Source organism: Leucoraja erinacea, chromosome 7 (genome assembly GCF_028641065.1).
Source record: "Leucoraja erinacea ecotype New England chromosome 7, Leri_hhj_1, whole genome shotgun sequence".
Classification (NCBI taxonomy): domain Eukaryota; kingdom Metazoa; phylum Chordata; class Chondrichthyes; order Rajiformes; family Rajidae; genus Leucoraja; species Leucoraja erinaceus.
Window position 1 is genome coordinate 819,878 of NC_073383.1, and position 144,179 is coordinate 964,056.

Sequence of the window (144,179 nt, forward strand, 5' to 3'; positions counted from 1 at the left end):
ATGCATAGACAGATACATGAGAAGGGGATAACGTTTAGTGCAAGGTAAAGCCAGCAACATCCGATCAAGGATAGTCCGAGGGTCACTAAAGAGGTAGATAGTAGTTCAGCACTGCTCTCTGGTTGTGGTAGGATAATTCAGTTGCCTGATAACAGCTGGGAAGAAACTGTCCCTGAATCTGGAGGTGTGCGTTTTCATACTTCTATACCTTTTGCCCGATGAGAGAGGGGAGAAGAGGGAGTGGCTAGGGTGCGACTTGTTCTTGATTATGCTGCTGGTCTTGCCGAGGCTGTGTGAGGTATAAATGGAGTCAATAGAAGGGAGGTTGGTTTGTGTGATGGTCTGGGCTGCGTCCACAATTCGCTGCTATTTCTTGCGGTCTTGGATGGAGCTGTTCCCAAACCAAGCTGTGATGCATCCTGGTAAAATGCTTTCCATGGTGCATCTGTAGAAGTTAGTGAGAGTTGGAAGGTACATGCCAAACTTCCTGAGCCTTCTAAAGAAGTAGATGCATTGGTGTGCTTTGTTGGTCGTTGCTTCAATATGCGTGGACCTGTTTTGGCGGAAGGCGAACTGCAGTGGGTCAAGGCCGCTGGGTAGACTGGATTTAACTCATTCAATAACTAGTCTCTCAAAACATTTCATGACAGTGAATGTCAAGGCCACCGGACGGTAGTCATTTAGGCATAAGGTCTTGCTTTTTTCAGCACTGGGATGATGGTGGTCTTCTTGAAGCAGGTGACTACCGCAGAACAGAGTAGGGAGACATTACGGATGTCCACGAATACTCCCGCCAGCTGGTCCATTTCAAGCCTGCATATTGTGCATCTTGGGGCACAAAATGCTTTAGTGTATGGTGTAATCATGGTGTAATCATTATTAAATACTACACTTCTAACCTTAAGATTCTACGTCCATAATTGAAGCTGATGACATGTTTCAGCCATAAAACTCCCACAACTGATATGAATGGATTCCAACAATATGTTGAATATACATATCTTTTATCAGGCATGGAGTCTGAAGAAGGGTCCCGACCCGAAACGTTGCCTGTCCATCCCCTCCACAATTTCTGCTCTACCCGCTGATTTCTGCTCTCCAGCATCCAATTCCGCAGTTCCTGGCGTCTCCATGTTGTCCTATATTGTAGTCTGTAGTGCACCTTGTTTTTAGGTTGATGGTAATCTAGCTCTCTTGTAATGTTTTGATCCAGGATTGATGAAAATAGCATATTGAAGAATTTGCTGATTTATTTGGTTATAAGTAGCAATGGGATAACATGATGTTACAGCAGATAAACTGTGAGAGCTCATGAGTGCCCAATATTGTGTACCAGTTCTATATTGAATCCATCCCATTGACCATTTTGGTAGATATACAAGATATGGTGGATGGTGTCCTTAATGTGAAGATGGAATATTACCTCCAGTGAGATTGCACAATAGTTACTCCAACCAATCCAATGGTGGGCAGATGCTTTCTGGCACACAGCTTTTCAAGAGCAAGATCAGATAGGTTTTTCCTTCCTCATCACTGAAGATGAACAAAATGCAGCAAGAACTGAAAAGACACAAAAGGAAACACTATTTTAAAGGGCACTTCATCTCCTTTCCTATTTATGTCTAGCCATGACTAGCCTTGATCGGACTTTACCTTGCACTAAATGTTATTCCCTTATCATGTATCTATACACTGTAAATGGCTCAATTGTAATCATGTATTGTCTTTCTGTTGACCAGTTAGCAGGCAACAAAGGCTTTTCACTGTACCTCGGTACACGTGACAATAAACTAAACTGAACTAACTGAAGTAAACTTCCATTTTCGTCTCCTTTCTTGTTGAGAACCCAAGTATTTTATTTTCTGGCAGTGAATAGATTTTGTTTGTGGGTCATCAACGAATTTAAGCTCGAAATAAATATAATTGGGCTGCCACACCAAGGCTACACCATAGCCAGCAGAGCATCTACAATGCAAAATGAGGCAAGAACAGCTATAATCAAAAATCAACGAGATATACACAATATACACATATAAACTCTAGATATTTGGTTGGTGGCAGTGCCTAACGGCAGCGGCTCGACCACAGTCGTCCGTCTTTTTTTTATTTTTGTCTTGTTAAATGTATGTTTTGAGCTTAGTTTTTATTATTTTTTAGCTGTGTATATGTGGGGGGTGGAGGGGGGGATGTGGGGGAAACCGTTTAGTCTCTTCCCTGTATGGGGACCCGACTTTTTCCCTGTGGATCTCCGGTGTCGTTGGGCCTAACACTGAGGAGCCGTCGGTGGACTCCGGCCGGGACCAACCTGAGGGCTCCAGTCGCGGAGCCTGCGGACCTGACAACGCAAAGCTGGCCGTCTTCAGAGCGGGGAGAGCTGTGGTGGCGCGCGGCTGCGACCCAACTTCAGAGCTTCGGAAGCTCCAGCTGCAGGCCCGGTGGACAGGAACATCGGGAGCTCCAGATCCCTGGGGGGAGACCGCTTTTCAGAGCTCCCGCAACGGCAGCTTCTCCCGCTGGAATCGCGGGGTTGAAAGGTCACGGAGCTTGGCCTAACATCGCCCGGTGCGAGTTAGTGGCCACGGGGACTTACTATCGTCACCGGGGGCTCTAACATCGGAGCCCCAGTTCCCCTAGACGCTGCAGTTGGACTGCTGGACCGTTGGTTGGTCTGCTTGATCCGAGGGGTTTAAAGGACACGGAGCTGGGGCCTAACATCACCCGGTGTGGCTAAATGGCCACAGGACTTCCCATCCTACCAAGCAGGGGGCTTTAACATCTGGGCCCCAGTTCACCTCAACGCTGCAGTTGGAACGCGGGTGAAGAATAAAGGGAAGAGATAAGACTTTGCCTTCCATCACAGTGAGCAGATTGGAGACTCACTGTGATGGATGTTTATGTAAACTGTGTTAATTGTGGGTCTTGGGCTTTTTTGTAATGTAAAAAACTGTAGTAAATGTAATTTTGTTCAAACCTAGGTTTGAATGACAATAAATAGCATTCTATTCCATTCCAAAAGGCTGGAGTAGCTCAGTGTACACACAAATTGGAGGAACAGCACCTCATATTTCGCACCTTATAACCCAGCGGTATGAATATTGATTTCTCTAATTTCAAGAACCATGCATTCCCTCTCTTTCCATCCTTCCCCCACCCTAGTCGTCCTGTTCGTATCCCATCGTTATCACCTCCACCATTGTTGCTGACTCTGATCTAGTCCGTACCTTGTTATACCTCTAGGTTCCCTCTCCCCTGACTCTGTCTAAAGTAGCGCCTACACCAGAAAAGTCACCTATTCCTTTTCCCCAAAGATGCTGCCTGACCCGCTGAGTAACTCAAGCATTTTCTGTTTATCCTTAGTGTAAACCAGCATCTGCAGGTTGTTCCTATACAAATTACTGTAGATCCTGGGAAACACAAATAGAAAATGTTCCAAGAGTCTCAATAGATTCAGCAGCATCTCTGGAGAGAAAGGCAGGACTAATGTTTCAGGTTGATGACCTTTCAACGTAACCCTCAGCCATGATTTCCAATGATTTCCAATTTTTAATGGAAACAGAAGATACTTGGCATCAAAAGATGAGTGTTTGAGAAAAAAGGGTGAGGTCTCAGCATTCTGGGTCACCTCTGATAACTTTCACTTAGTGTAATCAGTTCCCAGTGTAATAAGATGTCTATGTGTAGGTATTTTATAATAGAATTTCTGCGAGGAAAAAACAGGGGAATACAAAAGGTTTCATGATCAATTAACTGGTTTAGAGGCAACATATGATGTTAAGAATAAGGGGTCGGCCATTTAGGACTGAGATGAGGAAAAACTTTTTCACCCAGGGAGTTGTGAATCTGTGGAATTTTCTGCCACAGAAGGCAGTGGAGGCCAATTCTCTGGATGTTTTCGAGAGAGCTAGAATTAGCTCTTAGGGCTAACGGAATCAAGGGATATGGAGGGAAAGCAGGAACGGGGTAGTGATTTTGGAGCATATTGAATGGTGGTGCTAGCCCGAAGGGCCAAATGGTCTACTCCTGCACCTATTTTCTATGTTTCTAGCATCTCCGTGGATTGTCACCTTGTCGTGGTGGAGAATCTTGTGTGGACCTGAGTGCGATGCCGACTGGAGCTATGCTCCTGGTACGGCCATCCATGGTGGTAAGGTCGAGGGGGAGGTCTCTGACTAAAAGCAATCCAACCAAGACCTCAACGGTGGAACAGGCAGAGGACAATGGCTGACCTTAATGGAGCTTCAGAACAGTTGGGAAGGAGGCTGCAGCAGAAAAGGGTCTCCGGTCGTCTTGGACTCCATGCCACTGGATCCCAATCCAGATCTGTCAAGGACCGTGGGGTGGCTGGCTGTGCACCAGTCTCCCCACGTTAAACAAAGTCATACACAGGCGTCCACCATATAGGGAATAGCACCCTGGAGATACCCATGGTCAGCCATGACCGAAGAGGGGTCTAAGGAGATAAGAAGCATAGAAATGAACTATTTGTTGTAAATGTGAAGTGTGCTTATTTCATTGTACCTGTACCAGTTTAAATTGAACATCAAATGTTTCAAAGGTCTTTTATTGTCACATGTACCAATTAAGGTACAGTGATATGCAAATTACCAGCCCTATATAAAAAAAAACAAGACACACAACGACATAAGATTCAGATTCAGATTCAAAGATTCAAGTTTAATTGTCATTGTCAGTGTACAGTACAGAGACAACGAAATGCATTTAGCATCTCCCTTGAAGAGCGACATAGCAAACGATTTGAATTTAAAAAAAATAATAAGTGTCCGTGGGGGGGAGGGGGGGGTGATTGGCAGTCACCGAGGTACGTTGTTGAGTAGAGTGACAGCCGCCGGAATGAAGCTGTTCCTCGACCTGCTGGTTCGGCAACGGAGAGACCTGTCGCGCCTCCCGGATGGTAGGAGGGTAAACAGTCCATGGTTGGGGTGAGAGCAGTCCTTGGCGATGCTGAGCGCCCTCCGCAGACAGCGCTTGCTTTGGACAGACTCAATGGAGGGGAGCGTGGAACCGGTGATGCGTTGGGCAATTTTCACCACCCTCTGCAATGCCTTCCGGTCGGAGACAGAGCAGTTGCCATACCATACTGTGATGCAGTTGGTAAGGATGCTCTCGATGGTGCAGCGGTAGAAGTTCACCAGGATCTGAGGAGACAGATGGACCTTCTTCAGTCTCCTCAGGAAGAAGAGACGCTGATGAGCCTTCTTGATCAGAGTAGAAGTTATACATAAACATAAAAGTTAACATAAACATCCACCACAGCGGATTCCCTACATTCCTCACTGTGATGGAAGGCAATAAAGTTCAATTGTCTCCCTCTTTGTTCTCCTGCAGTTGGGGCAGTCGAACTATCCGTCGGGGCGATCGAAACTCCATTGGGGTGGTCAAAGCTCCCACGTTGGGGCGATCGAAACTCCTGCGGCTTGGAGTTCCCAGGTCGGTCTCTAACCAGAGACCACGGGTTCCGTGATGTTTAAGGGCCTGTCCCACTTAGGCGATTTTTTAGGCAACTGTGGCGACAGTCACTGTTACAGCGTGATGCTGGAAATACACCCACCCCATGACAATGTCCACCTAGTCAACATCAAGCTACGACAAGCTACATCAACCTGCAACACAATTCCATGCGGCTTGGGGCGTCCACCTACGACCAAACCTACAACAACCTTCGACCACACAGGCGACAACCTACGACATCCGAAGTCAACCTACCTCCACCAGCGACAAGCTACGACCCTGTCGGTGACAAATGAAGACAACTGAAGACGTAGGTTGACGTAGGTTGTCACCAATGGAATTCAACGAGGTCACAACCCGGCAACAACCAACGCCACCTGGCATCAACCTGGCGACAACCTATGACAGGAGAAGACAGGCAACGTCAGGCAACGTCAAGCCCACTGTCGCCGAGAGGTTTTGAACATTTCAAAATCCAGCGGCGACAAGAAATAAGTAACGACACTTGAGGAGACCGCTCACGACAATACAGGCGTCACCCGCGACCATGTGGCGACAGCTGTCGCCGAAAATATCGCCTAAGTGGCACAGGCCCTTAAGACCGCAAGCACCCATGATTGGAGCTCAGTGGTCAATCCCTGGCAAAGGGATCGCAAGCTCCGTGATGGTAAGTCCACAGGTGACCACGGTGCAGCTCTCAAATTCGGTCTCCAGCAAAGGACGCCAACTCCTCTATGTTATGCCGCAGTGCGGACGGAGATACAATACGAGAAAAAAATCACATCTCTGTCGAGGTACAAGATTAGAAAAAATTCCCCCAATCCCCCCACCAACCCAACTCCCGCCTAAAACAAGCTAAAGAACACTAAAAACATACATTTAACACATACAATTAAAACACAAAGGCCATTTGTTTTGGACTCTAGTACAAAGTCCCATAATATTTCCCTTAATATTTTCCTGCTTATTGACCTCTCACCTCTGCTCACCCACTGATAATATTCCAACATTACTTAATATTGATGAGCCATAGCAGAGGTTGGAAAGGCATGATGGATGGAATAATCCCTGAGAAAGGAAGTGGACATTAGTTCTTTACTTCATGTGTTTATTTGGTATTAGACAATAGACAATAGACAATAGGCCATAGATAATAGACAATAGACAATAGACAATAGCAGGAGTAGGCCATTCGGCCGTTCAAGCCAGCACCGCCATTCAATGTGATCATGGCTGATCGTCCCCAATCAGTACCCCATTCCTGCCTTATCCCCATATCCCCTGACTCTGCTATTTTTAAGAGCCCTATTTAGCTCTCTCTTGAAAGCATCCAGAGAACCTGCCTCCACCGCCCTCTGAGGCAGAGAATTCCAGACAAATTTCTCCTTTGATTTAGTTAGTAACCCTGACACAAAAAAAAGATTTTGGATTCCAAAGATAAATTTGACAACAATACTTTTCTGAGTGATTAGCGATGCCAATATTTTAGAAGCAGCAGAACAATCATTAATATTTACACCCCTTGCTTCACTATTCTCGAATATGTAAAATTGGATACCCATTTCCTGGTAAATAATTTATAAGCAACAGATTAATTTAAGAACAAAGTAATATATTACTACAAAGATAGGTAAAAGTTTAAAAATATAAAAATGCAATCAAAATACTCAATGGCAGCAACCTAATGTGAATTTAAAATGTCAAACCATTGTGAAACAGAAAAGCACAAGGTCTGACATGGTCATGATACACTGACGTTGCACAGATTTATGTGGTTGTAAAACATATAGTCCAGATACTCCAAATCTGTCTGAAGACGTGTCTCGACCTGAAACGTCAGCTGTTCCTTTTCTCCAGAGATGCTGCCTAAGTTACTCCCAGCATTATGTGTCTATCTTCAGTGTAAACCATCATCTGTAGTTCCTTCCTACACACTCCTAATTATTGTTTACTGTTTCTATAAAATGATTGTTTCATCTTTTAGATCTATTTGCATTGATGTGTTTAGTTCTTGACCTTAGCTGACTATCCATAATGTTTTGTAATCCTGTATGGTTTCCAGAAATGATCCAATAAATGGCTCGAAACATAGTTGTTCCATAGCAACTGTACCTAGATCAATCGGAAACTACAGCTATCCTAAAGACATGGCGACATTGTGAAATCTTCTCAACATTTGAAGATGTTCTCTTCCTCTCTCCCACAGGAGTTCTGTGAGACCCTATCTCACTGCTTCCCCTCTGTGATTCCTGCTTCTCACCTGCTCTTTGACATAGTCCTGATCCAAACTCACTATCACAGCTACGTGTGTCTCTGCAGCACTTGCCTGCGCCGCCATTTTGTACCTCGTGGTTTCCAGCTCCGGTTCCATGCTTCCCACTTCAGGCTAAAACCAGGATCTTGTGTACCTACATGCAATCCATCCCCCCCCCCCCCCCCCCCCCCCCCCCCCCCCCCCACCCCCCCCTCCTCCCCAACCCCCCTTCCCAGTGCCCCACCAGAACTTGCATTCATTTCTCCCCTTCACCCTCCCCCTTTCCACCTATATTCCTTCTTCTGGTTTCATAATTTGCGCCTCTTCTACCTTTAATTCACACAATTTTTGTCTCTTCATCTCTGCCCTTTGTCCTTCCATTTACCTCTAAAAAAAACACTCACCTGTATCCACCTATCACTTGCCAGGCTTTATCCTGTCCTGAAGGTGACCCGAAACGCCACCCACTCCTTCTCTCCAGGGATGCTGCCTGTCCCGCTGAGTTACACCAGCATTTTGTGTCTCCCTTTATCCTGTCCACCCCTCCCCCGCACCACCACAATCAGTCTGAATGTTGCCTATCTATGTTCTCTAGAGGTGCTGCCTGATCCACTGAGTTACTCCAGCACTTTGTGCTTTTTTAGGAGGCCAGTTATATTGGTCAGCAAAATAACACAAGATGTCACCGGAAGGTCAGTGATCAGTGATTCTGCTTTTAATTTAGATTTTGGTACTCTGGGTTAACACTAAATGCATTGCATACTAATGCAGCTTCTAAATAAGTCACTCAAAATGTTGAAGCTGGTGTTCACAGTGTCAGGCAGTAAATGGGCCATTCAACTGAGAGAACAAGACGACTATTTGCGTGCCAGCCACAGAAGCAGATCTACACTCACAGATTACAATCGCTCCCCACTCTTAAATCTCTATTCCTACTGCAACATTTCTTATATACTGTAAATGGATTGATTGCAACCATGTTTTGCCTTTCTGCTGAATGGTTAGCACGCAACAAAAACTTTTCACTGTACCTCGGTACAGGTGACGATAAACTAAACTAAACTGATGGGTTAGCTTTACTTTCCTTTTGCTGTTCTGTATCAACAACAAAAATTGACATAAAGGGATATCAATACCATACACAGGCCTTCTCCGTGGATTGGCACCTTGTCGTGGTGGAGAAGCTTGTGTGGTCCTGAGATCCTGAGAGCGATGCTGTCTGGAGCTATGCTGCTGGTAGTGTCACCCATGGCGGTAAGGTCGAGGGGGAGGTCTCTGACAAAAAGCAATCCAACCAAGACCTCAACGGTGGAACAGGCCGAGGATGATGGCTGACTTTAGTGGAGCGTCACAACGGCTGGGAAGGCGGATGAAGGCTGCAGCAGAAAAGGGTCCCCAGTCGTCTTGGACTCCATGCCATTGGATCCTGACCCAGATCTGTCAAGGACCGTGTGGTGGCTGTCTGTGCACCAGTCTCTCCATGTTAAACAAAGTCATACATAGACGCGCTCCATAGGAGAAGACAGCCCTACTCATTTCGAGTGACCGCCGATGATGACACAGGCTGCATACAATGAAGAGTAAATGAAGTGTAATTAAATGATTTCTGATACCGTCTTTTGTGCTGATTGTGAGAGAATAATGAGGATCCAGTTTGCAATTCCATAGAAACATAGTAGACCATTCGGCCCTTCGAGCCAGCACCGCCATTCAATATGATCATGGCTGATCATCCAAAATCAGTACTCCGTTCCTGCTTTCTCCCCATATCCCTTGATTCCGTTAGCCCTAAGAACTAAATCTAACTCTCTCTTGAATGCATCCAGTGATTTGGCCTCCACTGCCTTTGTGGCAGAGAATTCCACAGATTCACAACACTCTGGGTGAAAAAGTTTTCCTCATCTCAGGCCTAAATGGCCAACCCCTTATTCCTAAACTGTGACCCCTGGTTCTGGACCCCATCAACATCAGGAACATGTTTCCTGCCTGTCCAATCCCTTAAGAATTTTAAATGTTTCTATAAGATCCCCTCTCATCTTTCTAAATTCCAGTGCACATAAGCCCAGTCAGTGTTTTATGTTTTCCTAGTTTATAAGTAAACATAAAATTCCTTAAAAGTTCACAGGAGTAGAATTAGGCCATTCGGCCCATCAAGTTACTCCGCCATCCAGTCATGGCTGATCTATCGCTCCCTCCTAACCCCATTCTCCTGCGTTTTCCCCATAACCTCTGACACCCGTACTAAACAAGACTCTATCTTAAAAGTATCCATTGACTTGGCCCCCACAGCCGTCTGTGGCAATGAATTCCACAGGTTCACCACCCTAATGGTGAAGGTAAAATAACCCAAAATGTTAGCTATTTATTTCTCCACAGATACTCCTGACCTGTTTAATTTTACCAACTTTTATTTTCTATTTGAGATTTCCTGTATTTTTTTTAGTTTTTTTGTTTTTGTCTTTGAACAAATAATATTAAGGTTGACTTGCTAATCTATCCATTAGGAGGAAGTATGACATGATCATTTTCAAATGCTAATATCTGTTATATGACTCAATAATAACATCCTTAGCAGGATAGTGATTTTCTACTGACTACTTATATGATAGATGAAACAGAGGAACAGGAACTAATACTTGGCTTTCTTTTTGCACGGGGAAATGTACAGCTCCAGAACTATAGTTTACTGGTAACTGTGCCTAACAATGACTGAACAGCCCAGGTGAGGCAGGGATTCACTTGCACCTCCTCGAAATCTACGATATCCATTGTTCAAGATGTCAACTTTTATACATCGGCGAGACCAAACGTACACTGGGCGATCGTTTCGCTGAACACCTTTGCTCAGCCCACCTGAACCTACCCGATCTCCCCGTTGCCAAACACTTTAATTAACAACCAATGTCACTTCCCTTTGTAACCTAGCAGTACAGCTGCCCAGGCTTGTCATCTAGCTCAATGGACAGTCAATAAAAGCATTTACTTTTTATATTTTTGATTGATAATCTTGGTAATGCTACTTTAGTGCACGCTGTGGAATCGGGTTGCTCTTTCTGATTGATGCACTGGCAGCAGCCTCTGCCTACAGCCTGTCTGTTATTTCTGTCTTTTTTATTATTTTTAGTTAGTCCAAAGTGTTGTGTTGGGGGAAACTTTAACTTTTCTATGTGGGGGAGGGGGGCAGGGTAAGGGGGAAACCGTTTCCCAGTCTCTTCCTGGCGGGGACGCGACTATTTCTCCGAGTCGCGTCCTCGCCCCCCACCTCGCGGCCTACCAGCTGGATCGGAGCAGCCTTTCCTGCCGGGGACCGGGAACCGGACCAGGGCTGCTACAGCGGCGGCGCAGCGCTGGAGTCACCGCGGAGCGGGCGATGCCTACCTGGGTCGCCGTTTGGAGCTCCGGAGCGTTGGGCCGCTGCTCCAACATCGTGGAGCTCTGGTGCGGAGAGCTTCCAACACGGGCAGCGCTGAATGGCATTGTGGAGTCATGGGGCGCCTTGTAGAGGGTCTACAGCAGCAGTCTCCACCCGGTGCGGCCTGTGGACTTTGGGAACCGCAGACTCCGGTAGGACGGGGCCGACTCTGTGTCCACGCCGCTGAGGACGTCCCGCAGCCCCGACGTCGGACTTACAACACCCCGGCGAAGACATCGGGCCGCCTGTAGCAGCAACTGCGGAGGGCACGGGGAGGCCCTGACCACGGGGAATAGTGGAGGAAGAAGACTGACTTTGGTGCCTTCCCACACAGTGGGGAACTTTGATTCTGCTGTGTGGGGATGTTTTATGTCAAACCCTATAGTGTGTTGTGTCCTGTTGATTTTTATTGTATGGCTGTATGGAAATTAATTTCACTGTGCCATCAGGCACATGTGACAATTAAATCTATCTTGAATCTTGAATCTTGAATCTTTAGTTGTGAAAGTTGTGCTGAATACCAAGGCACAGAGATGCACTCCCCCCTGGTCTCAACGCTTCATAAATGGTGCAGGCTTTTCCTTCCTACTTGAGCTATTATGGTTCAGCTCATTACTTTTATTCAGTTTTGATTAGTGTTCAGGAAAATCAAGTATTTTACTTATTTAAAAAACTACTGAAGGGATATATCAGCAAGTCCCAATAAATCACAACAAAATCAATGTCAGTAATAAGAACAATTACAAGTTAGTTATAGGTGGATAGCCAGTCGGAAGAAGGGTTTCGGCCAAAACGTCACCTATTTCCTTCGCTCCATAGATGATGCTGCACCCGCTGAGTTTCTCCAGCAATTTTGTGTACCTACAAGTTAGTTATAGCTTTGTCTTCACTACCTTTTCCATGAAGTCTTCAATTTTCTTTTAAGGAATTTCAAACATCTTTGTTTCTCATCGCATTTCAATCCGTTTAGTATTCCTGCCTTTTTATAACCACTGCTTTTCTACTGAGCAGCACATCCCACAGATAAGTAACGTGCAGGAAGGAACTGCAGATGCTGGTTTACATCGAAGATAGACATAAAATGCTGGAGTAACTCAGCGGATCAGGCAGCATCGCTGGAGAGAAGGAATGGGTGACGTTTCGGATCGAGACCCTTCTTCAGTGTGCTGCCTGTCCCGCTGAATTACTCCACAATTTTGTGGCTATCCACGGATCAGTAACATTGGCTGCCATAGGCACTTTTAAAATTGCACATGGCATTCTGAAAGCAAAATGAATGACAACACAAATTCTGTGTTTATCGCCTACGTATTTAAAGATGAAAATAAATGAGAAACTAATTGACTAGGGAATTATGTAATTTATCCAGATAGACATTCAGGGGGCATTTTTATTGTTTTAATTAGTTAAACCTAAAAATTCGACCTGCATTTAGCTTCAGAAGAAGTTCTCATGCTGAGCTATAGCTCTTGGTTAACCATGTTTTTATGCACTTACTTCTTGACGGTGAAAGGAACAAGAATATCGGTTTCAGCCCAAGAGGTCCAGCAGAATGAACAAGCCACTATAGTTTTGTGTAAGAAGGAACTGCAGATGCTGGTTTAAACTGAAGCTAGACACAAAAAGTTGGAGTAACTCAGCGGGTCAGACAACATCTCTGGAGAGAAGGAATAGGTGACGTTTCAAAACATCAGGTCTGAAGAAGGGTCGTGACCCAAAACGTCACCTATTCCTTTTCTCCAGAGATGCTGTCTGACCCGCTGAGTTACTCCGGCTTTTTGTGTCTGTCTTGAAGCTACTTTAGTTTTGTGTGTGAAACAACATTAGCTGCTAGGCAGTGGCTAAAGCTACCTGTCATCTGGTCCTTAGATGAGCTGTGTTGGTCAGATGCTCTTTCATAGATTGAATTACAGTTTAAAAACAGCACAGCACTATCTGTGCTTCATTAAAGCCACTGGCAACCACTTGAAGCTTCTCAGAAAGAAAGAACAGATTCTCAGAAAGGAAGTACAGATTATTTACCGGAAAACACTTGAGCGGCAATAAAATGACGGAACTTAGTCCCCCTTGTATAAGCCAGAGGACTAGAAATAGGCAATATTCGACAGGATGTGCTCAGATTAGCAACACACCTAAAATGAAAACACCAGATAATCTATTATTGTACTTTGCTGTCCATTCACAGATATTCCAATCTACCTGCGAATGTTCTATAATTCCCGATTTTTACTCATTCATACCTGGGTCATTCACGTGTGGTGGTGGTCGTTGGTTGGGGTGGGGGGGGGGGGGGGGGGGTTGGGGGAGTGAGGTGCACAGCTGAAAGGGTTGTCAACAGTATGTGCACCAACAACAAATGCATTGTAGTTAATCATCAAGACTATGCCTACTCCCAAATGCACTATCTCCAACATCAAGAAAGTCAAGGGCAGTAGTTTTTGTTTAGTTTAGAGATACAGGCCCTTCGGCCCACCAAGTCTACACTGACCAGTGATCCCCACACACTAATACAATCCTACACACACTAGGGACAATTTGCATTTATACCAAGCCAATTAACCCACAAACCTGTCGTTTTTGGAGTGTGGGAGGGAACCGAAGATCTCGGAAAAAACCCACACAGGTCATGGGGAAAACGTATGAACTCAGTAGAGACAGCACCCGTAGTCGGGATTGAACCCGGGTCTCTAGTGCTGTAATGTTGTAAGGCAGCAACTCTACCGTTTCACCCCAAGTCCTGCCACTAATGGAAATCTTACAATCTACATGAAGCCCTCCAGGTCAGACACCATCCTGACTTGTAAGTACATCACCATTTCTTCATCATTATTGGGGGGGGGAGGCTGGGGTCAGGAAGAGTTGGCTGATTGGCAGATTATTGGACAAAGACGTGAGTTGAAAAAACAGAAGGTGTGAGACAATAGAACTTGAGTCAGAAGAAGGAATGTAGGTGGAGGGGAGAAATAGGTGCTCGTCCAGATGGAGCACAGGGGAGTCGGGGAGGAGAAAGGGAGGGTGTAGGGGAGAAAGGGGAGAGTGAGGGGGGCTGTTGTTAGAGGTTACCTGCAATTGGAGAATTTAATGTTCATACCATGATACCCAAGCAGAATATGTGCCCTATCCCTAAGGTTGGATTGGATTGGATTGGAGTGGCTGTGGAGAGGATGTTTACACTCGTGGGAGTGTCTAGGACTTGAGGTCATGACCTCAGAATTAAAGGACGTTCTTTTAGGAAGGAGATTAGAAGACATTTGTTTAGTCAGAGGGTGGTGAATCTGTGGCATTTTATGCCAGAGAAGGCTGTGGAGGCCATCAGTGGATATATTTAAGGCAGTGATAGATAGATTCTTGATTAATACAGATGTCAGAGGTTATGAGAAAAAGGCAGGAAAATGGAGTTAGGAGGAAGAGATAGTTCAGCCATGATTGAATGGCAGAGCAGACGTGATGGGCCGAATGGCCAAATTCTACTTCTATCGCTTATGACCTCTCTGGATTTCAACCAAGTGTGAGTCTACCATCTGGAAATTATATTGAAATACATACCAAAAATAATCCAGCTCAGATAATTTGGTGGACTGGTAAGGGTGATTTGGTCCCGTTGTGAATCACAAAACACGCATCCTTGTTCAAGGGCATATGCACTCTTGTTACTGCCGCATTTAATACTTCTTCCAGTGGCCAGTTTAGTATTATTTCGCAATTTCCATTGTGGACTCTCTATAAAAGTTTGGAGAGTTGTAGTGTTGCATGAAAATGAAGTTTGAGATTGACCTTATTTACCTGTCTTGTTAACTTCCAACAATATCTGGTATACACTCCAAGATCCCATGTTTCCCTAGTAATAAATAGTTTCCTATTTATATTTAGCTCCCTCACCCTGTTAACATTCTGAAATGTAAGGAAGTGCATAGACTGAAATAAATAATATGTAGTGATGTGTTGAAGTGTTGATGTGTTGAAGTAGAATTATGAGGAAGATTGACTGAGCTAGAGTCATAGGTACATTCGGTATTTGTGTAAGTCATCATATTTGACCTGATGAAATCGTGAAACTACTTGTAACATTGAATTATAGAGAAGAGCATGTTGCTGCTGTCTTTTATAGCATTTTGTTCACGTCAATTGTTGGTCTATTCCTCCAAGAAGCAGGGATGAGGATAGCTTGGTCTTTATACTCTTGGCCCCACCACAAGCTGCACCAAAGGTTCCGAAAACCTTGGGTTATCCATGGAACAGTCTTTGTCCATCTCACAATCAAATCTGGCAGCTAGTTCTGGGATCCAAAATGTGAATCTTGCAAATGCTCTTGAATCTTAAGTATCTTAGCTTGTAAGTATTGCTAAGTTTTGTTGCTTGAAAAACACAGATATATGTCAAGGACAACTACACTAAAGTTACTCTGACAAATGTACAGAAAATGTTGGATTCCCATCTGCTTTCATCTTTGTCAGCCTGCACACCACTGTTTCCCTACTGCAACAATATTAAGTGTTATGTTTTGATCCTGCAATCACCACCATTTTCAAACCCGTGTTTTACCGACTATAATTGGTGGTTGAAAATAAGTCTAAAGTCTCTCGAAAAACCTGTTATTTCTACTGTCAGGACCTGCTTGGATTCACCCCAGATGCTGTCACATCTTCTCAATTTAAAGTGTAACCGTTGTCCATTTGCTCATTTGTTATCACTAAAAGCGGCAAGTGCAATGAGTCAGTCTTCCTCCGAACAACAATCTTGTGCCATCTGCTGAAAGCGAGTGACTCGGTGTCATCGCCAGTCCACTATAAAGCACTGGGTTTAAAAATACGTTTGGCAACAAATCAGATGCAGATTGTGGAATGAAGGGTGGCACAGAAGTGGGGGGGAGGGGGGGGGGTCTATTTATATGCTGTCATCCTCATTGTGTTTGGTATTTCAGGATCATCTGTCTCACTTTCCTATTTACATGTGTTGCAGATCTGTAAAATTAAATCTATTATTAGCAAAATAGAACCAATGAGGGCTATTTAGCTCCTCAAGCCTATTTCATCCAGTGAAGTCATGGTTTATGTATTACCCAACTCTATTTATCACCTTTCCTCCATATCCCCTGATAAGCAAAAGTCTCATTTCTCAACGAATAACTAACGTCATTCATGGAAGTTTCGAATGTTTGCTACCCCTGGGCAGGTAGAAATGTTTCCTAAGCACTCCTGAATGGTCTAACTCAAAATGATACATTTTGATCAGAATTTCTTTCTAATCTATCAATTCCACAAATATCATGACAACTTCAAGTAAAACATAAACTTAACTCTTAAAATCTATGGGTTACAACCCCATAATTGTCATAATTTAATCCTTGAAGAAATGTATCATTCTGTTTGAGTCCAAGTATCAAAGTTTTTTTTCCTGCACAAGTCTGTGAATTACACACTATTATGGTTATACAATGTCAGTAAAACTTAGGAACTGATTGTTGACTTTTGAAAGCCGAGGATCCACAAATCTGTCTTCATCGATGGGTCGGTGGTGGAGAGAGTCAAACCAATCTACAACGTCAAATTCCTGAGTGAGGATATCTCTGAAAATCTGTACTGGACCCAACACACTAATGCAATCAGAAAGAAAGCCCGTCAATGCCTCTACTTCCTTAAAAAATTGCAGAGATTCGATAGTTTGCCGAATATTTTCTTGAACCTCTACAGGTATATGGTAGAGAGCATAATGAATGGTTGCATCATGGCCTGGTTTGGCAACTCGAATGACCAAGAACCGAAGAAGATTGCAAAAACCACCCTGGATGCCTTATGCGGGCTCAGAGTACATCCATTCCACAGAGCTTTGTAACTCCTAAACATTACTACAGGAATTCCTCCGGGCAGAGTCCTAGGCCAATTGTTTCTCTCTACATCACCGTCTATATCTCTCATTTCCCTTCCCCCGGACTCTCAGTCTGAAGAAGGATATCGACCCCAAATGTCACCTTTGCCTTTTCGCCAGAGATGCTGTCTGACCCGCTAAGTTACTGCAGCTTTATGACTAATTCTGCTACGATCCACCCATAGTGGACTCAATTAATCTAATAACCAGGTGTCTTTTTGCCTTAGGAACAGGTATGTAGAAACACCAAGACAATGCATCCTTACTTGGAAATAGGTCGTAGATGTGTTCAACATTATCTTTTCATAATAATATTGTGAGAACATTCAGTTGATTTGATAGAAGTGTACAAGATCATGACAGGGTTAATCGAGGGAATCTGTTCCCAGTGGCAGATGGTTACAGTCCAGGGGACAAGAGTGAGCAAAACATGAAACAGGAATGTGAGGATTGATATTGCAGAGAATATTATAATCTGCAATTCATTGCATATAACCAATTCAATGAGGACTTTCTTGAGAAATTCGCTGAATATCTCAAGTGGCTCAGGGAGAAAAAAATTAAAGGTCCACACTTTATTTGAATGAGAAGCAACAGGCTTATTTAAACAATATCAGAAAAGTAACAAGATTTAGAACATAAAACATAGAACAGTACAGAACAAGAATAGTCAAACATCATGCCAAGACCAACTTGTATGTCTGCACATAATTAATGTCCCTCCATACCCTGCATATCCATATGCCTATCCAAATGTCTACTAAATGCCACTATCATGTCTGCCTCAACCACCAACCCCGGCAGCATGTACTGGGCAGTCACTGTGTAAAAACAACTGGACCCGCACATCTATCTATCTCTACATAACTAAAAGTCTTTGTCTTGTTTGTGCCCACGATGTGTCTCTGTGTCAATCTAGTTAATTCCTTCTTCTTCCAAATGCTAGGCCACAGCCTTCCCATTTTCACACATACTCCTCACATACTCCTCCTTTTTGTTGGCGATAAACATCTTCCCATCGCTTTTCCACCTATAGTTCCAAAGTTATTAATCGTTGAAATTTTAAAAATAGCCGAAACCGCGCTCTCACAGTGATGACGTCACAATGCCTCTCACAGTGCACCAATCACAATGGGCTCTCAAGCTGGCTGCCAACTGCCACAATGACATCACAATGGGACGTTGCCAACGGTAACGAGGTTGCTGCCCCTCTGCCAATACCTGAAGGGGCTGCTCATCAAGTTCTGGTTGCATTTTGGTCCCACGATCCTGGTGTTTGGGCACAAGGCAGGGAGTGGGGAGGGCCGGTCGTTGCCAATGGTAACAAGGTTGCTGCCCCTCTACCAATATTTGAAGGGTTGCTCCTCAACTTCTGATTCCCCTCAATGCCGTAATCAGGTTCACCAGATTTCATGCAATATTTCAAACGATAATCATGATTAAAGTTTAAAAAAAAAGTCAAAACCACCTTCTCACAACCTGCCCTTTCTCCGGGAGCTTTCAATGATGATGTCACAAAGCCACTAACACTGCATCAATCACAATGGGCTCTCAAGCTGCCGACTGCCACAATGACATCACAATGGGACGTTGCCAACGGTAACGAGGTTGCTGCCCCATGATCCTGGTCTTCTTCTTCTTCTTGCATATGGCGTGCACAGCCTAAAGTTGTAGAACAACTTGTTCTATTTGATCTTTTTTTATTGTGCATGCCGGGTGGTTGCATTAGTTGAAACAGAGAGGATTACGTGAAGGTTGCTATCTTCCACCTCACGGTCCTGGTGATTGGCCACAAGACAGGGAGTGGGGATGGCCGATCGGGGGGGGGGGGGGGGACACTTATTGGCCCTCCCCAACACCCCACCCCCCCCCCTCAACCCCTCACCACCACTCCCCCCCCTCCCTCCCCCCCCCCCTCCCCCACACCCCCCTCCCCAACACCCCTCCCCGACACCCCTCCCCCAAACCCCTACCCAACACCCCTCGCTCACAGCCCTCCCCTAACCGCGTGCCCCCACACCCCGACTCCTGGCAGCAAGTGCTTCAACAGGAGGGGGAGGGAGAATGGTATTGCAATTGGAAGTGCTGCGTCAGGCTGGGGAAGTCCAATTGGATTTTTTTTAAAGTCCAGTGCTGGGGAAGGCAGGGGAGTGGTGGAATTTTACGATGGGGAACAGGTTGAGTTGGGGGACCACGCCTCCCATGAGGGCTACGGGTTACTGGTGGAATATTGTGTCGGGGAACGGGTTGCGTGGGGGGACCATGCCTCCCATGTGACAGGTCCCAGTTGGCCTAGTCTCTATATAAATAAAGGTCTTTGTCTTGTTTGTGCCCAAGATGTGTCAATCTGGTTTTCCTATCTTCTTCCAAACGCTAGGCCACAGCCGTCCCATTTTCACACATCCTACTCGCATTTTTCTCGTTGTGGCGATAAACATCTTCCCGTTGCATTCCCACCTATATTTCCGAAGTTATTAATCCTGTAAATTTTAAAAACAGCCCCATTTCGGAAAATAAAAATCCGAGTGACGTCACAATGCACTTGCAAGGCAGAACGGGACACTCCGGGAGGGAGGGCACATCAGCGCTCGCGGTGAAAGAGGAGTGGCAACGGCTGCTAGTGCCCGACGTCCACCCGGTACCTGGTGGGGAGGGTGGTGCCGCGGGCCGAGTCCGGGGATTAGGCCTGGGGCGGAGCCGAGCCTGGCGCTGGACCTGGAGTGAGGGCTGAGCCCGGTGCTTGGGATGGGCCGTGACTGGGGCCGAAAAAGGGAACCAAGGATAAGCCTGGATCCGGGGTCAGGGACAAGCCCGGAATTGAAGTCGGGACCTGGACTGGAGCCCTGTCAGGGCCGGGCCAAGTACGAGAACCAGGCCGAGTTCCAGACCCTGGCTCTGCTCTACGACCTGGGTAGGTGCTGGGGCAGGGAATGGGAGTGAGGGGAGGAGGATGAGGGAAATGAGGAGGAGGGAGATGGGGTGTGGAGTGAGGTGGAAGTGAAAGATCCTGGGGAGGTGAGGAGGGAGGTATTGAGGGAGAGGAGGGGGGTAGGGAGGGGTTGCCACATCTACACTCCCTCTCTTGCCCCCTCCCTCTCAACCACCCACTCTACCTCCTCCGTCGCTACGCGCTCCCTCTCCCTCCCTACCCTCCCTCCCACCAACTCTACCCCCTCCCTCTCCAGCTACCCCCACCTTCTCTACCCACCTCCCTCTCTGCCTCTCCCTCTCTAGCCCCCTCCCTCTCTAGCCCCGTCCCCCTCCCTCTCTACTGCCCTCCCACTACCTCTATACCCCTCCCCCTCCCTCTCTACCCCCCTCCCCCTCTACCCCCCCTCTCTCTACCCCCCTTCCCTCTCTACCCCCTCTCTACCCCCCCCCCCTCTCTACCCCCCTCTCCCTCTCTCTACCACACCTCCCACTCTACCCCCCTCCCTTTCCAGGGATTGATGAGGGTGGGCGAAGAGGAAGAGGAGGGCATGCTGGGGGATGAGGAGAAATGAGCCGCGCCTGCGCAGTTGGGGGCTATGTGGTGCAATATTGCATTGGTGGAACGGGTGAGTGGTGGAATCTTGCATTGGGGAGCAGACCCACGGGTCTGCACTTGGTCTAGTCTATATTACTAAAACTCTGATCTTGACTGCTTTTGGCCCACTGTGCTGCGATTTCCGACAGAACGCCGCCACCTACAGCCGTCATATATTGCAACCTCACTCAGAGCCCCCCTCCGCCTTACGGGTGCAGAGGATTTTTCACATTGATGTCAAATCAGAGAGATATTAATGTTTTTTTTTTAAATCACCATTCTCTCTGCTGCCCGTGCTGGAGGGAGGGGGAGGGACTATAAAACCAGGAAGTGGTGTGCCTCACTCAGTCTCTGCAAGATGGATTAAGCCAAGGGTCACGTCTCTCTGAGCTCTGAATAACACTGAACAAATATCTACACAACGGTGAGTCCCCTTATTGTGGTTTGAAAATGAAAATATGGTTTGTTTGAAGTAAAAAGGTACTGCCTGCAAATGGTGGCTTGGGAGCTTTGGCTTGAAGTTGAAAGGCACTACTTACTGCAAATGGTGGCTTGGGTGCATTGGCTTGAAGTTGAAAGGCACTACTTACTGCAAATGGTGGCTTGGGTGTTTTGGCTTGAAGTTGAAAGGCACTGCAAATGGTGGCTTGGGTGTTTTGGCTTGAAGTTGAAAGGCACTGCAAATGGTGGCTTGGGTGCTTTGGCTTGAAGTTGAAAGGCACTAACTGCAAATGGTGGCTTGGGTACTTCAAAGTGGTGGCTTGGTTGCTTTGGCTTGAAGTTGAAAGGCACTACTTACTGCAAATGGTGGCTTGGGTGCTTTGGCTTGAAGTTGAAAGGCACTACTTACTGCAAATGGTGGCCTGGGTACTTTGGCTTGAAGTTAAAAGGCACTACTGCAAATGCACCTACTTCCTGTTTGCACTCTATATTGATTTTAGATAAAATGCTACCTCTTACGGCTGTGATTTTTGGCCATCTTACTCAGTCTCCCCCGCTCATCAGATGCAGAGGATTCTTCCCATCAATGAAAAATAAAAGTGTTATTAGTGTTTAAAAAATGTTGAGAATCTCTCTCCTGTCAATCACACCATGAAGGCCACACCTTTTCCTGTGGGAGGGGGAGGGATTATAAAACCCGGAAGTGTGGGTGTGGCTCAGTCTCTGCATGATGGGGGAGGGAGAAGTCACGACTGTCTGAGCTGTGAATCAACTGAACACACTGAATGTCTACTGAACTGTGAATTTGGTGTTTTGTGTGGTTTTATGGTGGTTTCACCCTGCATGAAATGGTATGAAGCTCCACTTGAATTTGGTGGCCCTGCATCCTGCTTGAAATGGAATGAAACTGCACTTGAATTTGGTGGCCTTGCACCCTTCTTGAAATGGAATGAAACTGCACTGAATTTGGCGGCCTTGCATCCTGCTGAAAGTGGTATGAAACTGCACTTGAATTCAGTGGCCTTGCACCCTGCTTGAAGTGGTTGGAAACTGGACTTGAATTTGGTGGCCTTGCACCCTGCTTGAAGTGGTAGGAAACTGCACTTGAATTTGGTGGCCTTGCACCCTGCTCATATTGGTATGAAACTGCACTTGAATTCAGTGGCCTTGCACCCTGCTCATAGTGGTAAGAAACTGTACTTGAATTTGGTGGCCTTACACCCTGCTTGAAATGGTAGGAACATGGATTTTAATTTGGTGGCCTTGCACCCTGCTTGAAATGGAATTTCAAGGAATAGTCATGAGTCCACTGCCAGCCCACCAGCCGTGAGTGAGCTGCCAGCAGATTAGGCTTGAGGGACTGAGCTGCCACCCCAAGAACCCATACCAGCACTCCAGAAAGCCCCCCCCACTGGCCACCAATATTGGAATTGGTGGAGAGGTGGAATATTGCGTTGGGGGACCAGCCCTCCCGTGTGAACATGGGATCCAACAGGTCCCACTTAGTCTAGTATACTAATAAAAGTCTTGTCTTGTTTCTATGTGTGCGTGTGTGTGTGATTGTATCTAAACGGTAGTGCTAAAATTTCTGCAGAACCTTACTCGGCTTTTTCCCAGTTTCCTTCAGATTTTATGTTGTATTTTATTGATATTTAAAGGTTTAAAAAAGCCAACTTTGAGAAGAATAAATGAGTTTCTGGAGACAGCTTCCAGTGATGAAGTCACAATGGCATCTCACAGCCCTCCAATCACAATGGGCTCATTTACATACACTGCCAATGACGTCACTCTGGGATTGTAGCCCTGCTCACAACATTGTTGCTATCCAAGTACACTGAGTCCTGCTAGCTCTAGCATTACACTGAAATTGTTTTAATGATTAAAATGAGGGAGTGTGAATAAGGCAAAATGAGCAGCCCTTGCGCAGTTTGGGGCTATGGGTTAGTGGGGCAATATTGCGTTGGGGAAACAGGTTATGTTGGGGCAATGGGTGAGTGGTGGAAACGGGTTGCATTGGGAGAACGGGTGAGTGGTGGTTTATTGATATTTAAAAGTTTAAAAAAGCCAAATTTGAATAAAAACTGACTGTGAGAGGGAGTCGCTTCTGGCAGCTTCCAGTGCTGATGTCATAATGGCATCTCACAGTCCTCCAATCACAATGGGATCTAATTTACACAAGCTGCCATGAACATTCAGACAACCAAAGATCACATTGTGATCTCAGCTGCCAATACACAAGCTATGAAAGTGTTTTTACATTGTTGTAAGGAGGGTGGGGGTGGGGGGGGGGCGATCTCAAGGGTTTTTAAACACTCATAACTTTTTTATATTTCATCGATGGGAAAAACCCTCAGGGCTGGCTCAACTGAGGAGGACTGTGAGTAAGATGGCCAAAAATCACAGCGATACATGGTATCGCTTTTTATAAAATCAATATACAGCGCAGACAGGATGTGGTCAAGATGAGACTTTTAATTAATTTAAAGATGTGGGACGATTTACATTTATTTTTAGTTCTAAATGGTACTAATTGACTTATTGAAGAGTGAGTAGGTAGCTCAATATGCTAAGCTAAAATCACGCATTAAGATAAAGAAACTCATGTCAAAGAATAAAATGAGAAGGAAAACTCAATAAGGCATGTAAAAGATAGACATGAAAACATGCGATTATAATTCAGCCTGAAATAGGGCCCAAAATATCACCTATACATGTTGTCCAGAGATGCTGCCTGACCTGCTGAGTTCCTCCAGTGCTTTGTGTCTTTTTTTCTCAATAATGCATTCTCATCTCGACCCGAAACGTCGCCTATTCCTTCTCTCCATAGATGCTACCTTACCCTTTGAGTTTCTCTACCTTCATTTTTGTCTACCTTCGATTTTTCCAGCATCTGCATTTCTATCTTAAACAACTCATTCTGCATTCAGGAGGTTTCAATTCCACTATTACTCTTTCAAATGCCACTATTTCTCTTTCCAATATTTTTTAAATTAAGTCATCATTAAAAGGAAATACAGAAGGTAATTTACTTGCAGCAAGATCATATACAGCAATATAATAATTAGGTTTTTTTTGGAGGTGATTGGAGGCCAAATATTAGTACTGATCATGTCATAATTTTCTACCCAAATTCAGAATAATGCCATGGGATGTTATAAAGGCTTGGATAGAGTGGATGTGGAGAGGATGTTTCCACTCGTGGGAGAGTCTAGGACTAGAGGTAATAGCCTCAGGGTTAAAGGACGTTCTTTTAAGAAGGAGAAGGAATTTATTTAGTCAGAGGGTGGTGAATCTGTGAAATTCTTTGCCACAGGTGGCTGTGGAGGCAGTCAGTGGATATACTTAAGGCAGAGATAGATAGATTCTTGATTAGTAAGGGTGTCAGAGGTTATGATAGATAGATAGATCCTTTATTGTTGAAAATATGTTGCCTGCAGTCATACACAGAATCAATAAAAACAAAACATACAATAAACACAAATTAAACATCCACCACAGTGAGTTCACCAAGCACATCCTCACTGTGATGGAGGCAAAGTCTTAGTCTTAAGTCTTATGGGGAGAAGGCAGGAGAATGGGGTTAGGAGGGAGAGATAGATCAGCCATGATTGAATGGCAGAGTAGATTTGTTGGGCCTAATGGCCTAATTCTACTCCTATCACTTATGATATCCCTTTTAGAGAGCAGATAGGAATACAATTTAATGCAACCTCAATTTAACATTTGCAACCATGTATTATTTACTCAGCATGCAAGTATGTTATGTTAATTAATATGTATTGGATATTATATTATGATGACTAAGATAACAAGAAACAAAATAATAAATCATCCTTGGGAACATAGTAAAAATGCAAATTAAACAAAAAAGTAATTGAAGTAGAAGCAAAAGAATGAAAAAAAATCCCTGAGGGATGCAGAGACTTCAGTGAAGGAACTGCAGATGCTGGTTTACACTGAAGATAGACACAAAATGTTGGAGTAATTCAGCTGGTCAGGCAGCATCTCTGGATAGAAGCAATGGGTGACGATCTGGGTCGAGACCCTTCTTCAGACTGAGAATCAGGGGAGAGGGAGACAGAGATATGGAAGGTTAAGGTGAAAACGAGACATCAAAGCGGACGAGGTTCAAGGAAAATGTAGACTAGATTATTGTTAGCCAGGGGAAGCTGACAACGAAGCATATAGAGATAAAATGTAATCAGGAAGACACTCAGAATGGTCGGAGAAGTAGGATAAGGGAGGGATGGAGAGTGAGGGAAAGCAAGGTTTACTTGAAGTTAGAGACGTCGATATTCATATCGCTGGGGAGTAAGCTGCCCAAGCAAAATATGAGGTGCTGTTCCTCCAATTTGCAATGGGCCTCATTCGGACTTCAGTGCTGAGAGAGACTAAAGCCAGACAACGTGAATTTTATTCCATTTTAGTTAAAGCAATTTGCAAAATACACAGCATTTATTCAAATATTCAAATATTCAACACAATCAGCAAATATTCCCTTCCTGTCTGGAAAAGTAGAAATGTCCGTCTGGCTGTCATTGTTGTTGCAGAACATTAGCTGTGTAATTAGTCTGATATAAAGGTTAGACTTCTGGAATGAAAATGTGAAATTTTCCCATAGGTAGTTATTTTTTACTTTTTACCTGTTTCATTATTTGGAGAAAGAACTACCTCTACAATCCTGGAAATCTGGTTAGGAAATTAAGTAAACTTATCAGACTCTTCATGAATTGAATCAGGAACCTCACAGACTGGCATTGATTGATAATCTACTGCGTTCATCCTGGCTAGATCCACAAACAGACTGAAATCCAGTCACGGTGTCGAGCATGAGAACAAGTCAGTCTATTTGTTGATGTGGTCTGAGGGCTGCACCATGTGGCCTGGATGAGAAAAGCATGATGTTACTGTTAGAGCCCAAACTGCAATCGATACTCAGTCCTAAACCAATCTCATGTTTGATCAAAATACTCTTGATTTTGTTCCCAAACTAGAAAATTAACACAAATTGAAATGTTTCAAAGGAACTTTTAGGTTTGAAACCCTAGTATTTTGGCTTTGAAATGGTCAAGTCACTCGGCTGTGGTTAATAATCGGGTTACGGTTCAGTTCTTTACTTTAATCACAGGCAATCACAGGAGCAGGTAACTCAACATGCAGACTCCGCATGTATTTAATGAAGAAGGGTCTTGACCCAAAAAGTCACCCATTCCTTTTCTCCAGATGCTGCCTGTCCCGCTGAGTTACTCCAGCATTTTATGTCTATCTTCAGTGTAAACCAGCATCTGCAGTTCCTTCCTACACATGCAGTATCCACACATCCTCCAGGGAACCTTCTGTGCCACATAAAATAAGTTTCCAAGGCAACAATTGCCAGTAGGAACCAAAATCAAAACACAATAACAATACAATTAGTAGTTATATAACATTAACTATAGCAACAATAATAACAATATTACTGCATGTTAAACAACAAAAATGCAATACAATAAACTAAGATTACACCTTTAAGCTCATAAAGGCCAAAGAAATAAACTGTTCAAGGTGATGTAAGATGGGAGGGGGCTTGTATCGAGCAGTGAGGACATGGAGCCAAATGAATTGTTTCTGTGCTGTAGGTCCTATTTAATTAGTATTGAAGGACAAATTATCACGTTCTAAAAGGATCTTCTTCTTCTTGCGTATGGCATGCACAGCCTAAAGTTGTAGGACAACTTGTTCTATTTGATCTTACTCGATTGTGCGCGCCAGGTTGATTGCGTTCGTCGAAACAGGGCGGACCACGTGAAGGTTGCAATCTTCCGCCCCGTTCAAAAAGGATGACGGAACAGAGATAGCCAATTACAGATCCATTGATCATATTTCCATTGCATAAAAATGAACCAGTGATTATTGAAAGTTAACTTGGAGATAGAAAATAAATGAACAGGATCGATTATGTTGTATTAACTTGATGACGACGGTACAACAGTTTGTTTGGTTAACAGGAGTCAGCATTTATTCAGAAGAGTAAGAGTATGTATTAAAAACTTAGCCTAAGGATCTTTAAGGCAGTTCAATTCAAGTGCACCGGATATAGCTTCATCTAGGACACACGTCTGAAGATAGATACAAAATGTTGGTAACTCAGCAGGACAGGCAGCATCTCTGGAAAGAAGGAATGGGTGACATTTCGGGTCGAGACCCTTCTTCAGACTGAGAGTCAGGGGAGAGGGAGACGCACAGATAAGGAAGGGTAAATGAGACTTCAAAAGAGATGAGATCAAGGTAAATGTAGAATAGATCATTGTTAGCTAGGGGAAGGTGACAACGAAGCATACAGTTACAAAAGTTAGTCAGAAGGACAGTCAGACTGGACAGAGAACTTGGAAGGGTGAGGGATGGAGAGAGATGGTAAGCAAGGGTTACTAGAAGTTAGAGGTCAATATTCATACCGCTGGGGTATAAACTACCCAAGCAAAATGTGTGATGCTGTTCCTCCAATTTGCGCTGGGCCTCACTCTGACAATGGAGGAGGCCCAGGGCAGAAAGGTCAGTGTGGGAATGGGAGTTAAAGTGTTTAGCAACCGGTCGGCAAACGTCTGAACTTTGTTTAACATGATACTAAACAATATTCCTCTTTTCTTCAGTCACGTTTGACTGAAAGTAATGTAAGTTTCCAAGTACTGTTAAGACAGAAACAAGAGCGGAGGGTGAGGACGTGTGACTAAATTTCATTATTTGGATCAAAAGTATGTTTTCTCAAAAGTCCAAGTCCCTTGATTTACCTAAACAAGGAAAAATGTACCGAAGCACTTGACAGGTGCATCATCAAATTGAAAAGGCATGCCACAGAAAGATTTGCTTTTGCAGACATCATGAAACTTGGTCAGAGGTGGACTTTAAGCAGGATTTTATAGGGGAGTAATAGTTTAGTGATAGTGTGGGTGGGGCGTGGGAGAAGGGTTGCAGGGAAAGGTTGATTAATTCCAAATCTTAGAGTCTTAACCTTTGTAAGCACATCTACCAATGGCAGAGCAATTAAAATGAACAATACTCAAGAGGCCACAATTGGAAGAACACAGATATCTCAGAGGATTATTGGGCTGGAGGAGATTATAGAGTTAGTAATGGGGAAGATTATTGAAGGATTTGAAAACAAGAATTAGATTTTTTAAATCAAGGTGCAATTTGACCAGGAATCAGTGTAGGGTTTGCAGAGATTACAGAGATAGAAAGGCCAAGGCCACGGGAGGGTTTAAATTCTACTGTATTCTTGGCTAATAACTTTAACACAGAATTCCAAGACAGAAGGAGACATTGCAAGTAATGAGGTTCATGTTCTTCGAAGAAAACTGATGAAATAGTCTTAAGTCTGACTTTAGCTGATTGAATACATCTGGTGGAAACCCTCAGGACTATAAAAAGTCCACAGAATTATAAAATGTGTCTTTACGTTTCCATGCAGAAACCTCATGACAAATAATGATAAAATGATTCAATATTCATGCATATATAAGATTTTGTCATTCCTCCTCCCAGTTTTCATGCAAGCTTAAAAGCATGTTCCAAATCCCTCTATTGTTCTAACCAGTAACAAGTAGGGCGGGCAGCTTGAGAATTAGGAGCTATTGGAGCTCAGTCTGAAGAAGGGTCTCGACCCAAGACATCACCTATCCTCAGTCTGAAGAAGGGTCTCGACCCAAAACATCACCTATCCTCAGCCTGAAGAAGGGTCTCGGCCCGAAACGTCACCTATTCTTTTTCTTCAGAGATGCTGTCTGACACGCTGAGTTACTACAGCTTTTTGTGTCTAACTTCAAGCTATTGGAGTTAACCCCCGAGATAATTAGTGGCAGAGGCTTCTCAGGGTGTGCTCATTAGGTTCAAGAACCAGTTCCTATCAATCCTGAGACATTTGGTTTATGCTGAAACCGGGCCTGATAATGATGAAATTGCAGAGAAGTATGGACTCAGCCCAGCCCGTTATGCAAACCAGTCTTCCTGCAATTAACTCTATCAACACTTCCCACTACCTCAAGAAAAAAGCAAACATAATCAAGGACCACTCACACCTTGGTCATTCCTTCTTTTCTCCTTTCATGTCATTAGAAACGGGAATAGTGCAGGAGGATTGGCGTACTGCGCATGTTGTTCCATTGTTTAAAAAGGGGTCTAAGAGTAAACCTAGCAATTATAGACCTGTTAGTTTGACGTCAGTGGTGGGCAAATTAATGGAAAGAATACTTAGAGATAATATATATAAGCATCTGGATAAACAGGGTCTGATTAGGAACAGTCAACATGGATTTGTGCCTGGAAGGTCATGTTTAACTAATCTTCTTGAATTTTTTGAAGATGTTACTCGGGAAATTGATGAGGGTAAAGCAGTGGATGTTGTGTATATGGACTTCAGTAAGGCCTTTGACAAGGTTCCTCATGGAAGGTTGGTTAAGAAGGTGCAATGGTTGGGTATTAATGGTGGAGTTGCAAGATGGATTCAACAGTGGCTGAATGGGAGATGCCAGAGAGTAATGGTGGATGGTGGTTTGTCAGGTTGGAGGCCAGTGACGAGTGGGGTGCCACAGGGATCTGTGTTGGGTCCACTGTTGTTTGTCATGTACATCAATGATCTGGATGATGGTGTGGTAAATTCGATTAGTAAGTATGCAGATGATACTAAGATAGGTGGGGTTGCGGGTAATGAAGTAGAGTTTCAAAGTCTACAGAGAGATTTATGCCAGTTGGAAGAGTGGGCTGAAAGATGGCAGATGGAGTTTAATGCTGATAAGTGTGAGGTGCTACATCTTGGCAAGACAAATCAAAATAGGACGTACATGGTAAATGGTAGGGAATTGAAGGATGTAGGTGAACAGAGGGATCTGGGAATAACTGTGCACAGTTCCCTGAAAGTGGAATCTCATGTAGATAGGGTGGTAAAGAAAGCTTTTGGTGTGCTGGCCTTTATAAATCAGAGCATTGAGTATAGAAGTTGGGATGTAATGTTAAAATTGTACAAGGCATTGGTGAGGCCAATTCTGGAGTATGGTGTACAATTTTGGTCGCCTAATTATAGGAAGGATGTCAACAAAATAGAGAGAGTACAGAGGAGATTTACTAGAATGTTGCCTGGGTTTCAGCAACTAAGTTACAGAGAAAGGTTGAACAAGTTAGGGCTTTATTCTTTGGAGCGCAGAAGGTTAAGGGGGGACTTGATAGAGGTTTTTAAAATGATGAGAGGGATAGACAGAGTTGACGTGGAAAAGCTTTTCCCACTGAGAGTAGGGAAGAGTGGAGAGCATAAAGTTCCTCGGTGTGCAGATAACGGACAGCCTCACCTGGTCCAGGAACACCACTGGGACCGTCAAACGGGCCCATCAGCGACTGCACTTCCTGAGGAAACTAAAACAGGCCTCACTCCCCACCAACATCCTCAGGACTTTCTACAGGGGCACGGTGGAGTCTGTACTCACGTACTGCATAAATACGTGGTACTGCACCTGCAACTGCTCGGACAGGAAGGCTCTGCAGAGGGTAGTGAGGGGAGCAGAGAGGATCATTGGCGTCTCCCTACCCTCGGTACAAGAACTGTTCCAGAGCCGCTGTCTGAAGAAAGCACAGAGAATTGCCAAGGACAAACTGCACCCCCTCCACATACACCTGGATCTCTTGCCATCAGGCAAGAGATATCGAAGCATCAAAGCCCGGACTACGAGGCTGCTAAACAGCTTCCTACCACAGGCTGTGAGGCTGCTAAACAGTCACTCTGCACTCACAGTCACTTGACTTGACTCTGCGGCTGGCACGGACACTTTAATAACTGGCACTGGCCACTCAAATCAGCGGCCCCGGACATTTTTTATGATTGGTTTACTGTATTTTAACATTGTGTTTTTTACCTGCTTTTAACTATTTATACTGTTCCATCAGGGACTGGATTGTTTTTTTTAGTGTTATTATGTGAGAAGTGTTTTTAAATTTCATGTGCGAGGCTCCGCTATTTACTGGGAAACGTCTTTTCATTTTGCACTGTACTTGTTGCTTGCAAGATGACAATAAAGGTTGATTGATTGATTGATTGATTGATTGATTGATTGATTGATTGATTGATTCAAACAAGGGGACATGACATGAGAATTAAGGGACTGAAGTTTAGGGGTAACATGAGGGGGAACTTCTTTACTCAGAGAGTGGTAGCTGTGTGGAATGAGCTTCCAGTGAAGGTGGTGGAGGCAGGTTCATTTTTATCATTTAAAAATAAATTGGATAGTTATATGGATGGGAAGGGAATGGAGGGTTATGGTCTGAATGCAGGTATATGGGACTAGGGGAGATTATGTGTTCGGCACGGACTAGAAGGGTCGAGATGGCCTGTTTCCGTGCTGTAATTGGTATATGGTTATATGGTTATATGTCCAGCAAAAGATACAAAAGCTTTAAAGCGCATTCTACTGGATTTAAGAACAGCTTCTTCCCCAATGTTAAGCCTCTTGAATGGACCTCTCATCATCTAAAGATGCAGTTCTGATTTCCCACTGCAGATTTTGTACTTTTTTCATCTGCACTTTCTCTGTAGCTATTACGCTATATTCTGCAATCTGTTTCCTTTCCCTTTTTCCACAATCTTGTGTACATGTGTTTGGTTTATTTTACCTGAACAGCACAGAAAGCAAAGTGTTGCACTGTATCTTGGTAACATGACAATAATTAACCAATACCACTATCTACCCCAAGCTCTCTAGAGAAATAAGTGAACAAGAACATAAACATAATGTTTGCGGTTATCAGTTCGGATTAATATGAACAAATAAGAGTGGCTGCACAATATCCCAACATTGGACTTCATTACTGAAAAGAGGCTAAATGACTAAATACATCTATTAACCTGTATGCTATTACACACACCTGTGGCTCTTGGCACACTTGCTGAACAATTACTTGAGTGGCAACTCTGTTTTAAATCAACAAGAAGACAGCAAGTGCTAATCCCTGTAGTGACCCACATGAATGCAACTCCCATTCATAATCTAGTTGAAAAATCTGCCTGAACCCTCATAGCCTCTTTGGGTGAAATAGCAATTACATGGAAGATTGAGTGATATACAGCCAACAGGATTAAAACAGGGAAAACACATGGATTTCATGTATGGCTCATGATTTAGCATTTGGGAGCAATGCCTTACAGAAAGGGATGGATGTCAGGAATTTGGATGATGAGACTAATGTCTTCCTTGTGATTTTTTTGGAGTTAACTTTATTAATCTCGACTTCCAGTGCTGTCATAAGGTCATAGGTGAATGGGGTAGAATTAGGCCATTCGGCCCATCAAGTCTACTCCGACATTCAATCATGGCTGATCTATCTCTCCTTCCTAACCCCATTCTTCTGCCTTCTCCCCATAATCTCTGACACCTGTACTAATCAAAAAGCTATCTATCTCTGTCTTAAAAATATCCCCACTGACTTGGCCTCCACAGCCTCCCATGGCAAAGAATTCCACAGATTCACTACCCTCTGACTAAAGAAACTTTTCCTCATCTCCTTCCTAAAAGAACATCCTTTAATTCTAAGGCTATGACCTCTAGCCCTAGACTCTCCCACTATTGGAAACATCCTCTCCACATCCACTCTATCCAAGCCTTTCACTATTCTGTATGTTTCAATGAGGTCCCCTTTCATTCTTATAAACTCCAGTGAGTACAGGCCCAGTGCCTTCAAAAGCTCATCATAGGTTAACCCACTCATTCCTGGGATCAACCTCCTCTGTAAACCCCCTCTGGACCCTCTCCAGAGCCAGCACATCCTTCCTCAGATATGGAGCCCAAAATTGCTCACAATATTCCAAATGCAGCCTTACCAGCACCTTATAGAGCCTCAACATTACATCCCTGTTTCTGTATACAAGCCCTCTTGAAATAAATGCTAGCATTGAGTTTGTTTTCTTTAGTACCGATTTGACGCAGATTAACTTTTTGGGAATCCAGCACCAGCACTCTCAAGTCCATTTACACCTCCGATTTCTGGAATTTCTCCCCATTTAGAAAATAGTCTATGCCTTTATTCCAATGACCAAAATGCAAAACTCCACACTTTGCTACACTATATTCCATCTGCCACCTCTGCCCACTCTCCCAACCTGTCTAAGTCCTTCTGCAGAGTCCCTGCTTTCTCTACACTACCTGCTCTTCCACCTATTTTAGTTTCATCCCCAAATTTGGCCACAAAGCCTTCAATCTCCTGGTCTTCTTCTTCTTCTTGCGTATGGTGTGCACAGCCTGAAGTTGTAGGTCAACATGTTCTATTTGATCTATTTATTTGTGCGTCGGGTTGATTGCATTAGTCGAAACAGGGTGGACCACGTGAAGGTTGCAATCTCCCACCCCAATCTCCTGGTTCTATTCATTAATATACAATGGGAAGAGTAGCGGCCCCAGCACTGACCCCTGCAGAACTTCGCTAGTCACTGGCAGCGAACCAGAAAAATGCTCCCTTTATTCCCATTCTTTCTCTTCTGCCATCCAGCCAACCTGCTATCCATGCTAGTATCTGCCCTTTGATACTGTGGGCCCTCATCTTCCTCAGCAGCCTCACTTGTGGCACCTTATCAAATACTTTCTGAAAACATCTACTGACTCCTTTGTCTCTCTTAAAACTGCTTAGAAATTGCATTTATATGTTACAAATTAAGGTGCTATATAAAGTTTATCTGAAGATGTGATTTATTCATCCAGGTTTTATGGTATTTTTATCCAATGCATTTTTAAGCAACCTTTTTAACTATGGCTAGATGATGTACTCTCAGAAGTTGATTTGCCTTTTAGATTGAAATTCATTTCCCCAGAGTCTGGCAAGGTTGACTAGTATGCATCTTAATGTGGTATAAAAGACAAAGCAACAGGGTATGATTTAAATGTCACAGATTGTAGCAATTAATGGGCCACTTGCTCGCTACACTCCACTTTTGGTATTGTTCCTTTATAGCAAGGAACCAACAGGGGATCCACATAATTAAATATGTCAAAGACAGCGATGGCATTTCTTCACTAAAGTAAATCAAGGTTAAAATGTGATATTTTCCTCAGAGTATTATAGGAATTCATGCAGCTTTGGTATCACAAACAGCCAAAATGAATCTGCCTGAAACACCAGCCTGAAACATGTGTGCTTCAGTAAATGTAATGGAAAACAATCTTTGCAGGAATTATATACTTCTAAATTTTTGTTTTAATCTTTAACCTTGATTAATTTCAATATGATCATGTAACTAACAACATATTCATGGTCACACATAGAAAAGGTTCTTTCATAGCCTGACAATATCCTTTCAATATTAGAAATAGACCATGCACAGTTTACTGCCCTCGCTATTCTGTACAGAACCATGGCATCGTCATGGAGATTCCAAACAACCTAACCAAAGTCACACATGGTCTGTTACCATTACCTATCCATTTGCACTGGAGTAGCACTTGTGGATGTCTCTCTTCCTAACATGCATAGGATCACTGGAGTATCCTAGGAATCTATCCTTGATCTCTTTGCCTACACATTACAACCACACGACATTAACTGCTGATAAAAGGTCAGATTCCTTATGTGTATTTGCACTAACCAGCTCTCCATCTATCTATATACTATTAAAATACTCATCTGTATGTAAATTACGTGCATGTCAGGTCTGTATGTGTTTTACTCCTAAAAGTGCTCCTGCAGTTCTGCTTACAATCATCGGGGTATTTTCTTACAGGTACATGTATTTCATCATTAATTTAATAAGTTCACAAGTCATTGTGTCAAATCGACTCTCCAAGCAATTGTCCTTCCTCAAATTAAGATCAAAAAATCCAATCGGTCAGATCCCTTTCTGCTAATGGGTCCTGTGTCCTGTCTGAAAGTCCACCTCACCAAACAAAATATAAAGTCACACATGGTCTGTTACCATTACCTATCCATTTGCACTGGAGTAGCACTTGTGGATGTCTCTCTTCCTAACATGCATAGGATCACTGGAGTATCCTAGGAATCTATCCTTGATCTCTTTGCCTACACATTACAACCACACGACATTAACTGCTGATAAAAGGTCAGATTCCTTATGTGTATTTGCACTAACCAGCTCTCCATCTATCTATATACTATTAAAATACTCATCTTGTATGTATGTATACGTGCGTGTGTGTGTCTGTATGTGTTTTTCTACCTTCATCAAAATGCCACGCGGTAGCGCTTACATTTTTACATATTCTGACACATTTTTCCCCTCCACACAATAATCAGGTTCATTTAAGATTTCATGTTATATTTCACAAGTCATTGACGATTCAAGTTTTTAAAAAAAGGCAAAAAATGGTTCTCACACACAACCTTTTTCCAGGAGTTTCCACTGATGATGTCACAATGCCACTCACAGTGTACCAATCTCAAGCTGCCGAGTGCCACAATGACATCACAATGGGATGTTGCCAAAGGTTACCACAGCTCTCACATGCAGCCTTTTTTCCAGGAGCTTCCAGTGATGATAATCACAATGGGCTCTCAAGCTGCCGAGTGTCACACCCCCCCACCCACTCCTCCCCTCCCTAGTTATTCACACCCCCGCACCCGCCCCGGGTTATTCTCAACCCTCCTGCCCGGATTAATCATGATTGAAGTTTAAAAAAAGGCAAAACCACCAGATAAAACACCAGCTTCCAGGGATGTTGCAATGCCACCCCCCCCCCCCCCCCAATGCCCCCCCCCCCCCCCCCCCCCCCCCCCCCCCCCCCCCCCCCCCCCCACCCATGATACAGTGAAACAGATTATTCAACCACCTTCCAGTGACGTCAGGTGGAGGGCCTCATTTCAGTGGATTAGGCAGCATCTCTGGAGAACATGGATAGATGACATTTCAGATTCTGACACTATTTCTGACTATCGATGTTCTCCGGAGCTGCTGCCTAACTCTCTGGGTTACTCCAGCACTTTGTCTTTTTTTGTAAATCAGCATCTGCAGGTCCTTGTATCTTCATCTCCACTATCTCCCGCGACCCTTCAGTAGTCTTTGTAATCTCAACTGTCCAAAACCCAGTTTTGGATGAGTTATAGTCAAAGCTTGGGAAAATCAAAATACGAATCTTTAGTTCCACTCTCTTTCTGTTCCCCTGCTTGGCTACTTCCCATTATTTAAAAAAATATGTTTACAATCATGTATCCAACGATGAATATGAGACTTTCAGGAGGGAACTACAGATGCTAATTTACACCAAAGATAGACACAAAATACTGGAGCATCTCAGCAGGACAGGCAGCATCTCACAAGGGAAGGAATGGGTGACCTTTAGTTTACAGTTTAGTTTACTGTCACGTACAGAGGTACAGTGAAAAGCTTTTGTTGTGTGCTATCCAGTTAGTCAGAAGACAATACATAATTACAATCAAGCCATTTACAGTGTATAGACACGAGGTAAAGTCAGCAAAGTCCGAGCAAGCATAATCTGAGGTCACCAAAGAGGTAGATAGTAGTTCAGCACTGCTCTCTCATTGGATCAAGACCCTTCTTCAGAAGTATCTACGCAGGTCATTGAGAGATCAGATAAAATATATGATTTTTAAAGAAAAAAAAATGTAGCACAGCCCAGAGCAAGGGGATGTAGTTTCAAAATAAGGGATCACCCATTTAGCATCACCATTAATAAAGATGAGGAATTTCTTTGCTCGGAGGTTGTGAATCTTTTGAATTCTCTACCCGAGAGAGTCGTGGATGCTGAATCATATTTAAAGCTTAGTTAGATTAAAAAAACCAGAAAATGCTAGAAATGCACAGAACGTCAGGATGCATCTGTGGGAAGAGAAACTAAGTAAAAATTTCAGGTTGGAGACCCTTCGTCAGAACTCTAAAACCTGAAAACACGACTCTGTTCCTGTTCCCACAGATGCAGCCTAACCCGTTGAATATCCCCACCATTTCCTATTTTGTTTTCTAGTATTCATAGAAACATAGAACATAGAAAGTAGGTGCAGGTGGAGGCCATTCGGCCCTTCGAGCCAGCACCGCCATTTCAAAATGATCGCGGACAATCATCCAGAATCAGTACACCGTTCCTGCTTTCTCCCCATATCCCTTGATTTTGTTAGCCCTGAGAGCTATATCTAGCTCTCTCTTGAATACCTCCAGTGAATTGACCTCCACTCCCTTCTGTGACAGAGAATTCCACAGATTCACAAGTCTCTGGCTGAAAAACGTTTTTCCTCATCTCAGTTCTAAATGGCCTAAGATACCCTCTCATCCTAAATTCCAGTGAATACAAGCCCAGTCGATCCATTCTTTCATCATATGCCAGTCCCGCCATCCCAAGAATTAACCTGGTGAACCTACGTTGCACTCCCTCAATAGTAAGAATGTCCTTCCTCAAATTAGGAGATCAAAACTGCACATTACTCCAGGTGTGGTCTCACCAGGGCCCTGTTCAACTCCTTGCTCCTATACTCAAATCCTCTCGCTACGAAGGCTAACATGCCATTTGGTTTCTTCACTGCCTGCTATACCTGCATGCTTACTTTCAGTGACCGATGTACAAGAACACCCAAATCTCTTTGCACCTCCCCTTTTCCCACTCTGACACGATTCAGATAATAATCTGCCTTCTTGTTCTTGTCACCAAATTGCACCTGCCATGCATCTGCCCACTCACCAAACTTTTGGCATTTCTGTGCATTTCAGACTTTTGTTCTCCCTGCGAAGCCCATGGCTATGTGGAATATGGGGTGGGCAGCGCTGACGTTAACATCGCGGAGTCCTGGGATCTTTTGCCGAGGGTCACCAGTGCTGGAGCTCCGCCCAACTCAGCCTGTGGACTTCGGAAACCGCGGTCTCTGGTAGGAAGCGGCCGATTCGGAAACTCCAAACCGCGAGTGTGTTCTGATCCGTTCCAACGCCGGAGTATCGATCATCCCGGCGAGAGGGCCTGAACATCGGGCCGTCTGTAGCGGTGACTGCGGAGGGTTCAAGGCCCGACCATGAATGAACAAAGAGGCAGATGACTGAACTTTATTGCCTTCCATCACAGTGGGAAACGTTGATTCCGCTGTGGGGGATGTTTATCTTAAACTATCGTGTATTGTGTTCTTTTTATTCGTATGCTGTATGGTAACTCAAAAATCACTGTACCAATTGGTGGCATGTGATAATAAACTTGAACTCGACAGATCAAAGATGGACAGGAAAAAAGACAGTAGACCGATCAAAGCAGACGCTGGTCAAGGAATAGATAGACACAAAAAGCTGGGGTAACTCTGCGGGACGGGCGGCATCTCTGGAGAGAAGGAATGGGTGATGTTTCGAGTCGAGACCTTTCTTCAGACTGAGAGTAGGTATGTTACAAAACCTACCTGAATCGTGGCTGAGCATCTGCCCTACCCCATGTGCGTGATTTTGGCGCTGTTTGGAGGGGGCGGGTTTAAAACGCGATTTTTACTAGGCTGTTCCAATCGAAAATGTTCAGCCTAGTAAATCATTAACGGAAAATCGCTGAAAGACCCCGTCGCAAAAGGTATTATTAGTTTTTATGGCCTTGTATAATATTTATAGTAGTTTAAAAATCACTCTCTCAACTCGCAACCTCTCGCAGCCCCAGGGTTTTATAAAGCAAACAATTAAAGGTATGTACCTTATTTTTACATTAAATGGGGCTTGTATATAACCCTGTATATAAAGTTTTCTATAGCGAGTTGTTCATTTTGGGCTCTTTATATCCCGCAGTATTTTTCTGGGCATTTGAGGGCACAAATCCAGCGCAATGTGAACGTTCTAAACCAGCGCGTTCACAGGAACCCACTAGAAAGCCGATTTAAATTGACTTTAATTTACAGCAATTGAACACTAAATTCCTTCCATTTGGCCTATAAATTGATGTAAATGAGATTTAAAAATCATGTTTTATTGTGAATTATTTGTGAATATTATTTGGCCACTTGGGCTATTTAAAAATGTTAATCATTTATTAAGAAATGGATAGATGTTTAGATCTAGTAATTGGAAGTTTGAAATTAGCTACAATTGGGTAACTAACTAATTATATGCTTTAATTTCAGGTCATCCAAGTAAGATTATTTTATATTTGTTTCAGAATGCTTCAATCTATGATAACTGAAAATTTCATTCAGTTCTCTTAATTTTTAAGGTTATGGGTTTTTGACTGTCCACGATCACAGCTTTTTTGTTATGTCCATAGAAAATCAATAGGGAACAAGATGCTAATTTCCGAGTAAGAAAATGCCCATAACTTTTTTATTACTTGAGATATGAAAGTGAATTAGGTGTCAAATTAAACTTATTGTTATGCTTTATCTGATGGGATAAATTGCAGACTTGATTTTTTAAATCTCAAAATTTTGTAACATTGCTACTGAGAGGATGAGGAGAGAGGGAGAGTAAAGATACAGACGGTGATGGAGAGAGAGATATAGACGGCGACTCACTTTGTATGTTTCTCCGTTAAAAGTGTGCACAGAAACACAATTACACAACAGTGACAAATATACTATTAGCGTAGCTCCGTGCTTGGAACAAGCTGCGAGTGTAGTGAACCCGAGCATCTTGCAGCGTCTACACCGCCGCCCACAAGGCGTTGCCGGGGCAACCGACCGACCGACCGTCTCCCCGCAGCCCGGCTCACCACCACTGCGCAGGCGCGGGGCTCGCGGGACAATGCGCACGCGCCGACCCCTCGGCCGGCCGGTGTCTCTCCTATCAGTGCGCGTGCGCTAACCTCTTTGGCGTTTTCCCTTATCAACGCGCATGCGCGGGTTCCGCGGTAAGAGCCCATGCGCTGCGATTATTATCCCTGTTTGTTATCAGTGCGCAGGCGCGGAATTTTACGGTCAGTGCGCATGTGCCGACCCCTCGGTCGGTCGCTGCCTCCTGGCAGTGCGCAGGCGCGGAGCGGAGCGGCGGCGGTCACGGTGATGGGTGAAGATGGCGGCGGCGGCGGCTCCAGCTCCAGCAGCAGCAGCAGCAGCAGCGGTCCCAGCACCGCACACGGGGGGTGCAGGAGGAGGAGGAGACAGGCCGGGAAAGATGCAGCTGTGAGTGATGGCAGTGACTGTCCGCGATGCACGACAACTCCTTCACCTGACTCCTTCAGGAGCAGAATTAGTCCGTTCGGCCCATCCAGTCTACCCCACCATTCAATCATGCCTGATTTATCTCTCCATCTCAACCTCATTCTCCATCCATAGCCCCTGACACCCGCACTAATCAGGAATCTGTCAATCCACGCCTTAAGTATATCCATTGGCTCGGCCTCCACAGCCTTCTGTGAATGAATGAATGAATGAATGCTTTATTGTCACTGTGATATTCTTTGTTTTGAATACCCTAGGTATTCAAAGGGTAGCCACATAAAGGACGCTGGCAATGTTACAAAGTATCCAATGCCAGGTCCTCCCTTGTCCCCCCCTCATGGTGGTTCCCCCACGCCAGGCAATGAATTCCACAGACGCACCACCGGCAGACAATGTTCTGTGGGAGGAGGAGCAGGGATGGCTGGATGAGGGGAGGGGGGAGAAGGAAGAAAGGGGAAGGAAGGAAGGGGGGGTGGTGCAGCGCAGTCACAGTGATAATGCAGAGAGGTTTTATTGAAAGTTGCGTTGATCCCGCCGAGTCCATGGATGACCTTTGATCATTCATTCACACAAGTTCTGTTATCCCACTTTCTCGTCCACCCCCGATACACTATGGGCAATTTACAAATGCTAATTGACTTCCAAACCCACACGCGGTTAGGATGTGAGATGAAACCGGAGAAAACCCACATGGTCACAGGGAGAACATGCAAACTCTTCATAGGCAGCACCTGAGGTCAGGATCGAACCCGGGTCTCTGTCACTATGAAGCATTGCACACTCTGCTGCCCCAAGGTTAAAGACCTTTCCGCTGATTACAGAATGGAACGTGTTGACTGGAATGCAGTGTGGAAACATGCCCTTCATCCCAACTCACCCACACTGGCCAACAACGTCCCAGCTGCCCTAGTTCCATGCCTGCGTTTGGTCCATATCCCTCCAAACCTGTCCTATCCCTGTACCTGTCCAATTGTTTCTTAAACGATGGGATATTCCCAGCCTCAAATATCTCCTCTGGCAACTTGTTCCATACACCCACCATCCTTTGTGTGAAATGTTACCCCTCGCATTCCTATTAAATATTCTCCCCTTCACCTTGAACCGATGTTCTCTGATCCTCGATTCCTCTACTCTGGGCAAAAGACTCTGTGCATCTGCCTGATCTATTCCTCTCATGATTTTGTACACCTCTACAAGATCCTCCTGCACACCATGGAATAGAGACTCAGCCTACTCAACCTCTCCCCATAGCTTACACCCTCTAGTCTTGGCAACATCCTTGTAAATCTTTTCTAAAGCCTTTCAAGCTTGACAATATCTTTCCTATAACATAGGACCCAGAAATGAACACAATATTCTAAATGCGGTCTCATCAACGTCTTATACAACTGCAACATGACCCAACTTCTATACTCAGTACTCTGACTGATGAAGGCCAAAGTGCCAAAAGCCTTTTGACCAGCTTATGTACCTGCAACTCGACCTTCAAGGAACCATGCACCTGTACTCCTAGATCCTTCTGCTCTACAACACTACCCAGAGGCCTACCATTTACTGTGTAGGTCCTGCCCTTGTTCGACATCCCAAAATACAACACCTCACACTTTCCTGTATTAAATTCCTTCAACCATTGTTCCGTCCTCTGGCCAATCGATCCAGATCCTGCTGCAATCTTTCACAACCATTTTCACTATCTGCAAAACCACTAACTTTTGTAGCATCAGCAAACTTGCTAATCTTGCCCTGTATGTTCTCATCCAAATCATTGATGTAGATGACAAACAGTAACGGGCCCAGCACCAAACGCTGAGGCACATCACTAGTCACAGGCATCCAGTCTGAGAAGCACCCTTCCAACATTACCCTCTGCTTCCTTACATTGGGCCAATTTGCTATCCATTCAGCCAACTCTCCTTGGATCCCATGCGATCTAACCTTCCAGAGCAGCCTACCATGCAGAACCTTGTCGAACGCCTTACTGAAGTCCATGTACACAACATCTACAGCTCTGCCCTCATCAACCTTTTTGGTCACGTCTTCAAAAAAATCAATCAGATTTGTGAGACACGACCTCCCACGTACAAAACCATGCTGACTATCCTTAATCTGCCCTTGCCCATCCAAATGCCTGTATAACCTATCCCTCAGAATACTCTCCAGTAATTTATCAACTACAGATGTTAAGCTCACCGGCCTATAGTTCCCAGCCATTTTCCCTGCAGCCCTCCTTGAAAGGAGGTGCAACATTTGCCACCCTCCAGTCTTCCGGCACCTCTCCTGTATTTAAGGACAACTCATAAATTTAAATCAGGGCTCCCGCAATTTCTTCTCTAGTTTCCCACAATGTCATTGGATGTATCTGATCAAGCCCTGGAGATTTGTCTACCTTCAAACATGACAGTACCTTCAGTACTTCTTCGACGGTAGCCCTGACTGCTCTCAAGACACTTCCAGTGACTTGCTCCAATTTTCTCCGTCCTACTGTCTTTCTCCTCAGTAAATACAGAGGAGAAATATTAATTGAGGACCTTGCCCATCTCCTGTGGCTCCACAAAGAGGTGACCGCTTTGATTCCTGAGAGGTCCCACTCTCTCTCTAGTTACCCTTTTCCCTCTTAAGTATTTATAAAGTCTTTTGGGATTGTCCTTAATGCTACCCACCAGAGCTATCTCCTGGCCCCTTTTTGCCCGTCTGATTTCCTTTTTTAGTTTACTCCTTAGTTCTCGAAACTCATCCAGGGATGCACTTGATCCCAGCTGCCTTTACCTGTCCCATGCATCCTTCTTGTTTTTGACTAACGTCTCAACTTCCCTCGTCAGCCAAACTTCCTTACATTTGCCTGCTTTGCCTTTCACTCTAACGGGGACGCACACATCCTGAGCTCTCTTCCCATTCTTCTGAGATCAGAAAGACAAATTTCTCTACATATTATATTTTCACCATCCCAATAGTCTTTTCCTTGATATTAAGGGAGGTGAGGGACCTCGGGAAATGAAAGTAAATGGTGTGGAGGTAGGTGGTCAGCCATTATTCAAATGAATGGGAAGGCAGGCTTGAGATGCCCATTTCTTTTGTGTTTGGACATCTCTGTTTAACATCTCATGTGAAAGATACGTTTCTGAATGTTACAACACTCTTCTAGCACTACCCTACATTGTTCCCTTGGGTTATGTGCTCCAGTCTCTGTCAAGGATTTTGAATCATGATTTAGATTGCATTGCATTGAAGAAAATAGTGGTTTATTCACAATGTGATTTATATCGGAGCAATAGTTTTATGATAGAGTCATACAGCGTTGAGCAGGCCTTTTGGACTTCCACCTGCAAGCCAGTCATCAAGGACCCATCTACATTGTGGAATTCCCTGCCACAAAGGACAGTGGAGGCCAAATCACTGGATGGATTTAAGAGAGAGTTAGATAGATCTCTAGGGGCTAGTGGAATCAAGGAATATGGGGAGAAGGCAGGCACGGGTTATTGATTGGGGACAATCAGTCATGACCACAATGAATGGCGGTGCTGGCTCGAATGGCCTCCTCCTGCACCTATTTTCTATGTTTCTATGTTACATTAATCCCATGTAAACACCTTGCCTTAGTTTCTGTACAGTGGCAATTTAAGTGCTCATCTTGGTACTACTAAACTGCTGTAAGAGTATCGGCCCACACATTTCTCTCACTCCCCCAGTTATCCTGCTCCTTTCCCCTCCCTCATATACTCATCTCCATCCCAGAGTTCCCCATTTCCGCTTTATCCCCTATTCCCTCTTCACTATCCCAACCATATCCTCTCTCTGGCATTATATTTCATCTCCTGATCTGAAAAAGGGTCCCAACCTACAATATTCTGTCCATTCCCTCCATAGATGCCATTTGACCCAGAGTTCCTCCAGCACTTGTGTTCTATGCACGATTCCAGCATCTGCAGTTGCTTGTGTCTCCACTGGTATAGATGGTAGTAGTTCCCACCACACTTCTTTCCATCCTGCCTCCTTTAAAGACTCTATCCCCTACTAATTCCTCTACATATGCCGCATCTGTGCCTAAAATGAGGTGTTCCATACCAGGACATCCAAGATGCCCTCGTTCCTTAGGGAAAGGGGTTTCCCCTCTTCTATCATAGAAGGGGCCCTCACACTTGTCTCCTCATAATCCCGCAGACCCTCCCCCCAGTCACACCAGGCACAGTCACTATAGTCCTTACCTTTCACGACATAGGCCGTCGCATACAGCACATAATCCATTGACATTTTTGCCACTTCCAACGGTATCCCACCACACGTCACATCTACCCATCTCCACCGCTTTCCGCAGAGACCATTCCCTCCGCAACTCCCTGGTTAACTCCTCAAACCACCCCCTCCCTGGGTACTTTCCCCTGCATCCGCAGGAGATGAAACACTTATCCCTATACCTCCCAACTCGACTCTGTCCAGGGACCCCGTCAGTCTTTTCAGGTGAGGCAGAAGTTCACTGGCACCACCTCCAATTACAAATTGGCGAGACCAAGCGCAGACTGGCCAATTGTTTAGCTGAACACCTTTGCTCAGTTGGATTGGCCTCTGCGATCTCTCATTTTCCAAACACTTTACCACCCCTTCCCATTCTCACACTGACCTTTCGAGCCTGAGCCTTCTCTATTGTCAGAGTGAAGCCAAACGCAAATTGGAAGAACAGCATCTCATATTTCGCTTGGGCAGTTTACAACTCAGTGATATGAATATTGATTTCTCAAACTTCAAGTAGCACTTGGAACTCCTTTCTCTCCGTCCCCCCTCCCCTCCATCCTAGTCGTCGTACTAGTTTCATTTTTATCCTCAGATGGACACAAAAAGCTGGAGTAACTCAGTGGGTCAGACAGCATCTCTGGAGAAAAGGAATAGGTAACGTTCGGGTCAAGACCCTTCTGCTGAGTTTCATAGTATCACTCATTATCACCATCCCTACAGCCAACAATGAAGCATTGTGGGTTCCACCCTTCATCGATCATGGTGGCTTTTTGCATATCTTTCATTCATTTGTTCAATAAACTTTCTATATCTATTATTTCCCTCTCCCCTAACTCTCAGTTTGAGGAAGGGCCTGACCCGCTGTGTTACTCCAGCTTTTTGTATTTCTTCTTCAAATCTATTCATTAATCAACATCACGGTTACAAAATCCATCATGTCTGCAGGTCAAAAATAAAGAGGGAAAACATTAGCTGGGTATGACCTGTGATTGAATGCCCACAGATTTATGAAAGACAAACTGATAATATGTACAAAATTCACACTGTCAGCAGCAGAGGTTCATTACTCCTGGGTCTCTGGAGCTATAAGCTTGCATCACTCTGGTATCGTCCTCAAATTTTCCAGGATCATGGAGAATACCACCAATAGTTTGGTTTGAATGTAATTCAGTATGAAAACATTTTCCTTGTATGTGAATACTTGGCCAATAAACTTATTTATTCATTCATTCATTCATTAAAACATTTTTAACAAAAATTAGCATGCATAGATCTGCATCAGTGAACAAAGTGAACACAAAATGCTGGAGTAACTCAGCGGACAGGCAGCATTTCTGGATAGAAGGTATGGGTGATGTTTCATGTCAAAGGTTTCAACGGTCTTTTATTGTCACATACCAATTAAGGTAAAGGTATATGTGAATTACCATACAGCCAGATGAAAAAAAAACAAGACAAACAAATACCTAAAAGTTAACATAAACATCCACCACAGCGGATTCCCCACATTCCTCAGTGTGATGGAAGGCAAAAAAGTCCAACTTTCTTCCTCTTTATTTCTACCGTGGTCGGGGCAGACGGACCATCCGTCAGGGCGATCAAAGCTCCCGCAGCTGGCGGTCGAAGCTCCCGTGTTGGTGCGATTGAAACTCCCATGTTGGGGCGGTCGAAACTCCCACGACTTGGAGTTCCTGATGTCGGTCTCCGACTAGAGACCGTGGGCTCCGTGATGCAAGTCCATAAGCACCCACGGTTTGAGCTCCAAAGGGATTGCGGGCTCCACGATGTTAAAGTCCAATAGGCACCCGCGGTGGAGTTCTCGAAAGTTGGTCTCCAGCAAAGGCCGCCAACTCCTCGATGTTAGGCCGCAGTGCAGATGGAGATGCAATACAGAAAAAAAGTGCATCTCCGTCGAGGTAAGAGATTAGAAAAAGTTTCCCCCTCCACCCCCACACAAAACAAGCTAAAGCACACTAAAAACATAAGTAACACATACTATTTAAACACAAGGAAGGGAAAGGACAGACAGACTGTTGGCGAAGCAGCCATTGCTGACACCACCCGATGGTCTCCAGAGATGCTTCCTGTGCCGCTGAGTTACTCCAGCAATTTGTGTCTACGGTGAAAACCAGCATCTGCAGTTCTTTCCTAAACAGTCAGATTAAGGAAAATGCAATGAAGGGATTTAGGTTAGAGGAAAATGTGCAATGAAAACTATTTTACAGGGTGGAAGTTAGTGAATCAAATCAGCAAAAATTCTAAGGTTTTTAAGAATAGCAGTCAGAAAACTGCAGATGCTGGGTAATTGAACTATTTTGACAACAGACCTTCTCCTTAAAGGATGCACTCTGTTCCTCTTTCCACACATGCTGCCGAGTTTTTACCAACATTTCCTGTGATTCAAGTGTAGTTGGCCTTTGATTCCAAAAAATGAAATAATGTATATTTGAAAATACAAATGAGCCATGTAATTGAAGGTATGAACTGTCATAATTCCAAATGAATTTATTAAATTAGCATTATATCTGTAATAATGGCTGCTCACACAAACTGCCATCAACTGGACAAAAAGTGGCCAACAGAGTCATGGATAGACACACAATGCAGGAGTAACCTTGCAGGTCAGACATCACTGGGGAATAGGAATCGGTGATGTTTTAGGTTAAAACCCATCTTCAAGTCTGAAGAAGGGTCTCGACCCGAAACATAATTGATTCCTTTTCTCCAGAGTTGCTGTCTGACCCGCTGAGTTACTCCAGCATTTTGTGTCTATCTTCAGTTTAAACCAGCATCTGCAGTTCCTTCCTACATAAGTAGAGTCATGGAATGGTTACAGCACTGAAGAAGGCTCTTTTAGGTCTTTAGTATAGATCCAAAAAAAACAATGACTCTTACACTGATGCCACAATTTGCCTTTCTACAGTTTGAAAACAACCATTCATTATGATTCTCTATTGCCTGTTTCACAATTAACTTAGTATCTAAGCAATGAATATCCTTTTTATGTGGAAACAAGGAACTGCAGATACTGGTTTACATAAAAGGACACAAAGTGTTTTCGTAACTCAGCGGGTCAGGCAGCATCACTGGAGAACAAGGATAGGCAGTGTTTCAGGTTGGGACCCTTCATTCAGAGGGGGGGGGGGGGAGAGGAAGAAAGCTGGGAGAGAGTAGAGGCAGGGCAAAACGTGATATGTGGATACAGGCAAGATCAAAGATCCTATAGCAAGCAAGATAGATTATTCGACGAAAAAAAGACATAGTACAGTCATGGGCAGATTCATGGGTAATTTTCGGCCCCATTTCCGTAACCGGCTTCCGTCTCCGCACCAAAGATCCCATAGGATACTAGTGTGGAAACGGAAGCCGGTTACGGAAACATCCTCGTAAAAATAAAAGTTATTTGGGAAAAATCTTCTCGTCATTTTCAGAATTATAATTTATTAACACAAACTGTTCCCCCGCAACGCTGATTACACTGCGAGTCGGGTCGGGTCAGGTTACTGAAATGAATGAAAAAAAGGCCCACGTTCTGCTCCGTTGCGTACTACACGGCAGCCCATTGCATTTAGAAGGAGTGGTCTATCTTGCTTGCTATATGATCTTTGGGCAAGATGGGGCTTTGAAAGGCAGATGGTTGGAATATAGGCCAGATATCCTTTTTATGCCTTGATCTGCAGTTTTGTTGATGCCAGCTGTGTGACATTTTACCTAAAGCCATTTGGATATCCTCGTACACTGCATCAACTGTATTATCCTCATCAACTCTGTTCCCTCCTCAAAAAATTCAATCAATTGCATTGGGATTTTGGCAGTTGGTAATTAAGAAATAGTTGCACTCTAGCCCAATATTTAATATCTAAAATTGCTTCGATGATTTAGCAAACCATCCCTTTCCACTTCCAGAAGCACCTCCTCTCAAAGACAAATAGACACATGTGATGCATTATTATTAGTTGATAATTTAAAAATCTGTCATCTGTCTTTTTGTACAAATACTTCCAATAAAAACATTGAAACCAAAAAATCTGTTTAATATAACTATTTTGTGTTGAAGCTTTAGACATTAAAGGAATAGTAGGATTAAACGAGTACTTACCAGTATGAAGTTTGATCTGTATTTTATGAGGAGTTACGGTGAGGTATTACGTGAAGAACCCAGCTCTACTGCGCATGCGGCATACTTCGAAGCAGCGGTGTGAAATCACAGGATAGACACAATATTTGAAGTAAGATAGTAAAGATCACGAGACATCAGTTTATTAGTTTGATCTATATAATGAGGGTGGGAGCGGCGGGCACGTAATACCTCACCGTAACTCCTCATAAAATACAGATCAAACTTCATACTGGTAAGTACTCGTTTAATCCTACTATTTTACTTCGGAGTCACGTGAGTGATTCCGTGAAGACTTCAAAGGTCTGTGATTTCAAACCGTGTAACAGTTTTTATTTCACTCACTGCCGAAGTTTATGAGGGAGGAAGTGTTATCGTAATCAACCAGTGGATCTGCTTTCAAAAGAAACAGAAAGGTATTTGTTAACAATAACAACATAAAGAGCTCCTCTGAGCTTAAATTAATATTGCAGTTTGTAATATTCTCCTGCAATTAAATCAGGTTTATCAACGGTTTATAATAAAAAATGTTCAGCACGTCGTTCCCTTGACCGTCCTGCTGTATTGAAAATGTGGTCAACCGGGATGTCCATTCGTTCAGCCGCTGATACCAATGCTGCCCTAGTGGAATGGGATTAAATGTATTATTATCTATTCCGGCAGCTTTCAGTACCTGTTTGAGCCACCTTGGAATGGTTTGGCTCGTACCCCGTCTTGGGTTACTGTGGTTGACCCATAGGCTTTCCTCTCCCTCTAAGATTGTGTGTTGTGTCTATATATAGTAGTAGATGGGTCACCACACTCAACCTGGACTCTGGTGGGTAGGCCCGGAACCCCACCAGTGAATTGGGCGTTCCTGGTCCATATAGCCATATAACGACTACAGCACGGAAAACACAGGCGATCTCGACCCTACTAGTTCGTGCCGAACTCATAATCTCGCCTAGTCCCAAATACCTGCGAGTTAGATTTTACCAGACCTAAATATGAACGTGATGCGTCCGGGGTAATCACCATGTATCTAGTCTAGTTTATGGAGTGACCGGACTCTGTGAGCGTGTACGAGAGCCATAAGCATGAGCGTTTTTTAACGAGATGGCCTGTTTCCGTGCTGTAATTGTTATATGGTTTAAAACATAGATTAAGCAAGCTGAGGGATCTGGCTGGTGCCATTCTCTGAGATATGTCAATATCACACCAATATCCCATACATGGGTATATACCTGGGTGTTTGGGGCTTATATTATAGTTGCCCTTCATAAGTTTACCTTCAGTGGATGGGATCCCATGCTCCGCTGTCATGCTGTTTTAGATAAGCAGATAAGGCGCTTCATGCTGTATTTACGGCATTGTAACTCACCTTTTGGTCATGGTGTAGATGTTCTAGGAACTCCAATACGTCAGTGGTTGAATAATTCGGTATGTTGTCCCTGCGTCGTGGCAGTATTTTACCCATGTTAGCTTTTAGTGACTGTTCGCAGGGATGCCGACATGGTGGTCCCTTGGATAATCCCAGTCCCTGGTAAGGTCTATTCAAACCCTGCACCCAGGAGTTTGATGTTTCCCTGGCATGGGTGGCTTGTGCCTGATACTGGGTTGAGTCAGCAACCATGGTCCACTAGGGAAATCCATAGGTGACTCGCCCACCGTGTCGTGATGAACTGGGAACCATGGCTGTGTAGGCCGGTCGGGCACGTTCAATATCTCGGAGACTCCCATCTGTATTCCGAAGTGCCCGTCTGATGAGGCAGAAGGGAGGAAGGCAAAGCAGAAATTCCCCCTTCCAGCGTGTAGGCATCTATCGCTGCTGCCTCTAATCTGGTTCCCAAGTCACATACATGGGTTACTGGTGATTCCTTCTTGTGCAACCAAATTGATATCTGGCTTTCAAACTGCTTAATACCTTTAGCAGATATTTTGGGTTTAACATCTATTCAATGTAATCATAAATTTACCCCGTGACCTGGTGTCTCCCACTGTGTTCTAGCTTCCTAGGACATAGGCAGCTGATAGTTAAAATGTCTTTTGACACACCATTGCCAGATTTGTTTGACCAATTTGATGCACAACAATGATTATTATGCTCCCCATATGGTTGATATAAGCCACCACCATAGTATTATCAATCCGTAACCACATATGTACGTGCTGCATTTGAAATGCATATGCTTTTTAGCCCAATAGGCGCTCACCAATCCCAAGTAGTTGATGCCCGGTATGTGTAGTAACGATGTTTGTGAATTGGTCCATCTGTTACCTGTGCTGGATATGGAGTTTAGTTGCTCCCCAGCCTAAAGTATTGGCATCGGTTTTTAATAACCAAATTGGGATTGGTGATGATAATAGGGCTGAAAACTATGCCAAATAGATGTCTACCCACCACCTTAGTTGTGATATAGCTTCAGTGGGTTCATTCATGATTTGATTATAGTGACCCAAGTACCTTGGCAAAGTAACAGTCATATGGACGGAATTATTATTGAAGCCCAGATAATCCTTGGTAGTTAACGCTTCAATACTGGTTTATCTGGGCGTGGGATAAACCTCAGAGCTTAGGGAGCTGTTTCGTAGCTAGAACTGCTGCCACAGCTAATTCCTTTGTTTCCCCTAATATGAGGATATCATCCAATATATGCCATGATTATGCTTGTTTTCTTAATATTTTCATGGCCGTTTGATATTTATAATAGATTTAGGGCAGAAGTTAGACCATAGGGACTGCTCTATGCTCCCATGGTTGCCCTAACCGGGATATCCATTATCCAGGTAAAATTTTTAGGTATCTATAATGATCCTAGTGTATGGGTATAAGATAGTTAGCATCTTCCATATCAATGCTCCCCTTAGGTATCCTTGGGAGATCAGATGCCTGGCAGTGACAAAAACCCATCTCCATCTTAAAGTGTATATATACTCAACAGATTTATTTAGTGATATTAGATCAATGATGATGCTACATTCACCATCTTTTGTAGTTTCCAATGGTTCATGTTTACTCCCATGATCCGTTTAGTAATGAGCCTTTCTAGTTCAGCTTGACCTTCTCACTTCTCTTTTCTTAGAGGGAGAAAGTGCCCTTTGGGCGCATTGCTGAACTGGCGGTAATATGCCCAATTTGAATTCGTTTTTATCCTCTAATACTGTTGAGTATATTTTAGTTATTTGTGACAGCATCCCATGCTTTATTAACAAGTGTAAATGCCCCCCCCCCGCAGTTAGTAGAACACCCTTGTTTAGTGTAAACTGGGAGGAACCAGACTACCTACCTCCATGTTTGTTGTTTTTTCATGAAGGCGTAGTTTGCTGGTATGCTGGTGCTGTCGGTGGGGGGGCGCATCTTCCCACGGCTCCGCTCTGGGCCCCGTCTAAAAAGAACTTTGGGGGTAATGTGAAGCGGTCGCCAGGCTTTCACCAGTCCTTGTTTGATATCGCTGGTGGATGCCGAGGGGTGCTGCCAGCTGGGTGTTGGATGCGATGTCCTGCTCGTTCCATGGCCTGCCTTCATGAGGCGCACAGGTTTAGCTGCCTCTCTTCCCGCAGCAGCGGTTTGCATAGCCCCATATATTTGGGGTTGCGGGCAGGTCTATATGCACCATTGTTCAGTCGAGTATACCAAATTTGGGAACATCTTAGGTGTCAGCACCCTGGTAGTGCAATGGGATAGTCTCATCCTGGGAGAGTATAATCCGTGGAAAAAACGAGCAAAGGCGGTAACATCTTGACCCTTCTGTAGAGTTCGCTGCTTGTCTGCGAGTCCGCTGACCCAGCTGCCTGCGGATTTGCCTCTGGAAAGGCCTGCTCCTGCAGGGCTTTGTTGGGAAGATGGTCGCGTGGAGGAGCCATGTAGTGGCCCATGACACCCAGTAGCTCTTCCTGATCCTGCTCCCCTGGCATACTGCTGTTCTCGACCGCCTGCCCAGCGTTTAAGCCAGCCCAGCCCTGGCCTCCTTAGCTAGCCTCAAAAGAGGGAGCAAAAGGGTGTGCTATAAATTGGAGGAGGCATAGCTCAAACTCCGCTGTTGCATCAATCCCTCGACAAGGGAGATGGCTAGTGCAATAGCACTGGGGTAGGAGTCAGCTCCCTTGGCATTCAGCCAGTGCCCCTTTATTCCTGGAGGTGAACTCCATGACCTCCTCTGGCTTGGGGAGACAGACATACTTATTTTTGCTGTCTCCAACCTGTTCCAGTTTTGGAGGAAGTTGGCTCCTGTAGAACCTGTTGAATTGGGAAGATTTTTCTCTTACCTGTATGTAGAGGCTGCCTGCCGTTTTCCAGGCGGCATTGTGGCGGTTCCCGGGCGGCGATTCTCTTTGTCAGGAGTCTGCAGGGCTGCCGGTCGGGTTTTTAAAACTTCCCGCCGCTGCTGTTATCAAACTGTTACCAAACAGCGCAGTTTGCAGCGGACCGGCATTAGCGCAGCGCTTTTCCTCCCTGCAGCGGTCCGCAGCGTTACTTTGCTCGGTCAAAAACCACAAGGCCCGTAGCGCCTTTTCTCCCCTTGGATGCGGGAGTCCCGACTGTCGGCTTCACGCTGGAGTCGAAACGGGGGGTCTTCACGCTCACTAACGTGACTCGAAGTCTCTACTTTGCTCCCCAAAGATCATCTGGAGCAAAAACCACAAGGCCTCTTTGATTAAGGTAAGTACTTACCTAACGTTCCTTTCTTTCAGGCTAGTTGCGGGAGCGCCCGACTCCCGTCTGGCCGCTGTTGCACTGCTGGCGTTATGCCGCATGCGCAGTAGAGCTGGGTTCTTCACGGAATCACTAACGTGACTCCGAAGTAAAATTGAGGTATGAGATTTCTTGAGAAACAAAGATCATCTGTAATAAATTACAATGTGGTATTTCAGTAACAAATAGGCAAAACTGGATTTTGTTTGAGGTGACCTTTGTGCGTGCCGTTACCATACAGCAGGATTTGTGAAGTTGCTTACAAATTACAATTTGTGTGGCCCAGCCAGCTCTTTATGGATTGTGATAAACTAGTGTAATAGACACTCATTGACAGCAACAATCATTCATTTTAATATACTATTTGCCTTTATTAACAAAGGTGTAATAGATGCGTATATTTAAAGTAGATTTAGCACCTTTCATCCTTGTTGATCATATGCTGCTCTGTATGCAGATGACTTGCATTCTGCCCACAATTTCACAGTCAATTAATTCATAGAATGATGTAGCACAGAAGAAAGCACTCATTCGGTCTGTGTTTGTGTTGGTTATTTTCTAGTGCTAGCAAATAAATCACACTCAATAGTTTTTTATACCCCCATCTTGTTTACCCTTTAGCTATTCAACTCCCTTTTCATTCTTGTTACTTCCATCTGATTTTGAATTCCAGACTGTTACACTTTTTTTTTAAAACATCATGTCTCTGGTCCTTCTGGCAATCATTTTAATCTCTGTCTAGCTACTTATCTTTTCAATACTTCAGACGGTTTTGACTATTTCCTTTGTTAAAATATTCTATTGTTAAAAGGTTGACAACTCAATTTTCTTTACACTCTCCAAGTAGCTGACCCCCCTCAACCCTGGGACCATTCTTACAAGTATTTCCCCACCCTGACTGAGCCCCTCCTGATTTGTCGTTCCCTGAAACTGAACACATTGTTCCTGTTTTATAAACATTGAGCATAATTTTTGCAATTGTGAACGCTATTCTTGTAATCAAGCCAAGCAACCTTTTTTTGTGTTCAGTGACATTCTCAATCCATCACGCCACTTGTCATCATCAGAGTTTTTGAAGCATGACTGTTCCTGAAGTTCCTTTATTTAATTTGTAAATCAACAATCAGTTGCTGGAAACACTCACGGGTCAGTCAGCATTCTGGGGAGACAGAGTTTACATTGCAGGTCAGTGTCCCTTCATCAGAACTAATGCAGAGTCACTGATCTCAACCATTAGATGTAATTCATTGTCTATAGAATGCTAGACAGAAAACGCTGGAGTAACTCAGCAGGACAGGCAGCATCTCCAGAGAGAAGGAATGGGTGGTGTTTCAGGTGGAGACCCTTCTTCAGACTGGTTAGGGATAACGGAAATGAGAGATATAGATGGTGATGTGGAGAGATAAAAGAACAATGGAGAGATAAAGAACAATATCTTTCATGCAAAAAAAGTAACAATGAAAAAGCAAACAGGCCATTGCAGCCACTTTGTAGGGTGTTAATGAGAAGCCAGTGTGATTTGGGTGGGGGAGGGATAGAGAGAGAGGGAATGCCGGGGCTACCTGAAGTGAGAGAAATCAATATTCATACCACTGGGCTGTAAGCTGCCCAAGCAAAATATAAGATGCTGTTCCTCCAATGTGAATTTAGCCCCACTCTGACAATGGAGGAGACAGAGGACAGAAAGGTCTGTGTCGGAATGGGAAGGAGAATTAAAGTGTCCAGAACCAGGGCTGAGCTAAGGTGTTTCGCGAAACGATCGCCCAGTCTGCATTTGGTCTCGCCAATGTATAAGAGTCCACATCTTGAACAATGGATACAGTAGATGAGGTTGGAGGAGGTGCAAATGAACCTCTGCCTAACCTGAAAGGACTGCCGGGGTCCCTGGACAGTGTCGACGGAGAAGGTATAGCGACAGGTGTTGTATCTACCACGGTTGCAGGGGAAGGCACCTGGGGAGGGGGTGGTTTAGGTGGGAAGGGATGAGTTGACCAGGGAGTTGCGGAGGAAACGGTCTCTGCAGGTGGCGGAAAGGGGTGGAGATTGGAAAATGTGGCTAGTGGTGGGATCCTGTTGGAGGTGGCGGACATTTCGGAGGATTATGTATTACTAGACCAAGTGCAGACCCGTTGGGTCTGCTCCCCCAATGGTGTGATCCCCCAACCCAATATTCCACCATGCACCCGTCTCCTCCAATGGAACTGAAGCCGTTCTCAAAAGTAAGATTCCACCACTGCCCTGCCTCTTTAAAAAAAAATCCCTGCCTGCTGCAGCAGTGAAAAGTTCAGTGTTCCTGTCTTGCAACATTGTTTCGAAGTGTGTTGGAAGCTGAGGAAGGAGCAGCCGTCAACGAATCGAAAGGCAGGAAGGGATCCGTACTGCAGGCGGACTGATTTGAGTTTTATATATATACTAGACCAAGTGCAGACCCGTTGGGTCTGCTCCCCCAATGGTGTGATCCCCCAACCCAATATTCCACCATGCACCCGTCTCCACCATTGGAACTGAGCCCGTTCCCAAATGTAAGATTGCAGCCCTCCCCTGCCTGCTGCAGCAGTGAAAAGTTCAGTGTTCCTCTCTTGCAACTTTGTTTCGAAGTGTGTTGGAAGCTGACATGTAAATGGAGAAGCCTGTTTATTTTTGAAATACTTGGGGGTGGGTGGGGGGGGGGGGGAAGGATTTGATTAAAAACATGTACTTCAACACGACGAAATGAAATGAGGAGCGGATACTTAGAAAGAAAAGCGAAATCTCTACCGAAATGGAAAATATCTCGGAGATTGAGCGTCTGGATTGGGCGTGGCAATGAATCAAAGGAAGAAATGCAGCCGGACGGCAGGCGGACTGATTTGAGTTTTATATATATATAGATAGATAGATATGCGACGGCTGATGAGGTGGAAGGTATGGACTCTGTCTTTGTTGTGATGAGGGGGAGCAAGGGCAGAATTACAGGGTACCAAGGAGAGACGAGTGATGGCCTCATCTGTGATGTGAGAGGGGAACCTTCATTTCCAAAAGAATGAGGACATCTCGGTTGTTCTGCTATGAAACACCTCATCTTGGGCGCAGATGCTGCGTGGACGGAGGAATTGGGAGTAGGGGATAGAGTCTTTGCAGGAAGCAGGGTGGGAAGAAGTGTGGTCGAGATAGTTGTGGGAGTCAGTGGATAACATAGACGCGTCAATAGTCTAGTTCTTGTGATGGAGACTGTGAGATCAAGAAAGGGGAGGGAGGTATCGGAGATGGTCCAAGTAAATTTGAGTGCAGGATGAAAATTGGTGGTGAAGTTGGTGAAGTCCATGAGTTCTGCACGGGTGCAGGAGGTAGCACTGATGCAGTCATCAATGTAACAGAGCTAGAGTTTGGGGGCAAGGTCAGTGTATGCCTGGAACAGGGATTGTTCAACGTACTTTACAAAGAGGCAGGCAGAACTGGGGTCCATGCGGGTGCCCATAGCTACGCCTTGGACTTGGAGGAAGTGGAAGGAGTCAAAGAAGAAGCTGTTGAAGGTGAGGCGGAGTAGGGTGTTAGTAGAGGGAAATTGGATGGTTCTGCAGTAGAGGAAACGGAGGGATTTAATGGCTTCCTGGTGGGGGATGAAACATAGAAACATGAAGGTATAGAATGCTCTCTGACATGTTTCTGTGACTTTTAACTTTTATTTAAGTTCACATTGTATTTTCTTCCTACTGATTGAATGACATCACACTTTTTAGTGCTAAATTTTATGTATCATATTTCTACCCATTTCTCAAACGTGCGCAACCTCCTGAAATTTGCACAATTATCCAGATTGTTTATATTATAAATGCTAATATGAAATGATGTGTGAGGCAAGTTTTTTTTACACAGAGGATGGTGGATGCCGGGAACATGCTGCCAGGGGTCGTGGTGGAGAGAGATATAGTGGTGTCTAAGAGACTTTTGGTTAGGCATATGAATATTCAGTGAGTGGAGGAATATGGATTATCAACAGACAGATAGATGGAAGTTTGTCCAAAGAGCCTGTTCCTGTGCTGTACTGCTTCTTGTTCTATTGCCCGCTAAGTGAAATTGTACCTAGTTTGCACAGCATTCGATGTTGAAAAGAACAGTGTTTCCAGTAGTAACCTGTGGCCCCTTGTTGCTCCACCCTCTTCAAATGTACCTGGTTTGCTGGAATATGTATCGTACCATAGTGTAACATCTAAAATGAAATAGGTTGAAGTATTTATTGCAATAAGGTCCAATTATCTCTAAAAATTGCCACCACAGCCCTGAGTGTGCTAGATTAATCGAGTTTAATGGTCATTTTCCCACATGTTTGGAATGTAGAGGAAATGGCATGGAGATGAAACTCAAGCAGGCATAAGGAGAATGTGCAAAGTCCACAACGACAGCACTAAAGGTTAGAATTGAATCGGGATTGCAGGTGGTTTGAGGCACCAGCTCTAATGCCCCTGTCCCACTTAGGAAACCCGAACGGAAACCTTTGGAGACCTTGCGCCCCACCCAAGGTTTCCATGAGGTTCCCGGAGGTTTTGGTCACTCTCCCTAATGGTCGAAAGTGGTTTCCGCGTAGTCGAGCTTCTTCTCTGTTCCGGCGATTATTTCAAAAAATTAAAAACCGGCCTCAACTAAAATTAAGTTGCCGTTTTAATAATCGGTAATTTTTTAGTCGAAGCCGGTTGCGATGCCTTTTTTCACCCAGTTTTATTCCACCAGGGAGGTCTTACCTTCCACTACCTGCAACCTCCGGCAACCACCTTCAACTAGCATCGCAACCGGCTTTGACTAAAAAATTACTGATTTTTAAAAGGGCAACCTATTTTTAGTCGAGGACGGTATTTAATATTTTTAAATAATCGCCGGAACATAGAAGAAGCTCAACTACGCGGAAACCACTTTCGACCATTAGGAAGAGTGACCGGAACCTCCGAGAACCTCACGGAAACCCTGGGTGGGGTGCAAAGTCTCCAGAGGTTTCCGTTCAGGTTCCTAAGTGGGACAGAGGCATTAAAAAGTTTTCCACTGTGTCATTCAAAATGTATATACTGAAACTAATTTTTGGTGAGTACTTTTTCACTTTTTTATCATGTCACATCATCTTAGCAGACTCTATTGGAAATGGTACCAGTGCAACATAATGTAATCCCTTGTATGCTTTAGTTTAGTTTACTGTCACAGGTACCGAGGTACAATTAAAAGTTTTATTGTGCTAACCAGTCAGCGGAAAGACAATATACGAATACAATCGAGCCATGCGTAGTGTAGACAATAGGTGCAGGAGTAGGCTATTCGGCCCTTCGAGCCAGCACCGCCATTCAATGTGATCATGGCTGATCATCCCTAATCAGTACCCCGTTCCTGCCTTTTTCCCATATCCCCTGGCTCCGCTATCTTTAAGAGCCATATCCAGCTCTCTTGAAAGCATCCAGAGAACCGGCCTCCACCGCCCACTGAGGCAGAAAATTCCACAGACTCACCACTCTGTGAGAAAAAGTGTTTCCTCGTCTCTGTTCTAAATGGCTTACTCCTTATTCTTAGTGTGCAGAACATGATAAGGGAATAAAATTTAATGCAAGATAAAACCAGTAAAGCCCGATCAAAGCTAGTCCGGGTGTCTCCAATGATGTAGATAGTAGTTCAGGACTGGTCTCCCATTGTGGTAGGATGGTTTAGTTGCCCGAAAACAGCTGGGAAGAAACTGTCCCTGAATCTGGAGGTGTGTGTTTTCACACTTCTATACATTTTGCCTGATGGGAGAGGTGAGAAGAGGGAGTGGCCCATCCTTGATTATGCTGCAGGCCTGGCCGAGGTAGCGTGAGGTATAAATGGAGTCAATGGAAGGGAGGTTGGTTGGTTTGTGTGATGGTCTGGGCTGTGATCACAATTCTCTGCAATGCCACATTCGTACTTTTGGTTCTGCTTCACTGGGATGGGAAACTTTGAAGGGAAGCAGATCTGGATCACGATCCCTGCCAGTGTATTGGCTGCAACAGGCCACGCTTGTTTGTGTTGATTTCATAACATCCCCAGGAGTAACGCCTTGTTCTTACTCTGCGGCCTAACTGAGATTATAAACAGATGAAAGAACATCTGAAATCCTCTTCATCCAATCTATCATTAGGATATACTTTTGATCAAAGCATTGCATAGAAGACGCCAGGAAAGTAGATATTATAACTATTCTAAAGAGCCAATGAAAATGGGAAGACAGGGAGGAAGCATTGTGGAAATCCATCACATTAGGAGACTAAGCATAGTGGCGATCATGTGATTATATGAAAGATTAGTTATCCAGAGACCTCAAAGAAATTCCACCATCATCGCTCTAGAATTTTAGTTCAACTAATAATCTGGAATTAAAAGAAACTAGTCTTCTATAATGTTCATGAAATTACTCGTTAGTTGGTGGTGGTTTGCAGGATGCGGGTGAACTGCAGCTTTTACCTAATGTATATATTTGACTCCATATGCACCAGTATAGTTGATACTTGAACAGTTTCTGAAATTCTTTAATGAGCCACTTTGTTTAAAGGTGGTCAATAAATACTGGTTTTGTTCAAATCATGAAGAACCTATTTTAAAAAGAACTATGAAAATCTACCAAGGGAAAATGCTGATAATAAAAGGGAGACATAAAGGATTGCAGATGCTGGAATCTGGAACAAATTCTGCTGGAAGAACTGTGGAGGGAAATTGATAGACTGTGTGTCTAGACCTCTCTGCACCGAAAGAGTGGAGGGGAAATAGCCAGCATAAAGTGGTGAGGGGAATGAGACAAGTGCTGGCACATGAAAGGTGCAAGATAGACACAAAATGCTAGAGTAACTCAGCAGGACAGGCACCATCTCTGGTGATGTTTCGGGTCGAGATCCTTCTTCAGATTTGACCTGAAGCGTCACCTATTCCTTTTATCCAGAGATGCTACTTTGCTTGCTGAGTTACTCCAGCATTTTGTGCCTATCTTCAGTGAACCAACATCTGCAGTTCCTTTCTACACATGATAGGCAAATCCAGGTGAAGTGGGTGAATGGTGAGTAGAGTCAGGTGGGGGAGGGATGGGGAGAGATAACTTCAGAGACGGATTGGTGCAGGTAACCAGTGGCTGTAGACAATAGAAAATAGATGCAGGAGTAGGCTACATTCTGCCCTTCGAGCCAGCACTGCCATTCGCTGTGATCATGGTTGATTATCCACATTCAGTACCCCATTCCTGCCTTCTCTCCATATCCCCTGACTCCGCTATCTTTAAGAGCTCTATCTAACTCTCTTGAAAGCATCCATTGAATCGGCCTCCACTGCCTTCTGTGTCAGAGAATTCCACAGATTCACAACTCTCTGGGTGAAAAAGTTTTTCCTCATCTCCGTTCTAAATGGCCTACCCCATATTCGTAAACTGTGGCCCTTGGTTCTGGACTCTCCCAACTTTGGGAACATGTTTCCTGCCTCTATCGTGTCCAATCACTTAATAATCTTATGTTTCAATAAGATCCACTCTCATCTGCAGTTCCTTCTAAGACATAGAGAGAGGTCGGTGTGGGAATGGGGTGGGGAATTGAAATAGCTGGAAACTGGAAGCTCCAGGTGGCCACAGCAGATAAAGCACAGGTGCTTAGCAAAGAGAAAGATTTTGACTAAAATGAAGCAGTTAATACAGTCACTTAACTTGGATATTTTTAGCATTAACTTTTAGTGCAATATAAAGGATGCCAAACAAAATTGAAACAATATGCTAAGAGTGAGCTGTGTTTTTATATTAGTGTGACTGTATCAAAAATGTCTTATTAGTTCGCAACTTTTTTCTTTGCTCTCTAAACAGTGGCCTGGTTTCGATCCTCAATTCACTGCATCTCAAGATCCACGTAATATTTCATTCTGTTGTAAGCTTTGGGTTTGCAGCTACCGTAAAATGTAGAAGTGCTGTATCATTCAAACTTAATAAAAAACAAGTTGCAAAAGAGACAGATATAAAATTGACTTTGGGGTACACAGCAGATGTTTCTGTGTGTGTGTGTGAATGTTAGCGTTCAGTGTTAAAATGTTTGCCCATTTACATGATCACTATATTGATCTTTTTGCAGGTCCAAGGTACAAATGACAGCAGTATTGTTAGCAAGTGTTCGATGGTCAATTTAGGCTACTTCACTGATGGATTCCTGAAAGGATTTGTAAATAAACCCACCAGAAGAACTCCACTCATAAATCGGTATGGTGCTGTATAACATCCTATTAGCCACACTGTTAAAAGTCATTATGCAATTTGAATCTTGAATTTTATTTGAGTGTTACTTTGCTAAGAACAAAATTAGTGCACAGAACAAAATTAGTTCTTATTTTTCACGGTGGGGGTGATGAGTCGTTGAGATTCTCCACTCCAAAGGCTCAGTCATTGATTAATTCACCACTGACACCGATAGATTGTTCGATATATGAGGAATCTAGAAATATAGTCAGGCCAGGATCATTGGTTTTAGTAGAAGATCTGCTATGATTGTTTTTGAATGGTGGAGGTATAGGTTTGAAGAGCAGAATCGCCTCCTGTCACTTCTACTGTTAATGTTCTTATGAATGGGAATAAGCCATAAATATGCAAAGCTGAACGTAACTGGATTTTGTTCCCCCCCTCATGATAATCACAAGCTTGTGCCTGCTATTGTCTTTTGGCACAAACAGAAATGTGCCAAGTTAGTCCCAGAACAGATATTAAATTTGTAAAAATGCATCAATGGATCCCATCACTACTAGATTCAGGGACAGTGTCTTTCCAGCTGTAATCAGGCAACTGAACCATCCTACCAACATTGTGCAAAGGGGCAGTCATAGGATGTACCAGTAAAAACATAGTTTCAGATGTGACGTGTATGTGACGTTTAGTTTAGAGATACAGCATAGAAACAGGCCCTTCAGCCCACTGAACAATCACCCTTACACTAGTTCTATCCTACACACTTGGGACAATTTACAGAACCCAATTAACCTACAAACCTGCACGTCTTTGGAATGTAGGAGGAAAGCAGAGCACCCGGAGAAAACCCACATGTTTACAGGGAGAATGTACAAACTTCGTACAGACAGCACACATAGTCAGGATTGAACCCGGGTCTCTGCAATTGTAAGGCAGCAATTCTACCACTGTGCCACCCAAGTGTTTCAGAACACTGCTAAGACTGCTAATAACCAAGACATGCATTGCAATCTCATGCAAACTTTTGATAAGTGTGAACCGAGCTGAGAAATGCTTGAAGCCGTTAGTCTGCCAGTTTTGGTTCTGTATTTACTTCGCTGTTAAAATGATTTTGAGCTTGAGTGGAAGCATGGCATTTTGCTTCAAATTTCCAATTATAGTGAGAATAGCCTCTCTTGCTCCTGAATTGCAAAAGCATAAAGGTTATTGCAAGTAGGAGGCTGTTCTCTCTACTGTGTCCATGTCAGCTAAATCAGAGGAGTTTAACAAATTGTATTTCAGAGGAGATTATATATATATTGGAATAGGTTTTATATGTTTCATGAAAATAAATGTTAATATTATTTTCCCTATTAAGTGGCTACTACGTGAGGGCGAAGGCAGTGGATTATAGTCTGCGTTGTTTTTTACGACACACAGAAGGTTACCCCCAGAGGCAAGTGAGTACATTGGCTATTTTACTTTGTTCATTTTATTCATGAAAATAATTTATTAAAGTGTTATTAAACATTTAATTTTGCAACAAAAAATACATTTATCTGAATGAGACAAAAGTACCACCCACTTTTTCATGAAACATCTATATTATTAATGTTTTATGTGTCATTCCTAATAATGCCGCTGTCCCACTTAGGAAACCTGAAGGGAAACCTCTGGAGACTTTGTGCCCCACCCAAGGTTTCCGTGCGGTTCCCAGAGGTTGCAGGTGGTTGCCGGAGGTTGCAGGTGGGGAGACTGACAAAAACCTCCGGGAACCACACGGAAACCTTGGGTGGGGCACAAAGTCTCCAGAGGTTTCCGTTCAGGTTTCCTAAGTGGGACAGGGGGATAACTGTCACTGTATGTCATGTTGTCACTTGCGGGCGGAGCACCAAGGCAAATTCTTGTATGTGAATACTTGGCCAATAAACTTTTGTTCATTCATTCATAGTGAAGATGGGTGTGTCAAAAATTGCAGCAGGATCTTGATCGGTTGGGCAGGTGGTCTGAGGAATGGCTGATGAAATTTAATACAAAAACATGTGAGACGTTGCATTTTGGGAGCACTAACATGGGCAGCACCAATACAATTAACGATAGGGCTCTGGAGAGTGTTGTAATGCAGAGGGATCTATGGGCACAGGTACATCGTTTGTTGAAAGTGGCATCACAGGTAGACAGAGTGGTCAAAAAGGCTTTTGGCACATTGGCCTTCATCAGTCAGATCATTGAGTATAGACTTTAGGAGGTCATGTTGCGGTTGTTGGCCACATTTGGAATATTGTGTTCAGTTTTGGGCACCACGTTATAGGAAAGATGTTGTCAAACTGGAAAGGGTGCAGAGTAGATTTACGAGGATGGTGCTAGGACTCGAGGACCTGAGCTGTAGGGAGAGGTTGAGCAGGCTAGGACTCTATTCCTTGGAGCTCAGGAGGATGAGGGGAGATCTTATAGAGGTGTACAAAATCATGAGAGGAATAGATCGGGTAAACGCACAGAGTCTCTTGCCCAGAGTATGGGAATCAAGAACCAGAGGACATAGGTTTAAAGTGAGGGGGGAAATATTTAATAGGAACCTGAGGGGTAACATTTTTACACAATGGTGGTGGGTATATGGAAGGAGCAGCCGGAGGAGGTGGTTGAGGCAAGTAGTATCGCATTGTTTAAGAAAGTACATTTAAGACAGGTGCATGGATAGGACAGGTTTAGAGGGATATATAGGCCACACACATACAGGTGGGACTAGTGCAGAAGGGACATGTTAGCCAGTGTGGGAAAGTTGGGCCAAAGTGCCTGTTTTCATGCTGTAAGACTCTATGACTCTGAGGCGACTCACAGTGACTTTGTGAGTCATATGCATTGTTCTCCTCACACTGTAAGGTACTGGTTAACCTTCTATGTTCCTGTGGAGAAATAACTGTTTTTCTGCTAAGCAGCTCACTCAGACAGACCACCTGGGAGATGAGGAAAAACCATTTCACCCAGCGTTGTGAATTTGTGGGATTCTCTGCCTCAGAAGGCAGTGGAGGCCGATTCAATGGATGCATTCAAAAGAGAGTTAGATAGAGCTCTTTCGGCTAGTGGAATCAAGGGGAGAAGGCAGGAATGGGGTACTGATTATGGATGATCAGCCATGATCACATTGAATGGCGGTGCTGGCTTGAAGGGCCATATGGCCTACTCCTGCATCTATTGTCTATGTATCTTAGGCTGGGAGCTACATACAGTAGGAACACAAAACCTCCTGAATACTTGGGAATTACAGTGCCCACATAGTGTGTTGGCGCTGTTTGGAGGAGAATTTAAAACGGGCATTTTTACAGGCTGCTTGTAATTTCATAGTAAATCATTACTGTGACTGCTGCGGCAAAATTAAAAATTCAGTTTATAGCACGTAACATAAAATTATGAAATTACATAAAGCCGCACTTCGCTGTTGTTTTAAAAGCAAACATTAAAAGGTATCACCTTATGTCCTTCAAATGGAGGAATATCTAACCTGTCTGGCAAGTTTTTGTGACTTCATTTTGGGCCATATCCCGTGATGTCTCGGCATTTGAAGCCTAATGAAATGGTCGTTCCAAACCAGCACTGGGCACATGAACCCACTAAAAGCCGATTCAATGTCAAGTTACAGCAATTGAGAGTTTATTGTCATTTGAGTATAAAAATTTAAATTAGATATAAAAATCATGTTATATTGTGAATTATTTGTGAATAATCTTTGGACACTTGGGCTATTTAAAAATGTTAATCTTTCCTTAAGAAATGGGCTATTGACTGTCCAAGATCACAGCTTTTTTGGAGTATGTCCATTGAAAATCAATTTTGGCCAAGATGCTAATTTCCGAGTATGAAAAAATATAGAGAGAATACTTGGAGATTTAAAGTAGAATTTGGTGCCAAATTAAACTTATTGGTTTCTTTATCAATGGGATAAATTGCAGACTTGATTTTTAAAATCTCAAAATTTTGTAACATTGCTATATACAGGGGAACACAAATCTGTACTTTATTACAGTGAATAGTGTGTTGCCACCTCAGAGAATTAAGGGCAGGGCAGCAGCTTGTAATTCATATTCCACTGTGACTGCTGCGGAAATTAAAAATTCAGTTAATAGCATGTAACATAAAATTATGACCATAAAACTTTTCCCTTTGAGAAAACCCCATCTGGTTCACTTATTCAAACAAGAGGAAATCTGACCTGTCAGGCCTTTTTGGGACTTCAGACAGAAGTTTATGGGGTAATATGAGGGGGAAATGGTCTTTACGCAGAGAGTGGTAGTCGGTGTGGAATGTCAGCTCCCAGATAGGACAATGAAATGGTTACATGCTGTCCTTAGCGTTCATTAGTAGATCATTTAAAAATAAATTGGAAGCAAGTAGACATATATTGAGATTTACAAGCATGAATGGAGGGTTTTGACTGGTTTGACTCAGTGTGCACTCAGCCGGGACTAAGACGGGAAAAAATTCAAGGCAAGGACAAAATGTTGGAGTAACTCATGGCCAGTTTCCCGTGCTGCATCTCTGGAGAGAAGGAATGGGTGACGTTTCGGGTCGAGACGCTTCTTCAGACTACTCAAGGGAATGGGAAACGAGAGATATTGACGGTGATGTAGAGAGATATAGAACAAATGAATGAACGATATGCAAAAAAGTAACGATGATAAAGGAAACAGGCCATTGTTAGCTGTGCTAACAACATGTTTTTGCTTTTAATCAGTCACTTGCACAGTCTTCATGTCAAGAACCAGTATTCTAAATATTCCAGAATGTGTTTTTCACATATATTTTCAGGTACAAGCAGCTGGTGCAGTTTAATTATTTTTAAATAAGTAACTGTGTAACTAAACAGTGAGAAACTGTATGCTTAACTCAGCATTATAATCATCTGAACATTTGAGTTCTGACAGTGACTAAGAATAGTTCATTAGAGCATGGTATGTGTTCTGCAGATCCTCTCACTTGGAGCTGGCTTTGATTCCTTGTACTTCCGGCTAAAAGCAAGTGGGGAGCTGAAAAATGTAATTATGTACGAGGTGGATTATCCAGATGTCGTTCAACGCAAAGCCATGCTGATTAAAAACAAGCAGGAGCTTGTAGAACTCATAGGCTGCACAGATGAAAAGGGGCCTGCCCAAATGGGTATGATTGATTTTCAAATACATCATTGAAAATGCTTGCTGACTTTGGCGCAGCTTTTGACAGTGATACAATGGCCAAGTGATTTAAGGCCTTCTTGCTAAACATGTTTATAGTCAGTATCATACAATAACCCAGCTTTGTTTATTTGAAAAGCAAGAGCGCTTTGGGGGAGCTTATTTCATTTTTTATCTATCAAATTTATTGGTATGAGTTGCAGAAAATGTTAAAATGTATAATAGAATTGACAAAATATATCTGCATAATGAAAAAAAACTGCTCTACATCAGTGAGACCAAGCGCAGGCTTGGCGATCACTTCGCCCAACACCTCCGCTCAGTTCACATTAACCTACCTGATCCCTCGGTGGTTCAGCACTTCAACTCCCCCTCCCATTCCGATTCCGACCTTTCTGTCCTGGGCCTCCTCCATTGCCAGAGTGAGGCCCAGCGCAAATAGGAGGAACAGCACCTCATATTTTGATTAGATAGTTTACACCCCAGCGGTATGAACACTGACTTCTCTGATTTCAGATGGTACTTGCTTTCTCCGTCCTTCTGCTCCCCTTCCCAGCTCTCCCACAGCCTACTGTCTCTGCCTGCCTCTTCCTTTTTTTTCCCCGCCCCCCCCCCCCCCCCCCCCCCCCCCCCCCCCCCCCCGCATTAGTCCGAAGAAGGATCACGGCTCGAAACGTCGCCTATTCCTTCTCTCCATAGATGCTGCCTCACCCGCTGAGTTCCTCCAGCATTTTTGTCTACCTTCTGCATAATGAAAGTTCATTTTGTCTTTTGTGTACAATGGATCCTGAATATTTTGCAGTGGAAGCAATAAAACTGAATCATAAAAGTAGAACAATCCACATTAAACGGCATATTACAAAAATAATTTGTTTTCTTAATGCATTTGGTTAAATGTCTAATTGTGGTTTGATGGTCTTTTTATAATTGTATTTCACTTTTGGATTTGCAGGTTGGCTGTGTGGTGTAGATTACAAGTTGCTAGGTATTGATCTAACTGAAATAGTGAAGTTAGATGCCACACTGATGGAGATTGGCCTAAACCCTGCTTGTCCAACTTTACTGCTGTCAGAAGTTGTGCTGACCTACATGAAAAATGAAAGGTAACTACCATGAATTTCTAAGTTTATTTCAGGGTCTTGTTAACAACCAGGGTCACAGTGGCATAGCGGCAGAGCTGCTGCCTCAAGGGCCTGTCCCACTATGGCGACCTCATTTGCGAGTTTAGAAGAGTTTGCGCTCGCCACAAACTCGCAGCGTGGTCGACACGTGATCCTAGGAGATCACTGTAACTCTCCTTCATGCTCGAGAGAAGTTCCCGCATACTCACGGCCACAGTTTGGTCGAGGAAAATGTTTCAATGTGCTGAAACATTCTCCGCGAGTAAAAATTGGTAGGCATGGTTCATTTGAACTCGTAGTGCAGTGGTAGTGGAGTCGCCATGTAGTTATAGGCAGTCAAGGTAGCCGTAGTCCTGAGCTGACTGGGCATTGTAATTGCCTCATTGGTGGAAAAAAACGTAAGCACGAGTTTTCAGAACCAAGGAAAACCGACCAGTAGTTAAATGCCCGCTCTTTATTGAAAGTTGTCTGGCTTCGTAAAAGAGTCTACTTCTCTCTCCTCTTCTCTCCCCTTCTCCCCCTTCTTCCCCTCTCTCCCCCCCCCCCCCCCCCCCTCCCCCTTCTCTCCCCTTCTCCCCCCTTCTCCCCCCTTCTCCCCCCCTTCTCCCCCCCCTCTTCTCTCCCCTTCTCTCCCCTTCTCTCCCCTTCTCTCCCCTTCTCTCCCCCTTCTATCCCCTTCTTCCCCCCCCCCCCCCCCCCCGCTCATTTAAAGAACTTACCGCACACTGTGCCAGCCATCTTTTACCTTCGTGTTCATCGCGGGTATCACCTTGGCTTTGCACCCTGTGAATTTCAGACAGCGCTCCCCCGCTTTCCCTGACCCCCGCCTTTGAGATGTGTGTGTGTGTGTGTGTGTGTGTGTATGCTGACGGTCGATCCAGCTCGCGGTTTCATCGCTGATGGTCGATCCAGCTCGTGGTTTTTCAGGCGAGTGCTCTCGAGCTTGAAGGTCGAAGACAGTTGCTGAAAAGTTGCGTAAGTGGGACAGGCCCTTCGCCGAGTCAGAGAGTCGGGTTCGATTCTGACTGCAGGTGCTGTCTCTATAAAGTTTCTACATTCTCCCCAAGACCTGCGTTGGTTTTCTCCGGGATCTCCAGTTTCTCCCACACTCCAAAGACGTACAGGTTTGTAGGTTAATTGGCTTGGAATAAACGTAAATTGTCCCTAGTGTGTATAAAACAGTGTTGGTGTGCAGGGATTGCTGGTTGGTGCGGACTCGGTGGACCGAAGGGCCTGTTTCCACGCTGTATCTCTAAAGTAAACTAAACCAAAGACCTGAAGAAGGGTCTCGACCCGAAACGTCACCCATTCCTTCTCTCCAGAGATGCTGCCTGTCCCGCTGAGTTACTCCAGCATTTTGTGTCCATCTTAAACGAAAGACCATGCAGCTACTTTCAGAAAGCGTAACAGCAAAAGTGATTCTCATTATAAAACTATGCCAGCATCAATGCTAATGAGCAACTAAACTAAGAGCAATCCATGATAAATTATTATTCAAAATAGGTGGAAAAAGTATATGTACAATTTTCAAGCATTTTAATTGAGTTGATAACAAATTGATCAAAAATCAAATTTGGCCAGTAGTTGAAGTCAGTGCTCATTGTTTGCTTCAGTTAATGTATGAAAATGGTATAATTGGAGCATTGAGGGAAAATGCAGTGGGAATAGATAAAAACAGTTGAGGAATAGCTTTGATATTTCAGGAGTTATAGCCTGCCACTTCTCACTTAAAGGGAATATTCTGGATTCCAGAGAGAATAAACAATTCCAAGACAAGTATAAACACAACTCTCTTTGTTGTCAGGGCGTAATCTTTTGAATATATTATTGCTTTTAAAGTTCTGCAAATGTTCAATGTTTAAAATGAGCATAAAATAAATGGCACTTGTCAAATGTTGTTTATTGAAGAAGGGTCTCGATCTGAAACGTCACCCTTTATTCCTTCCCTCCAGAGATGCTGCCTGACCCGCGGAGTTACTCCAGCATTTTGTGTCTATCTTTGTTGATTATTGCCACTGACACAGTCCACATTTTATCCCGAGTGAAAGAAAAGTATAAAGTATGTAGGAAAGAACTGCAGATGCTGGTTTAAATCGAAGGTAGACACAAAAAGCTGGAGTAACACAGCGGGCCAGGCAGCATCTCTGGAGAGAAGGAATGGGTGACGTCAGCATTTGGCAAGTGTAATTCCGATTCATACTCATTTTAAACATTGAATATGTGCATTTGAGCATTTTGTGTCTACCAAAGTATAAAGTATTTCATCCTACCATGCATGAACACCTCTGGTGAGATCATTTGCAGTTGTTGAAAATCATTGACAATTTCAACGATGTCTTCTGAGCAATTCCAAACCCTAACTCAGAGAGATATCAGACGATTGTGAATGAAGTGGTCATCTTTATTAATAATTAATTTGTTTTATTTGGATTGAAATGATGCTATTTTCAGGAGATGGGTTTATTAAATGATGAGTCACGGCTTTCGGCTGCTTTCTGACAAAGTTAAACTATGATCTAGATCTTCGGCAGTCATCCGTTGGGCAGCGGACCGGTTTTCGTCAGCAATGTTTGTTGTCTATGAACAGATACGTCCAAACGATCCCTTTGGTCAGGTTATGCACCAACACTTTGTGCAATTGAACTCCACTCTGCACGCACTTGTTCAATTTCCAGGGAAGGAAGCTCAGCAGAAACGTTTCTTGCAAGAGGTTAGTGGAGAGTTGTGGACTTTCACTTTATTCTCATGACGATGGTGGTGTAAGTGCTCTAAAAGCAAATTCATTTAATTATGTGTAAGAAAGAACTGCAGATGCTGGTTTAAATGGAAGGTAGACACAAAATGCTGGAGTAACTCAGCGGGTGAGGCAGCATGCCTGGAGAGAAGGAATGGGCGACGTTTGGGGTCGAGGGTCTGAAGAAGGGTCTCGACCCGAAACGTCACCCATTCCATCTCTCCAGGGATGCTGCCTCACCCGCTCATTTAATTATGCATCTCTTTTATTTAATTTGGCTTGGGTGCAGAGTTTTTTTCATCTCAAACTGTTCAAACTAGTAGAAGAAGAATGTCTATAGCAGTGTACACTTGAGCAGTGTTTTGCGTTGAACAGCCTGTTCCATGTACACATAAGCAGTTTGCTTCAGAAGTACATGAACTGAGACTCATGTCATAGAGGACATGAGCTCTACTACAAATCCACTGACTCCCACTGTTACCTTGACTACATCTCTTCCCATCCTGCCTCTTGCAAAGACGCCGTCCCTTGCTCTCAATTTCTCAGTTTCTGCCGCGTCTTCCAAGATGAGGATTTCCACTTAACATCATCCAAGATGTCCTCTTTTGTTGGTAAATGTGGTTTCACCTCTGCTGTTGTGGATGGATTCCTCATCTGTGTCCTGCAGCTCTGCTCACGCCCCACCATTCCCCTCTCTCCTCAGGGCAGAGTTCCTCACCTTTTACCCCACCAGCCTCCGCATCCTACACATCATTCTCCGACATTTCTGACACCTTCAGCGTGATCCCACCACCTGTCACACCTTCCCATTCCCACCCCTTTCCTCCTTCCACAGACTGCTCCTTCTACAACTTGGTTCACTGAAGCCTCCCCTGGTACTTTTCCCTGTCACCAAAGTACATGTAACACTTGACCCCAGGCCTCCTCCCTCACCTCCATCCAGGGACTCTGGCAACCCTTCCACTTGAAACAGACATTCATATGCACCCCTTCAAAGCTCATTCCCGCATATGGTCTCCTGTTCATCGAGACCAACCGTAGACTAGGCCACTGTTTCGCCACACAGTAGCGTTCGGTCCGCCAAAGCCCACTCGATCACACGGGTGCTAACCATTTCAACTCTCCATTCCCATACTAATCTTACTGTCCTGGACTTCCATTGCCAGAGTGAGGCCACATTGAAAATTAGAGGAACAGCACATCACATTCCACTTGGGTAGCTTCCAATCCAGGGGTATGAACATTGACCTCAAATTTTAAGTAGCCCTCTACTCCATCTCTTTGCTGTGGCCCCACCACCAATCCAACTATCCTGTTCTATCTCCAACTATCCTGGCCTTCTTCCTTGTCCTCTTCCATCAATATCCCTTTGTCTGACATTATGTTTAATTCCTATTCTCTCCTTATTTGATAGCCTCATGTCTCTTCTTTATCTCGAGCCTTTGTCACCAACTCCCCCCAATTCCTATTTCCACCTATCATTTGCTAGGTTTTGTCCCACCCCACCTCTCATCTCCAGCTTTGAAGTACGACTCTGTTGATCGCAGATCATTTTTCACAGCAAACTCCCAACACCAGTGATCCAAAAATAGACAAGTAGCCTAACACTTGGTGATATTCCACGACAACTGGCTAGGCTCCCTCGTGTTCTTCAGATTAATGCCTTGGGATCTTTTGTGCCCATTTGCAAGACCAGTAAAGCAGAGGTCAGCAACCTTGTTCTGCATAGGGGCCAGGACCCATGTCCATGAGCTGGTGGCGGGCCACATCTATCGCCTTGGTTAATAAATGGAGGTAATAATAATACATACTAACTAAATTAGTAATTAGTAATAATACATAGTAATAATACATAAATTAGTAATAATACATACTAATAATACATACTAACTAGTGTAACACTTGAAGTTATTTTTCGCATTAGTTTTCACGTGTTTTTCAATTAGATTTCTGCAGTTCCCAGATCCCTCGCATCCCCGGGACTAGCTGCAGTTCCCAGGTCATCTGCGTGCCCTGGGAGTGGTTGCAGTTCCCAGGTTCATAAGTTCATTTATTGTCACATTCACCAATTGGTGTAGTGAAATTTCATCCATCACAGTGATTCCTACACATTCCTCACTGTGATGGAAGGCGGAAATAAAGTTCAAGTCCTTCCCTTTTTGTTCTTCCTTGGTCTGGGGCTTCAAGCCCTCCATAGACGGGACGGTCTTGAGTCCTGTAGCCAGCGGCGTTCGGGCCCTCCGTGTCGAAGCGTTCAGCTCCCGCATCGGGGGGTTGTCAGCTCCCCTGCTCCGGGAGATCAAACCTCGTGTCGGAGCTGGACGAATCTTCTGCGGCGTTGGAGCTCCCGACTTGCCTCTCCCGAGACTGCGAGCCCTTGATTGTAAGTCCGCAGGCCGCGGTGGGAGCGATCCCAGGCAAGGGATCCGCTCCGATGCTAAGTCCGCGCCCCGAGGTGGGGCTCACGGCAATCCGAGGCGGCTTTTCAACTCTAGCAATGGTAGGCCGCAGAGCCCAGAGAATGTAATCCAAAACTTGATCACATCTCCAGGAAGGTAAGAACCTGAAAAAAATGTTTCCCCCGACCCCCCACCCTCCCCCCACATAAAACAAACAGAAGAACATCAAAACAGACTTTAAACAAATGCTAAAAATAACAAAAAGGATGAAAAAACGAACAGACTGCCGGCAGGGCTGCCATCTCCCTCCTCCAGCGCCCCTAGTTCACTTAGTCACAAAAACGAAGTGAAATAAAATACACCTGCAGGCCGGATGATTTCAAATTACGGGCCGGATCCAGCCCGTGGTCCATAGGTTGCCGACCCCTGCAGCAAAGGCTCAATTTAATGCCTCATCCAAAACCTGGTGCTTCCATCAGTATGATTCTGGCTTCTCAGCCAATAATTTTGTCTTTTAGTTTAGTTTAGTTTAGAGATACAGCGCGGAAAACAGGCCCTTCGGCCCACCGGGTCTGCGCCGACCAGCGATCCCCGCACATTAACACTATCCTACACACACCAAGGACAATTTTTACATTTCCCAAGCCAATTAACCTACAGACCTGTACGTCTTTGAAGTGTGGGAGGAAACTGAAAATCCACGCAGGTCACGGGGAGAAGTTACAAACTCCGTACAGACAGCACCCAGGTCTCCGGCGCTGCATTCGCTGTAAGGCAGCAACTCTACCGCTGCGCCACCGTGACTGTATCTGGAGTGAAGCTTGAAATTATGATATCCTGACACAAAGCTGCGAACTGAGCCATGGTTAACACTTTGCCCAACATATTGGTATATCAGGGTAGGTTGGAGGTTTCTCATTTTCTGTAAATTTCATTTAATGGGATTGATCAGGAGATGTCGCCCCAAATGTAAACGAAAAAGAACATTTGTGTCTCAGCTAGTTTTAAATTGCTGAACTATTGGGAGCATTTTCTTCATGTTTGTTCCTAGACCATTAGAAACACCAACAAATTGATACTTGGCATCCAAAGAACATTAAGGGTCAACCATACAGTGTTGAACCCCCAAAAAAGTAAGGATGACAAATCCACTTCTCTGAAGCATTTATGCTTTCACAGTAATTCAGCAGTATTCATGGTCTGGTTCTTGAATCATTCAACATGATTCCTGGCGTTGGTTTCATTATTGTTTTCTTTAGTTGAGCTCAATAACTTGCCTGGATGGGATTTAAATGTTGGCATTGCTAATCCAATACATAACATTGATTACTGCACCCATAAGACTTGTATGTATTGTTTAAAATAGTGGCCAGGAATAACACAGTTGTAAGCTTATTGAAAAAAATAATTAGCGAGAGGATTAATGGGTATGTTCGGCTAGCTTGATTGAGTTGTGGGCAAAGCAACAGAGAAGGTAAAGAATTCATGTTTAAATGAGGTTTTAAATGGCATTTGATACCTCAAGGAGAACATGATAGAAGTTAGGAAAATTAATTCCAAGGCTTTATAAATATAAAATCGTCAAAGGGACAGAAAGCAGAGATGTAGAGTTTTTTTGTGTCTTGTGTGCAATAAATTTCAATCTTCAGAATTTATGACTGTATTAATGTACAGAAGCAATCTGTTGCCAACGTGACAAATTGAATTGTCTGCAATTCTTTACATGATTCTTTTAGGGCTGGGAAGAATGCTTCTGTATTGACATGAATGAGTTTTATGTCAGATATATTCCAGAACATGAAAGGCAAAGGATTGAAATGTTGGAACCTTTTGATGAATATGAGGTAACTGTGACACTGCAATTAAATGTGTTATTTATCTGTCTGAGAACTAGAACTGAACTTTAACTTTCAAAATATATCATTCCAAACCCATAATTTGTGAGAAAGATATTTGAAAATAAAATTAGAGAAAGGCGGAGATTGTATAAACCAATTTTAAAGCAGCATTTCTGATTTTTCTTGAAGTGTTGCATGCAGAATATAGGATCAATGGTAGTATTCTGTTGCTTGTCCACCATTCAGTGTAATTATGGCTGACCTGTGAATAAACTCAGATGTTTGCCTTTTCCTCATTTCCCTTAATGTCTCATAGAAACATAGAAATTAGGTGCAGGAGTAGGCCATTCGGCCCTTCGAGCCTGCACCGCCATTCAATATGATCATGGCTGATCATCCAACTCAGTATCCTATACCTGCTTTCTCTCCATACCCCCTGATCCCTTTAGCCACAAGGGCCACATCTAACTCCCTCTTAAATATAGCCAATGAACAGGCCTCAACTACCTTCTGTGGCAGAGAATTCCACAGATTCACCACTCTCTGTGTGAAAAATGTTTTTCTCATCTCGGTCCTAAAAGATTTTCCCTTTATCCTTAAACTCACTTCATTAGAGCGCACCAATGCCTCTACTTCCTTAGAAGGCTTAGGAAGTTCAGCATGTCCCCTACAACTCACACCAACTTCTACAGATGCGCCACAGAACGCATTTTATCAGGATGCATCTCAGCTTGGTTTGGGAACAGCTCCATCCAAGACCGCAAGAAATTGCAGCAAATTGTGGATGCAGCCCAGACCATCACACAAACCAACCTGGATTCTATTGACTCCATTTATACCTCACGCTGCCCCGGCAAGGCCAGCAGCATAATCAAGGCTGAGTCGCACCTAGGCCACTCCCACTTCTCTCCTCTCCTCTCCCATCAGGCAAAAGTTATAGAAGTGTGAAAACACACACCTCCAGATTCAGGGACAGTTTCTTCCCAGCTGTTATCAGGCAACTGAATCATCCTACCACAACCAGAGAGCAGTGCTGAACTACTATCTACCTCTTTGGTGACCCTCGGATTATCCTTGAACGGACTTTGCTGGCTTTACCTTGCACTAAACGTTATTCCCTTATCATGTATTTATACACTGTAAATGGCTCGATTGGAGTCATGAATTTTCTTTCTGCTGACTGGTTAGCACACAACCTCAGTACATGTCACAATAAACTCAACTAATACATTCTTGAAAGACCTAACTAATTTTTAGTTCATGTTTTCTCATCCCAGGCTCTCCATCTATTAATCTTCCAGTCTTCTCTATTATCTTTAAAACTCCAGTCAGATCAACCCTTAATATTCTAAATTAAAGGGAAATAGCCTAATTTATTTAATGTGCTCTTGGTTTTTAAACTTTGGAGACTGATTAGTATGTTGATAAATCTTTGCTGCCGCCTTCTCAACACACAATATTCTTCTCAAAATGTGTTGCCACATAATTGCTTGAACTAGTCCTCACCTTTCACCCCACCAGCCGTCACATACAACAAATAGTCCTCCATCAGTTTTGCCACCTCCAACGTGACCCCACCACTCGCCACATCTTCCCATCTACCCCCCCTGTCTGCTTTCCGCAAAGACCGCTCCCTCCGTAACTCCCTGGTCAATTCTTCCCTTCCCTCCCGCAACACCCCCTCCCCGGGCACTTTCCCTTGCAACCGCAAGAGATGCTACACTTGTCGCTTTACCTTCCCCCCTCGATTCCATTCAAGGACCCAAGCAGTTGTTCCAGGTGCGACAGAGGTTCACCTCATCTCCTCCAACCTCATCTATTGCATCCGCTGCTCTAGGTGTCAGCTGATCTATATCGGTGAGACCAAGCTTGGGCTTGGCAATTGTTTCACCGAACACCTCTACTTGGTCCGCACTAACCAACCTCACCTCCCGGTGGCTCAGCACTTCAACTCCCCCTCCCATTCCCCATCGAACCTCCCTGCCCTGGGTCTCCTCCATGGCCAGAGTGAGCACCACCGGAAATTGGAGGAGCAGCACCTCATATTCCGCTTGGGCAGTTTGCACCCTAGCGGCATAAACATTGACTTCTCCAATTTCCGGTAGCCCTTGCTGTCTCCTCCCCTTGTAAACTCTCCCTCAGCCCTCGGGCTCCTCCTCTTCGTTTCTCCTTTCTTCTCCCCACCCTACATCAGTCTGAAGAAGGGTTTCGGCCCAAAACGTTGCCTATTTCCTTCGCTCCATAGATGCTGCTGCACCCGCTGAGTTTCTCCAGCACCTTTTGTCGACCATTGCTTGAACTAACTATGGCCACGATATAATCCGGTTGTAGCAAAGCTTCCATCTTGTGCACTCTGACATTGCATTCCATTGTTAGACAATGTATTTTTTCCCATACGCATCTATGGCAATTAATGCTTCTTGCACATAAATCCATATTCTGTTTGGAGTGAACTGGAGAAAATGTATCACATTTCAAGAGAAATTTGGACAAAAAAATTAATTCATGCTATTAAAGTCCTGTCCTGTTTAAAAAAAAACATTATATATCTTTAACTGGTCAATCATTAGTATATTTTTCTGCATAAACCTAATAGTTGCATCAAACAATAGGTACCAGCATGGACACAATCGGGCTCGTGGCCCATGAGTGTTATAAATGTCAATGATTTTACTGAATTGTGACAATAAATTGGACAGTTGAAAGAATAGAAATGTTTCTTCTCTTTCTCACCAACCCCCAAATATTTACTTTTATTAAAGGAATGGCAGCTGAAGTGTTCTCACTATATAATCCTGTGCGCATCAAAAGGAGACTTGATAAAATGTTTGCCATTCTCTCCCCTTCAAGGTAAGGACAACAACATTTAATGCGGTAATAAATTCAGAAGGATGGTCATTTGTATGTGCTCGTTGTTGCGATCCATATTAGCCACGCAGCTGTCATTCATAAAATCTCTGCCAAGCCACCAGGAGTAGTCAAAGAACCCACTTTCTTTCCTTGTAAATCCAATCTATCATCATACTCGGAATAATGCTAAGTTTTAAGGAAGAGCATTTAATCATCATCAACGATAGTGTATTAAGGATATAAGTCAGTGGTTCCCAACGTGGGGCGATTTGATTTTTAAGGGGGGCAATTGAGCGCGACTGAGGAGGTCTGGTCCAAATTTTCGATTTTATTTTTTTGGATTTTCCATCAGGTAAACATATGTAGCTTGTTTAAACCAAGCTATTGGCGTTTTAAGCTTCTTCAGCTGAAACGGAGTTCACTTTTTAAATGATAAGAAATATATACCACCACATGGGGGGGAGGGGGGGGCATCAGGATTTTAGAGGTGATTAGGTGGGGCATGGCCAAAAAAAGGTTGGGAACCACTGATATAAGTGATTGGAGCAGAATTAGGCCATTCGGCCCATCAAGTCTACTCTGCCATTCAATTGCTGACCTGGCTTTCCTAACCCCATTCTCCTGCCTTCTCCACATTTTAACCCCTGACTCCTGTAGTGAAGCAACAGAGACTTGTATAAGAGCGGAAGGGTTGGTCATCGAATGAGATCATTTACTATCAGAGGAAAGGAGAGCAGAACTGTTTGTGTTTTAAGCATCAGCTTTTATCCTAGGTGAGGAGAATCTATTCAGAAAGCAACAATACAAAGAAACTTTGGGCCAAGGACTGTTCTTTGGATTTTGCGTAAGTGGTGCCATATTATGGCAACTCGTGCATGTGTCGAACAGGAATGTGTCCCATTGAATCTAATCTGTTATTCCGTAAAGTCATACAGTGTGGAAACAGGCCCTTCTGCTCAACTTGCCCACGCCAACCAACATGGCCCATCTACGCTAGTCCCACCTGCCCATGCTTGGCCCATAAGCCTCTAAACCTATCCTATTCATGTACCTGTCCAAATGTCTCTTAAATGTTATGATAGTACCTGCCTCAACTACCTCCTCCGGCAGCACATTCCATACACCCACCACCCTTTGTGTAAAAAAAAAAGTTACTCCTCAGGTTCCTATTAAATCTTCCCCCCCCCCTCACCTTAAACCTGTGTCCTCTTGTTCTCAATTCCCCATCTCTGGACAAACGACTTTTACCCAGTCTATTCCTCTCATGACCTTGTACACCTCTATAATATCACCCATCATCCCATGTATAAGATTATGGCTGGCCTGATCTTGCCTCAATTCTGCTTCTCTTTCTGTTCTCCAGCACCTCTAGAAACAAAAATAGGTTTCAACTCACCTGGACTATTCAGTGATTTGGCCTCTGTATCTCTTTGGTGTAGAGTTCCAAAAATACACAACTGTCTGAGAGAAGATGATAAGACATCGGAGCAGAATTAGCCATTCAGCCCATCATGGCTACTCCACCATCCAATCATGCCACATCTATTTTTACCTCTCAATCCCATCCTCCTGCCTTCTCTCTGTACCCTTTGACATCCTTACTAATTAAGAATCTATCAATCTCTGGTGTCAAAATACCCAATGACTGAGCCTCCACATCTGTGAATTCCACAGATTCAGCACCCCCTGGCTTTCTTGATTAGTAAGGATGTCAAATGATACAGGGAGAAGTCAGGAGAATGGGTTTGAGAGGGTGACATAGATCAGTGGTGATTGTATGGCTGAGCAGACTCAATGGGCTGAATGGTCTAATTCTGATCCTATAACCAATGAAATTGAAATTAAAGAGAATTAAAGGAATTCTTCCTCATCTCCATTCTAAAGGTATAAACTTTTATTCTGAGGCTGCGCCAATAGTTCTATATGTTCCAACTATAAACCTCAACTATTTTTTGTCTCCAGAGATGCTGCATGACCCACTGAGTTACTCCAGCAATGTGTCTACCAAATATGGCCTCATCGCTGCCTGATTAAGCCTCAGCATTACAACCTTGCTTTTATATTTTAGTCCCCTCGAAATGAATGCTGGCATTCAATTTGTCTTCTTTACCGCCCACTCAAAGGAAAGTAGACTATTATCTAAATGGTGGCCGACTAGGAAAAGGGGAGATGCAGCGAGACCTGGGTGTCATGGTACACCAGTCATTGAAAGTAGGCATGCAGGTGCAGCAGGCAGTGAAGAAAGCGAATGGTATGTTAGCTTTCATAGCAAAAGGATTTGAGTATAGGAGCAGGGAGGTTCTACTGCAGTTGTACAGGGTCTTGGTGAGACCACACCTGGAGTATTGCGTACAGTTTTGGTCTCCAAATCTGAGGAAGGACATTATTGCCATAGAGGGAGTGCAAAGAAGGTTCACCAGACTGATTGCTGGGATGTCAGGACTGTCATGAAGAAAGACTGGATAGACTTGGTTTATACTCTCTAGAATTTAGGAGATTGAGAGGGGATCTTATAGAAACTTACAAAATTCTTAAGGGGTTGGACAGGCTAGATGCAGGAAGTTTGCTCCCGATGTTGGGGAAGTCCAGGACAAGGGGTCACAGCTTAAGGATAAGGGGGAAATCCTTTAAAACCGAGATGAGAAGAACTTTTTTCACACAGAGAGTGGTGAATCTCTGGAACTCTGCCACAGAGGGTCGTCGAGGCCAGTTCATTGGCTATATTTAAGAGGGAGTTAGATATGACCCTTGTGGCTAAGGGGATCAGAGGGTATGGAGAGAAGGCAGGTACAGGATACTGAGTTGGATGATCAGCCATGATCATATTGAATGGCGGTGCAGGCTCGAAGGGCCGAATGGCCTACTCCTGCACCTAATTTCTATGTTTCTATGTCTCAACCTGGAAGTTAACCTTTTGGAAATCCTGCTACAACACTCGCTGGTCCCTTTGCACCTCCAATTTCTCAATCCTCTCCTCATTTATAAAGTAGACTACACATTTATTCCTTCTACCAAAGTACATGACCATACACTTTGCTGTGTGATGTATTCCATTAGCCATTTTTACTCCTCACTCTCCAAACATGTCCAAGCCTTTCTGCAGCCTCCCTGCTTCCACAACATTACCTGCCCCTTCATCTGCTCCCCCACCTATCGTCGTATCATTTCACAAACTTGGCCACAAAGCCATAAATTCCCTCATCCAAATCATTAACATATAACGTGAAAAGGTGGCGGGCCCAATAACGACCACTGCAGAATACCATTAGTCAGTGGGAACCAACCAGTAAAGGCCCCCTTTATTCCCACTCTTTGCCTTCTACCAGTCATCCAATCTTCTCTCCATGCGAGTACCTTGCCTCTAATACCATGGTTAAAATTATTTTAAAAGTAAGATGCCAAAAACACAATAAAAAAAATAGGCATCATTCAAACCTTACAATTTAGACCTTTTGGTTCCTATAGTCTTCTCTTACCGAATAATCTGTTCTTCAGTAAGAATATGGCTGTAGGAACCTAGCGGTCTATAGGAATGTAGTGGTCAATAGGTCCAAGTTGTAAGAATGTAATCACTGAAAATAACATGTTAATGGATTAGTTGCTGACATTGGCATGAATCGAACCGAGCAAAGGCAACATCTTCATTAATAGCATGACACTTGTACATCTGATGCAAAATTCATTATTTGTTTTAGGAATAATGTTCAGTAAAATATCTTAATCTGCCATGCAAGATAGACACAAAATACTGGAGTAACGCAGCGGGACAGGCAGCATCTCTGGACAGAAGGAATGGGTGATGTTTCGGGTCGAGACCCTTCTTCAGACTTCTCTGGATAAAAGGAATGGGTCCTGAAGAAGGATCTTGACCTGAAATATCACACATTCCTTCTATCCAGAGATGCTGCCCGTTCCGTTGAGTTACTCCAGCATTTTGAGTCCATCTTCGGTGTAAACCAGCATCTCTGAACATGTCTGAACAAACCTATGTAATTATGTTCACAGAAATGTATTGCTAGTAGCCTGGAATCTAATGTAAAGTTGTTGAAAGATGTAACTTAGTGAATACCTGTTTGAGACCATAATGTGTCATGGAATTGCTTTGTTTTTGATCACATGGCGTTCTTTCAGTCTGCCTTCACTTTCTGGTTTTCTCTGCAGACTACGGCATCGACAAATTAGATGTTCTTGATCCATTGCGACTTTCTGTCTCTCTATGTGAGACAGAAACACAAAGTCCTCATCTCAGGAGATTTGCCCATCGCTCTGCACTGGTTGCGCTGTATACAATTGTTACCATTGGAGGATTTGGCAGCAGCATTGGTCAGCATGGTCGTTTAAGAGACATATCACTGCTGGTTAAAACCGGACCCGTTTGGAAATCCAGTTCCTTTAAGGATAAAGATAATTTATTGAGTAAGTTTAATTTGTTTTTAAAATATTAATGTTAACTTTTGAATTATTGCTGCATGTGGCACAATGACAGCTTAAATTGCTGGAAGAAATCATATTTTCTCTCCCATTCCCAGTGCACACTCTGCTTGGAATTAATGGTTTGCTGTTACATTATCAGAAAAGTAGCAAGAACCATTAAACGGTAATAGTTTTTTCATTGTTTGCCCTTTTCATTTGAAGGTATCTGTTGGCTCAGCTTCACAGATGTCTGCAAAACTATGATAGCGTGTTCTTAATCTGCGAGCTCAGGCAATGGATCCCTGAAGCTATTTACTCTTGGAACATTAGAGCTAAATGTCTTTCATGACCGAGCCTGATGCCATCGCAATTGCCCATCATGCTGAAGCTGTTGGACAGTGATCAGAAGAAGCCGTCACTAGCATTTTTCCATAGTGTACTTAAGCCTATGAGATCCCAAGTAGGAATTAAAAATGAAATCAATGATGTGTTCATGGCAATAGACAATAGGTGCAGGAGTAGGCCATTCGGCCCTTCGAGCCAGCACCGCCATTCAATTTTGATCATGGCTGATCATCCCCAATCAGTACCCCATTCCTGCGTTCTCCCCATATCCCCTGACTCCACTATTTTTAAGAGCCCTATCTAGGTCTCTCTTGAAAGTATCCAGAGAACCGGCCTCCACCGCTCTCTGAGGCAGAGAATTCCACAGACTCACCACTCTCTGTGAGAAAAAGTGTTTCCGCGTCTCCGTTCTAAATGGCTTACTCCTTATTCATAAACTGTGGCCCCTGGTTCTGGACTCCCCCAACATAGGGAACATGTTTCCTGCCACTAGAGTGTCCAAACCCTTAACAATCTTATATGTTTCAATGAGATACCCTCTCATCCTTCTAAAGAGAGAGAGGGACGGAGGGGGCGCTGCACTGCAGCAGCCTCTACCTACAGCCAGTCTGTATTTCAATCTTTTTTTATTTTTAGTTAGTTTAAAGTGTTGTGTTGGGGGAAACTTTAACTTCTCTATGTGGGGGAGGGGGGCAGGGTAAGGGGGGAAACCGTTTCCCAGTCTCTTCCTGGCGGGGACGCGACTATTTCTCCGAGTCGCGTCCTCGCCCCCCACCTCGCGGTCTACCAGCTGGATCGGAGCGGCCTTTCCTGCCGGGGACCGGGGACCGGACCAGGGCTGCTACAGCGGCGGCGCAGCGCTGGAGTCACCGCGGAGCGGGCGATGCCTACCTGGGTCGCCGTTTGGAGCTCCGGAGCGTTGGGCCACTGCTCCAACATCATGGAGCTCTGGTGGGGAGAGCTTCCAACGCGGGCGGCGCTGACCGCCATCGTGGAGTCCTGGGACACCTTGCAGAGGGTCTGCAGCGGCGGCCTCCACCCGGCGTGGCTTACGGACTTTGGAAGCCGCCGACTCCGGTAGGAGGGGGCCGACTCTGGTGTCCACGCCGCTGAGGACGTCCCGCAGCCCCGACGTCGGACTTGTATCACCCCGGCGGGCAGTCCTGGACATCGGGCCGCCCGTAGCTGCAACTGCGGAGGGCTTGGGGAGGCCCTGACCACGGGGAACAGTGGAGGAAGAGACTGATTTTGGTGCCTTCCCACACAGTGGGAAACTTTGATTCTGCTGTGTGGGGATGTTTTATGTTAAATTCTATAGTGTGTGTTCTTTATACCCTTTCTGGCTTAATCCCTCCCTTTACCACCTCCAGTTTAAATTCCAGTTGGAATATTTTGGAGGACCCAAGAACCAAGAACCAAGAACTCCACAGTGTACAAGCCCAGCTGCTCCATTCTCTCAGCATATGACAGTCCCGCCATCCCGGGAATTAACCTTGTAAATCTACGCTGCACTACCTCAATAGCAAGAATGTCCTTCCTCAAATTAGGGGTCAAAACTAGATTTACTAGAATGTTGCCTGGGTTTCACCAACTAAGTTACAGAGAAAGGTTGAATAAGTTAGGTCTTTATTCTCTGGAGCGTAGAAGGTTAAGGGGGGACTTGATAGAGGTCTTTAAAATGATCAGAGGGAAGACAGAGTTGATGTGGACAAGCTTTTCCCTTTGAGAATAGGGAAGATTCAAACAAGAGGACATGACTTCAGAATTAAGGGACAGAAGTTTAGGGGTAACATGAGGGGGAACTTCTTTACTCAGAGAGTGGTAGCGGTGTGGAATGAGCTTCCAGTGGAAGTGGTGGAGGCAGGTTCGTTGGTATAATTTAAAAATAAATTGGATAGGCATATGGATGAGAAGGGAATGGAGGGTTATGGTATGAGTGCAGGCAGGTGGGGCTAAGGGAAAATAATTGTTCGGCACGGACTTGTAAGGCCAAGATGGCGTGCTTTCCGTGCTGTAATTGTTATATGGTTATATGGTTAAAACTGCACACAATACTCCAGGTGTGGTCTCACTAGCTCTATACAACTGCAGAAGGACCTCTTTGCTCCTATATTCGATTCCTCTTGTTATAAAATTCGATTCCTCTTGTTATAAAATTGGTCTGTATTGCAATTTCTGATAACATGAAACCATGTCATCTCTGCATGTGTCAAAAAAAAGGAAAAATAAACATTCATTTACTTTTATCACATAAATTCTGTAGAAGCAAATTATGTTCCTTTTCTCAAATTTTTGAGTAGAGATTTGCGAATAATGGTATTATCTTCAAACATCCCTCGTCATCAATATCCTTGAGGTTAACCTGAACCAGAAGCTCAACTGGACCAGCAGCATAAATGTGTAGGAAGGAACTGCAGATGCTGGTTTAAACCGAAGATAGACACAAAAAACTGGAGTAACTCGGCAGGTCAGTCTGTCCCGCTGAGTTACTCCAGCTTTTTGTGGCTAGTAGAACAGGCAGGAAATTGGTATTGTACAAGGAGTGACTCACCTCCGGACAGTCAAAGGCCTTTCCATCATCTGCAAAGTTAAAGCCAGGAGCATGGTATACAACTCTCCACAGCTCCAACTACTTCCAAACAGCTTGGACTAAATAGCCTGCTTGATCCACTCTAAATATTCATTCTGCCCATCCCATGTGCACAATGGGAATAGTTTGTGCCATCTACCAATTGCTCTGCAGTTACTCCCCCAGGCTACTCTCAGATAGCTGCTCCCAAACTTGCAACATTTACCACTAAGAAGAGCGAGGGCAATAAGTCTATGTGAAAACTTCCACCTGCAAGTAACCCCCAAGTCAGACACAATACTGATTTAAAAATGTGTTTCTGGTCCTTCATCATTGCTAGGTCTAATTCCTGGAACTCCCTGTTTAACATCATTGTGAAAGTACCTTTAGCAGAAGAACCTCAGTGGTTCAAGAAGACACCACATCACCACCTTCTGAAAGCCAATTAGTAAGAAACAATGGATGGTATTAATGTTCCTATCCTAAAAATTATTATTTTTTTAATTATGGTGTAAATTCTTAAGCATATAGTCATAGAGTAATACAGTGTGGAAACAGGCCCTTCGGCCCAACTCGCCCACATCTACCCTAGTCCCACTTATCTGCATTTGGCCCATAACCCTCCAAACTTGGCCTGTCCATGTACCTGTTCAGTTGTTTCTTAAACGATGGGATAGTCCCAGCATCAACTACCTCCTCTGGCAGCTTGATCCACGCACCCACCACCATCTGTGCGAAAAAGTCACCCCTAGGATTCCTATTAAATCTTTTCTCCTTCACCTTGAACCTCTGTCCTCTGGTCCTCAATTTCCCCTACTCTGGGTAAAAAACTCTGTGCATCTACCCGATCTATTCCTCTCATGATTTTGGAAACCTCTATAAGATCTCCCCTCATCCTCCTACGCTACGTGGAATAGAGACCCAGCCTACTCAACCTCTCCCTATAGCTCACACCCTCTAGTCCTGGCAACATCTTTGTAAATCTTTTCTAAACCCTTTCAAGCTTGACCATATCTTTCCTATAACATGGTGCCCAGAACTGAACACAGTATTCTAAATGCGGTCTCACCAACGTCTTATACAACTGCAACATGACCTCCCGACTTCTATACTCATTATCTGACTGATGAAGGCCAAAGTGCCATAAGCCTTTTTGACCACCTTATCTACCTGCGACTCAACCTTCATAGAACCATGTACCTGTACTCCTAGATCCCTCTACTCTACAACTCATATGCTCATAAAAGGTAGATGGTGATTACATTTTGCTGCTGTACATTTATACTATAATCTCTAATGTTCATATGTGCAGATGTGTTTTTGTTTCTACTTCTGGCTTCCCAATAGGATAGCAAACGTATCCTGATCACAACTGAGCGTTCACAGGGTAAACTTCTGTTTTCGGTCTCTGTTCTGCTCATTTTGTGATCTCCGCATTTTTGGTTTCATCAGTAAATTGAAATGATAAAATTGCCATTGCTAGAAATCTGAAATAAAAACAGAAAATTCCAGACGCACTACAGTAACCTCTGTAGAAATGGAAATAGACCCGAAGCACTATCTGTTTCTCTTTCCACAAATGCTGCTTGATTTGCTGAATGTTTCCAATAATTTAGTTAAGGGACTGTTCCACTGGACGAGGTAATTCACAAATTCTCCCGAGTTTTCCCCCGATTCGAACTCGCAGAATGTTCGTAACAAGTCCATAGGAGTTTGTGGATGTTTCATAGCGGCTCGTTATGCTAGCCGTAGGTACTCGGGGCACCAGGTAAGTCGGGACGTTTTTTCATCCCGATGAAAAATGCCCTTGAGGAAAAAAATAGTCGGGATGACTTGTACAGTGGGACAAGCCCTTTATTAATCTGGTTCTCCAGTTGACTGTGTAGTTTCAACTGGTCACTTATATGTGGAAGGTGCAACAAAATGCAACTCAGCGGGACAGGCAGCATCTCTGGAAGGAAAGAATGGGTGACGTTTCGGGTCGAGACCCTTCGTCAGGCCTGTATGTGGATATTGTTGCAGGGCTCAGTTAGGCTTGGCTGCATTGCCCCCTGCTGTTAAAGAGGTGAATAACTCATCAAACAAATTGCTGCTGTCTATTTTGTCAATGAACTTCACTGAACATAGCAGTCAAAGCTGTCAGCAGCTGACTTGGTGAGTATAGAAGCTGGGATGTAATGTTAAAATTGTACAAGGCATTGGTGAGACCAAATCTGGAGTATGGTGTACAATTTTGGTCGCCCAATTATAGGAAGGATGTCAACAAAATAGAGAGAGTACAGAGGAGATTTACTAGAATGTTGCCTGGGTTTCAACAACTAAGTTACAGAGATAGGTTGAATAAGTTAGGTCTTTATTCTCTGGAGCGCAGAAGGTTAAGGGGGGGACTTGATAGAGGTCTTTAAAATGATGAGAGGGATAGACAGAGTTGATGTGGACAAGCTTTTCCCTTTGAGAATAGGGAAGATTCAAACAAGAGGACATGACTTCAGAATTAAGGGACAGAAGTTTAGGGGTAATATGAGGGGGAACTTCTTTACTCAGAGAGTGGTAGCGGTGTGGAATGAGCTTCCAGTGGAAGTGGTGGAGGCAGGTTCATTGGTATCATTTAAAAATAAATTGGATAGGCATATGGATGAGAAGGGAATGGAGGGTTATGGTATGAGTGCAGGCAGGTGGGACTAAGGGAAAAAAAGTTGTTCGGCACGGACTTGTAGAGCCGAGATGGCCTGTTTCCGTGCTGTAATTGTTATATGGTTATTATATGGTTATAAGAAGGAAAAAGGTCTTGCTCATGAGACCAGTTCAGTCCTTGTTAGTTCTCTTGTCTTCGTTTTCTGTTTCCACTATATTTATACTGACCACTCTTAAAATCAAAAGATCTTAAAATAATTAAGAGAGATGGAGACAAACAGAACCACAGATGCTGGAATCTGGAACAAAGCACACAACGTGCTAATGGAACTCAGCAGGTCAGGCAGCATCTGTGGAGGGAATGGACAGGTGACTATTTAGGCCAGAACCCTTCAGACAGGTTAAGTCGAGTTCATTCACATATGCACAAGTATGATCAATGAAAAGCTTGCTTGCAGCAGGATCTCAGCCACATACTCAGACAACACACAAAAACACAATTATATGTAAATATTAGATTATTACACATACATTCCACAAGGCAGTGAACAGAAAATGTCTGCAAAAATACACAATTGGAACCCTAGGTAGACAAAAATGCTGGAGAAACTCAGCGGGTGCAGCAGCATCTATGAAGCGAAGGAAATAGGCAAAGTTTCGGGCCGAAACTTTGCCTATTTCCTTCTCTCCATTGATGCTGCTGCACCCGCTGAGTTTCTCCGGCATTTTTGTCTACCCTCGATTTTCAAGCATCTGCAGTTCCTTCTTGAACAATTAGAATCCATGATAGTTTCCCCTGAAATTTGCACTATCTAGAAACAATGGTAAGCTACAACAAGCACGAATTTCATGGTTTAGTTGGAACATATGACAATTAAACACTCTTGGCGTGAATGCAAATTCGGTCAAGTTTACTCAAATCTGCCAGTTTTTTGGACGTGGAGTTTTATTTGGCTTGAGAGGTAAATTAATTGTTCCTTTGACCTGTAATGGATCCTGTTTGTGAATTAAACGTGCTTTTTGTTGTTGCCTTTCAGCTGAGAGAATGTTTCCCAGTCTGACTGCCCTGAGGGACCATCGTTGCATGCTCATTGGCGGCCGCATGTCTCCACTGAAGCCAGTCACAAGTGTTGTCTGTTTGAGATGGAACGCAGGCAACGGTGCCAACTTGTCATTAAAGGCCATCGAATGTAGCGGCACCATGCCCCCACCACGCTGGCGACACACAGCCACAGAAGTGATTTACAGAGGTAAAAATAACAAGCAAGAAGAAATCATGTTGACAGAAGTGGCCATTAAGTACAAAACAGCCAGACGAAAGGCTGAAAGGTTTCAAATCATTCTGTTTGTTTCTTATCTCATTCTTTTAGTATTATAAATGTTCGCTGACAAAGCGAAAACAAAAGGAGGAAATCAGCTGCTTTGATTGAATGATTCCCAGTCCCTTCCCCACCCTAGTTCTCCAACCAGTTTCACTGTCCTCCTGATTAACTTTACTGTCTGTCTCGTTGTCAACTTCCCCTCAGCCAACAATGAACCATTGAGCATTTCCTTGATCATCATCTGCTTTGATCTGTCCTTTTCACACCCTGCATGCTCTTTTTACCCTTCCATTTCTCTGGTCTCCCTCTCTCCTGACTCCCAGTCTGAAGAAGGGTCTCGACCTGAAACGTCACCCATTCCTTCTCTCCAGAGATGCTGCCTGTCCCGCTGAGTTACTCCAGCATGTTGTGTCTATCTTTGGTGTAAACCAGCATCTGCAGTTCTTTCCTACACATAATTAAAATCCATAATTGATTATCCTAAATTTTAAGATATTATGGAACAGGATCAATGTTAACATTATTTCAAATGGAAAGTTAATTACAGATCTACAAAAGAAGACTCGCTCAAACTTTCAGAAAGATTGTTGTATCAAAAAACACAAACCCTCGGATTAGTTGTTTTATAAAAATTAGCTTTTTTTTGTGTGCTCATAGTATCAGAAGCTGCTTTCCAGCCAATGAAATGTTTTTGAAAGTGTGACAGTTGTCATGTAGGAAACTTAACATCCAGTTTGCACGATGCAATTTCCCATTAAATTCAAATTGAAAATGATGACGTAATCCATTTGTTTGGTTTGAGAAATAAACATTAGCCAGAATATCGGGTGTGGCCTCAGCTACATTTAAAATAGTACCTTGCGATTGTTAATGTCTGCTGGAGAAAACATTCCAAAATTCTGAATTCTGATCCATCCAAGATGCTGAAGACTTGAGCAAAACACAAAGTGCTGCAGGAACTCAGCAGGTCAGGCAACATCTGGAGAGGGAATGGTCAGGGAATATTTCCACTTGAGACTGTCTGAAGAAGGGCCCCGATCCAAATGTATTTTGCTCTCATGGTGATTATTTAATTTCAGGGTCAACGGATAGGATTCAGGTTGACTGAAGGTCAGCAAGACTTAAGGGTTTACTGTTACCAAATGCCACCAGATTCAATTATTATTATTTTTAATATTCTCAGAAAATAATAGATCTAATGAATATTTGTAATCTCTAACTGGATTTCAACGTGATTTTGTTTTTAAAGATCAGAAGTATCTGTTCATTTACGGTGGTCGTTCTCCCAAAGAGATGGTACTGGGTGACTGGCATTTCCTCAATCTGCAAGATTACAGCTGGACACATGTAAGTTCAGAAATATCAACATTGCACTGAGTTTATGTGAAGAGAACAGATGAAATTAAGGAAAGGGGCATGAATAGCATTTTGAACACAACTTGAATCATCTCCATTCAATATAATACAATACAATTTATTTGTCACTTAAACCTCATAGCGGCTCAAGTGAAATGTTGTTTCTGCAGTCATACATACAAGAAAAAAAAGACCCAAGACACAACACAATTTACACAGACATCCATCACAGCGCATCTCCACCTCGCTGTGATGGAAGGCAAAAAAAACGTATCTCTCCCCTGCACTTCCCTCTCCCCCCGATGTCAGAGTCAAAGTCAGAGCCCCCGGCGGGCGATGACAATTGTCCCGCGGCCATTAATGCCGCGCCGGGTGATGCAAGGCCACGCTCCGGGTCTTGTTGTTGGAGCCCCAGGCGGGCGCTGGCCAAGTCCCGCAGCCGTTGAAGCCACGCCGGGCGATGATGTAAGGCCCCGCTCCAGGTCATCCTCAACCCCACAACTCGGGCGGGAGAAGTCGCCGTTGCAGAAGCCCCGAAAAGCGGTCTCCCAGCAGGGACCCGCGGGCTCCCGGTGTCACTGTCCACCAGACCTGCGGTTGGAGCCTCCGAATCTCCGAGGGTCGGGCCACAGCAGCGCGCCACCACCGCTCCTCCCGCTCCGGACCCAGCCAGCTCCGTGATGGTGAGTAGCTCCGCAGCTCCGTGACTGGAGCCCCAGGACGTTCCTGCTGGAGGCCGCTCCACGGTGCTAGGCCCCAACGACAACGGAGACCCGACAGGGAAAGGTCGGGTTCTCTGTGCAGGGGAAAACATTTAAAAGTTTCCCCCCCCCACCCCCCGCCCCCCACACACACACACATACCCCATCAAAAAAATAAAAACTACATTAAAATGGGACAAAAAATAACAAAAGACAGACGGACTGCAGAGGCCGCTGTGACGTGAGTCTGTTGAAACACTCTGGTAATATCATTACTTCAAAGTCTAAAACGTCATTTTATTCCTTTGTCTTTTTAATTGTTTAAAAACAAAACAAATTACAGTCAATTTCACCAATGGTAATTCTGCACCATAGCATTTTGATATTTGTTTTTTTTCCATTTGGTATCTGCCATTTTATTAAATTTTTTTTTTATTAATGAAAACAGCATGAAAACAGGCCATTCATAATGACAGCATGAAAACAGGCCATTCGGTTCAACTTTGTCCAATGGGCATCCTTCCATATTAAGCCTATCCCAGCCTTCTATTCTGAAGCAATTGAAATGTTCAACTGGACACTTCTTAAATACTGTCAGTAACCCATCTTTAACCTTTGTCTCAAGCACTCTATTCCTGGTTCTTACACTCTGACTGAAGAACCATAGAAAATAGGTGCAGGAGTAGGACATTCGGTCCTTCGAGCCAGTATGATCATGGCTGATCATCCAAAATCCCCCGTATAATACATCCAAAATACCCCGTTCCTGCTTTCTCCCCATATCCCTTGATTCCATTAACCCTAAGAGTTATATCTAACTCTCTCTTGAAAACACCCAGTGAATTGGCCTCCACTGCCTTTTGTGGTAGAGAATTCCACAGATTCATAACTCCCTGGGTGAAAAGGTTTTTCCTCATCTCAGTCTTAAATGGCCTACCCCTTATTCCTAAACTGTGACCCCTAGTTCTGGACTCCCCCAACATTGAGAACATGTCCAATCCAATCCCTGAATAATTTTATATGTCTATAAGATCCCTTCTCATCCTTCTAATTTCCAGCGAATACAAGCCCAGTCAACTCATTCTTTCATCATATGTCAGCTCTGCCATCCCGGGAATTAACCTGGTGAACCAACACTGCACTCCCTCAATAGCAATAATGTCCTTCCTCAAATTAGGAGACCAAAACTCCGCACAATACTCCAGGTGCGGTCTCACCAGGGCCCTGTACAACTACAGTAGGACCTCCTTGCTCCTAAACTCAAATCCTCTCGCAATGAGGGGCAACATGCCATTAGCTTTCTTCACTGCCTAAAGAGTCGCCTAAGTGGGACAGGCCCATTAGATAGAGTAATGAAATATCTAGATTGGTGTACTTTGCTAAATTGTTAAGTGTTCTCTATTGGAATGTAAGAATTCCCCAGAAGTAAGCGTTAGTTTGAATTTACTCTTCAAAATCATGAAAGTAAATCAACCATCCTGCTAACCTATTATATGATGCATGCTCTTTGTGCTTTGCAGATTCCAGTGGATGGTTCCCCTCCAGAAAGTCGTCATTCCCACTGTGCTTGTGCATGGAAGGACGGTGTTCTGATTACTGGAGGACTGGGATCAGCACAGATCCCTTTGGGATCCATTTGCCATCTTAGACCAACTTCATCGGGTTTTGTTTGGGAAAGAATAGAAATGATTTCCTTCATCATTCCACGGTAAAGATAAAACTCCTTTCTATAAAAAAATATTTCATTGGATTCTCCAGTCCATATCATACTTTTGCCTATGTCCTCATTACATAGTGGATTGATCCATTAAAAAACATTACTGACAAAGCAACACCACTGGGGAACATGGATAGGTTGCGTTTCAGGTCAGGACCCTTCAGACCAAAGATCCTATAGCGGAGCAAGATAGACCACTCCTGCTAAATGCAATGGGCTGACGTGTAGTACGGAACGGAACGTGGGCCTTTTTTTCATCCATTTCCGTAACCCGACCCAACTCGCAGTGTAATCAACGTTGCGGGGGAACAGTTTGTGTTAATAAATTAAAATTCTGAAAATGAGGAGAAGATTTTTACCAAATAACTTTTATTTTTACGAGGATGTTTCTGTAACCGGCTTCCGTCTCCGCCCTAGTTATCATTGCTCCGCTATGGGATCTTTGGTGCGGAGACGGAAGCTGGTTAGGGAAATGGGGCCTAAAATTACCCAAATATGGAAATCCTTGTTTTAATATCTATATCTATATCTATATATATATATATATAATGTTAATATATATATATATTAACATTATATTTTAATTGTCCTTGGCTAGCCTGGGTGAAAGTAGAGTTTAACTATCTTTGTCGTAATTACTCACTTGAACTTGAATCTGCCCATGACTGTATTACGTCTTTTTCGTCGAGTGATCTATCTTGCTTGCTATAGGGTCTTTGCTTCAGACTGAGTGTGGTTGTGAGGGAATACACTGGAAAGGAAGGAGGGGAAGGACAAAGCCTGGCGGCCTAGAGGTGGATACAGGTGAAGGGGGTTTGATGGGCAGATGGGTCAAAGATCATGGTCAAAGATGAAAAGACAAAAGAATGAGATAAGGATAGAGCTGCAACCTCTCTGTACCAGAGACTTGGTATGCAGGGTAAATTCTATTTATCCTGCATACTAAGTGAATTTTTGAACTCTTGACTCTTAACTACGAACTGAATTTTTGAACTTAAAGCCAAGTGTAAACTGAGTACTCATTTTAATCCAAGATAGACACAGAGTGCTGGAGTAACTCAGTAAGTCAGGCAGCATCTCTGGAGAAAAAGGATGGGTGACGTTTCGGGTCAAGACTCTTCTTTGACTGAAGGTTGGGGGGGGCGGGGGGGGAGAAGAGCTAGAGGCGGGAAAAGACCAGGACTAATCAGGGCTGGCCACAAATGACCTCAGGATGGTTGGTGCCCTGGTAGGCCCATTGTTGGTGTGATCTCAAAAGGGAAACCATGTGGAGAAATGTGGAAATCCTTGTTTTAATATATATATATATATTAACATTATATTTTAATTGTCCTTGGCTAGCCTGGGTAAAAGTAGAGTTTAGCTATCTGTCGTAACCTGTGTGAATTTTTACACTTTAAAGATAAGCTGTCATTATTCATGCATCTGTGCTGCAAAAGCAAATTAAATGCTTCCTGTTAAATGATAATATGGAGAAACACAGGTAGCTGAAAAGGATACACACAGAACCTGATTGTAACCATGGGGATATTTGATTTGATTTAAACTGCTTGGCTTTGTTTGCCAATCCACCCTGTCGAGAACAGATCCAATTGATCAGACATTGTCTGCTGCCCTTCAGGATTACGGCATTACATCTTTAAAGAAGGACCTTTCCGTTTTGGTGAGGCAGCAAAAACAAGGGCCATCCCCAATCATTCCCTCTTCTCCTCTATTCCAATTTATGTATAGGAAAGAACTGCAGATGTTGGTTTACACCGAATATAGACACAAAATGCTGGAGAAAGAATGGGTGACGTTTCATGTCGAGACGCTTCCTTAGACTGAGGGTCTGATTGGATGATTAGTGGATGATTTACCTGGATGGCACATAACACAAAAAGTTTTTCACTGTGCCTTTGTACACATGACCGTCGAAAACCAATATGACAGGAGGGGGGGGGGAGGGGGGGGGGGTTAAAATGACTTTCAAATTGTTGATCTGTATTTGCCTTTCAGATACTCGCACACAATGCACATTCTTGATGATAAACTTATTTTACTTGGAGGTGTGTCAATCCACTCTGAATCAATCCCTGAAGTGACTTTTATTGACTTAAAAACAGGACGGAGTTTTGACTACTACATTGACACGGCAAGTTATCAATATTTGAACAATATATATATATGTATATATGAGCAAAACCCATGTTATATTAACCCAGGAATTTGTCTCTCCTGAATATTTGCTTATTTTAGTCCTTTTGGTAATAATCAAAAGCGAGTCATAAGATGATGCAAATTGTTACTATGAAGCTGATTCCCTACAATGTTGGCATATGTTAATGATCTGATATAAGCACGCATCCTTATTTCCTTCATTTATACTTATTGCAAATGAAAAGATGGTAGATAATTTATACTCTTTCTGATTGTTTTCATTCATTTTGGTGGATGGAGGAGAATATGCCTGTTTTTACCTGTCCTATTAATTGCCAATTTAATAAGGACTGTAGCTACAAAGCTTGCATGGCTATGTGATGTCAATGGATTTTGCTTTATATTAGTATCAGTGAAGGCTGCGAGGAATGTGGCTACATACAAAACCATTTCACAGTAACTCACCAGTGGAAGAGAAAGCAAGAATTCTGCATTCCAGCTACGTTCAGGCATTACCTTGATATTCGTTTATCAGTTCTGCCGGTGGCCACATCTTCTCCTCCTCACCCCTTTCCGCCTTGCTCGGGGACTATTCCCTTCATGGTTTCCTAGTCCATCTTTCCTCAACCCTGACACTTTCCCCTGCAACCACGGGAGGTGCAGCACTTATTCTTACACTTCCTCTCTCACCACATTTGCTGATTAAATTAGGCAAGGCAAAGATACGCGTGCACCTCCGGAAAATTGTCTACAGCATTTGGTGCTCCTGATGTGACTTACTCAACATCGCAGAGACCAAGTGCAGTCTGCGAGAATAGTTTGCCGTGTGGAATGGCCAACTCTAAGTCCCAGCTGCTGGCCCTTTCTGCTCCCTTTCCCATTCTCTCAGTAACCTGTTCATCCTCGGCCTCCTCCATTGCCATCAATACAAACAAGAGGAACAGCACCTCATGTCCTGCTTGGGTAGTCTGCTACTCAATGGTATGAACATTTATAATTTCAGATAGCCCCTGTGTTGTGTGTGTGTGTCCCACCCCCGTCCCCTCATTCTGACCCTCCTCTTGACCTCCCATTTTAGTCCCCTCATTCCAGGAACGAGTGGGTTAACATATGATGAGAGGTTGATCGCTGGTGTTTAGAAGGATGAGGGGATATCTCATTGAAACGTACAGAATAGTGAAAGACCTGAATAGAGTGGATGTGGAGAGTACGTTTCCACTAGTAGCATGGAGCTACTATCTTAGTGCCAGAGACCTGGGTTCGATCCCGACTACGGGTGCTGTCTGTATGGAGTTTGTACGTTCTCCCCGTGACCGCGTGGGTTTGCTCCATGATTTTCGGTTTCCTCCCACACTCCAAAGACGTACAGGATTGTAGGTTAATTGACTTGGTATAATTGTAAATTGTCTAGTCTATAGTATAGTGTCTGTAGTGTATTCTAGTGTTAATGTGTTGGGATCACTGGTCAGTGCAGACTCGATGGGCCAAAGGGCCTGTTTCCGCGCTGTATCTCTAAACTAAACTCTGTGTACTTGTACTCTGGGTACCAGTTTATCACCATGCAGATTGGAAGTTCCAAGGAAACAGGAGTTTGAGGATATGAGGCGGAGAAGATTTGGGAGTCTGGAAGTTGTGGAGGAGTCGGGGATTAAAGAGGTGTGGAGTTTAACAGCCAAAAGTGTTGTAGGAAGGAACTGCAGATGCTGTTCTAAACCAAAGATAGACACAAAATGCTGGAGTAACTCAGCGGGACAGGCAGCATCATAGAAGGAATGGGCGACATTTTGGGTCGAGACCCCTCTTGAGACTGAGTCAGGGAAGGGGGAGGGAGAATTGCAGAGATAAGGAAGTGTAAGGTGTGAAGACGACTTAAAGGGGATGGAGATCAAGAAAAATGGAGTGACCTAATGATCAATTCTTACTGAAGTGAATATGGAGCAAATAAATAAAAAGGCAGTTCTTGCTACAGAAACGTAATCAGAATTGGCAACCAAACTGATAGCCTTGATTTTTCTATGTTTGTGACATTGCTCAGTTGCACAGGTAATGGGGATATCGTGGGGAAAAGATGCATGACATGCAAGGCTGGGATGTAGTGTTGATGTTCAGATGTGTTGATTGCAGAATGCTGTGAAGTGGCCACTGATGCTGCACAATCACAGCAGTGTACTGCTGGCAGAGGAGAGGCAAGTCGTGCTCATCGGAGGAGGTGGGAACTGCTTCTCATTTGGAACGCACCTGAATCAACAACCAATTCTGCTTCAGCTACCTGACATCAGATGAGGCTACAACAGAAAAGTCCCAAGGTGCGACTGCAGTACAGCTAGTATCTTCAGTTGTGAAATGTTACTTCCCCTGGAAGCCTGAAGCCACCAACAGCTGGATCTGCTGAGTTTGGGGACAGTGACAAATGAAATATAGTGAACATAAATCATCAGTGATCCTGGCAACATTACCTGTCATTGCCAGATTTATGTGTATTTCTTCATTTTGAACCACCATTTTTACATTTTATCATGTGGTCTCAAATTGAATTTCAATACATATTATTTTTTTCATTTGGCACCATGGGAATACAACTTGAATTTGTACTGAAAATATTTTTTCATGATTTCTAAACTACTATTTATGGGGGAGATTTATGATCAGAACTGTCACCCTTATCCTCCTCACAAAGCACGGTGAATGGAATGTCACTCCGTAATCATTTATGTAATTGGCCCGACATTTGGTGTAATTAATTACATTTGTAGTGTTTTTTATACTAACATTGTACACCCTCAAGTGATGGCCTTAAAGTTTGCCCACCGGTGCAGTTTCATTCTGTGAAGAGTTTGAGCCAGTGAATATAAGTTGGAAAAAATCCACCAATGGACTGTGCTGTTCTCAAGCCAAATGTTTATAACTTTTCGAAATAAATTCACTCATGAATACCACTTTCTGTAAACTATGATTCTTACAATCAATACTTTGCTATCTCTGGAATCATATTAAGTTGTACTCTAACACAGTAAGTGTTATTCACGGCATTAGTGGGCTCATTTATTTGAAGAATGTGACCATTTTGTAGATATCCAGGTGCAAATATAATAGTAAAAATCTTGTATTAAGTTTAGCTACAGTCTATATATTAGATACTGTCTGATATTGATTTATTTTTGTCATTTATGTTATGCCTTAACATTAATTAAATATTTGTTAATAACTTGTGACATATTCTGCACCAAAACATGCATTAAAAGTGCATTACGTTTGAAACCGTTGCAGTAAAGGGCCTGTCCCACCTTCACGACCTAATTCACAACCTTTTTTACTCGTGGACATTTTTCATCAGGCTAGAAAAACCCCCCGACCTACTTGATGCCATGAGTATCTACGACTAGCATCATGACCTACCTACGACCTTGTGACGACCATGCTGCGAGTTTGAGTCAAGGGCAAATTCGGCAGAGGTCGTGAATTAGGTCGTGAAAGTGGGACAGGCCCTTTAATGCTTAAATTTACAAAGGAAATAACAGTTGAAAACATTTACTTGAAAAGAGCTCCATAATAAGATAATATCTTGCAGCGTCTCATGCAGTCAATAGATCTTGTTTGGTGCAATCTCATTGGCACATTGAAGCAACACAATATCTCCTATGGTGAGAGTATGTAAATATTCTTCAAAGGATCAGGCCAATTGGGATTCCCGCCATGATGGACAATACTTTAATTTCCCTGAGGAGCCTCATTGTACAGCATTCAGTGTTTTAAGTCATGCTTCTACACTTATCCACCACGTATTAGCAAACGGGGACAATTATTTTCAGGATAATAGACACTAGACAAGCATAACAAATCGAAAATACTTGATTTTAATTTCTTCTGACTTTTGTGTTGTCAGATATTTGATCCAAGTGGCAGAGTGTTAATCATGAATCAATGTTAATATTCTTATTTCCAAGTAAGAAAGTCATGGGTTTATTTTCGACTTGAACACAAAACCTGCTTGGGCATTTCAGTGTAATACCGAAATGTGATGTAGATGTTGTACTGCTAGCGGAGCAAGAACTGAGGTCACCCCTCGCCCCTCTTTTGACTGGATGTAAAAGATCCGGTGGCGCAAATTAAAAAGCAGTGGCGTTTTCCCAATCATTAGTTAGACACAAAAAGCTGGAGTAACTCAGCGGGTCGGGTACCATCTCTGGAGAAAAGGAATACGTGACTATTTTGGTGGAGACCCTTCTTCAGACTTCATTAGTTAGCTGGGCAGTAAAGTACTGCAGATAGTAGAGTTGCAGTCTCAATTCCAACAAACTGGGTTCAATCCTAATCTCTGATACTGTCTTTGAGGAGTCTACATGTTCTCCCTGACCGTGTGGGTTTCCTTCAGGTGATCCAATCTCCTCCCACTATCAAAGACAGAGGTTGGTTTGTTAATTGGCTTGGAATAGAATTGCTCTCTGAGCCAGTATAAACATGATGGGCTGAGATGTCATTAAGGAATAAGGAAATCTTTTAACCAATTTATAAACAAGTCATCAGGTCATTAATTTAATTTCCATTTGTGAGACTGCTGTCCACAAAAGACCCCAGCATTTTCTACAACTGAGACCACTTCAACAAACCTAATTGCCTGGAAAATGCTCAGGGAAGCTGACCGATTGTTAATGGTACAGGGTACTACAGTATTTTGTTCAGGTTTTTAATTTGTGTATCTTGTCAATACCAACTGGTGAATCTGTGGAATTCATTGCCACAGAAAGCTGTGGATGCCATCAATGTTATTTTTAAGGTGGAGATGGGTAAATGATTGACTATGGGTGTCAGGGGTTATGGGAGGAAGGCAGGAAATTGGGGTTGAGAGGAAAAGATAGATTGGCCATGATTGGATGGTGGAGCAGACTTGTAAGGTGCGCAAGAGGAGCGCTTTGAGGCCATCGTGCTTGCCGTCGGCTGGTGAAGGTGATGGACGAGGCGACAGGCAGTGTCCTGATCCAGCGCACTGACCACACAGTAATATTTTGTCTCGTCAGCTGTAATGCAACAAATGTGGAATTAGCCTTCAGCCTGCTCAAACCACACGTGGGGCTGCGATGTCCGGAAAATGGGCAGTTTAATTGAAACTGCTTTCTGCTGGGCTGGGTTGACGGCGGCGTGCATTTCGAAAATCCAAAAGAAACTGTTTTGGATCGTCGGGGTCACCACTGTAGTAATTCACACGTTGTGAATAAAACGATCTTTATTGGCAAATACACCTGTTGAACACACAAGTGAGAGCTCAAGCAAGGTCCCTGGTGCTGCTGTACTCCCGTCAAACTCAGTCACGTGACCGTCCCAGTTCTACTGACAAGGGTTCAAACCAAAGATCTTATAGCGAAGCAAGATGGGTTACTCTCACGCAAAAGTGTAGTACGCTCATGGGCGGATTCATGGGTGATTATATGACTCATTTTAGCAACCAGCCCCCGCCATGTTGTTCCGCCATCTTGCTCAGCCATCTCGCTTCCGGCCAAAGATTGGATCCGCAGCAGGGAGAGGGAGTGCGCGGCCCGCGGGAGAGGGAGAGGGAGTGTGGGGTCCGGGGCAGCGAGGAGAGGGAGTGTGGGGCAGCGGGAGAGGGAGTGAGGGGTCCGGGGCAGCGAGCAGAGGGAGTGTGGGGTCCGGGGCAGCGGGGAGAGTGAGTGTGGGGTCTGGGGCAGCGAGGAGAGGGAGTGTGGGGTCCGGGGCAGCGGGAGAGGGAGTGTGGGGTCCGGGGCAGCGAGGAGAGGGAGTGTGGGGTCCGGGGCAGCGGGAGAGGGAGAGTGCGGGGGAGGGGGGGAGACATTGTAGTGTGGGGGCAGGCGAGGGAGTGCCGGGTCGGGGGGGATAAGGCCTAGTGTGTGTGAAGTTGCGGGGAGGTTTACAATGTTTCTTATTTACAATGTTTCTTATTTAATGTCCCTTGTCTAGTCTGAAATAAAGTTCATTACTGGATCAGAAGAAATATAATTGTGTGTGTTATATGATTATATACATTTATATAATTTTCATGTATGTGTGTTTATAAACATTTTATTCTTTAACAAGAATTAATAGAATTATGAACTAACAGAATTATGAATCTAACCCTATATCACACGCAAAAAGTTCCCCCGCAATGTCAATTACCCTGCGAGTCGGGTCGGGTCGGGTAGGTTCCGGTTACTACAAAATCAACTCAAACACTGCTTGAGAGCCATTTAAAAAGAAATGATTTAAAAAAACATTAAAAAAGACAATTACCAGAGTCAAATTTTATTCTCGACGAAGAACTGACAGATTTATGAATCTAACCCACACAAACTGTTGCCCCGCAACATTGATTACACTGCGAGTCGGGTCGGGTCGGGATAGGTAGGCTCAGGTTACTAAAATGGGCGGGGGAAAATGCCCAGGATCCCCTCCATAGTGTACTACACGTCAGCCCATTGCATTTAGCAGGAGTAGCCTATCTTGCTCCGCTATAAGATCTTTGGTTCAAACTATGTGGCTCAGCCACCAGGTATCGCCACACATTTTGATTTGTGATGCTTTAGTTAGCTTTCAGCTATGAATCCTTTTAACTCGCTTTAATTTATTATAAAAATTAAATGATATGTTTTAGAAAACAATATTTCATACGGTCTGAAACACTTGTCTTATGAAATTAGCCCTCAAAATGACTGGGAGTGATGGAAAATTTTACTCAAATGAATATAGACGTTTTGAATCGAATCCTTGTTCAGTAGTTTCCTAACTACTTTATAATTGAAGCAGTGCTTCACACAATTATTTCAGCTGTCATTTTTTTTTTGTTAATAGAAATACAGATAATTATTTTCAATGCAGAAAGATTGTGTGAAGCTCCCATGCTAGCAGTCCAGTTTTTTTTTGGGATGATGGAAACTACCTGATCATTTATTTCACCCTAACAAAATATAAAGCCCAGGAGTTAATTCAGAAAATCAATTTTAATTTGTGTAAATAAGATAGTTCCATAATTTGCCATTTAGTGGTATCACTGATGCTGACAGGTGATTTTAAATTACAATTAAAACACAAAGTACTTGTCCTATAACTCCAGGATAAGAGCTTAACTAAGAAAACCAATCCCCAAACCAAAGTATTATCTAACTAAATAAACCAACTTACAATAAATGACTACATATGTGGAAAAAAAAACTCAGCTACCTACATATTAATTCTCTTTATATAAAAAAACACTAATCCTGTAGATGCAAGTATATCATTAGGGTTATCAAGTGGGCAGCTCTCTTCACCTGTGTTTCATTGAGTTAGGCCCCACAACACATCAGGAAGGCTCAACAGTTGGTTCTGGCATCTCAGAACAAACCCCTTACCTGCTCTCATCACCTATGCTACCAGTATCTATCGAAAAAAGGAAGTTGCTGCCAACTAGCTCACTCTAACACATGATAAACACCTGCATCCTATCTTCCACTAATCCTAGCCCATCATTAAGCTTGTAACATTACCATGTTTAGGAGTAAAACGGTTCTTCTGCAGTTGTATAGGGCTCTGTGTGAGACCACATCTGGAGTATTGTGTACAGATTTGTCTCCTAATTTGAGGAAGGACGTCCTTGTGATTGAGGCAGTGCAGCGTAGGTTCACGAGATTGATCCCTGGGACGGCGGGACTGTCATATGAGGAAAGATTGAAAAGACTAGGCTAGATAAGGGGGATCTATAAGATCCCCCTCATCCTTCTAAACTCCAGTGAATACACTGGAGTTTAGAAGGATGAGGGGGTTCTTATAGAAACATCTAAAATTATAAAAGAACTGGACAAGCTAGACATAGGAAAAATGTTCCCAATGTTGGGCGAGTCCAGAACCAGGGGCCACACTTTTAGAATAAAGGGGAGGCCATTTAAGACAGGTGAGAAAAAAACGTTTTCATCCAGAGAGTTGTGAATTTGTGGGATTCCCTGCCACAGAGGGCAGTGGAGGCCAAATCACTGGATGGATTTAAGAGAGAGTTAGATAGAGCTCTAGGGGCTAGTGGAATCAAGGGATATGGGGAGAAGGCAGGCTTGGGTTATTGATTGGGGACGATCAGCCATGATCACAATGAATGGCGGTGCTGGCTTGAAGGGATGAATGGCCTCCTCCTGCACCTATTTTCTATGTTTCTAAATATCACCGTTGCATAAAACCGGGATACACTTGCACAGACTATAATTACAAATAAACACACATACTGCATGTCATACGTTTGCTTTCTGTCCCCAACTGACACTATTTCTTCTCCACCAAACCCACCAACTGCCTTGCTCTGCTGTCTCTGACATCTGTTTCACGGCCTGACGCAAACTCTGTCCATGAACTCCGAGCTCTCCAAATAGCGAGGTGGTTGATCTCGCTATGAAACGTCTACAACCCACCTCTACCCGGCGTACTCTTGCTCTCCATCCTCACTGCTCAACCTCTGCTGCCAACTCTACATATCTCAGCCTTTTCCTTTCATCATCCTCATCCACTAAGTCCTTCCCAAGGCACCGTCAGTTCTATAAAATACACTATCCACTGACTAACTGACCATAACACTATACCACGCCGCAAACTAGTAGTAATTATTTCCTGCAGAACAAGATTTCCTCCTAAATTTACCAGCATGTTCCAAACATTGGCTCTCCTGTAACTGGCCGAACTCATACCTGTCTGTAGACTTCCCTCCTCTACCTATCTCTCCCTCACGGACAAAACAAATCACTACACCTTCAGTCCTGATGCTACTGAATTCACCTGTACACTCCTCCTCTCAATTGCTGCAACTCTGCACTTCAATACCTGGTTATGCCGCCAAGTATACTGACCCTGAGAAAGACTAGTCCTACATCCTGACAAAATATGCCTCAACGTTGCCACGTCTGTACACAAGGGACAGGCCAGGTCCCCACCGACACATTGTTTAAGGTTCTGTGGTGATGGCAGCACAGCAGAAATAGTCCTTATAAGGAAACTTACACAATCTGCCCCCATGCACCACAGCTCCCTCCAGCTAAACCTCCTCTTTTCGACACTTTCCAGTTCATCCACTGTCCCAGCTTAACCTGAGCTACTGCCCCTACACATCTCACTGCTTTCTCCTGACGATGTACCTGCTCTACAACCAATTTCCTCCTCTCTGTTGGACCTGCCTTACTCCACACTGGTTTCCCTGTGCTGAGCCCTAAGCCTTCTTTCCTGTGCTACACCCCTCCAACAATGTCTGTATGCCTCCGAGCTGCTTGTGTTTCTTCTACTGCCAATTCCCCCCTCTAGTTACACTTGGCACCAAATGACTAACTAAAGGCATCCTTACTCCCTGATAATTGTAACTTTAACACTATTAGGCTATTAATCACTTGTTAAACACGTCTACAGAGGCGTAGGAGAAAGCATTTTATCAGGAAGCAACACGGAATGCTTTGGGAACAGCTCCGTCCAAGGCCACAAAAAATTGCAGAAAGTTGTGGACGTGTAGCCCAGTCCATCACACAAACCAATCTCCCATCCATTGATCCATCTACTCTTCACGAGGCCTGGGCAAGGCCAGCAGCATAATCAAGGACCAGTCCCACCCTGGTCTTCTCCCCGCTCCCATCAGGCAAGAGTAGCAGATGTTTGAAAACGCACACCTCCGGATTCAGGGACAGTTTCTTCCCAGCTGTTATAAAACTGAATTGAAACTGAACTGTCCTCTCATCAGCTGGAGTGCATCTGTCGACCTCATTGGAGACCTTTGAACTATCTTCAATCAGACTTTATCAGACTCATCAATGTTGTTGTGCCCTTTATTACTCATCTGTGCACTGTGGCCAACTTGAGTGTACTCATGTAGAGTATTTTGTTTTGGATAGTATGCAAATAAAAGCTTGTCACTGTGCCTCAGTACATGTGACAATACAGTAAACCCTTGTTATTGCGACCTCTTTATAACAGATTTCAGTTATAAGGGACAGACGTACTGAGCTTCGCCAGGCCAGGCAGTCAACGCCTCCCCTCTACCAACTCTCACGGCCGGCCATGCTGCTGATGCATTGGGCCGGAATTGGGGCTGGAAATCCAGGCCAGACCTACAGCCACCACTGCCAACCCTTCCCTGCAGACCGCCCACTCCCAGGTCCTGATCAATGACTCTGACAATCCTCGTCTCAACTCACCTGGACTCCAGGCCCAGTTGCAGACCGAGAGTCTGAAGAATTGTCACATATGCAATGAAACATTAATTCACGGTCCCAGCCTGGCCAGGTGTAGCCGTGATGTCTTCATGTAGGCCGCGTCTGGTCCACGCTGGGATCGGCACCCGGTCCAGCTAAGCCCCAGGCAGCCTCCAGCGGCCGAATCCCCTGTCCAGGCAGTGCACTACCTCCCACAGCTGGTCTGTTTACCGGCCCTCTCTCCGCACTCCACTCTGAGCGGTCGTTCACAGTCCACGACACAGGCCCGCGATCCGAGCTGGGCCTTCCGGGCAGATTCCAGTCTTCTATGCGGGTCCTCCGTCTGTGACAGGTGAGTTGGATCTACTGGGTTGGTCGTCCCTCTGCAATGGTCCACGGTAAGTGAGTCCCCAGTCTCTGGCGGGTGAGTTGGGACTACCGGGTGGGTCCTTGGTCTTCTGGCCCCATCTCTTCAGAATACTCCCGCCATGCCCCCGAAACGTCACCCATCCATGATCTGCAGAGATGCTGCCTGATCTGCTGCGTTACTCCAGCACTTTGTGTCCTTCTGTGTATTAACCAGCATCTGGAGTTCTCTTGTCTCTACTACTTGTACAATGATACTCTATTACTCGGTAATCCCTTACTCAAACAATCGGCAATAACGGTCACCATGAACCCACCTACGGTCCGTTAATACGATGGTTTACTCTAATAAAATAAACAATGTGCACTACAAAGCATTAAAACTCAAATCAATCCATTCTGTTATGCTTCAAGTAGAACTTCATGGTGGAGTTTCCACTTGTTTTACTCGTTATATTAGCACCACCTCTGAATTTTTAACCTGAATATGTTGCAACCAAAACATTTGTGTCTATGTTTTCCGCACACCATCACTGTGTTCCCACCCACAGAACAAAACTAATCCCCCACATCAAAATGTGAAGCCGTGGCAAGTGTGTTGTTTCTGCAGGTTGTAACTAGTTTAAATAAAAATAATTTACTGAGAAACCAAAGTGTTGATCAGGGATTGTAAATCTAGTTATTATCAGTTGGAGGAGAAATCATCCTCAGTGAAGATGCTTATTTCTTTGTGGTGAACTCATTTTCAGCTGTGTGTATAAAACCATCTGGATAACATTCTCCAATAGATAAAGGAGTACCTCTTAATGGAAAATGGTGAAGAATTGGTTGAATTCTCTTGAATTGGTTCATGGAAGATGTTGTGTTTTTGTGACATTGCATATGAGTTGTAGTTGAAATGTAGTGTAACCTAAACCAGTGCAATTTCAAGCACATATTGATACAATTTTCCAGTTGTACTTAAGAGTGGAAATCCAGCCTGGAGTGGACGATCTGCAAATTTTTGAGATGTACTTTTATTCATTGTATTTATTAATAACTTTTATTAATGAGAATCGATAAAATTGCAGTACTTGCTACTCAATGATACGATGAAAAGACTGCACTTTCGAAGTGGATGCTCCCCAGTCTCCAGCTTTCTCATAGGCACCCTGCTCAAGGAGGTATTGCCTGCCACGGTAATTTGGATGTTCATAGAATACCCACGCACCTTCCAGGATGATGCAGGAGTCAATATTATAAATATGGAATTGGTCAAACACAGATGGACAGTCATCTGAATATTCGATTGTTTGAGTTTCATAATCACCCTTGTTGCAGATTCTGAGCTTGTAAACGCTTGCATCTGCCTGTAAAACAGTGATAAGATGGTGCCATTAATTAACTAGCAAAAGTCTTTATTTATATGATTTTGACCGTATACACCTAGTTTTCTGCACCCTCAAAGCAATGACTGCTTGTTGTGATCTGAGCCTGTGGTTCATAGACCTATATAAACTGATCATTAACTGATTACTTAAATACTGAGGGCATTATAGCCTGACATGATCTTATCCGCTTCACATTTCTGGTTTAGATTAGATTAGATTAGATTAGATTAGATTAGATTAGATTAGATCCTTTATTTGTCATTCAGACCTTTCGGTCTGAACGAAATGTCGTTGCCTGCAGCCATATATATAATAATAAACAACAAAACACACAATAAACACAAATTAACATCCACCACAGTGAGTTCACCAGGCACCTCCTCACTGTGATGGAGGCAAAAGTCTTAAAGTTACTGTCTCTTCCCTCCTCATTCTCCCTCTGCGCTGAGGTGATATGTTGTTACCCCACCGGGCGATGGTAGTCAGTCCCACGGCTCAACCGAGCTCTGCGAACGGGCCGGTTCAAGCTCCGCGGCCCGGGGGTGGTCGAAGCTGCCGCCCTCCAGTCCAGCGGACGCAGCTGTTGCCGCGGGAGCTTTTTAAAACAGGTACCAGCCTGTGACCTGCGAACTCCCGACGATGTCATCCACTGGCCCGCAGTCGAGCCCCGGTTTCAGGTCGCCGCCACCAGAACGCCGCCTCAGCTCGAAGACGGCCAGCCTCGCGTTATAAGTCCTGGCTGGCACTGCCTCCGGAGCCTCGAGGTCGGTTGCAGTTGGAGGCCGCCAGCTCCGCCATTAGGCCTCAGCGCAGACAGAGACAGAGAAGGGGGTATACGACAGAAAGAGTCACATTGCCCCGAAGGGAGAGACAGAAAACCAAGTTTCAGCCCCTCCCCCCCACATAACACAACCTAATAACTAAAATTTAATTAAAACAAGACAAAAAAAACAACAACAAAAAGTTAAGACAGACTGCAGGCGAGCCGCAGCTGTTCAACAGCGCCGCCACTTCCGGTAGGATTTGGTATCAGCTATAAGGAGCAGAATCTTGCTGACTTCCTCCTTATCCATCCAGGAATTTTGGAATGAACACTGTATAGCCACCGCTGGTTATTTTAGCATAAAATTATCTGCTTTCCTACTTGCGTTTCCCAAAATGCTACTGGACCACTGATGCTATTGACAACCCTATATAATTAAATCAAGCATCCAGAATTATAGTGATCTAAGCAAAAACAGGAGTTTCTAAAATGGGTTAAACTGAGCCAAGTTATCTGGTACATTGAACATTTTTCTGATCATATAACATGGTAAAAGTTCACTACATCTGGAAGCGTGCTTTAATTGAATGATCTATGACCTCCATATTAACTTGTTTGGATGGAGTTAATTTAAATTGCTGCTACAGTATTTTATCTTATTAATTTAAAAGTTAGTGCATGCTATTGATAATAGACAGTAGACAATAGGTGCAGGAGTAGTCCATTCGGCCCTTCGGCCCTTCACTGTGATCATGGCTGATAATGTATTAATATTAAAATCTATAAAACACTAAAACCTTTTATAATAGAGGAAAATTTGGCATTCTAACTCAGTTTAATTATATAACTCTAAACTTGCATAAGTGATCATTCGATTGTTCACAACATGTACACAAGCAGCAGAATATTGTAATTTTAATATGGATTTTCTTCAATCAAACGTAGAGGTGAAATATTCAAAATATTAAAGCATTTTTAAATATTGAAATGAAATACACTTACTTGCTGGATTTTGTGACATGAAGCAATCTGGTGATTGATTCCCATCCAGTGCTTATAATCAGAATATTCATTTTTGGTAACCACATACAAGTTTCCAGTAAAATTGGGCTGTTCATACACTGCCCACGCTCCACTTTCTACTTTAATTGAATTACAGCAGGACAAGGATGTGCGGAAATCTGAGCAATCGGTGCTACATTCATAGTGACGACCCAGAAAGTTTCTCTCCTCATAGAAAGTGATCTGGAGTTAAGTATTAAGTGAAAAATGAAGCATTAGTTCTTGATATTTATTTAATGTTAATATATCTCGATGTATATCAACATCTTTAACTTTTTTTTCAGGTTTATATAATAGCTCACTAAGCACAACATCCAAATATAAGAAATACAACTGCAACCTTCAAAGTTCAAAGTTCAAAGTACTCCAAATGTGCAAGTAATATTAAAAACACAGACAGACAACATACCAATAAAAATAGACAATAGACATTACATTATTTAAAATATTAAAATATTCACAGTGTGCCAAAATGTAGCAAAAACTTTGAGGTATTTTAAACAGGGTGCAACAATGAAAGGTGCAATATAGAAAAAGTGCAAATTTCGTACTGGAGACATTGAGCCAAAGTTATTTTCACAGTTTGTTTGTCTTTGTTTGGGTACTGTTCATGGAATTTTCTTAAGTGTGTTGAGTAGTCTGATGGCCTGAGGAAAAAAGCTGTTTTTGAATCTGGTGGTTTTGCTCCGCATGCTGCGGTAGCGCTTATCGGAAGGTAGGAGGGTGAACAGTTTGTGTGCTGGGTGGGTGGTGTCTTTGATGATATTGCTTGCTCTCTTGCGACAGCGAGATGGGTATAGGTCCTGGATTGCTGGTTTTTATTGTGTTACTGAGTAAACTTGCTCAAGATTTAGTTGCTTTACAGAATAACTGTAAAGTAACTAAACTGATGGAATAACTCAAAAACACACCACATCTTAACCATGGGATGATTAGAATTATAGAATCATAAAATGGATCGATTGTAATCATGTATTGTCTATCTGCAGACTGGTTAGCACACAACAAAAGCCTTTCACTGTATATGTGACAATAAACTAAACTAAACTGAACTCATAAAACACAGAAGCCTGCAGTGCTAATTATAGCTCTTTAAAAGGTAATTCCTGGTTTCCCATATTTTGGAATGTTCTCTTTTTCCGACTGTATCCCTTTTAAAACAGAAGATTCCATCACCATTTCAGAAAGTGCACGTCAAATTCTAATTGCTGTGCATGGTTTTTTTTCTCCTGGCCTATCATTCTTTTGTTATATACCTTAATCTTTTTTTTCTGATTCTCAGCCAATTTAGCAGTCACTGTGCTTTTAATCCCCAGGGTTAGAGTTACTCCAATGAATTTGTTATGTGATGCAGTTCAGGACCATGGTTGGATTCACTCCATTTAGCCGGATGGGCCAGGTGCCCACAACTCTCAAGCTCAACACCAAGAAAGACAAAGTGGTTATCTTAATGGGACGGCCCCCTATTAACCACCCTCTGCCACAGTTGCACAGCGGTAGAATTGCTGCCTGACAGCGCCAGATACCCAAGTTCAATCCTGACTACGGGTGCTGTCTGTACGGAGTTTGTACGGTCTCCCCGTGACCCGCGTGGGTTTTCTCTGAGATCTTCGGTTTCCTCCCACATTCCAAAGATGTACAAATTTGTAGGTTCATTGTAAATTGTCCCTAGTGTGTGTAGGATAGTGTTAAATGTGCGGGGATCGCTGGTCGGTACGGACTCGGCGGGCCGAAGGGACTGTTTCCGTGCTGTATCTCTAAACTAAACAAAACCATGCATGCCTTTTATTTTTGCAATGGTGACTATTGTATCTATAAAGATGCATTACAATGACTCACCCAGACTGCACTGACAGAACGGACCTAAATCCACAATCTCTACAAACTGAGTAGGACAAGGGCAGTGTACACATTGCAATATCCCACCACCAGCAAGCTCCCTTCCAAGTCACACACATGGAAATGTATCAGTGGCTGTACATCCTGGAACGCCTGGCCTGACAGAAGTAGGAAGGAACTGCAGATGCTGCCTTAAACCGAAGATAGACGCAAAATGCTGGAGTAACTCAGCGGGACAGGCAGCATCCCTGGAGAGAAGGAATGGGTGACGTTTTGGGTGGAAACCCTTCTTCAGACTGGTCTCGACCCGAAATGTAACCTGTTCCTTTTCTCCAAAGATGCTGTCTAACCCACTGAGTTACTCCAGCTTTTTGTGTCTATCTTCAGTGTGAACCAGCATCTGCAGTTCCTTCCTACACAATCGATAATGCAGTTGCTATGTAAACATCGGAGACATCCTCACTCCTCCACCCCCCCCCTCTCCCCCCATGTGAACCCTCACGATAAACTTGAATTTGAAATTGTATGCAGTATTTGAATATTTGAACAAGCATTTTCTCACACGTCAAGAAACCGCATGGTGTAATTCAATGAGGAAATAACAGACTTGTGTGATGATCCCACAATTAATTACTAATAAAGACATTTTACTTTATTCATGCTAGGTACAGTGATACATCAAAGAGAATTATTTAACACGTCCTCTTAAACAAGCTAGAGAGGTGAAATAGACAAAGATATATTTTGGACATACTCACTTTCCCCATTGTTTGAGTCCTTTTGCTAACAAATGTTTCAAGATCACTGGATCCCGCTTTTATAGGCTTCAGGATTTACAGGAAGAACCACTTTTGTTATGGAAATTAAATTAAAATATCGAGTCAGTCATTTCAAATCCAATTAAGTATTCTAGAATATTTGATGGGATAATGAAACAAGTAGAGCGTGAATTCCTCTTAATTGTTTGAACATCAGTTGGATTAATGTTGTGGATAATTTCCACCGGCTTTGCTGAGTCAGTTCAACAAAAGGGCGCAGATAATCAGGGATAAGAATCATTTGTGTGGTTTGTTTCAACTGTGTTGCTGAACAATAATAAAACTCGGAGCAGATGTCCCGCTAGATCAAATCAAAATCATCCCTGCAACTCCCTGTTCTTGACTTCAAATGCAGTAATTCATCAAGGCCCCTGTTAGCAAAAGAGAAACTCGCCACAGACAGCTAACGACCGACCGACAAGGCACATTGGCCACATGCAGCATTTTGACCCATACATTGACAATTCCTTCCATGTCTCCGCCCCCCACCCCCCCCCCCCCCCCCCACCTCACCCCCCCCCCCCCCCCCTACCCCCTCCCCCCACCTACCCCCTCCCCCTACCTGCTCCCTCCCCCCACCTGCCCCCCCTGCCACCTCCCCCTCTCCCCCATCCCCCCCCAACCTCCCCCCCCCCACACCCCCCCCCCTACTCCCCCCACCTCCCCCCACCCCCCCCCCCCCCCCCCCACACCACCCTTAATGTGTTCGACCTGCTGAGTTCTTCCAGCAGATTGTTTGTTGCTAAGACAGACACAAAAGGCTGGAGCAACTCACTAGGACAGGCGGCATCTCTGGAGAAAAGGAATAGGTGAAGTTTCGGGTCTGAAGAAGGGTCTCGACCCAGAACATCACTTATTCCTTTTCTCCAGAGATGCCGCCTGTCCCGCTGAGTTACTCCAGCCTTTGGTGTCTGTCTTCAGTTTAAGCCAGCATCTGCAGACCCTCCCTACACCAATTGGTGTTGCTCCAGATTCCAGCATCTGCAGTCTCTGTGTCTTTTCTCTGACACCTTTTCTCGTCGGGTCTCAGGTGTCGTTGAGGCCGCAACGAGGAGCGGCCTCCAACAGGAAGAAGCCGGGGACTCAGGTGCCGACTCACCGTTGCCGTCGCGGAGCTGGCCGAGTCCGGAGCGGGTGGAGCGGTGGAGGAGCGCTGCTGCTGCTGCTGCTGCTGCTGCTGCTGCTGCTGCTGCTGCTGCTACCGGAGAGTCGGAGGCTGCTGCTGCAGGTCTGTGGACGACGGCATCGGGAGCCCGCGGCTCCCTGGAGGGAGACCGCTTTTCGGGGCTCCTGCAGCGGCGACTTCTCCCGCCCGAGTTGCGGGGTTGAAGAGCTCCTGGAGCGGGGCCTGACATCACCGCCCCGCGCGGCTTGGAATGGCCGCGGACTCTGCGAGCGCACACCGGGGGCTCCAACACCAAGACCCGGTGTGCGACCTCGCACCACCCGGCGTGGCTTTAATGGCCGCGGGACAATCGCCATCGCCAGCCGGGGGCTATGACTTTGACTCTGACATCGGGGGGGGGGGGGAGAGTGCAGGTGGTGGAGAGATAAGTTTATTTGGCCTTCCATCACAGCTATGTGATGGATGTTTATGTTAAATGTAATTATGTTGTGTCTGGGGTCTATTTGTGTGTAATGTATGGCTGCAGAAACGGCATTTCGTTTGGACCTCCAGGGGTCCAAATGACAATTAAATTGACTCTTGACTCTCTTGACTCTTGACTCTTGCATTGTATATTGTGGAAGAAATTAACTTAGAGGGAAATTTAAGGGAAAAGGAAAAGCGGGGACTTCAAGGTTTGCTTCAATAGACAATCGGTGCAGGATGAGGCCATTCGGCCCTTCGAGCCAGCACCGCCATTCAATGTGATCATGGCTGATCATCCACAAATAATACCCCGTTCCTGCCTTCTCCCCATATTCCCTGACTCCGCTATTTTTAATCGCTCTCTCTTCCAGAGAACCGGCCTCCACCGCCCTCTGAGGCAGAGAATTCCACAGACTCACAACTCTGTGTGAAAAAAGTGTTTCCTCATCTCCATTCGAAATGGCTTACCCCTTAGTCTTCAACTGTGGCCCCTGGTTCTGGACTCCCCCAACATCAGGAACATGTTTCTAGTGCCTCTAGTGTGTCCAAACCAGTTAACTGCTCACCAGTTCTCTGACTCTGCAGCAGATTTAGCCGACAGTTATACTGTGCAGTAAACAACATGGGTACCAGTTATTTAATTAGTCGATTTGTTTATGTCAATCTTATTCAACAACAGTTGGTTAATACAAGTCAAACATAATACAAGGGCATTGTGACATTATTCTATCTCATCTATCAATCAGACCGCGCCACTGCCCTCTCTCCGAGCCAATCATTAGCCCCTATTTACTGCAACGTTTCTGCGCTACTAGCGGTAGGGGGCGCAGACGGTCTACCCAGCTATTACTGTGCTGTTTTTAATCACATTCACTGGCGGACCTACCTGAAGCTTGAACTGTTATGGGTCCCCTTCGCAACCAGCAACGAGGTCTGGGTAACCACTGTTCTTCTTCAATGGGGTTGCTCCACGACAGGTCACCACAAATTTTGTTTTCTAACATAAATGTTAATAGTGTTTTAAATTATTTATAATTATTTTATATCAAATATATAATTAGAATGGAACATCCTTAATTTGAACTTTTTTTCATTTACGGCTAGCCTACATGATACTTTAATTACCATATAACCATATAACCATATAACAATTACAGCACGGAAACAGGCCATCTCGACCCTTCTAGTCCGTGCCGAACACATATTCTCCCCTAGTCTCATACACCTGCGCTCAGACCATAACCCTCCATTCCCTTCCCGTCCATATAACTATCCAATTTATTTTTAAATGATAAAAACGAACCTGCCTCCACCACCTTCACTGGAAGCTCATTCCACACAGCTACCACTCTCTGAGTAAAGAAGTTCCCCCTCATGTTACCCCTAAACTTCAGTCCCTTAATTCTCAAGTCATGTCCCCTTGTTTGAATCTTCCCTACTCGCAGTGGGAAAAGCTTTTCCACGTCAACTCTGTCTATCCCTCTCATCATTTTAAAAACCTCTATCAAGTTCCCCCTTAACCTTCTGCGCTCCAAAGAATAAAGCCCTAACTTGTTCAACCTTTCTCTGTAAAATACCTTTTATATTTTTATTTTAACTATTATTTTGTATTGAATTACACTATGTTATCTATATTACTAAAAGTAAGATCTTGACCACTTCCTGTTTTACTGTTTCATAATTTTAGAAAAAACGCTGCCACTTACGGCTGTGATTTTTGGCCATCTTACTCAGAGTCCCCCTCCGCTGCGCAGGGCAAGAGGATTTTTCCCATTGATGAAAAATAAAAGAGTTATTAATGTTTTAAAAATGTTGACATTCTCTCAGCTGCCCCTGCTGGTGGGAGGGGGGAGGGACTATAAAACATGGAAGTGTTATGACTCACTCAGTCTCAGCAAGATGGAGGAAGCGAGAGGATCACGTCTCTCTGAGCTGTGAATAACACTGAACACATGACTACTCAATTGTGAGTCCCCTTACTGTGGTTTGAAAATGAAAATGGGGTTGCTTTGAAATGCTGCACTGCAAATGGTTGTTGGTGGTGCTTTGAATTGCTTTGAAATGCAGTACTGCGTACCACTGCCATGGTCTACCGCTGCCACTCCCTACCGCTGCCTACCCCAGCCATGGCCTACAGCTGCCCTGGCCTATCGCTGCCGTACCTACCGCTGCCGCTGCCTACTGCTGCCTACTGCTGCTGCCGTTGCCGCTGCCACTGCCGTGATCTATCGCTGTCATGGCCTATTGCTGCCGTGGCCTGTCGCTGCGGAACAGGACGGCTTCAGGTGGGGGGGGCATCCTTCAGCCCGGGCTGGCTTCAGATGGGGATGGGGGCCGGCAGGAGCGTCCTGTAACCGAGGGAGGTGGACGGTTGAAGTGGGGACCGGTGGGGGGGGGGGCGGCTTCAGGTAGGGACCGGGGGGGGGGGGGGCCTTCAGGTGGGGGGGGGGGGCCTTCACGGGGGACCGGTGGGGGGGGGGGCCTTCAGGGGGACCGGTGGGGGGGGGGCCTTCACCGGTGGGGGGGGCCTTCAGTGATAATCCTGTAGCCGGGGGGAGGGCGGCTTCAGGTGGGGATGTGAGCGTCCTGCAGCTGGGCGAGGCGGACAGTTTCAAGCGGGGGCCGGCGTGAGCATCCTGTAGCTGTGGACGGCTTCAGGCGGGGGGGCATGTTGTGGGCCGAAGGGACTGGTTTCCACAGGGCTAGTATGGACATGCTGAACCAAAGGGACTTTTCTTGGGCTAGTGCAGGTGATCCGGAGAGCTAGTATGGACATTGTAGGCCGAATGGACTTTTCTTGGGCTAGTATTGGCTAGTATGCGGGGGTGGGTAGCGTCCTGCAGCTGAGGACGGGGACAGATTCAGGTGGAGGGTGGGGGGGGGGGGGGGAGAGGGCGTCCTGCAAGCGGGGGAGGGGATGGCTTCGGGGGCGGGGGCTGGCGGGGAGCCTCCTGCAGCTCGGGATGGCTTAAGGTGGGGATAGGGGGGTAGCTTCCTGCAGCTGGGGATGGGGATGGGGATGGCTTCAGGCGGGGAACGGCGGGAGCGTCCTGGAGCCGGAGGGCGGAGATGGCTTCAGACGCGGCCTGTCGTGGACCGGTGGGGGGAGGGAATGCTGCCGTGGCCTACCCCTGTCTACCTGTAGCCTCCCGGCCCCGGCACTGACTCCGGCCTCACTCAGTGGCTCCCGGCCCTGGCTCCGGATCCGGCTCCAGCCTCACTCAGCAGCTTCCGGGCCCCAGCTGCCGGCACTTGGCCCCGGCCGAGCTCAGCGTCTCCCAGGCAGCTTCGGGGCTCATAGACTCGGGGCGGCTTCGGGGCTGGTGGCTTCTGGGCAGCTTAGGGACGCACGGACTCAGCCCGGCCTCCGGGGCTTTATTCTCCTCCTCCTGGTGATTGACAGCGGGTGCCGGAAGGGGCGCTGCCATCCCGGCGACTGACAAGAGAGAAGACCAATCTGATGAGATCGGAACAAAACTTGGTGCACTTGCAGCACAGGAGAATGGCGAGTAAGGTGGCGAAAAATCGTAGCGCTATCAGGTACCGTATTTGCGCAAATGTAAAAGCAATGCAAACCGGAAGGGGACAATTGAACGTTTTAGTTCAGTATAGATAGATTTACAGGGCATCTTATAGAAACATATAAAATTATTAAGGGATTGGACACGTTAGATGCAGGAAACATGTTCCCGATGCTGGGGGAGTCCAGAACCAGGGGCCACAGTTTAAGAATAAAGGGTAAGCCATTTCGAACTGAGATGAGGAAACACTTTTTCACACAGAGAGTTGTGAATTAGTGGAATTCAGAAGGCAGTGGAGGCCAATTAACTGAATGTATTCAAAAGAGAGTTAGATAGAGCTCTTAGTGCTAGGGGATTCAAGGGTTATGAGGAGAAGGCAGGAACAAGGTACAGATTGTGGATGATCAGCCATGATCACATTGAATGGCGGTGCTAACTCAAAGGTGCATATATTTTCTAAGTATCTATGTATCCAAAGACATACATGTCTGTAGGTTAATTTGCATGGTATAATTGTAAATTATCCCTTGTGTGTGTAGGATAGTATAATTGTGCGGGATTGCTAGTCAGTGTGGACTCGGTGGGCCAAAGGGCCTGTTTCCGCTCGGAATCTCTAAACTCAACTAAGTTAAGCTAAGCTTAACTCTTTGCGTACTTGTGTCTGCAAACCAAAGAATCGCAGTGGGACATGTCACGTGTGATAATACAGTATCATTTATTCATATATTTGATGTTCTCCCTGTGACCATGTGGGTCATGATGATGAGTCATGACCTTTGTATCAGCTGATTTGGAGGTCAGACCGCATGTGCACTGTGTAAGCTACGGCAGGAGGCCATGGCCTGGTGAGGTAATAAACACGGAGACCAAGGAATGTAATCTGTAAATATTGTGTCAGTATCATTATTCCGCATCTGAGGCGAGATGTGACATTGGCGACGAGAATATTTTGGATATTTTGGATTCTGAATCCGTGCCTACGAGCTGGAAAAAAATATATTTTTTTTAATGGCGGTCGCTGGAGCTGATTTGTTAGCACTTCGAGGAGTTCCACATTTCGATCTGACAGGTGATGCGAGTACCGTCAGCGTGAAGTGGAACTGGAGGAATTCGAAGCCTACGCCGACAATCTCGTGCTCTTTCTTGAGGAGAGTACACCGCCACAGAAGGCGCAGCGGAGAGCGTTGCTTCTTTTCACCGCGAGGCCAGTGGTCCGAGATATTTTTGAAACACTCCCTGACACCAGAATGACGGAAGACAATAAGAAAGCCCTTGATGCTTTGAGCAGTCATTATGTGGTGGTGCAAAATGCTACTTTTCAACGCCATTTATTCCGTAAAACAAAGCAGGAAGAGGGCGAGACTGTTGCTCAATTTGTGACGAGAATCAGACAGGTGTCTGTGGGATGCAAATATGTGGTTGCTGATGTGGAAAACCAGATATCGGATCAGGCTGTCCAGCATTGCAGGTCAGACAAGCTCAGGAGAAAGCTGCTGTTAAACAGGGGTGAGTTAAACCTTAATGATGCTGTGCTGGACCACTTTCTGTTTACAGGTATTAATGCCACCTGCTGGATGTTCAGGTTCCTACAGCTTTGAGTTACCTTTCCTGTTAGGCAGGAAGTTGTCATAAACCAGGAAGCCCAGCTCAGGGAGAGTACCGCATGGTGCACACTGTAATTCTAGTGTGTAATTTACTGCCATCCCACCGCACCAGTTTGTTAGACGCATTGTCTGTGAGTAATCATGTTTGTGTAACAGCATCTTTATACGTTATTGTGCAGGATTGCTATTATTAACAGTTAAGAATGTTTCATGTGCCCTGGCTGGTTTCTTACATAACAGCATTGTATTTAGTGGTGGCATCATAGTTTATGTTTCTATACCAAGTGTATAACGTTACTAAATATGCGGTTTCCCCTTTCTGCTTGTATGTTACAGTTTCACAGTTGAATACAGTAAAGAATCAACGACATCTCGTGTCTACGGGTCTTTATTGGATTAATTGTTTAACTTGCTAGATAGCTGGATAGGGACATCCAGCGAGTCCAGTATAGTGAAAAGACAGCACCACAACAAGCTGTACTACAGGGTGGCTCACATCATCACATTGTCCGTCCACACCTCAACGCCATGGCAACAAGCAACCAAGACAACGCTTCACAGAATGAAGCCAAGTCCCTCAGCGTTCGTTCTTACTGCTCTGCAGCCAGCTCCAGTGCCAGCATGGCCGCCCTTAAAGCACGGGCTAAAGCAAAAGCAGCCGAAGCCAGAGCAGCATTCGCTCAGAGAGAGATAGACATGAAGGTCGACGCTGCGCGGATTCAGGCAGAGATGCAGGTCGAGGCTGCGCGGATTCAGGCGACCTTAGAGGCCTTGCAGCAAGAAAAAGAGATGGAAGCAGCCATTGCAGAGGCCAACACCATAGAAGCCGGTTTATTAGCAGAACAAAGGTCACGTGATAGATCACCGAGCCCTGCTCGCCCTCAAAACCAGCACGAGCGTACTCTGGACTACGTGATAGAGCATGCCCTCTTTACCAAGCTTGAGAACTTTCCCAGGATCACCATCAAGGAGCCATACAAGCTACGTGAGCTCGGGGACCTTCTGTCAGAAATCGAAGCGGCAAAGGTTGATGGGTATCTACCTGGTTTGTCTTACCTTGATACCTCCAGGGGAGTTGCACCGATTGTTGAGAAGCTTCCTTATAACATCCAGGAAAAGTGGACTGAATTTGGATCCAATTATAAACGCCGCAACCGCATCCGCTAAGATATGCCTCATCTCAGTCTATCCAGAAGGACATCGCCAAGAGGCACGCAGGATGTACGCCATCTTAAATGAACAGAGCAACCGCTCTCTTGCAACATCCGAGTTTTTCAATATCTTTGGGGTTAAAGGCAATCTTAAGCCATATTCACTGCGGACATGTGCTGGACTCAAGCAGACTGAAAGTAGAACAGACTGCGGTTACATGGTGGAGTCTGTGGATGAGAAGACATTGCTCCCTCTTCCTCCACTCCTAGAATGCAATCAAGTGCCTAACAACCGTGCCGAGATCCCCACTCCCAACGTTGCGCTTCACCACAGCCATCTCAGATGCATTGTCAACGCGATTCCTCCACTGGACCCAAACGCCAAAATACTGCTCCTATTGGGAAGAGATATTCTGCAGATGCATAAAGTGAGGAAACTAATTAACGGTCCCAACAATGCCCCGTACGCCCAGAAGCTGGATCTGGGATGGGTAGTTGTTGGCGATGTAGGTATTGGTGGAGCACATAGACCTACCCAAGTGGAGGGACGCGCTCCAGGGTCTACAGATGCGACAGATTCCACGGCCCTACACCACATTCTCAAAGTTGAGCATGCTACATCAGGAGCTTTATCTGTTCTCAGACGCATCAGGCAAGGCATCGGGCAAGCCAAGATACGTAGTTGCCTATCCGAGGGTCATCATCAAAGACGGAATAACGGAGGTGGGCTTCATCTTTGGCAAAGCAAAGCTAGCAACCCAGCCAGAGCTCACTATTCCAAGACTAGAATCGTGCACAGCGGTCTTGGCTGTCAAAATCGCAGAGATGATTGCGAAGGAGATGGACGACATCACCTACCACACGGACGGCAAAGTAGTACTGGGGTACATCTGTAACCGATCGTGGCGATTTACACATGCGTCCACAGCCGTATTCAACGCATCCATCAGTTTTCGCCATCTCATCAGTGGAGGTTCGTTCCCACGCACGACATCCCAGCTGACCCCGGGTCACGGTCCGTCCCAGAAGCTCTAGGTCCGCCCAATCACCGAAATGGTTCTCCTCCTGTCTCCCGAGGACTTTGAGGGTTAAATGGGAAATTTGCATGGGGTCTGGGAGACCCCAGGCGGGGAGTGTGCTGGACCACTTTCTGTTTACAGGTATTAATGCCACCTGCTGGATGTTCAGGTTCCTACAGCTTTGAGTTACCTTTCCTGTTAGGCAGGAAGTTGTCATAAACCAGGAAGCCCAGCTCAGGGAGAGTACCGCATGGTGCAGACTGTAATTCTAGTGTGTAATTTACTGCCATCCCACCGCACCAGTTTGTTAGACGCATTGTCTGTGAGTAATCATGTTTGTGTAACAGCATCTTTATACGTTATTGTGCAGGATTGCTATTATTAACAGTTAAGAATGTTTCATGTGCCCTGGCTGGTTTCTTCATAACAGCATTGTATTTATGTAATGGCGTGGCATCATAGTTTATGTTTCTATACCAAGTGTATAACGTTACTAAATATGTGGTTTCCCTTTTCTGCTTGTATGTTACAGTTTCACAGTTGAATACAGTAAAGAATCAACGACATCTCGTGTCTACGGGTCTTTATTGGATTAATTGTTTAACTTGCTAGATAGCTGGATAGGGACATCCAGCGAGTCCAGTATAGATGCTTTGTCGATTGCAGCAGCACTGGAAGCTGTTGAGGGACAATTTCATAGCATGAAATTGAACGATTCCAAGACTGGGCAAGTTAACCATCTGTCCTACGGTAGACCAAGAAGTATGCCTGAACGTGAGATTGAGTATTACAGGTGTGGCAACAAGGGGTCACATAGGGAAAGATGCACGTTGTCCAGCAAAAGGTAGAACATGTAGGAAATGTGGAGATAAAGATCATTTTGCAAAGAAATGTAAAAGTAAGGCCAGGGACAAGACAAGTGATTACAACAAGAAAGGGAAGTCCAGTGAAAAGGCAGACCATGGCAGAAAAAGAAGGGTCACGTCTGTCACATAGAAGGTGATTTCGGAAGTGATGAAGACAGTAATGGAGCTGGTGAGCTTGCTGTTAAAAGGAATGATCAGTTTGCATTGAATGAGAGCCATCATGAGAAAGTTGCAGTGACCATCGGAGGTGTTACAGTGCCAGTGATTGTAGATTCTGGTAGTGACAGCAACGTAATTGACAGATCACTTTGGTAATACCTCAAACAGCAGAAAATCAAGTGCACGTCAAGGAGGTGTAGTAGGAAGTTATATCCATACACCGCAACTAAACCATTGCAGACCATTGGATGTTTCACGGCCAAGGTAGAAGTCGGAGATAGAGAAACTGAAGCAGAATTTGTGGTGAGAATTCCACAGACCCACCACTCTCTGTGGGAAGAAGTGTTTCCTCGTCTCCGTTCTAAATGGCTTACTCCTTATTCTTAAACTGTGGCCCCTGGTTCTGGACTCCCCCAACATCAGGAACCTGTTTCCTTCCTCTAGCGTGTCCAAGCCCTTAACAATCATATGTTTCAATGAGATCCCCTCTCATCCTTCTAAACTCCATAGTGTACAAGCCCAGCTGCTCCATTCTCTCAGCATATGATAGTCCCGACATCCCGGGAATTAACCTTGTAAACCTGCGCTGCACTCCTTCAATAGCAAGAATGTCCTTGCTCAATTTAGGGGAACAAAACTGTACACAATATTACAGGTGTGGTCTCACTAGGGCTCTGTACAACAGCAGAAGGACCTCTTTGCTCCTATATTTGATTTGTCTTGTTATAAAGGACACAATGCCATTCGCTTTATTCACTGCCTGCTGTACCTGCATGCTTACTTTCATAGACTGATGTACAAGGACCCCCAGATCCCGTTGTACTTTCCCTTTCCCCAACTTGACGCCATTTAGATAGTAATCTGCCTTCCTGTTTTTGATACCAAAGTGGATAACCTCACATTTATCCGCATTAAACTTCATCTGCCATGCATCTGCCCACTCCCCCAACCTGTCCAAGTCACCCTGGACTCTCATAGCATCCTCTGCCACCCAGCTTTGTGTCATCTGCAAATTTGCTAATGTTACTTTGAATCCCTTCATCTGAATCATTGATGTATATTGTAAATAGCTGCGGTCCCAGCACCGAGCCTTGCGGTACCCCACTAGTCACTGCCTGCCATTCTGAAAGGGACCCGTTAATCCCTACTCTTTGTTTCCTGTCTGCCAACCACTTCTCTATCCATGTCAGCACTCTACCCCCAATACCATGTGCCCTAATTTTGCCCACTAATCTCCTATGTGGGACCTTATCAAATGCTTTCTGAAAGTCCAGGTACACTACATCCACTGGCTCTCCCTTGTCCATTTTCCTAGTTACTTCCTCAAAACATTCCAGAAGATTAGACGAGCATGATTTTCCCTTAAATCCATGCTGTTTTCTCTCACCCACCTCTCTTAAAAAGTGGAATAACATTAGCTACCCTCCAATCCACAGGAACTGATCCTGAGTCTATAGAACATTGGAAAATTATTACCAATGCATCCACGATTTCTCGAGCCACTTCATCAAGTACCCTGGGATGCAGACCATCAGGCCCTGGGGATTTATCAGCTTCAGTCCCATCAATCTACCCAACACCATTTCCTGCCTAATGTGGATTTCCTTCAGTTCCTCTGTCACCCCAGATCCTCTGGCCACTACTATATCAGGAAGATTGTTTGTGTCCTCCTTAGTGAAGACAGATCCAAAGTACCTGTTCAACTCATCTGCCATTTCCTTGTTCCCCATAATGAATTCACCTTTTTCGGTCTTCAAGGGTCGGACTTTGGTCTTAAATAATTTTTTCTTCTTCACATACCTAAAGAAGCTTTTACTATCTTGCTTTATATTGTTGGCTAGCGTACCTTCGTACCTCATCTTTTTTCCCCGTATTGTCTTTTTGGTTATCTTCTGCTGAACAGGTATGAACTGATCCTGCACCTTCTGTATTATTACTAGAAATACCTGCCATTTTTGTTCCACTGTCATCATTGCCAGTGTATATTTCCAGTCAACTTTTGCCAGCTCCTCCCTCATGGCCCCATAGTCCCCTTTATTCAACTGCAACACTGAGACCCCTGATCTACCCTTCTCCCTCTCCAATTGTAGATTAAACCTGACCATGTTATGGTCACTGCCTCCTAATGGCTCATTAACCTCGAGCTCCTTTATCAAATCCGGTTCATTACATAACACCAAATCCAGAATTGCCTTCTCCCTGGTAGACTGCAATACAAGGTGTTCTAAGAATCCATCACAAAGGCACTCTACAAAGTCCCTTTCTTGGGGTCCAGTCCCAACCTGATTTTCCCAGTCTACCTGCATGTTGAAATCTCCCATAACAACCACAGCATTGCTTTTGCTACATGCCAATTTTAACTCCTGATTCAACTTGCGCCCTATGTCCAGGCTACTGTTTGGGGGGCCTGTGGATTAGTCCCATTAGGGTCTTTTTACCCTTACAATTCCTTATTTTTCTCCATACTGACTCCACATCTCCAGTTTCAATGTCACCCCTTGCAAGGGACTGATTTTCATTCCTCACCAACAGGGCAACCCCACCCCCTCTGCCCACCTGTCTGTCTTTTCTATAGGAGGTATACCCTTGAGTATTCAGTTCCCAGCCCTGGCCCTCTTGCAGCCATGTCTCAGATTCATCACAATTCAGTCAGTGTCAGGAGCCGTGACAATGAAGGAAGTTGAAAGGGAATCAGAACATGATCCTGAACTCAAAGATATCAGAGAGCATATTCACACTGGGCAATGGGATCAAAGCCCTTACAAAGCATGGAGATCTATCAGAAGCGGAGCATCTGCAGAGCCATCTCTATTATTAAGGACCCTTATCACCCATCACACCACATCTTCTCCATTCTGCCATCTGGGAATAGGTACAGGAGCATCGGCTGCAAAACCAGCAGGATGCTACACAGCTTCTTCCCACAGGCAATAAGACTGGTTAACGGACTGTGTCCCTTCCCCATACACATACACCCACACATCTAACCTCGCCCAACACCTTTAACAGCTAAACACCTGTCAAGGTAAAGTCACTGTTCGGTTTGAATGTCTTTTTTTAGTTCAATTTTAGTTCTATTTTAGAGATGATAATTTTTAACTTGTATGTATTTATTTCTGTTTTTATTAACTGCACTGACAAAAACCGATGAGAAACAATTTTTTGTTTCTTCTGTGTATGCAAGTATTCGGTGAAATGACAATAAAGTGAATATTGAATACTGAAGGGTCTAATGAGTGCAGAAACCCTTGGATATTATGATCCATCTGCACCAACAAAAGTCATAGCAGATGCTAGTCCGGTCGGCTTGTGAGCAGTGTTGGTACAGACACATGCAGATGGTCCCAGAATCATAGCATATGCCAGTCGATGTTAACCAGCGTGGAGTGAAGGTATTCTCAAACAGAGAAGGAAGCACTGGGACTAGTGTGGGCCTGTGAAAGGTTCCATGCATACTTGTACGCCATTCAATTTGAACTTGTTACAGATCACAGGCCACTGGAAGTGATCTAATCGACAAGGTCTAAGCCATGTGCCAGAATCGAACGTTGGGTGCTGAGACTCCAACAGTACAAGTACAGAGTGGTCCACATTACTGGGAAAGCAAACATCGCAGACCCACTGTCGAGACTGTTGAATGATGAACAGCTGAGAGCAACATCCACGCTAGAGATGGAAGCAGAGAACTTTGTGCGATTCCTCGCAATTCAGTCAAACCAGAAGCCATGACAACGAAGGAAGTTGAAAGGGAATCAGAACATGATCCTGAACTCAAAGATATCAGAGAGCGTATTCACAGTGGGCAATGGGATCAATGCCCTTACAAAGCATATGTTCCCATTATATGCCTGCTATATTCTGTTGTGCTGAAGCAAAGCAAGAATTTCATTGTCCTGTCTGGGACACATGACAATAAACTCTCTTGAATCTTGAATCTTGAATCTTGAATCTTGAATCTTGAGATGAATTTTGTGTAATTGGTCAGTGTGTGCTGAGAGGTAACAGATTGGTGATCCCACAGCCACTACAACCAAGGATCGTGTCATTAACTCATGAAGGACATTTAGGCATCGTTGATACTAAACAGAACTTGCAGAGCACAGTGTGGTGGCCAGGTTGTGAGAAAGATGCCAGAAAATTTGTCAAGACCTGCGACGGATGCCAAATCACAAGCAGGAACAACCCACCAGAACCAATTAGAAGTACAAAGTTGGCAACAGGACCATGGGCTGACAGAGCTGTTAACTTTCTTGGACCACTTCCAACAGGTGAATCAATTATGGTAGTGGTAGACCACTATAGCAGGTACAGTGAGTATGCAGTGATGAAGTCAACTACAGCAGAAAAGACTGGACAGGCATCAGCAGAGATCTTCGCCAGACACGGGTTGCCTGTTACATTGCACTACGACAATGGGCCACAGTTTGTTTCTGAGACATTTGCTGAATAGATGTGAATCGCAGGTATCCATCATCACAAGGTGACTCCGTAATGGCCCACAAGCTAACGGAGAAGTTGGGAGACAAAACCAGTCCATGGAGAAGAGGATACGAATTGGCCATGCCGAAGGGAAAAACTGGAAGGAGGCACTGTTAGCATATGTAGCTGTATATCGGGCGATCACTCACTCAACGACTGGGAAAAGTCCAGCAGAAGCTTTGTTTGGAAGGAAAATTTGCACTAAAATACCAGAGGAGCAAGAGATGATGGAAGACCAGGAGCTGAGAGACTGAGATGCCGAGGTGCGGCAAAATGGTATACTGACTTGACACAAAGAGCCAGGCACTCTGAAATAATGCCTGGGGATGATGTGCTTGTGAGGCGAGATGATGGCGGTAAGATAGACACTCCTTACCATTGTCAGCCATACAATGTTGTATCGAGGAGCAGCAGCATGGTGGCAGTCAAGTCTCCAGACTTATCAACAAGGGGAATGAATCGAGGTGGCCCAAAATCCACCAAGAGTTACTGATTCAGACGGGATAGACGACATCCCCAAGATGGTGACCAGAGTTCCAGAGGCAGCACGCTGCAACGCTGTTGGTGAGCAGAGAAGGTCTGGGTGACAACACTTTGGCAGATTCTACAGGATCCGATGCTCCTGTGACAGCTGGTAGATCAAACCATGAAAGCAGAATCCCCAAGCAATACAATGATTTTGTATTGTAGGTTATAGTTTTGCTTAGTAATTATACAGATGAATATGATATTTATTTAGAGGCAAAAGGAGCCTACAGGTTGTTAGTTGTATTAAGAGAAAATAATAATTTGTTTGTATTTGTACACGTTTAGTTAGTATTTCATAGGCTATGCTGTATTTGGCTAATTAAGCCAACATAATAATTCTTAAGGGTAAATCATTGTTTAATTGCACACTATTACAAATAGCACACTATTTATTATGATACTGTTTATAGGGGGGTTGCACGTAAGGTCATTGGGTCAAAGGACATGACGCAAGGAGCAGCTCAATCCATGTGGAGTACATGGCAGCTTCTGGCATATACAGTTAATACACGAAACGCGTACTTTCCTATCCGTTAAACAACGCCAAAATGGTCATGTTTTGCACTGTAAATAATTGTGGAAATCGGGGCAACCGTGATAGACATTTATCCTACTTCAGAATTCCAAAAGTGAGGAGAAATGATGGTAGAAAGAAGTGACAGCTCAAGGGACAACAACAACTAAAGTGGTTGGGCAGATATCAAGATTGAAAATATTGGGAATTATCGCATTTGCTCACTGCATTTCATCAACAGTAAGGCATTATTTGTGTTTTTTCTTGATTCCTTTGGTATCTAAAAAGTTTCAGGTGAAATATTTGGCTGTAAAATTTTTAAATCGCCCATTGTTCTGAAGTGGGCTTTCACATGCAAAAAGAATACTCTTCTGAAGCTAAATGTACCATAAAAAAATCCCCAGACTTACGAGTGGTGTGTGGAAGCACATTTTCTATCATTATGCTACTGAGATGTATATTGCGGCAAATAATAAAATGTCCAGACAGCTTAAACACCCACTTCCTTTCAACATTACTAGGGAAATTGACAAGGGTAAAGCAGTGGATGTTGTCTATATGGACTTTAGTAAGGCCTTTGACAAGGTTCCTCATGGAAGGTTTGGACGACACAGATGGCGCAATGGGCTAAGTGTTCGGCTGGCGACCGGAAGGTAGCCGGTTCGAATCCCGCTTGGAGTGCATACTGTCGTTGTGTCCTTGGGCAAGACACTTCACCCACCTTTGCCTGTGTGTGAATGTGTGTGAGTGATTGGTGGTGGTCGGAGGGGCCGTAGGCGCAGATTAGCAGCCACGCTTCCGTCAGTCTGCCCCAGGGCAGCTGTGGCTACAGAAGTAGCTCACCACCACCGAGTTGGGCCTGTGGAGTGAATGAATAATGCGATGTAAAGCGCCTTGAGTATCTAGAAAGGTGTTAAATAAATCCCATCCATTATTATTATTAAGGTTGGTTAAGAAGGTTCAACTGTTGGGTATAAATGCAGGAATAGCAAGATGGATTCAACAGTGGCTGAATGGGAGACGCCAGAGGGTAATGGTGGATGGCTGTTTGTCGGGTTGGAGGCAGGTGACTAGTGGGGTGCCTCAGGGATCTGTGTTGGGTCCTTTGTTGTTTGTCATGTACATCAATGATCTGGACGAAGGTGTGGTAAATTGGATTAGTAAGTATGCAGATGATACCAAGATAGGGGGTGTTGTGGATAATGAAGAGGATTTCCAAAGTCTACAGAGTGATTTAGGCCATTTGGAAGAATGGGCTGAAAGATGACAGATGGAGTTTAATGCTGATAAATGTGAGGTGCTACACCTTGGCAGGACAAATCAAAATAGGACGTACATGGTAAATGGTAGGGAATTGAAGAATACAATTGAACAGAGGGATCTGGGAATAACCATGCATAGTTCCTTGAAGGTGGAATCTCATATAGATAGGGTGGTAAAGAAAGCTTTTGGTATGCTAGCCTTTATAAATCAGAGCATTGAGTATAGAATGTTCAAGAAGGAACTGCAGATGCTGGAAGATCGAAGGTACACAAAATTGCTGGAGAAACTCAGCGGGTGCAGCAGCATCTATGGAGCGAAGGAAATAGGCAACGTTTCGGGCCGAAACCCTTCTTCAGACTGACCTGTTGAGTATAGAAGTATAGAAGCTGGGATGTAATGTCAAAATTGTACAAGGCATTAGTGAGACCAAATCTGGAATATGGTGTACAATTTTGGTCGCCCAATTATAGGAAGGATGTCAACAAAATAGAGAGAGTACAGAGGAGATTTACTAGAATGTTGCCTGGGTTTCAACAACTAAGTTACAGAGAAAGGTTGAATAAGTTAGGTCTTTATTCTCTGGAGCACAGAAGGTTAAGGGGGGACTTGATAGAGGTCTTTAAAATGATGAGAGGGATAGACAGAGTTGATGTGGACAAGCTTTTCCCTTTGAGAATAGGGAAGATTCAAATAAGAGGACATGACTTCAGAATTAAGGGACAGAAGTTTAGAGGTAACATGAGGGGGAACTTCTTTACTCAGAGAGTGGTAGCGGTGTGGAATGAGCTTCCAGTGGAAGTGGTGGAGGCAGGTTCGATGGTATCATTTAAAAATAAATTGGATAGGCATATGGATGAGAAGGGAATGGAGGGTTATGGTATGAGTGCAGGCAGGTGGGACTAAGGGAAAATAATTGTTCGGCACGGACTTGTAGGGCCGAGATGGCCTGTTTCCGTGCTGTAATTGTTATATGGTTATATGGTTAACATGATATTGTCAATTTGCTGAGGTTGATTATGTCCAATTAACAGCTAACAATTATGCCATTCCTTGGCTTGCATCTGAGTAAAATGTAATTCAAAACAAAGCATGGTTTGCAATTAATTTAATGATAAATTTAGCTTCAGAAGCGTTTTCTTTTTGTATGTAAAACCCACTTGAGACCCATGGATGATTGTAAAATTTTGTAGCCAGATTTATGACTTCTGAAACTTTTTAGATACCAAAGTTCCTCGCCCCATTTGATAAGGTCCCACATAGGAGATTAGTGGGCAAATTTAGGGCACATGGTATTGGGGGTAGAGTGCTGACATGGATAGAGAAGTGGTTGACAGACAGGAAACAAAGAGTAGGGATTAACGTGTCCCTTTCAGAATGGCAGGCAATGACTTGTGGAGTACTGCAAGGCTCGGTGTTGGGACCGCAGCTTTTTACAATATACATCAATGATTTGGATGAAAGGATTCAAAGTAACATTAGTAAATTTGCAGATGACACAAAGCTGGGTGGCAGTGTGAACTGTGAGGAGGATGCTATGAGAATGCAGGGTGACTTGGACAGGTTGGGGGAGTGGGCAGATGCATGGCAGATGAAGTTTAATGCGGATAAATGTGAGGTTATCCACTTTGGTAGCAAAAATATGAAGGCAGATTACTATCTAAATGGCGTTAAGTTGGAAAAAGGGGGAAGTACAATGGGATCTAGGGGTCCTTGTACATCAGTCTATGAAAGTAAGCATGCAGGTACAGCAGGCAGTGAAGAAAGCTAATGGCATGTTGGCCTTCATAACAAGAGGAATCGAATCTAGGAGCAAAGAGGTTCTTCTGCAGTTGTACAGAGACCAAGTGAGACCACACCTGGAGTATTGTGTGCAGTTTTGGTTCCCTAATTTGAGGAAGGACATTCTTGCTAATGAGGGAGTGCAGCGTAGGTTTACAAGGTTAATTCCCGGGATGGCGGGACTGTCATATGCTTAGAGAATGGAGCAGCTGGGCTTGTACAGTCTGGAGTTTAGAAGGATGAGAGGGTATCTCATTGAAACATATAAGATTGTTAAGGGCTTGGACACGTTAGTGGCAGGAAACATGTTCACGATGTTGGGGGAGTCCAGAACCAGGGGCCACAGTTTAAGAATAAGGAGTAAGCCATTTAGAACGGAGACGAGGAAACACTTTTTGTCACAGAGAGTGGTGAGTGTGGAATTCTCTGCCTCAGTGGAGGCAGGTTCTTTGGATGCTTTCAAGAGAGAGATTGATAGGCATCTTAAAAATATCGGAGTCAGGGGATATGGGGAGAAGGCAGGAACGGGGTACTGATTGGGGATGATCAGCCATGATCACATTGAATGGTGCGAAGGGCCGAATGGCCTCTACTCCTGCATCTATTGCCTAATGTCTAATAGAAAGGAGTTACAGGGAGGTGGTCACTCCAAGACCACGGGAGACAGAAAACTGGGTCACAGTTAGGAAGGGCAACGGGCAGAGGCAGGGACTGGTGAGTACCCCGGTGGCTGTACACCTTAGAAATAAGTACTCATGCTTGAGTAAGGGTGGGGGGGACAGCCTACCTGGGGGCAGCGACAGCGACCGGGTCTCTGGCACAAAGACCGGTCCGGTTGCTCAGAAGGGTAAGGAAAAGAAGGGGAGGGCAATTGTAATAGGGGACTCTATAGTCAGGGGGTCGGATAGGCGATTCTGTGGACGCAGACAGGAGTCCCGGATGGTAGTTTGCCTCCCTGGTGCCAGGGTCAGGGATGTGTCTGAACGTGTCCAAGAAATCCTGAAATGGGAGGGAGAGGAGCCTGAGGTTGTGGTGCATATAGGTACCAATGACATAGGTAAAAAAAGAGAAGAGGTCCTGAAAGAAGAATTTAGGGAGTTAGGTAGAGAGTTAAGGAGAAGGACTGGAAAGGTAACAATCTCAGGATTACTGCCTGTGCCACGCGACAGTGAGAGTAGGAATGGAGTGAGGTGGAGGATAAATGCGTGGATGAGGGACTGGTGCAGTGGGTATGGATTCAAGTTTCTGGATCATTGGGACCTCTTTTGGGGAAGGTGCGACCTGTACAGAAAGGACGGGTTGCACTTGAACTCGAGGGGGACCAATATCCTGGCGGGGAGATTTGCAAAGGCTACTGGGGAGACTTTAAACTAGTATGGTTGGGGGGAGGGACTCAAATTGGGAAAGCTAGCAGTCAGTGTGTGAAGCAGGGGGCAGAGAATGGTAGCACTCTGACCCAAAATGTAGGGGAGAGAGAAGAAAAAGAAAATAATCAGAGAATAAGAGAGGGTGGGTTTCTTAAATGTGTATATTTTAATGCTAGGAGCATTGTAAGAAAAGTGGATGAACTTAGAGCCTGGATTGACACCTGGAAGTATGATGTTGTGGCGATCAGTGAAACATGGTTGCAGGAGGGCTGTGATTGGAAATTAAATATTCCAGGATTTCGTTGCTTCAGGTGTGATAGAATTGGAGGGGCAAGAGGTGGAGGTGTTGCATTGCTTATCAGGGAAGATATTACAGCAGTGCTTTGGCAGGATAGATTAGAGGGCTCGTCTAGGGAGGCTATTTGGGTGGAACTGAGAAATGGGAAAGGGGTAGCAACACTTATAGGGGTGTATTATAGACCGCCAAATGGGGAGCGAGAATTGGAAGAACAAATATGTAAGGAGATTGCAGATATTAGTAGTAAGCACAAGGTAGTGATTGTGGGAGATTTCAATTTTCCACACATAGACTGGGAAACACATTCTGTAAATGGGCTGGATGGTTTGGAGTTTGTAAAATGTGTGCAGGATAGTTTTTTGTAACAATACATAGAGGTACCTACTAGAGAAGGGGCGGTACTGGACCTCCTGTTAGGAAATGAGATGGGTCAGGTGGCAGAGGTATGCGTTGGGGAACAGTTCGGGTCCAGTGATCACAATACCATTAGTTTCAATATAATTATGGAGAGGGACAAAACTGGACCTAGGGTTGAGATTTTTGATTGGAGAAAGGCTAACTTTGAGGAGATGCGAAAGGATTTTAAAGGAGTAAATTGGGACAGTTTGTTTTATGGGAAAGATGTGGAAGAGAAATGGAGTACATTTAAAGGTGAAATTTTAAGAGTACAGAATCTTTATGTCCCTGTTCGGTTGAAAGGAAATCGTAAAAATTGTAAAGAGCCATGGTTTTCAAGGGAAATTGGACACGGTTCGGAAAAAGAGGGAGATCTACAATAATTATAGGCAGCATGGAGTAAATGAGGTGCTTGAGGAGTATAAAGAATGTAAAAAGAATCTTAAGAAAGAAATTAGAAAAGCTAAAAGAAGATATGAGGTTGCTTTGGCAAGTAAGGTAAAAGTAAATCTAAAGGGTTTCTACCGCTATATTAATAGCAAAAGGATAACGAGGGATAAAATTGGTCCATTAGAGAGTCAGAGTGGACAACTATCTGCAGAGCCAAAAGAGATGGGGGAGATATTGAACAGTTTCTTTTCTTCGGTATTCACCAAGGAGAAGGATATTGAATTATGTGAGGTAAGGGAAACAAGTAGAGTAGCTATGGAAACTATGAGGATCAAAGAAGAGGAAGTACTGACACTTTTGAGAAATATAAAAGTGGATAAGTCTCCAGGTCCGGACAGGATATTCCCTAGGACATTGAGGGAAGTTAGTGTAGAAATAGCAAGGGCTATGGCAGAAATATTTCAAATGTCATTAGAAACGGGAATAGTGCCGGAGGATTGGCGTACTGCGCATGTCGTTCCATTGTTTAAAAAGGGGTCTAAGAGTAAACCTAGCAATTATAGACCTGTTAGTTTGACGTCAGTGGTGGGCAAATTAATCGAAAGAATACTTAGAGATAATATATATAAGCATCTGGATAAACAGGGTCTGATTAGGAACAGTCAACATGGATTTGTGCCTGGAAGGTCTTGTTTAACTAATCTTCTTAAATTTTTTGAAGATGTTACACGGGAAATTGATGAGGGTAACGCAGTGGATGTTGTGTATATGGACTTCAGTAAGGCCTTTGACAAGGTTCCTCATGGAAGGTTGGTTAAGAAGGTTCAATGGTTGGGTATTAATGGTGGAGTAGCAAGATGGATTCAACAGTGGCTGAATGGGAGATGCCAGAGAGTAATGGTGGATGGTTGTTTGTCAGGTTGGAGGCCAGTGACGAGTGGGGTGCCACAGGGATCTGTGTTGGGTCCACTGTTGTTTGTCATGTACATCAATGATCTGGATGATGGTGTGGTAAATTGGATTAGTAAGTATGCAGATGATACTAAGATAGGTGGGGTTGCGGGTAATGAAGTAGAGTTTCAAAGTCTACAGAGAGATTTATGCCAGTTGGAAGAGTGGGCTGAAAGATGGCAGATGGAGTTTAATGCTTATAAGTGTGAGGTGCTACATCTTGGCAGGACAAATCAAAATAGGACGTACATGGTAAATGGTAGGGAATTGAAGAATGTAGGTGAACAGAGGGATCTGGGAATAACTGTGCACAGTTCCCTGAAAGTGGAATCTCATGTAGATAGGGTGGTAAAGAAAGCTTTTGGTGTGCTGGCCTTTATAAATCAGAGCATTGAGTATAGAAGTTGGGATGTAATGTTAAAAATTGTACAAGGCATTGGTGAGGCCAATTCTGGAGTATGGTGTACAATTTTGGTCGCCTAATTATAGGAAGGATGTCAACAAAATAGAGAGAGTACAGAGGAGATTTACTAGAATGTTGCCTGGGTTTCAGCAACTAAGTTACAGAGAAAGGTTGAACAAGTTAGGTCTTTATTCTTTGGAGCGCAGAAGGTTAAGGGGGGACTTGATAGAGGTTTTTAAAATGATGAGAGGGATAGACAGAGTTGACGTGGAAAAGCTTTTCCCACTGAGAGTAGGGAAGATTCAAACAAGGGGACATGACATGAGAATTAAGGGACTGAAGTTTAGGGGTAACATGAGGGGGAACCTCTTTACTCAGAGAGTGGTAGCTGTGTGGAATGAGCTTCCAGTGAAGGTGGTGGAGGCAGGTTCGTTTTTATCATTTAAAAATAAATTGGATAGTTATATGGATGGGAAGGGAATGGAGGGTTATGGTCTGAGCGCAGGTATATGGGACTAGGGGAGATTATGTGTTCGGCACGAACTCGAAGGGTCGAGATGGCCTGTTTCCGTGCTGTAATTGTTATATGGTTATATGGTTATATGGTCTATTGGCTATTGCCCCTCCCCCCGCCCACCCAGGCCACTGAGTGACGGCCCGCTCGGCCAATCAGACCGCGTGGAACCGCAGGAGGAGCGGATCCAGCCAATGGCCGGCGGGGGTTGAGGGTTGGGGGCGGGACTTGGCATCAGCTCGCTGTCCACTGCTGAGGCCAAAGACACCAGTAGCTTTGCTCCTGACTGATGTCACAATCCTGAATCGAAACTCAACCCCAACACAAGTGAATAGAAACCAACGACTATTAAACATTAACTTTCCTGCTGGACATTAATCTCATTCCCAGGTGGAACCAAAGCCTGTGCACAGTGAAGGTGAGTTGTCTTTAGTTTGTGGGATTCTTTTACACGAATGTGATGCACAATTGTACAGATAAACACACAATATTAGGGCGGCAGAGTTACTGCCTCACAGCGCCAGCGACCCGAGTTCGATCCCGACTAAGGACCTGCTGTCTGTGCGGAGTTTGTCCGTTCTCCCTGTGACCCCGAGAGTTTTCTCACTTTTCTTCCCACACTCCAAAGACGTGCAGGTTCGTAGGTTAATTGGTTTCTGTACATTGTCCCCAGTGTGAAGTCTACCACTTGATTGCTGGTCAGTACGGCACGGTGGGCCGAACGGCTTGATTCCACGCTGCTTCTCTTCAGTCTATGATCTAAAGTCATAGACGTTTAACGGAATGCCATGAACAATGAACTGCATGAAATGAAAAATGAACGGGAATATTATTAATGTCATTACACCGTGTTTAACTCTGTTAGTTCCCGAATGAACTGTTGCGGTTTCACTGAAAGACAAACACTGTTCCCATCTATCCATGTTAAATCAATCAATCTAATATGTTACCATATATCCGTGTTCTCCAGAGATGCTGCCTGACCTGTTGAGTTACTCCAGCACTTTGTGTCTTTCATTTTCTGGTAAACAAGCATCTGCAGTTCCTTGCATTTAAAATATATATATATATTCCGTTCATTGGCGTTGCCTGAATTTGCACCGAGGTGCCGCCTGTCCGGGTCTCTTGCCAGTTCGCCGGGTCCATCCTCAGACCGAGAGAAGGACGAGACGAGGCGAGAGAAGTCCGGAGAGAGCATCGGCAGAGAGTCGCTGCCGACCCCGGCACCGAGCGCTCAATGTCCCGCCACTGCTCCGGAGCAAGCGGCCAAAACAACTGCAACGCAATGGTTACACAAAAAAGCTGGAGAAACTCAGCGGGTGCAGCAGCATCTATGGAGCGAAGGAAATAGGCAACGTTTCGGGCCGAAACCCTTCTTCAGACTGATCGGGGGGGGGGGTGGGTGGGGACAAGAAAGGTAAAAGGAGGAGTAGCCAGAAGGCTGGGGGATGGGAGGAGACAGCAGGGGGGCTGAGGAAGGGGAGGAGACAGCAAGGACTAACAGAATTGGGAGAATTCGATGTTCATGCCCCCGGGGTGCAGACTCCCCAAACGGAATATGAGGTGCTGTTCCTCCAATTTCCGGTGCTGCTCGCTGTGGCCATGGAGGAGACCCAGGACAGAGAGGTCGGAGGCGGAGTGGGAGGGGGAGTTGAAGTGCTGAGCCACCGGGAGGTCAGCTTGGTTATTGCGGACCGAGCGGAGGTGTTCGGCGAAACGATCGCCCAACCTCCGCTTGGTCTCACCGATATAGATCTGCTGACATCTAGAGCAGCGGACGCAATAGATGAGGTTGGAAGAGATGCAGGTAAACCTCTGTCGCACCTGGAACGATTGCTTGGGTCCTTGAACGGAGTCGAGGGGGGAGGTAAAGGGACAAGTGTTGCATCTCTTGCGGTTGCAAGGGAAAGTGCCCGGGGAGGGGGTGGACCGAGAGGGAAGGGAAGAATTGACAAGGGAGTTATGGAGGGAGCGGTCTTTGCGGAAGGCAGATATGGGGGGAGATGGGAAGATGTGGCGAGTAGTGGGGTCACGTTGGAGGTGGCGAAACTGACGGAGGATTATTTTTTGTATGTGACGGCTGGTGGGGTGAAAGGTGAGGACTAGGGGGACTCGGCCCTTGTTGCGAGTGCGGGGATGGGGAGAGAGAACAGTGTTGCGGGGTATGGAAGAGACCCTGGTGCGAGCCTCATTTATGGTGGAGGAGGGGAACCCCCGTTCCCTGAATAGTGAGGACATTTCAGATGTCCTGGTGTGGAACGCCTCATCCGTGGAGCAGATGCGGCGTAGACGGAGGAATTGGGAGTAGGGGATGGAGTCCTTACAGGAAGCAGGGTGGGAAGAAGTGTAGTCCAGATAGCCATGGGAGTCAGTGGGTTTATAGTGTATGTCGGTTAGAAGTCTATCGCCTGCAATGGAGATAGTGAGGTCAAGGAATGGTAGGGAAGTGTCGGAAATGGTCCAGGTGTATTTGAGTGCCGGATGGAAGTTAGTGGGGAAGTGGATGAAGTCAGTCAGTTGTGTGCGGGTGCAGGAGGTGGCACCAAAGCAGTCGTCGATGTAGCGGAGGTAGAGGTCGGGGATGGGGCCCTGGTATGTATTGAACAAGGATTGCTCAACGTAACCTACAAATAGGCAGGCATAGCTGGGGCCCATGCGTGTGCCCATAGCTACGCCTTGTATTTGGAGGAAGTGGGAGGAGTCGAACGTGAAGTTATTGAGGGTAAGGACCAGCTCCGCTAGGCGGAGGAGAGTGTCAGTGGCTGGGTATGGGTTGCTTCTCTGGTCGAGGAAGAACCGGAGGGCTGTGAGACCATCGTGGTGGGGGATGGAGGTGTATAGTGATTGGACGTCCATGGTGAAGATGAGGGGGTGAGGGCCTAGAGGATTGAATGCGCGGAGACGACGGAGAGTGTCTGAGGTGTCTTGGACATAGGTAGGGAGGGATTTAACCAAGGGTGATAGGATGGAGTCAAGGTATTTGGAAATGAGTTCGGTGGGGCACGAACAGGCGGAGACAATGGGTCTTCCGGGACAATCAGGTTTGTGGATTTTAGGGAGAAGGTAAAATCGGGCTGTGCGGGGCTGGGGAACAATGAGGTTGGAGGCTCGGTCCGGTAGGGCATTGGAGTGGATGAAGTTGGTGATGGTGCTGGAGATGGTGGCCTGGTGCTCGTCAGTGGGGTCATGGTCCAGGGGTAAGTAGGAGGAGATGTCCGATAGTTGGCGCGTGGCCTCAGCTTTGTAGAGATCGGCGCGCCAGACTACCACGGCACCTCCCTTGTCAGCGGGTTTGATAACCAAATCTGGGTTGTTGCGGAGTGAGTCGATGGCAGAACGTTCATGTGGTGAGAGATTGGAGTGAGACAGGGGAGTGGAGAAGTTGAGGCGGTTGATGTCGCGACGGCAGTTATTGATAAAAAGTTCTAAAGCCGAAAATTGGCCACGAGGGGGGTTCCACGAGGAGGGGGTGCGTTGGAGACGGGAAAAGGGGTCATCAGTGGGGGGCGAGGACTCCTTCCCATGGAAGAAAGCTGTAGCGGAGGCGACGGTAGAAGCGTTCCAAATAAACTGCAACGCAATGCCGTCTTAATACATGGGCACATTGGGCAGTTAGTTGCCGGGGCCCACCAGCATAGGAGCCCCATGCTAATCTATGTATGTTGTGACTTGCTGTCAATAAATAAATTCCACACTAAACTATAAATATTTGTTATAGGAAAATGCATATTTAGCATGTGTTTTACTAAAGATAATGAACAATAATCATGTTGATTTTGATGATGTGGACATTGGCATTCGCCTCTGATCAAAGATTATAGAGGAGCAAGATAGACCACTCCTACGAAATCCAATGGGCTGACGTGTAGTACGGATCAAAGATTATAGAGTAGACTTTGGTACGGTTCAGAACGTCACGGAGCGTCAACTCCGCCATTTTAGGAATCAGTCCCCAATCTCCGTTATGCCTCTCGCAGCTTAATCCACGTCAGTCCATTGGATTTTGCAGTTTATCTTGTTCTCTTAGCCTTCATTGTTAGACTATTATTATCTTTGTTTATAATAAATAAGGTGATCCTTTAAAAATTAAAAAATAATTAAAAAGGGAAACTGCGTATAAAACGAGCAACAATGCACAATGAAAGGTCTCTGGACTATAAGAAAGGTCTCTGGACTATATGCAAGATAGAGATAATAGATTTCAAAGTTCCTCATGGATCAGAAGCAACTTTGATTTAAAGCAACTCATGATGTACATAAGCCATAAGATAATTGCCTTTATATTTTGATATAAGATATAAGGAACATAAGCCAATATATTTGCCTATATTTATATTATACTAGACTAAGTGGGACCCGTTGGGTCCCAGCATCACACGGGAGGGCTAGTCACCAACGCAATATTCCACCTCTTCACCAATTCCAATATTGCTCGCCAGTGGGGGGGCTGTCTGTTGTGCTAGTAAGGGTGTTGCGGGCGAAAGGTACTGGTTTCCAGAGGGCTAGTATAGACATTGTGGGGCGAATGGATTCTTGGGCTGGCATCTAACTGTTGCACAGATTTTAAAAGCCAAGCCAAGGCAAACAATTGGGCTGCAGCCACCTGACAACCAAAATTCATTTTGTGAACACAAACTTTTTTTAAAAAGGCGAGGCAAACAATTGGGCTGCAGCCACCTGACAACAAAAATTCATTTTGTGAACACAAACTTTAAGAAAAGGCGAGGCAAACAATTGGGTAGCAGCCACTTTACAGCCGCATCGAGGGGACTCACCGTGGAGTAGACGTGCGTTCAGTGGTATTCGCAGCTCAGAGAGCCGTGACATTCGCGCTTCCTGGATCTGGCAGAGACTGAGTGATGGACCACACTTCCAGGTTTTATAGTACCTCCCCCCTGCCGCCAGCAGAGAGAATGGCAAATTTAAAAAAAACATTAATATCTCTCTGATTTTTCATCGATGGGAAAAATCCTCCGGACCCGGAAGGCGGAGGGGGGCTCTGAGGTGGCCAAAAATTACGGCCATAGGTGGCGGCATTCTCTCAGAAATCGCAGAGCAGTGGGCCAAAAGCGGTCAAGATCAGACTTTTAGTAATATGGATATGATACACACACACACACACACATATATAAATGTAGATATTGATGTATATAATTATATAACACATACATATTTCTCTAGTTTCTTATATATATATATAAACACACACATATATATATATGATGTGTATATATGTGTGATATATATGTATATAAATATATAACACACACATATGTATGTTTCTCTAGCTTCTTTCTTGTGATCCAATCCTGCGCTTTTCTCCGGCGAGGGATCCCAGACTCAGCGAGGGAAAGTGCACGCTGCCCCCACGACTAGAAGCTCCACACACCGCGGCTTCAGAGTATTATAGTCCGCGGGCCAGCGATCAGAGCAATTCTTCTGGCGACCACCGGCTCCGCGATCTGAGCTATAGGAAGAGATCGGCCTCAACACAGAAAGTTCTAATTTGTTCTTAGCTTTTGTCTTTAGTGGGGAACCTGAAGAAACACTGCCATAAAGTGCTTGAATCGCTTACATTGGCGATTCGAGCACTATAGCAGAATGGCTCGCTACACGTGTAGATTTGGGCGCCATGACCCATTAAAAAAAAACCCTAATATCTATGATTCCCAAAATGGCGCGCCACAAATTACCCATGAGCCCAGGACCGTACTACAGCTTTTTCGTCGAGTGGTTTATCTTCCTCTATAATCTTTGCCTCTGATTTAGTATCACGGTCACCTCTGCAACCACACGTATCTCACTCGCAACAGAACTGGAAATCCTGGAAAGGGGAACCCATTGTACTTATCAGCAAACATTTGTGAGGAATTTATTGAATTAATGGGACAACATCTTCTTTGCGTTATTCTTGAAGAAATAAAAGAGTCAAAATATTTTTCAATAAGTGTGGATTCCACTCCAGATATCTCACACACTGAACAACTGACATTTATTGTCCGGTACATTCGAGGATGTGAGCCTTTAAGTTCATACCCATCTTTTCTCATGGAGCAAAGAACCTAGCAGACACTGTTGTGGATTTCCTTAATGAGAACAAAATTGCACTATCAAACTGCCGTGGTCAGTTGTATGACAATGCTTCAAATATGCCTGGACACTACACTGGCTTCCCATCTCCCACCAGATCACCTACAAAATCCTGGTCCTCACCTACAAAGCCCTCCACCATCTGGCCCCCCCATATCTCACTGACCTCCTCTCCCCCTACCAACCCTCACGGTCCCTCAGTTCCACATCAGCCGGTCTCCTCTCCATCCGCAAGTCCAACCTCCGCAGTTTTGGGGACAGAGACTTCTCCAGGGCAGCTCCCAGGCTCTGGAACTCCCTCCCCCAACTGATCTGCAATTCCGTGTCCCTCACCATCTTCCAGTGCCGCCTCAAGACCCATCTCTTCACCTCTGCCTATCCTTAGCCCCACGTCCCCCTCCCTTTTCATCTGTGCATTAATTGCCTCATATTGTGTTTTGAATTGAATTCTGTCTTTACTTTGTGTACTAGTCATGTCTCTACTATTTATTTCATTCCCCTTACATGTTTTTCCTCTACCTGCTAAATTTCTGTAAGGTGTCCTTGAGACGCTCCCATAAATAACATTTGTTATTATAATTATTACTCCTGCACCTATTGTCTATTGTCTAATGTCTAATGTCACCCAGGCCACTGAGTGACGGCCCGCTCGGCCAATCAGCCTGCGTGGAACTGCAGGAAGTGCCTGGAAAGGAGGCACTGTTAGCATATATAACTGTATATCGGGCGATCACTCACTCAACGACTGGGAAAAGTCCAGCAGAAGCTTTGTTTTGCCATCACAAAGGCACTCTACAAAGTCCCTTTCTTGGGGTCCAGTCCCAACCTGATTTCCCCAGTCTACCTGCATGTTGGAATCACAGCATTGCTTTTGCTACATGCCAATTTTAACTCCTGATTCAACTTGCGCCCTATGTCCAGGCTACTGTTTGGGGGGCCTGTAGATTAGTCCCATTAGGGTCTTTTTACCCTTACAATTCCTTAGTTCTATGCATACTGACTCCACATCTCCAGTTTCAATGTCACCCCTTGCAAGGGACTGATTTTCATTCCTCACCAACAGGGCAACCCCACCCCCTCTGCCCAACTGTCTGTCTTTTCTATAGGAGGTATACCCTTGAGTATTCAGTTCCCAGCCCTGGCCCTCTTGCAGCCATGTCTCAGATTCATCACAATTCAGTCAATGTCAGGAGCCGTGACAATGAAGGAAGTTGAAAGGGAAATCAGAACATGATCCTGAACTCAAAGATATCAGAGAGCATATTCACACTGGGCAATGGGATCAAAGCCCTTACAAAGCATGGAGATCTATCAGAAGCGGAGCATCTGCAGAGCCATCTCCATTATTAAGGACCCTTATCACCCATCACACCACATCTTCTCCATTCTGCCATCTGGGAAGAGGTACAGGAGCATCGGCTGCAAAACCAGCAGGATGCTACACAGCTTCTTCCCACAGGCAATAAGACTGGTTAACGGACTGTGTCCCTTCCCCACACACATACACCCACACATCTAACCTCGCCCAACACCTTTATCAGCTAAACACCTGTCAAGGTAAAGTCACTGTTCGGTTTGAATGTCTTTTTTTAGTTCAATTTTAGTTCTATTTTAAAGATGATAATTTTTAACTTGTATGTATTTATTTCTGTTTTTATTAACTGCACTGACAAAAACCGATGAGAAACAATTTTTTGTTTCTTCTGTGTATGCAAGTATTCGGTGAAATGACAATAAAGTGAATATTGAGTACTGAAGGGTCTAATGAGTGCAGAAACCCTTGGATATTATGATCCATCTGCACCAACAAAAGTCATAGCAGATGCTAGTCCGGTCGGCTTGTGAGCAGTGTTGGTACAGACACATGCAGATGGTCCCAGAATCATAGCATATGCCAGTCGATGTTAACCAGCGTGGAGTGAAGGTATTCTCAAACAGAGAAGGAAGCACTGGGACTAGTGTGGGCCTGTGAAAGGTTCCATGCATACTTGTACGCCATTCAATTTGAACTTGTTACAGATCACAGGCCACTGGAAGTGATCTAATCGACAAGATCTAAGCCATGTGCCAGAATAGAACGTTGGGTGCTGAGACTCCAACAGTACAAGTACAGAGTGGTCCACATTACTGGGAAAGCAAACATCGCAGACCCACTGTCGAGACTGTTGAATGATGAACAGCTGAGAGCAACATCCACGCTAGAGATGGAAGCAGAGAACTTTGTGCGATTCCTCGCAATTCAGTCAAACCAGAAGCCATGACAATGAAGGAAGTTGAAAGGGAATCAGAACATGATCCTGAACTCAAAGATATCAGAGAGCGTATTCACAGTGGGCAATGGGATCAATGCCCTTACAAAGCATATGTTCCCATTATATGCCTGCTATATTCTGTTGTGCTGAAGCAAAGCAAGAATTTCATTGTCCTGTCTGGGACACATGACAATAAACTCTCTTGAATCTTGAATCTTGAATTTTGATCTTGAATCTTGAATCTTGAGATGAATTTTGTGTAATTGGTCAGTGTGTGCTGAGAGGTAACAGATTTGGTGATCCCACAGCCACTACAACCAAGGATCGTGTCATTAACTCATGAAGGACATTTAGGCATCGTTGATACTAAACAGAACTTGCAGAGCACAGTGTGGTGGCCAGGTTGTGAGAAAGATGCCAGAAAATTTGTCAAGACCTGTGACGGATGCCAAATCACAAGCAGGAACAACCCACCAGAACCAATTAGAAGTACAAAGTTGGCAACAGGACCATGGGTTGACAGAGCTGTTAACTTTCTTGGACCACTTCCAACAGGTGAATCAATTATGGTAGTGGTAGACCACTATAGCAGGTACAGTGAGTATGCAGTGATGAAGTCAACTACAGCAGAAAAGACTGGACAGGCATCAGCAGAGATCTTCGCCAGACACGGGTTGCCTGTTACATTGCACTACGACAATGGGCCACAGTTTGTTTCTGAGACATTTGCTGAATACATAAGAATCGCAGGTATCCATCCTCACAAGGTGACTCCGTAATGGCCCACAAGCTAACGGAGAAGTTGGGAGACAAAACCAGTCCATGGAGAAGAGGATACGAATGGGCCATGCCGAAGGGAAAAACTGGAAGGAGGCACTGTTAGCATATGTAGCTGTATATCGGGCGATCACTCACTCAACGACTGGGAAAAGTCCAGCAGAAGTTTGGAAAGAAAATTTGCACTAAAATACCAGAGGAGCAAGAGATGATGGAAGACCAGGAGCTGAGAGACTGAGATGCCGAGGTGCGGCAAAATGGTATGCTGACTTGACACGAGGAGCCAGGCACTCTGAAATAATGCCTGGGGATGATGTGCTTGTGAGGCGAGATGATGGCGGTAAGATAGACACTCCTTACCATTGTCAGCCATACAATGTTGTATCGAGGAGCAGCAGCATGGTGGCAGTCAAGTCTCCAGACTTATCAACAAGAGGAATGTATCGAGGTGGCCCAAAATCCACCAAGAGTTACTGATTCAGACGGGATAGACGACATCCCCAAGATGGTGACCAGAGTTCCAGAGGCAGCACGCTGCAACGCTGTTGGTGAGCAGAGAAGGTCTGGGTGACAACACTTTGGCAGATTCTACAGGATCTGATGCTCCTGTGCCAGCTGGTAGATCAAACCATGAAAGCAGAATCCCCAAGCAATACAATGATTTTGTATTGTAGGTTATCGTTTTGCTTAGTAATTATACAGATGAATATGATATTTATTTAGAGGCAAAGGGAGCCTACAGGTTGTTAGTTGTATTAAGAGAAAATAATAATTTGTTTGTATTTGTACAAGTTTAGTTAGTATTTCATAGGCTATGCTGTATTTGGCTAATTAAGCCAACATAATAATTCTTAAGGGTAAATCATTGTTTAATTGCACACTATTACAAATAGCACACTATTTATTATGATACTGTTTATAGGGGGGTTGCACGTAAGGTCATCGGGTCAAAGGACGTGGCGCACAGAGCAGCTCCATCCATGTGCAGTACATGGCAGCTTCAGGCAACACTGTGAATGCACGAAACGCTTACTTTCTTACCCTTTAAAACTACAGAAATGGTCAATTTTTCGTTGTAAATAATTGTGGAAATCGGGGTAACCGTGAGAGACATTTATCCTACTTCAGAATTCCAAAAGTGAGGAGAAATGATGGTAGAAAGATGTGACAGCTGAAGGGACAACAACAGCTAAAGTGGTTGGGCAGATATCAAGATTGAAAATATTGGGAATTATCGCATTTGCTCACTGCATTTCATCAACAGTAAGGCATTATTTGTGTTTTTTCTTGATTCCTTTGGTATCTAAAAAGTTTCAGGTGAAAAATTTGGCTGTAAAATTTTTAAATCGCCCATGGTTCTGAAGTCGTTTTTACATGCAAAAAGAATAC

At 44.4% G+C, this 144,179-nt stretch overlaps 2 protein-coding genes across 2 annotated transcripts; one reads left to right on the plus strand and one right to left on the minus strand.

The window, feature by feature from the left end:
- The first annotated feature begins 39,732 nt into the window (after positions 1 to 39,732).
- On the plus strand, positions 39,733 to 97,454 carry lcmt2 (leucine carboxyl methyltransferase 2). Its single transcript, XM_055637633.1, has 14 exons — positions 39,733 to 40,008; positions 61,133 to 61,257; positions 62,594 to 62,675; positions 66,177 to 66,366; positions 67,333 to 67,483; positions 70,022 to 70,211; positions 74,371 to 74,478; positions 77,235 to 77,322; positions 81,484 to 81,738; positions 88,321 to 88,533; positions 89,855 to 89,952; positions 92,183 to 92,370; positions 94,378 to 94,513; positions 96,643 to 97,454. Exons 1-14 carry the CDS (start codon positions 39,748 to 39,750, stop codon positions 96,799 to 96,801), a joined length of 2,244 nt encoding a protein of 747 aa, XP_055493608.1. The 5' UTR covers positions 39,733 to 39,747; the 3' UTR covers positions 96,802 to 97,454.
- Positions 97,455 to 106,034: 8,580 nt separating this feature from the next.
- On the minus strand, positions 106,035 to 110,827 carry LOC129698556 (gamma-crystallin S-like). Its single transcript, XM_055637635.1, has 3 exons — positions 110,819 to 110,827; positions 108,162 to 108,404; positions 106,035 to 106,375 (listed from the first exon to the last, which is right to left on the minus strand). The coding sequence occupies exons 1-3, from the start codon at positions 110,825 to 110,827 to the stop codon at positions 106,103 to 106,105; spliced, it is 525 nt and encodes a 174-aa protein (XP_055493610.1). The 3' UTR covers positions 106,035 to 106,102.
- Between the last annotated feature and the right edge of the window lie 33,352 nt (positions 110,828 to 144,179).

Excerpts from the sequence above, each read along its gene's own strand:
- lcmt2 (XM_055637633.1), top strand. The coding sequence starts at position 39,748 with ATGCGCTGCGATTATTATCCCTGTTTGTTATCAGTGCGCAGGCGCGGA. Across the intron at positions 70,212-74,370 it reads AGAAACGTTTCTTGCAAGAG|GGCTGGGAAGAATGCTTCTG; the intron begins GTTAGTGGAGAG and ends TGATTCTTTTAG. Across the intron at positions 92,371-94,377 it reads ATTTCCTTCATCATTCCACG|ATACTCGCACACAATGCACA; the intron begins GTAAAGATAAAA and ends TTTGCCTTTCAG.
- LOC129698556 (XM_055637635.1), bottom strand. Across the intron at positions 106,376-108,161 it reads CATGTCACAAAATCCAGCAA|GCAGATGCAAGCGTTTACAA; the intron begins GTAAGTGTATTT and ends ACTGTTTTACAG.